The sequence below is a fragment of the Lytechinus variegatus genome, chromosome 5 (genome assembly GCF_018143015.1).
Source record: "Lytechinus variegatus isolate NC3 chromosome 5, Lvar_3.0, whole genome shotgun sequence".
In the NCBI taxonomy this organism is placed as follows: domain Eukaryota; kingdom Metazoa; phylum Echinodermata; class Echinoidea; order Temnopleuroida; family Toxopneustidae; genus Lytechinus; species Lytechinus variegatus.
The window spans coordinates 3,583,661-3,727,839 of NC_054744.1; the positions used below are offsets into that span (position 1 = coordinate 3,583,661).

The following is a 144,179-nucleotide window of genomic DNA, read 5'->3' on the forward strand; positions in this document are numbered from 1 at the left end:
AAATGGGCCCCAGATGTTGCAATTATCTGAGAAAAAGAGAAATCGATTAAATGTTTACTAAGGTTTTTACCCGACTGCTAAGGAAGCACGGATGCCTGTGAGCAAGCAACCAGGGGACCGATGGCTTAATGTCCTCTCCGATGGACCTGGTAATGAGGATTAATGCCTTACCAAAGGGCACTAGCGCACCACTTGGGAATCAAACCCGGGTCACCGGAATCCGAAATCCCCGCTCTAACGACTCGGCTATCGCGTCTCTACAAATACATGGTGGCTTTTACTTCTTTCTTGAATACTCAACCCCTTCTTTTCTCTCTCTCTCTCCTTCCCCAATCCTTATTCTCTATCTGACCCTCATCCTTTCCTCTCCTTTCCTGCTTTCCCTATCCCTCATATGACCTTGGGTCTACAAGAAATAGATCTACATGTATGATCATAACCACACCTCCCAAACAAAGTTTGAATGGGGTGTATGAATACATGATTGTACATGTAGGATGGTGTATGGCTGGGTGGTCGGTCAGCCTGTTGCGAGTCTTGTGGATTGAACTACTTCCTCACTTTTCACCCAGTGCGTATGAGCATAGATCTTGGTATGAAGACAAACGGGATCCAATATGGAAGGAGTCCGGTGCTGCACTGCAATAGTCACAGCAGTGACACGACATTTGCTCCTGCGACAATTACTCCGGGCTTAATTTTGTCTAAGATGTCGGGTTGGGGTTGCAATAGGGTTATGTTAGATTTAAGGTAGGGTATAGTGCCAAACCCAGGGATGAAGTTGGTCATTTGATTAGTGATTAGACTTTAGAGAGGAGAAAATGTCACCGGAGCAAATCTCATAACACCATCACAGCATATTGATGATAAATCAGGGAAAATGTCCTTTCTTCCTTCATAATTATGTGTTCTAAAAAAGACTAATTTGATAGGATGGGTGTATTAATTACTTTCAGTAATATATCTCTTTGTTTTGCTCAAACAGCATACACAAAGGCATTGGTTGGGAAAAAGTGGGGGCGTAAACTACATGTAGGCAGCCGAAATGATAAGGCAATGAATTCATCTTAATTCATCTTCTGGTTCTGAGGATTTTAATCAGGAACGTACAGTTGTAAATAATCACATAATTTTCAAATATTTTAGCTCAATGAAAGCGCAATGAATAATCATAACATTCTACCTTCCTATCCGTACATATATCCCTCTCATCTTTATTGCTCAATTCCTTTTTCAAACAGCCATCGTTATTCTTTGTTCAAATACAATTCACTGCGGCTATAGTAATCGGTTGGTAAGACTAAATATTCTTTCGCTTAACTAGCATCAATCATATATGCATTAAAAAAAATGAATGCAAAATCTATTTGCAGGACGTTCAATAAAATATAACTGAATTTACAGTCTGTACAGTTTGTTACAATTTACATCCATTTCAATTTCCTCAAGTGATCTACATGATTACGTTTAATAAATGTTGAAACAATTCATGTTTGTCAATTATTTTTATCCATTTCCTATATACATATACTATTATATCCATACAATGTTTCCTTTCATTATTATAAATATACATCTCATTTTTTCTTTACAAGAGATAGAAGGAAAACCAATCAAAATGGATAAGAATAATTGAGGACATATCATATACATGTAAATATATATTAATAAAAGATATCATATTTTCATTCACTCAAACATTTCTTCACGAGCCATGATATGCTGGTACACTGTATGCAGTACTGAAAAAATGGCTATCCTGTGATTTCTCCAAAACTATACAAACACAAGATTTGTCCAATATAAACTTGGTATCCATCTCTAAAACACAATAAAGTGTCTGCAATGCTCATAGGTACAATGATAATAATTATGATCATAAAATATAATACGCTTCTACTCTCTTTTGCATACATAATTTAGACACTTAATACAGAACTCCGGGCCAGCGTTCATATTCACATTGTCCGGGCAATATAACATGCATAATCTCATTTCATCTGAAATGTTATTCTTGCTATATTTCAGTGCAGCTCATGATAGCAGCAAATTTAACTTTAATTTGTTTTCAGTGCGCAGAGCATTGAAATGATATGTGTAAAATCATCAGGTGTTAAACATCAACCAACACCTTCAAAATTTATGAATCCCATTTCCTTCAAAGGTGTAGTGCTACACCAAAGCCTTTGAAATTGTAATTGTTTTTTCTTTTACAAAGTGACCCAAAAGGTCCCAATCGATTAAAAAAAATATTTTTTGATAATCAGATATTGAATTAGAATGTTGAATGTCAGCAATTTTACAATAGTTTAGTCTTTCAGTCTGACTCTATTCCCCAGCTATTGTAACATGATTTCAACATCAAATCTAATGCTTTGACCCCTCCAACATAGCCACAAAACAGAATCTCGACTTTGAAATACATCCATCCCAAAATTTTGTTCCTTGCGACATGTTATGGAGAAAGTGACAAACTTAATGGAAAAGACAAAAAATATTTATTCTTTCTAATGTGAAACCAATTTTAAACAGGCAACCCATATTTCTGACTTCAAAATGGGGTTAACTACTGGCCCATAATCCCATTGCATATAATTACTCTAACTTGTCATTTTTTATTTATAGAATGTAACTACCTACATGTACACAATGCCCAACAACCAATCCAAACCAACGTTTGAAATTCAGATATCATAAAATGCCAAAGTTAATGAAATTCCAAGTTTCGTGCAAAGTGGGCCCAGGTCTGCCCAAACGGAAATTGTAAACCTTTCTGGGGCAGGTTTCAGAACAGGAACAATCAACTTTACAATTAAACAGGGCTGATGTTCATGGATACCCATGCAAGAAGTTCTAATCAGATCACAAATATTGACCCAATCTCTTGCTATCGTTATATCACACTATTCTGATGACTCCATACATGTATACATTAATTTTGTTGTAAAGAGAACTTAATACAGTACTACATATTGATCATTCTAGGATATCATACTAAACTACAGTATTCGGTATTTGTAAGGTGAAAATTAGAGTTGCGACTAGAAGTTGTACTACAAAAATTTAATTTGATTTGTAATTTTAATGAGATTGCACATATTCCCTTTATATAGGGGCAGCTTTCTTTCTTGATCAGGTCGAGAACTACTGGACAATGATGGTGTTTGGTGGTGGTGATGATGATGCTGATTATGATTGTGATGATGGTGATGACTGTGATGATGGTGATGATAGTGATGAAGGTGATGATGGTGACGGTGGTGGTGATAATATTGACTTATTGCATTTACTACGGGGAAACTCTACAACGCATCGATTCCTTTGAAATGGAATTAAAATAACATTGGAGAGCTGAGAAGCTTTTGTCGACAGTTGGTGGACTGGGACAGCAGATCATCCAAAGATTTGCACCGGACGAACAATTGCAAATATGTCGTTGTCCAGATTCAAAAGATTCCAATGCTGTCCCGGTCCACCAACTTTTAACAAAAGCCTCTCAGCTCTCCGTTATGATTTTAATTGCAGTTTCAAAGGAATTGGTGCATTTTAGAGTTTCACTGTAAAAAATACGAAAAGTCCCGATTGATGATGATGGTGGTGGTGGTCACGATAAAGGTGAAAATGATGGACCAGAAAAGGGCTAAGCAAATAATAACAGGATGATAATGATTAAATTATTGTAAAATCTAGATTTCTTGCATCTGGCCATTCAGCTGTCCATATGACATATACCACCGTTCTTGCTCCTAATAATGATATATGAACTTTCTTTAAGAGTTGATAAATTTGTGAGCATCAAAACATAACTGCAGTTCTAACTGACACTTCATAATTTTGCATCTTTTACAGAGTCGCAAATCCTCTTTACTTTCTTAAAAGTAAAAAAGATTTTACACGTATTGAAAACACAACTTATTCGAGGGTTTTCTTTCAGTTAGGCACTTGACGCAAGTCAAAACCACACCTTTCCCGCAGGAATCCTTGCAAGCAGCTTTTCATTACAAATCACGCCACGGTCACCAAAGACAAAACGATAGAGACTGCAGGAAAGCTGCAATGAAAAGACACATTGGATCCTTGTAACAGGATTCCTGCTAAAAGACATGGCAAAGACTTTTGAGAAGTTGCCTTGTCATCTCTGTTAAAAGCCTTGTATCTCAAAATTAAAATATTTTCGAGGAGACAGCTCAGATTAAGCTTGATTTTCGAATGATACCATGGGTAGCAGCCTTTTTTTGCCTTAGAAAGAGTCCTTAACGGGTATCAGGAGACTGATTTCAGACAAGATGAGACTCCCACCATTGCTACATGTATATTTCAAGACTACAGCCTTTTCTAAGCTGCCTTCAAATTTGTTGAGATACAAGGTTTTTTCAACCCATCCACATTATGCTATGAAACCATCAGCGTAGAACCTCTTCGAACAAACACAACATTTCATACTGCCACCTTTAAAGAGAAAAGAGTTGATTGCTAGCTCTACTTCAAATGCACTAGTTTGGCAAACGGTTATCATTTAGTGAGCAAAGCTCCAGGAAGACCAGACACGTGGTGGGGTTCAAACAGTTGCCATCGTTTCTATCAACTGTTGGATAAAGCAGGTTGATAGAAAATTCCATCAAAAAAATAGATGCTTTTAAATTAAAAATAGAAAGTTTTCTTTTTATCTTTAAACCTCTGAAAGGATAATTCCTTCCAAGAAAATCTATTACATGACACTGCATATATTTATTCTTTTATCTGAAAATTATCAAGGACATCTTTATACAGATTACTTCTCTAAAACCAAACAAACATACAGTGTCTATTCACTGATTTTTTTTTAACATCCACATCGAGTCTTGCCACTATTTTTACTTGAAATATTTGCAGGCATGAGAGACATCATTGTGTAACCAAAACAAACATCTGCATATTCCTGCACACAAATTGCAAGAAACTGTGAGTAAATCAAGCAAAGCCCCCCCCCCCCACTCCCACCATACAATTACTCTCCACAATAAAGACAGTGTATTGTCACTTGAAAATGTGATAAATAATACAAAAATGCATGTAAAGAAATTACAAGTTCATTTTGGCAAGAGAAATGATACGAAAATGAGAAGAGCGTCCTCCAGCACATCTGTACACAAGTACAACAATGCTATCTGACCATCAATGCATCGTCTACAAAAATTTGTTCTTCTATTTTGCATATATTCTATAATACCTGCTTAAAGATACCCATGCAAAGAGGCCTTCAATTGCCAACATACAGCACATGTGCATGTAAATCTCCTGGGAAGTGTTGATGAAAAGAAATGTGAATATACGCCTATGTGTTTGATCGGCGCACTACTGTGCATACTTTTCCAAGAGCACTTTGCCTACAGTGCTGTGGTCTAATTTGGGGGAATATAAGGAAAATTAGAAAATGAAATACAAAAAGGAGGGGGTAAACAAAAATTTTTAACTGAGATCAATTGAAATGTTTTCTTAAGATCAAATTAGATCCATACCGTGCACAAATTAAAGGCATATTCTTGGCAACATTGGAACACCCTGTGCTCACTGATTAGATTGCAATGAAAACTATACCTTGTATAATGATAAAGGCATAACAGTGCAAAAGATTGAGAACAGAATATATATAGATTTCACAAATGTGCATGATTGAAGTGGGTTTTTAACACATACTGAAGTGATGATCACAGAAAAAAAAATCTTTTTCTTTTTGCATTTCAACAGTTTTTACATCATACCAGGGAGAGGCATGACGAAAAATACAATGACCCCAATTCGGGGGAAATTGGTCCAAAGGGGGCCAAGATATGACCTCATAAATACAATTAGCCCCCTGTAAGTATTATTGGCTTGGTTCATAGCATTTCAAACAAGACCAATAATAACTTTATTTTAATGGGGCTAATTATCTTTTCGTGTGGTCATATCATGGGTGCGTTGTGGTCTAGTGGTTCTGACTCTCGCCTTTGAAACAGATGGTCATGGAATCGTATCCCAGCCATGGTGTGTTTTCCTTCAGCAAGAAATTTATCCACACCGTGCTGCACTCGACCCAGTTGAGGTGAATGGGTACCCGGCAGGAGTGATTCCTTGCATGCACTGAGCACCAGTGATGGTAGCTCGAGCTAAAGCCGGGGTAATAATAGCAGCGCTTTGTATCCTCAGGCAAAAAGCGCTTTATAAATCCAGCTATCATTATTATATCTCGGGCCCCCATCAACCAATTCCCATCGATTTAGAGATCATTTTTATCTTGCTCTACCAAAATGTTATTAATACTGCTGAAATGCAAAAAAAGGGGAAATTGATGACATCATACTCTATAGGTTCAATTACTCCAAACTGGAATGCTCTACTGAAATTCAAAATGGGGTTCTTTTAATTTTTATGTTTATGAAAAATGTATGTTGAAGCTTTGTCCACAAACAATTTCATACATCTGGCTATCACATATGTTTATCAATATATTTGTAATGATAGAATAAAAATAAGATAACTTTTACATGTGTCAGCTGTATAGATTACAAAGGACCTTTTTTTCAAAACGCATGTCCATGTGAATTTACTTTATATCCATGCCCATTAAATTATGAGTTTTCAACATAAAATGTACAAGCTTGAAAGCTTAATTTTGAAACACCTTGGTATTGTATTAATCTTAGATAAAGCATGAATTAAAAAAAAGGAATTTTAAGTTCAAAGGCCCATATTCTGAAGTCAGGTTTAACTTTATAGACCATGGTCTAACTCTGTGCTAAAATTATGGGAAGCCAAAAGAGTCAAAATGTTTATTAAGTTGTATGTTTCTCATGTTTAATGTGCTCTTTCCTGATTCATCGATGATGAAGACAATCATCTATTTATACTTCCTAGACAATTATGATTTGAGAGCCAAACGAGCTGAAATATGATATCTCTACTGTTAGTGATTTATGTAACAATTGGATATCCATACTTAGACCACAACTTTAAACCTGAGTTTAAGTTAAACCCGACTTCAGAATATGGGCCAATGGGTTAAAGTTGTATGATTCAAGCTTAAACAACTAAGAAAACCAAGTAAGCATTAATTAGCAACATACGTGTAGTAAGTATCATTCATAAAATTATGCTTTCTTGAAAAATAAGAATATCTCAAATAATACTGATACAGCATGGGTATACATGATTTTCATCTGAGTTGGAATACTGTGTATTTCACACATCACATCGAAGAAGAAGGGAAAGGTTCGCTTCAAAAGTCGAAAATCTTTCTTCTGGAGATGTGGGATCGATTCTGGAGACAAACAAAGACATGTATTTGGCTTGAGGATAAATGAGTTGCAGTTAGATGAGATATACACAAATCATCAGGAAATTACATGTAGAAAGGACTGTCAAATACGATGGGCATATAATATCTCAGATCTGTCCTCGCACATATTTGTTCACACACTCAATCAATCAATCCGCAAGGTCTAGGGGAAGCGTCTTCATGTAGTATCTTGAATCATCAAGACCTTACAAGCCATCGACATCCCTCAAACTTCAACCACCGAATCGTCCAGTTTGGCGTCGGTTTTCTTGTTGTATTTCCCCTTTTTCTTCTGTTTCTTTTCCTTGGATCCTCGTTTCTTTTTTATCTTCTCCTGGGGAGGCGGTGCCTCTGGTTGCTTCTCCTTGCTTTCCGATGCCGCAGAGGAGGAGGGAGCGGGTGCTGCTTCCACCTCGTCCTGTCCCAGGAGCATGGAGTAGCGGGCCGGGGGACGCTTCTTCTGCTTCGGTGCACGGTTCTTGTTCAGATGACTCAGCTTGGAAGGGGAGGCGGCCGTGTCGAAGGACACCCGATCATGATGGATGCCGGAGTCCAAGTCATCAACGCTGGATGCGTCCAGATCATCCGCACTGAAGTTATCATCCTCACTCGCTATAGGACCAACGTTCAGAGTTGAAAGGTCAGCTGTCAGATCACGCCTAGAAGAAAAAGAGAGAGAACAGATATTTGTTTTAAAAAGGACATTTATGAAAAACAGGCATGGAAAGGATCTGTCTTTCTGTAATACAATTGATTTGCAATTGATCTACCTTTGATCTGTAACCTGTGACTACTTAAGTCTGGAATTCACATAAGCTTTCTAGAGGGATTTAAAGACAACTTGGTTCTAATTGTTTGCAGGATTGAATTTAATAACATGTATTCAACATGAATATGGAAACAAAACATCTTTTACACACTACCATAAATCACAAGTATGAAATCTAGCAAAGCAATTTAATAGAAATTCAATATCAGGGACAGTGATTATTTTCAGAGATCTTCAAGAATAACAACTGAAATGTCTAGCAAAGTCATTCTGGGGCCTGTTTCATAAAGACATACAGCTATGGTATCTATGGTAACACAGCTCAACAGCCAATCACAATCGATATTTCCATGGAAGTTACAATAATGCCAAACTTACAATAGTTGTAAGTTTTCATGAAAAAGGCCTCGGATCTAGATACATTGTAATAATGAAAGAAGAAATACAACACACCACATGTACATGGGAATGTAATATTTTTCACTTAAAATGAAATGGAATGGCATGGATATACTGACAAAAATGATGAAAATTTGAAATAGCAAAGTCCTTTGACAGTAATAGAGAATTTCCATGGGGATTTATGAAATCAAAAAGATCTGTGTACTCCATCCCACTCCCATCCCACCCCTAAAAAAATTCCAATAAATTTAATACCAATGAAAAGATCCAAAATAATCCACAGCATAGCCATATAGTTTTCTATCCATGCCATTTCCTGCATGATGTACTGTAAATATCATACTTCCAAAGCCCTTATAAATAAGCTATTTAAGATATCAACTTTTATAATCTCTTGAATGAAACAATAACACAAACTCTGAAATGAATCTCTCTTTATTCTGAAAAATGTGTGAAAAGTTATACCGCCACCAAACCATATATGTATTACAATCAGGGACAGCACCATCTAGTTTTTTTTAGGGGAGCAAGAAGACCTAAAAATTATGTCACTTTTTTCTTCTTGATTGATTCATGGACTCTCCTGTATTAGAGAGCTATTGAACATGTTCCATGTTAACTTTTTATTTTCTTCTTTTTTCTTCCTTTTTTTACCTTTTTCTTCTTTTTCTTCTTTCCTCTTTTTTCATGTCAGTTTTTACTAAATAATGGGGGGGGATATCCCTGTACACAATGTCAATGCAGATTTTTCCCAACTTTTAAACATGGAGCATGTAGTAAAAGGTAATTTTTGAAAATGTAGGAAAATCATTAAATCAAAAGCTCAGACTGGTTAAAATTCAATTTCTTTCAAACAAATTCAGAATAGGCGGTAAGTCAACCCATGGGAAGTGTTTGTGTGTTTACCTAATACTTAATTGAATGAAACTTGTATCTACATGCAATACCCACATGACTGAGAAAAATAACAAATGCAGTCAGTCTAAGCCATAAACAAAAAGAAAAGTGAAAGTTCATTATAAATTTATTTTTCCCAACAAACATGCACAGCATAAACCACTCCCAGTAGAAATCTAATGCTTTACCACACAATTTTGTTTGTTTCCTCAAAGAATGAACATATTTTAATAGCATGCAAGCATTGTACATTAAGTATATGACTTTGTAATATAGCTATACTACATGTACTTGACAAAGCTACTCATATCGTTTGAGCAATGGATGAGGGTTTTTTTACTTTAAATTTCAAATCAGTGGAAGAGAGAAAGAGTTACCATTGTTGCATCCAGCTTAATGAGCTAAATCAATATAAAGACAAATCACAGTAAAAATAATAATTATTTAATTTGTGAATCCAGCATTCATTATTTGTTTATTTATTTATTTATTTATTTACTTACTTACTTACTTACTTACTTACTTACTTACTTATTCATTCATTCACTCATTCATTTATTTATTTATTTATTTATTTATTTATTTGTTTTAAATTTATTTATTTTATTTATTTATTTATTATTTCACAATAATACTTATGGGTTTATAGCAAAGTATTGACACTGAAGATATTTATAATGCACTTGCCCTGCCCTTTTTGTACACTCCAACAAAAAAATGATTTATCAAATATATGAAAGTGTTTAAGAAGCCTAATGTGAAGTTTCCATGGAAATGTTATAAACTCACTATTTCTTTTGCATATTATCATATCAAATACATATTATACACAGATTGGACAAGGAAGGATCTATATTTATTGAACCAGAGTCAGTTGCAATAACAGTAATCCTGCATATTCAAAGAGGAATCAAACCTTGCTCCAATTCAAGAGGAAGTACAAGTAATTAAGGTATTTCAGGAAGTAAAATAAAAACAGAAATTGTGAGTTGGCAATCTCATCGGTTTGAATTCCCTAATTTGCATACCAACAAGAATGTGCATATACATGTTTGGAGAAATGGAGCGCAACTTTGAAAATGACACAACTTTCTTATTTCACACTGAAATTTCAATGAAATCTATGGCTTTATGTTTGTTTGATTTTTCTCTATTTTTACAATTGCTTTGTTGTGGACTTGCTCCTTTAAACAACAGAAATTCTCCAATGGCAATCCATCATGATTGTGTCAGGACTTTCTGCAACTTTGGGTTATCATTAATTCTAAAACCTTGACTCAATTTGTTTGTTTCAAACTTTGCTCAAAAAATAAAAAGGACCCATCATTTAGCATGGGTTTCGAAAATCACAGAAGTTGAGAATTCCATCAAAGTAGCCATTATATATAAAGGTATATTTATCTGAACTTTGATAACAGGTGGTTACAGACCGCCTCGAAGTTCATAAGTTCCAGGTATTTTCTGATAGGGAATTTTGCCCTGATCAACCCTGATCAGAAAGTACAAGGTAATTTTGGCAGTGTGAAAGCAAATTACGCATAATATCCCCCAGGAAAATAGGAACTAGTCAAAATTACGAGAACTTTTTCAGGGATATTTCCAAGGTTGCGGGTATTTTGGCAGTGTGAAAGCGTTTAAACATGCTTAGCCCAGCATGTAGTTTTACACGGGCACCGCGGGTGGCTGCTTAGCTTGCAATTTTAAATCTTGCGCCTTTGGGAACTTTCAGAACGTTCCCCGAAGGGTACGTTTCAGGGTGGTGTGAATGCAAAAAAAATAATTATGGAGTATTTATCGAGAGCCTGAAAAAGTTCTCGTGATTCAAGGGGGATTCTTGCGATGGAGGCGGTTTGAAACCACCTGATGTTTCCACTATGAAAGTACAGCCACCAAGGGTCACTTCCATCTCCAAATGACACAGATTTGACAAACATCCTCTTCATTATCGGTGCCATCCAGGCAGATAACACATCTCTTGGTAATCTCACTAAAACAGCTGACTTGGACGGCAGATTACTATTGCTGTCAAAAGTGGGAACACCCTACAAATTATACTCCGAAACATACCAGTTGCAATTTCTGTGCTTTTAATCTAAATATGACAGCAGTCCCGTTTTGCTATCACACCAAAGGTGAACAGACCATTTATTTTTAAAGATCACAATCTACATACAACATTTCAAATGGAGAAGTTAAGTGAATGAGATCAGTGCATGGTTGTTAATTTCATGATAATATTGCACAAAGAAATGTTTTGCAAATCAATAAAGCAAAAAAATATTGTTCATTTTGTGTATTTTACAATACATGTACCTGCAAACAATAAACATGCAGAATATGTTAAAAATAGCAAATGGGTTTAATAGAAGAATGGAAACCTATAAAACATCATTTTTGACATTATAAACCATAACTACAGTCAACCTTAGAAAAGTTTATCTCTTACAAACTATTCAAAATTTTGCTTATTCAAGCAAAGGGGAATAAAAAAGGTGCTGTCCAGTGTTCAAGTCACATTATTTTCAAGCTGGTGTAGAACTGTAACAGCACTCATTTTTTCATCCAATGATTTTTTTTTTCAGTCATGCAAGTCAAATTTCAGTAATACAAATGTTTTAGATAAAAGTTATTCAATGAGCAACTAAGGGTAGGCTGACAGTAATCATGTTTTTTTTTTATTAAAAGAGGAACAGGTTTAATTTTTCTAAAGGATTTGATCAACATCCCCCCAAATAAAGCATGAGCACTGCAAAAAAAAGAAAGAACTTACTTTTCTCTCTCTAATGTCCTGATCTGTTCCGTAAGCACATTCTCTAGTTCGTGGCCTCCTTCCGATGAGTTGATACTCTCAGCCCCTACCGAGCCCGTCGAAGGCGGGTGACCCGAGTCCGCTGACGGGTCCACAGTAACTTTGATCTGCAATTCAGGGGAGGGGGGAGGAATAGAATGCGTAGAACCATGATGTTTAGTCTGTTGACGTTGTTTCAACTTATTGCCTTTGTTCAGTTTCCTATTGCCGCTTTTGTTCGGGGCTTTCTTGAGGACCTTGGGGTCCGTGCTCTCGTCGTCTGTCGGACAGATCTCCTCGGAGTTGTTGACATTCTCGTTGGCCGTCTCTTCAACCTTGCCATTCACCTGATTGCCAACCTCCGCATTGACCTTTGAACTCGACTTCTTAGGTTTTTTGTGTTTACTGCCAGAAGAACCCATAGTTACTGTTTAATCCACTCTCTGTATATTGCACTCAATGACCACACAGCGATATTGCACAATGCTTTTCTGATTTTTTTTCCTTCTAAAAAAAATCACATTGTTGGGGGAACGTCTTGACTAATTATTTCCCAACTCCATTACACACTCTACATGAAGAATGTTTTGTAAAGTGAAAGCGGAAAAGAAACCAGCTGTACAATTTCCACATATGTCCTTAATCCTCTGAATGCAACTTCATGAGCACTGATTGATAAAATGATGGTATATTCCAAGATCATTCATCAAATAGAAATAGTTATAACAATGACTCCATCATGAGGCTCAAATAGAAACAGATAGATTCAAAATAAGCTTGCAGCGAACAAGCAAAAGCTCCTGGCATGTGACACAATCCTCTACATGATAGATGTCATTGGAACTCTTCCAGCAGTAAACCAATGACCTTCCACACAGTATTCTCCCACATGACATGCACAAGAGGTCTAAACTGATGATCAGCCAGTCAGCCACCCACACTCGATTACTACCACTGAGTGCTTAGACCATCACCAATGATGAAACACTGAATCATAGAAAATGCTGCCTCTCTTAATACCTTGTTCTACTAGTACTACCAGATAATATTTCCTCTCTTCGGCACAACACATCCTTCCTAAAGTGAAGGTCACATGACCGGACTATTATTTGCACATTTTTTCTCTGGATCTGATGATGGTTAGGCAGGCCTATATCGCATTGTGATAGCGCACACATCCTTTTCCTGTTGTCGTTGCATCGACTGGTAATGGTATTAAACACACCTACGTACAAGGTACAGTAGTCATCTCGATTGAATTCATGCGTTCTTGGGGGGGGGGGGCCACCAAATTATAAGGATGATCGCTTGCCCCCCTCATCCAACTAGGCATCACACAAACACACAATGCATCATTCTTATTCATAACTAACAACTACAACAACACAAAATAAAATTGAAACCACTTTCTCTTTACCCCCCCCCCCCCACCTGCAACCCCCTCTCTCTTTCCCCCTCCCCTCTCTCTCTCTTTCTCTCCATCTTTTTTGTTTTCTTTCTCTTTCTACTCATCCTTCTATCTCCCCTTACATCCATTTTTATTCTAATATCTCCTCCCTTCTTCACAATCCTCCTCCTATTATATTGAACTAAAATGTAAATAGTGTTTATACAACTTTACGTTAAATTCCTTATGAATGCTAAAACACATTTTCTTATACTTTACTCTCCTCAATTTATATCTGTCCCAGTTTGGATAAGATTATGTAAATTGCAGAGTTCTTTTCGCTTGTCTCACATTCCCCACCATTTCCTGTTATGCCCCTTTCTATTGTTGATGTACTAACAAGGAAACGGGCGCTTTCTCTTCCTTCAGACAGAAACTGACCAATGCTAGACATGTGGGGAGTAATTCATGAAGAGATTTGTCAGTGACTTTCACGACTATTGTTATAAGCTACAAAAATCCTTGCATCTGATTGGCTCAGAGCAAATTTGGTAGTGAAAATCACTGATTATTTTCTTCATGAAAATGGTCCCCATGGAAAGCATTTCATGGTGAAGAGATTTGTGGGTGATTTTCACTGAAAATTGTTTTAAGCTACTGAAATCTTTGCATCTCATTGGCTAATAACAGAGAAGTGTAAATCATGGACTCTTCATGAAATACTCTGTTGAATCCATACAAAGTTGATCAATCTCCATATTCTTCAGGAGTGTATCTGTACAAAGTTAGCATTTTATAATATCAAACACAGATACGTAATATAATCTGTGCAACCATACCATGTGATATTGGCATCAGGCTATGGATGACTTTACAACAGGCTGGTGTACTGTATACCGGGGGGGGGGGGGGGGGGGAGAGCAGTCAAATATATTGCTGAAAACATGCATGACCAAAAAACACGTTTAAAGGGGTATATGTATTTTTTTTCCAGTTTTGGATGCTTGCGGCCCGTGCACTCGTTAAAGGTATCAAAAACACTGATTATAAAAAAAGGGTACTTAGTTTTGAAAGACTGGTCAATGGTCAATTGTGGGGTCAAACGTATTTAAGGTATGTTTTTTTTCCAAAGCTTTTTTTAATACTAGACACACGTGTTTAGGGTATGTTTTTTCTCCAAGCTTTTTCCTCGGGGTCATACTCCGGCGACAACTTGTTTAGGGGCCAAAACACACTACTATTGTTCAGGCCATTATTTGCCACATTTTAGATCACATTCTGATATTACCCAGCTATTCAAAATACAAATAAAACCCACCTCTTTCAAAAATTCTAAACTAAGTTAGGTTCAATCTATGATTTACTATTCTTTGATGTTTATAACATATTCATAAATGTTTAATTATAAATTCTACAATCACAACCATATTTCCCGCTTTCCTCACGAATAGAGACCTGAAGGTATTATTGTATCTATTACGAATTACTATTATTCTCAGAAATACATGTATTTTCAAACTTTGCTCAACTTGTGAAAATAAATAGTTGAGCTCCCACTTTGGCACCTCATAGTCCATTCGTTCAAGTCATTCATAACTTTATGGACAGTGTTATGAAAAAGCCCCCTTTTATTATAATACATACACCCTTCTCAGATCTTCAGGCAAACTAATTGCAATTTCAGGAAATAAATACGAAAACAACTTTTGCTTTCACTCTTAAAGATGTATTGAAAGTAAAATTGTGGTTAAACTTTACCAAAAATTAATTTAATGCTATGAGAATACTATCCTATTTATCTTAGATATCTATAATTCATATACATGTACTTCTCAACATAGGAAAGACTATGGGTAGGCCCTGATATAATAAAATGGTTCACAGTTATAAATTATTAATATATTTTTCAATTTTCTCTGCGCAATGTGCATACATGTATAGTATTTCATATCACATTTGAATTGATGGTAAAACATAATTACATGTATGTTCCTTGAAATCAGGGATATCATTTACTTGATTTCCAGGAAATGTACATGTACATGCACCAGAAACTAAAATATATCTAAATCCAATATACATGTAGAAGCAAATTTCTGGCTGCCCTGACTGCCTGGGAATGTCATTAAACATGTGGCCTCAGAAATACGGAAAACATACATGGGCTGGTTCGGAAATCATACTTTTATGGCAATGTCTTCAAAAATGCAAAGTATCCCATGCAACTCTCTCCCTTGCCATAAATGGGCATGCATTTAGGGGGAATGACTGGCAAAAGAAACAGATCGGTCTATGGTTTCTTAACATCACGCAGTTTTAAAATCTATCATAATCATACATGTATGCCTCCACCATTTCCAAGTCTGAAATATAATACTCAACTTTTCAGATTACAGTTTTGAAGAAAAAAAAATCTGAACAGATCACTCCTATATGAGATGAGCCAAGTTTGAACTGAATTTTTGTTTGCAGCTAAAGGTAGTGTGAGAATGGGATTTTTTTTTATACTGAAATTGACCTTTATAACCTTCAAGTTTTGAATGTTGACCTTGTTACTTCCCTACCATCCAAAGCTAATCAAGCCCATGGATGCCAAACATGTATTGATTGGCCTCAATTCCCTCTTTCACTTGCCTTGGATACCTGTAAAATTTCCCTCATTTATGCCATTATTATTCATATTAAATTAATGTAATATAATTTTAAAAAAATGGAGTCCTTTAGAAAAGTAAAGAATGCAAATGTATCCATGGACATCACTTATGAAAAATCTAATGAGCAATAAGGATTTTTTTCGTGGGGGGGGGGGCTTATCGCAATTAAGAGTGGAAATCATTGACCATTTGTTTCACGACATGATCCCCAGAAAATGGGCACAACTCGGCAAACTAATGAAACCCTGAGCAATTATCAGGAGAAATCAGATGTATCAAGCAGGATGGGTAGTACAAAGCCAGGAAGAGGAAAGAAAAACATTCTTATCTGATAGATCCAAACTACTGTATCTATAACTAAATATTGATCAACGAATGGGCAAAAACATTGAAGAACTTTACAAGAGGCAATGTCCATGACTTTGCATGCATTAAATACAGTTATTTGATCACTACAGCTTTCCAGGAGTTTATTCATTGATAAATTAGAGCAAAATAGTATGATTTTTACAAATAAATTAGTATAATTTATATGATGCATATGATTTGCATTATAATGTATATATTACATAATGTAAATATTGCTGTTTTTTGCTTGCTTGTTTTGTTTTTACAAAAAAAAACAATTCAGTTCCTATAAACATGTAATTACACCATTAAGGGGGGCCAACATTTTACAAGCTCTGCTTTTGAGTTGGCCCTCCCTCCCTTTCAATTATTTATATATCTCGATTTGATGATTGTCTATTGTAATTTGAGAATGTTTTTTATTTGTTGTATGTACTTCAAATGTGATTATAATATCTTACTATGTCAATTGTATCATAATTGTAAATATGAAATTGAAAGTGGAAAATAAAATAATTGAATTAATTAAAAAAAACCCATTTAATTCACATTCAATGAAATATATTATTTTAGAGTAATTTACCTACATGTATGCAAGTGCATAGATTATGCCATTCTCTACTTCTGTAGCTGAGATCTTGATGCCCCCCCCCCCCCCAGAATTCAAGCTTTCAAAATAGCCCAGGTAAGAAAGGGTGAAGGCTGTTTTTAGACATGTAAAACAAGCGAAGCTCTTAAAGCAATGTGTACAAAGTCAATGAGATACATGACTGAAGTACATCAATAAAAATTATGCAAGAGTTAACAACCTTTTCGACTGATGCAAAGGCTAGAATAGTGTGGAACAACAAAGTTAAAAAAAGGATAATGAAAAATAAAACTAAGTATGAAAAAACAATTTTATATCCAGAGTGGGGTAACTACTGGTATCATTCAACGTGACTCATGATGTAATAATGAAATCATTATGTCTTTTTATGACATCATACATGTATGACACGAGTCATAAAACCATAATGTTATCATGATGTCATGAAAATTTCCATTGAAATAAATTAGACTTGAAGTGTATGATACATGTATTAGAATAAATGGTGCGATTTGTCTCACCACATACAGTATAAACACCATGAAAAATGTTCCTCAACTTTGCCACATCATATCTGATCAAGTCTTTAAACTTTCAAATGCTAAAGAATGCAGAATTTTCTAATTCACCCACACCATCAGGACCAGTTTGCTAAGAGCCCATAAACTTTCAAAACAAGGAAATTAACAATGTTGATTAATTTACTCTCAGGACATCAAATATCAGAATTTCAGTAAGGCTTGGAAACAAGTCTCGAAATTGAAAGATGAAAAGTTTTATAAAACAATGCCAGGGCCCCACAAAATAAAAGTTTGTGATGATGGATCACAAATATGCAAGAACATGATTTCCCATTGGTGGTCAGTCAATGTTTTGAACAAAATGTGCCTACAACATTGATCTTGGTTATTGCAATGTACATGAAGCAATTGATCGATAACATCCATGTTACAGAGACCTGATCTAAGTTTAAACAAGGATGCTAATGTACAATTTATCAGTCACGGTATTTTCCAAGCTGGAAAGTGACAAATTTGGTGGAAGAAAAAGTATTTTCACCTCTTCTGCAATAAGAATGTGGAGTAATACATGTATTATCTTGCGAATAACAAAAAAGAAATACCCATGAAATATTCAAAGACACACAGGGTGCGATTAGTGATAAAATAGTGTATAGCCCAGTGTTATTCAATTTGTTCAAAACAGAATATTCCCAGATTCCAGTTATTAAGCCACAAAAATATCTCTAGAATTAGAAGGTAAGATTTTAAGGAAATACAATACAATGTTATTCATATTTTCATCCCTAAATCCAGGACATGAGTATCAACTAATTTAGAAAATGATGATCTCATGGTGCAATCCAATATACATGTATAACCACAAAGTTAGTTTCTTTTTTCACAAAGTTCAAAAACAAAGTTGATTGTACCATATTTACAACACTGTTTCAAGTACGAGCATAAAATCAAATTCAATCCAACCTCAAAATTAGTCATCAAATCACATGTTGGCCCCCAAAATAAAAACAATCAGATGGTGCTTGTCTATTACTACAAAATGAGGGAGTTTCAGAATCAGTAATCAAAGTGCATTTCTTTGAATTCTGAGTTAACCACGACATTATTACATTGTATGTATCTCATAACAATGCAGAAAATGAATAACACTGCGTCATCATGGGATAATGGCTTTATTATTAATAAAGCATGAACAAATTTACCAATGATGTCATTATTTATCAATTTCCTGTCATGAAGACAATGTTGAGTACCTTGCCAAATGCATCCTGCTACATACAATAGGTGCCATGCATCTATTCATAGCAGCCTTCCCACATTTCTTGGTTTCTCAATGATGAAATGTGAGAACCATGGGCCTGTATTCTGAACTCGGGTTTAAATTAAACCCCGGTTTAAAGTTGAGGTTTAACTATAGAGAGCCAATTGGAGCACAAATCCCTTACAGTACACATTTAAATTATTAACTCATATGGCACCCAAATTGTTCATAATAGTCTGGGAATGATAACTGAAGTATTTGTCTTCTTTATGAAAGTAAAAGGAAACAATTACTCAACATAAGAACAGAATTTTTGAACTTTTGGCTCCCCATAATTTTAGCACAGAGTTAAACCGTGGTCTAAGTTAAACCTGACTTCAGAATACGGGCCATGGTGTTCAATTGAAGTTTGTGTAAATGACAGATATATTTCATGTTCAAAGGAGAGTCATTTCTGGCACTTTCTTCCTTCTATCCACTGCACAGTCTCACTCAGACATTGCAAAATATTACTGATGGACATCCTGCTAGGCGATATATCAGGCAAGACAGCAGTGTTCCAACTGGCACTTGCTTCTTTTTGGCCATCATCACGTCTCATTCACCCAAGGCACAAAAATATCAATAACACACCACCGCAACAATTTCATGTACAAAAGTCATTGAGATTTTTAAAACACGATGCGGATCCACATTTTAGGGGTAAAAACTGGGACCCAATCAGATTCTTAGAAAAGGGTTGGCTCAAAATAACCTGTACGAAGTAGTGGGGTCAAACTAATGCTGTAACCGATTTTTATTCCAATTCCCGATCCGATTTTCCCCTTTTTTCAACATTTTTCCGAACTTCGATTTTTGACCAGTGGGGAAAAAATCGGATCGGAAAAACCAAAACATAACAAGACAAAAAAAAAAAAAAACACGTGGCGACATGTTTGCCGACAAAATGCACTGGTGATTTGTTGTGATCTCAGACAAAAGCGGTGGGAGGAAAAGATAAAGGGGAAGAAAATTATGATTTGTTTTTATCTCCGATATTAGCGGAAGCGCAGGTGGAGAAGAAGATTATGATTTGTTTTGATCTCCGACATAATCGGGGGAGAACAAAACGATGATGATGATAATTGGTGATAATTTGTTTTGATCTCCGACAAGAATGGAGGAAGAAAAACAGCGAAAAGACGATATGTTTTGATCTTAAGCGGAGGCAAATAAGATTTAGTTGAACACGCTGACATGCGCGGTAATATTTACGACTATCTGACTATACGTCCTCTAAGAGTTTACGATTACCTCCGCTATCACTACGATGTTGTAGAGAAGGTGAAAATCATGGTAAACAACTCTGGGTAATAATGCGTCTTTTTCGGGAGGTCATGCGACCTTTCAGAGTTTACGATTACCTCCGCCATACGATGTTGTAGAGAAGGTGAATATCATGGTAACCAACTCTGGGTAATAATGCGTCTTTTTCGGGAGGTCATGCGACCTTTCAGAGTTTACGATTACCTCCGCCATCACTACGATGTTGTAGAGAAGGTGAAAATCATGGTAAACAACTCTTGTTAATAATGCGTCTTTTCGGGAGGTCAAGCGACCTTTCAGAGTTTACGATTACCTCCGCCATCACTACGATGTTGTAGAGAAGGTGAATATCATGGTAAACAACTCTAGACAATAATGCGTCTTTTTCGGGAGGTCATGCGACCTTTATGAGATTACGATTACCTCCGCCATCACTACGATGTTGTAGAGAAGGTGAATATCACGGTAAACAACTCTTGATAATAATGCGTCTTTTTCGGGAGGTCATGCGACCTTTAAGAGTTTAGATTACCTCCGCCATCACTACGATGTTGTAGAGAAGGTGAAAATCATGGTAAACAACTCTTGGTAATAATGCGTCTTTTCGGGAGGTCAAGCGACCTTTCAGAGTTTACGATTACCTCCGCCATCACTACGATGTTGTAGAGAAGGTGAATATCATGGTAAACAACTCTAGACAATAATGCGTCTTTTTCGGGAGGTCATGCGACCTTTATGAGATTACGATTACCTCCGCCATCACTACGATGTTGTAGAGAAGGTGAATATCATCGTAAACAACTTTGGATAATAGTGCGTCTTTTTCGGTAAGTAATGCGGCCTCTAAAAGTTCACGACGGACTCCGCCATCACCACGATGTTGTAGAGAAGAGGCCTATCGTTGATCGGCGGTAGTGTCGCGCGCTGGAATGTCATTATCTTATTTTCCTTCCTCCGATTATGTCGGAGATCAAAACAACTCATCATCTTCTTCCTCCGCTTTTGTCGGAGATCAAAACAAATTATGCTATCAGTGTAGTGTGCCGCATTTGTCCACGCGCCGGCCACATACAAATTTTAGTGTATTTTTTTTTAATATCTTCCGATCCGATATCCGAACCGATTCCGATTTTAGGAGCAAAACTTCCGAACCGAACTCCGATCCCGTAATTGCTCTAACTTACAACATTAGGTCAAACTCATGACATCATTCAACGTGGCTGATGATGTAGTTAATAAGTTCATCAAGAAATCATATAAAACATGCTATGACACTATGAAATTGATTTACAGTGAAATCACGACCTTTTCCACACTATACTTAAAATTTATAAATTCTTACGTCTAAAAAGTGTACAATAAGCATTTTTTTTATTAACACAAGGGGAGTGATATGTCTTGACATATTTAACACTGAAATGCATTGCTGAACATGGTTTTACCATATGTGAATGAGGCTTAAGGCAGAGTAACTGTAAAGCGTATGAATGGTGTATACTCACGAGTGAGTTGCGTAGATCTGTTAGATGCATTGAAGCAGAGTTGAATGCCCGTTCTAGAGTTGATATATCGTGCAGAGCCCTCTTCATCTTCAACATTTTCTCATGGATTATTATCTCAAGACATCTACAAAGCAAATCAGAGGCATACATATATTTATTCTGATATTGGAGATAAAACAACCAATTTGGTGAATAATAATAATAGGCATTTATATAGCGCCATCTATCTAGAAATATTCTATTCCGAGGCGCGCTGTTATTATTATTATTACCCCGGCTTTAGCTCGAGCTGCCTTTCAGCGCTCATGCATTCAAGGAATTAATCCTGCCAGGTACCCATTCACCTCACCTGGGTCGAGTGCAGCACAATGTGGATAAATTTCTTGCTGAAGGAAATTACGCCATGGCTGGGATTCAAACCCACGACCCTCTGTTTCAAAGTCAGAAGACTTATCCACTGGGCTACAACGCTCCACAATAATCAATTTGAACTGTTTAGCTGTCAACTATTATCAATCTTTGAATACTCTCCCCCTCCCATATATACATACACAATCATGATATTATTGCAAATAAAAGCTGTAATGGTTAAGATGATTTTGTGTGTATAGTGCAGATGATTCTCAGCAAAAGTTGGCCAATCTATCACTAATAAGGGGATTTTGACTGCTTTTGATCAAATACCAGTTCTTAGGTGCGGTTATAAACAAACTTTGGAAGTCAATTTGAAACAATTTTTTTCAATTATTCAAAATCACATCAAGGGACAATTTCTGAAAAGTTTTTACTATAATGGTAGTTTTGTCATTCGATGGTAACTACCATGGTAACAAGGCTCAACGGCCAATCAAAATCAAGGATTCCATGGCAGTTACCAAAGTGAGTTTTGAGTAACAGGGCCCAAGAGTAAAAATTGATCTTTGCATTGATACTCACTGCGCTTGTTTCTCTACATCTTGCAACGATTCCCAGGCGTTGCCGGCTTTATTACTCTTCAAGATGCACGGAGCAAAGACAATGGCAAGATTACTGGCTGACATCTTATTGGAGTTCTCGTTCTCCGCGACCCTGAAGGAGGAAGAATCAAGAAGTTGTGATGAAATCACTGACATGCTTACCTGCTCAGGGGTCTGTTGCAGAAAGAGTTGCGTTTAAACGCAAGTCAAAAAATAAATCGCAAGTTCCAAATGCGCGCTGTTGATTGGTTGAAAATCAAGTTGCGAATGATTTTTAGAGTTGCGATTGATTGCAACTCTTTCTGCAACGGGCCCTAGTACCCCTCCCACCTCTTAAATGACTTAAAGAAGGCTTTTCTTTTTCTCTAAGATTTTGATAAAATGGATGCATTTCTGTACAAAAATATGTTCAAGTACGTTTCTATGTCAACGTGTATAAATTGTAGTTTTGTATACTCAAAGCATCCTTATTTTATAATAATAATAATAGCCAATTTTTATAAAGCGCTTTTCCCAGAATGGCCAAAAGCGCGTTACAGCATATTATTACCCCGGTCATTGGATTCATTTCAATCCCGCACGAAAAGTGCACAACTTCCACTCCCTGGGGAGCATTCCTTGCATTCATCGCAGCCTCATTATGGCGCTGGCAAAATAAAACATACATTATCTTTCGCATCCTACCGGGTACCCATTTAGCACCTGGGTCGAGAGTGGCAAAGTGTGGATTAACGCCTTGCCAAAGGATGCGGTGGGATTCGAACACACGACCCTCTGTTTACAAGGCGAGAGTCAGAACCACTACACCACAGCTCTTCCACTTTGAGTGTTCCATAATGAGTGAACACTTTCTTCAACAACATCCAAACTAAGTCTACAAAGAGATATGCTTTTCTCCTTGACCTTATCATTGACATAAAATAAAATGTTTTCAGACTAAATTGAGGTACAATGGAAAGTCAATAAACTAATGTAACAAAGAATGCCTATTGTACTAACAATCCCTTATCTCAACTACTGATACATGTATATGCAATTTGATATAATACCATATGTACCAACTTTTCAAAATGTAACAGTCCTAATAAAAGAAATTGAAATCTTACTTTGGGCAATTACACGCTAGAAGTATCATTATTTTTGTTGTTGCTATTATTTTGTGTTGGCGTCACCTGTGCCTGGGAGGCGAAAAGCAAAATGAATCACTGTGACCCACAGGTCTCTCCTCCCAATATAGCTGATCGGGGGAGTGCAGGTGGACCACTACTCCGGGGTTTCCCCCCTACTCTTATATAAATAATGCCGTGGGTAGTTTACATACTTTTAAAAATCTGACATTTGCTTTATTCTCACATTTTGTGTGAAAAAAAATCATACTACATCAAAATCTGACTGGTTAGTAGGTATGTGATATAAACTTTTTTTTTAAATTAAGTCTTCAGTTATATTGTTAATCAGTGCAAACAGTTTTCCTGTATTAATACATGTATATGTGTCTCACCTGGCTAGATGAAATATTAGTCTCTCCAGAGCGTCATGGTTCTCTAGCGGCAGTTTCTCTATGCTACTCTGTAATGACTGTAGCTTCTCATGTTTATCAACAATCTCTGTGGCTCGCAAGAACTCCTCATAGAGCTGATATGTCAGGAGAGGCTCTGGCATGTCCCTGAAGAAAGACTTCAAGACCTGTGCAATCACCAACACACTGTAGTTGTTGAAGTCTATGTTATCAACCTCTGTGGATGTGGAAAAGATATGAATGATGGTGGTTGGTATTCTCATGGTGATCGTCATCATCATCATCATCACTATCATCATAGTCATCATCATCATTATCATCATCATCATCATCATCAACATCATCAACATCATCATCATCAACATCATCATCAAAATTAACATAATCATCGTCGTCGTCATCATCATCACATCATAATCATCACCCTCACCATAATCATCATCATAATCACCATCATCACCATCATCATCTTCATCATCATCATCATCACCATCATCACCATCATCACCATCACCATCATCATCATCACCATCATCATCATCATCATCACCATCATCATCGCCATCATCATCATCACCATCATCATCATAATAGGCATCATTATCATCATTTACATCATCATCATAATCATCATCACCATCACCATCACCACCACCACCATCATCATCATCATCACCATCATCATCATCGTCACCCTCACCATCATCATTATAGGCATCATTATCATTATTTTCCTCACCATCACTATCACCATCACCATCAACACCATCATCACCATCATCATCATCAATATCATCACCATCATCATCCCTAACCCCACCACCACCACCACCACCATCATCATCACCATCAACACCATCATCACCATCATCATCATCAATATCATCACCATCATCACCATCATCATCATCAATATCATCACCACCATCATCCCTAACCCCACCACTACCACCATCATCATCACTATCATAATCCTTATCACTCTCATCATTATATTACTTTCATGCATACTTTTTTTTGTTCTGTCTCGCTTTGACAAAACTCTGAAACTACAATAAGCATTTTGATTATATGAATTGTTACTCTGAGGCCCGTTTTATTAAGATTTATCGTCATGGTAAAGTTGCCACAATGATAACTACAATGAAAACCTTGATTGTAATTGGCTGGCTAGCTCTGTACCTACATGTAGTAGTCACCATACTTGGCCAGTCTCCCATAATAAAAATAGCTTCATGAATAGACTCAAGATAGTGTAAGCTAGGTTTGGTTTAGAAAGTTACCTTCTTCACTGTTGATGAGGTGCTTAAGTTCCTTGACCTTCGCAGCAGGACCAGGTTTACGGTAAATACCCTCCGTATAGAGGCCATTGACCTCCACCGTGGTGATGAGGCGCTCAAGGACGACGGGGATACGCATCTCCTCGTTGACTAAGTCTTCCAACCTGCCGCCGATCACGATCCCTTTCACACCGTGAGGCTTACCTCGGCAGACCTGAATGGACTTTGAACAACACTTTTTGTGACAAGTGTACTTGCACACTGAAGGAATAAAACATGAGAGAAAAACATAAGTTTGATGTATTCCATTATTTCTGTTCTCCTTTTCATTTGGTTGCACTTTCATTTATTTCATTCTACTTTGAAAGGTTTCATTATTATAAAATTGTTCATTGATTCTTTCATGTTTTCATTCATGATATTGGTGCTGTAATTCATTCATTCTATAGTACTTTGTCAGTATGTCATTCATTCATCCATCCATCTTTCGAACCATCCATCCACCCATCCATCCACCCACCCATCCATCCATCCACCCATCCATCCATCCATCCACCCACCCATCCATCCATCCATCCACCCTATCATCCATCCATCCACCCACCCATCCATCCATCCATCCACCCTTTCATCCATCCATCCATCCACCCATTCATCCATCCATTCATCCATCTATCCATCCATTTAACCCACTCATCCATCCATCCATCCATCCACCCATCCTCCATCCTTCCACCCATCCATGCACTAATCCATCCATCCATCAATCCTTCCATCTATCCTTCCACTCACCATATTTGTGTTCACACTGGAAAAATCAATATCTGATAGTTTTTCATGATCGGTTAGGAGTGAATATTCTTCATGACATTGTTTGTCTCACCTTGACACACATAGCCCTTTTCCATGAGCCACAGGAAGTTAGTACACGTTTCACATGCAGTGGGAATACCCAACTGAACGCTAAGAAACTTGTGGCCAGCGTGTTCAAAGACCTCTTCTTTCTTCTCCTTCTTTCTCTTTGGTTCTTTCACCTGTCGAGTAAAAATGAAAGCAGGAATAGTAAATATTGTAAGTTTATTCAAACATTTAATGAAACAAAAGCAAGAACAATATCACTTCTCGAAATTTTGCTAGCACCTTCAGTGGTTGTTGTTAAGACCATTATCATCATGATCATGATCATTATTATAATTATTATCACAGACTATTATTGTTTTTGGTGATGGTTTATATTACATGTACTACCATCATTATCATTAATATGATCACTATCATCATTATCATTGCTATTGTCATAATCATTTATCACTATCATTCTTGTTATCATTATTGTGATTGCTATTAACACAATTATATCATTAACAAATATCATCACTATTATCATCATTAAATAGCATTTATTTTTTTATTTCTTCAATTTCTTTTTTTTCCAGGGTTCGGGGGCATTACATCTATGGTAACTGCAATTGAGGCAACTACCATAGTGACTAGGGCTCCATAGCCAATCACACAAATATCTTCCATAGTAATTAAATAATGGCAAAAAAAAAACCATAGTTCTAGGTCTTTAACTAAACAGGCCCCTGAATATATTAGAGAGGGGCACAGTTACACTTAGCCTTCGCATTTTGCGGATAATATCATTAACATTATCATCATTTAAGAGGGGGAAGGGTTGATATCAGAATGTGAATATACCTTTTTGCGGTTATCCGATGGTTTATACTGATGCATGAATTCATCAAGGAAACCCCGGAAGGCGTTGATACCAAGGGTGAGGGGGAATGTGGTGTTGTTGGCATCTTCGTACTGCTTGGCTACTATACTAAGAACCTGCTCAAAGTTGGACATCAGGTGGCGGTACTGCAGATTGACATTACCATCCTGTAGAGAAGATGATGAAACAAAGAACAGATAATGGAGCGTGGAGCGTTGTGGTCCAGTGGATTAGTCTTCGGACTTTGAAACAGAGGGTCGTGGGTTCGAATCCCAGCCAAAGCGTAATTTCCTTCAGCAAGAAATTTATCCACATTGTGCTGCACTCGACCCAGGTGAGGTGAATGGGTACCGGTAGGAAGTAATTCCTTAAAAAGCTGTGTGCGCTATGAACGCCTAGCTTAGCCGGGTAATATAGGAGCGCCTTGAGCACCTAACAAGGTGGATATGTGCGCAATATAAATCCTATATTATTTATTATTATTATAATGTTTAGTTTACCCAATATACATTCTAGTAAAAACACAGGGTGGATGATTCGCACGAGGAGTGGAAGAGGCAGGGGAGGGGAGAAGGAGGAAGAAGAAGCAGAGGATGAAAATAATAAATATAGAGGGGAGGAGGAGGAGGAAGAAGAAGCGGAGGATGAAGAGGACAAGATGGAAGTTTAGAAGGATGAAAATAATAAATATAGAGGGGAGGAAGAGGAGGAGAAGATGAAAGAAGCAAGAGGAAAAGAAGAGAAGAAAAAGGAAAAGGATGGAAATAAGAGAAGACGTGAAGAGGAAGAGAAGGAAGTTCACGAGGATGAGGAAAAAGAAAAAGAGAACAAAGAGGGAGGGAGGAGGAGCACTAAGAAGAGGAGGATGAAAAAGAAAAGAGTGCAGGAGAGATGGAAGAAGAGGAGGGAGAGGAAAAGGAGAAAGAAGAGTAGGAGCAGTAGGATAGAGCGGGGAGGAGGTGAAGATGGAAGAGCTGAAAAGAGGAGATGGAAGAAGGGGAAAAGAGGAGATGGAAGAAGGGGAAAAGAAAATCAGAGGAAGAGGAAAAGAAAGAGTGGGAGGAAGGGAGAACACAGTGCATGATGACAAAGCAGAGGAAATAAGGGAGGAGTAGGAGGAGGCAAAGATAGAGAAATATGCAGAAGAGGAGAAAGAGGGAAAGGCAAATGAAATGATGGTGGGTGAGGAGAAGGTGGCAAGATGGATGAAAAAGATAAGAACAGAGAGAAGCCAGAGAGAAGGGTTGGAAGAGAAGAAAAGTTTGTTCGATAGGAAACATACTACAAATATTCTAAACCAGCCAATTATAGGATTTGATTGACAAGATGATCAGTTAATGCTGATATACATGTATGTAGATTATCATCTGTTGCCAAAGAGGTCAAGAGAAGGGTCAAGAGATGCAGAGAATAGTCTAATCACCTTCAAACTTTGAAAAAGAGATGAGTACTATTGGTACTGATATTTTTTTTTCTTAATTACACTATTCATGCCACTTAGAAGATAAGGAGGAAAATGATGTAGTAGCATGCCAGGGTCCAGGGTGCCGTTTCATATAGCTGTTCGGACGTTAAGAGTGACTTTAAGAATAACTGGTGATCATTTCTTGTAGTAAATGATATAAACCAAATATTCATTGATGTCGATTGAGCTCCTAAGAAGGGTTCACCAGTCGTTCTTAAAGTCTTTCTTTACAGCTTTATGAAACACCCACCGGAAGAGTTAAGAGTGACTTTAAGAATAACTGGTGATCATTTCTTGTAGTAAATGATATAAACCAAATATTCATTGATGTCGATTGAGCTCCTAAGAAGGGTTCACCAGTCGTTCTTAAAGTCTTTCTTTACAGCTTTATGAAACACCCACCGGAAGAGTTAAGAGTGACTTTAAGAATAACTGGTGATCATTTCTTGTAGTAAATGATATAAACCAAATATTCATTGATGTCAATTGAGCTCCTAAGAAGGGTTCACCAATCATTCTTAAAGTCACTCTTAACAGCTTTATGAAACACCCACCGGAAGAGTTAGATACAATACCATTTCATGGGGTACTTTGTTTGCACCCAGTAGAGGGTCTGTCGGTACTGTCTTATTCAGCTAGATCCACCCATACATACAATGATGTATACTCACATGCAATGTGACTGAGTATGTACTGATAAGGTTTTCCTTGAATTTCTTGAGGGCTTTCTTGAAGACTGCATCCACCTGACTGTATGTTTGGCCCATCTCGTCAACCTACAATGAAATTTTTCATGAAAGATACGGTTAAAACAATCAACTGAATCATTTAACCGATTCATCCATCCACCTCTCCACCTGTGCGAGGTTGTGGAATCCAACCGCACACACAAGAGGAAACTTAAGACCAGTTGGGGGATTGCTGACAGTTTCATCAGATCTTGCATGGTATGAATGGCTAATGCTTGAGTAAACCTCAAGCTTCAAACCACTGGCGGATCCAGGGAGGGGGGGGGGCAAATCTGACCTCCAAAAATCCCCCCCTGGAAAATCCTGGATCCGCCCCTGCTTCAAACATTGTTTCCATCTCGTTTCTTTGAAATTTCTCCCTTCACCCTTACAATGTATATAGCCCTGTCTATTTTGTAATCGCATGGAGCAGGGCGCAGTATCTACATGTACATTTGGTGCTTTCATTTGGTTGCATTGTGCCATAAAAGGTCGGTCCCTGACATAAATAAACATATCTAATCCATACACATCTGTAAAAAAAATATATTAAGAGCATACAAATCACACCTTTGTTTGGATGAAGTTATTCATTTGTTCCAATGTCTGGGCATCACTGATGAGTTTATCCGTAGGATATCTCCACTGGGACATACCATGAAAGTTGATATTCCCCTGGTTCGTACGAGTTCTTTTCGGAACGGGTGAATTCACCGTTCCAGAGTTTTTCCTCCCCGTCGGAGGTTTCCGTTGCTGCGGCGATGTCCGCCCGCCCCCGGGCGTCGGCTTCTCGTTTGTCTTGTCGTTGAGGGCGGCAGACTTGGAGCTGGAAGTACTCTTGATGCTACCCTGCTCCTCAATGAGCAGCGCCTGGTCTGACGGCGACCGCCTAAACCGTCGCTTGAAGTTGTGCTTGTAGCGTTTGAAGAGATTCTTGGTGGGTGCGTTGGGCGATTCTGGAGTTCGAGGATTGCTGTCCATGTCCGACAGGAGAGGGGATCTGGGTGAGCTAGGTGGGACCTCATCTTCAGTGGTGGACGAATCAGAGATGATGGATGAAGGCCTCCCAACAACAATATCAACCTACATGGAAAAAAGGACACATGGGTTAAATCATTTTGACCATACAAAGAAAGGTTCATTTGAACTCGGATGTTTAACCTTCAAAATAAAAAGAATCCTAAAATTATAAATCAGTCTTCTACCAACAGATATGTTCAACATGTAATGTCATTACAGTAATGCAGGACATCCATTATCACAAAGCAAGAAACTCTGACCTATCTACATGTAACAGCTACCTGCATGTACAACAAGACTTACATAGAACTATACTAGGACGGCGTGAGTCTTACTTCAGTCTGAGCCTGACTTGACTATTGATATTACTTAAATTAAAGTTGCAGCCCAAAAGCTTCGCTAGATATAGGTCACCTCAATTGGCTAGAGAGCAATGATATTCATGGGAAAATATCTCACCTTTCCCTTTGGACTAAGTGGTGGCGATGGTCTGATGGGTAGAACCTTATCCCTGTCCTCCATCTCCAACTCCTCTGCATCATCTTCTTCTAAGATGATGTCATCTGTTGCTATGACAATCACCTCTCCTCCATTCACCTCAGCTGCTTTCACTGTTTTCTCCTTCTTCTCCTCCTCCACTACATGCTCCTCCTCCTCGTCGTCTCTCCCAAAGGGCGTTTCTTCCAGCGAGTCGATGACGGTCTGCAGATCAGCCAGCTGATCTGTCAACTGCATCGAGGAAGTCCTTGAGACAACGCTCCCACCTAGCATGGGCTTCTTGAGGGCAGGTGTTATGGAATCAAGCTTTTTGGTTTCGACGGTTTTAGGAGTTCTATTTTGACTCGAATTGCTCTCTACGGAAGAGTCCGAGGATAATGTTTGTTTGCTGGGGCGCTCGGTGGAGGAGTCCCTCTCGCTCTTACGGTCTTGGGACGAGGACCGTGAGCCGAAGCGATCCTGCGAGCTTGCCCTTGCCATGTATTCACGGGCCATGTCCCTGACCTTCCCTTGCCTGTCAGAATGAATGAAAACATACCAAAAACTTGCAGATGAGGCTCACAGCTTTTACGTATCATAGTCAGTCAAGTATCACTGGTATATTTGTGCTTTTACATTGTCTTTAACTGTCTCACCATCCTAACACAATAGAAACACCTATTCAATATTCATATGTGGAATATAATTTTCTCTCTTCAATATATGAAGGATCTAACACATTTCATTAGCTATGAATCAAATCTATGAATAGCTGCTTCACTAAAAATGGGGATGCAGAGCTGCCAACCTGAACAAGAACATTTCAGTATTTTTAAAGCTGAAAATCAGTATTTTGGCGAGGAAATCAGTATTTTCAAAGAAATACCATAGGACAACACATAAAAATGAAACTTGAGAAATCAGTATTTTGCATGAAACCATCAGTGTTCTTCTCATTTTTCAGTACTAAATACGGAAAATCCGTACTACTTGGCAGCTCTGAGGATGACATGAATACATGTACAACAATATTAATGCAAATATCTAAACGAATACCTATGGAATAAACACAATCACACTGTCAGGAAACGAACAAATCTTCTGCTAAAATAATTCTGTCAACCAATCGAAAAAAACAAATCTAGAAAGAGAAGGGGTGTCTGTCTACCTTGCCAGGGATCTCCGGAGAGGGGAAACATCCGGTATTGGGCTTATAGGTGGGCCCACTTCCACGTTGACACCATCGTTGAACGAAGGAGACAGAAGTGCACTGGGACTAGGGGGTACTGGGATAGTAGGAGAGGTGGGCAGGCCAAGGGCAGGGGGGTGGGAGGGACCGGACGAGGTGGTAGGCTCATCGAGGAGGAGCTCATCGGATCCTAACGAACCCTCGTGGACTCCACTGCTCCTGTAACGGTAACAGGAGGATATTACTGCTACATGTATAATGAAGACCATGCATGACCGTGTGAAACAATTACAATTTTGGCAATACACAAAGAACAGGTGTCCAGAATAGTGTCCAATGTTTACATTTCAATTTTGATTGTGCAGAAGTGAAATGTGATTACTCTAAACACTACATAATGATATTCATTGACATATATGTAGAGTCATGCAACACAGTCGATATTAATACATAATTGAATCTACGAAACAATTGTTGAGTTCTTATACATGTGCATGTACATGTGTCATATCTCTCACAGATTCCTAAAATTCAGAAAAGCTATTTTCATTCAAAACGATTTCACATACAACAAAAGTAAAATGCTTCTCCAAGAGTTGATAAGTCTTTTTATCACTTCCTAATATATTTTGTTATTATCACTCTCATCTTCCTTCCAGCTTCCAACATAATAAAAACAAAATACCAACAATTCTTGTATTGTTGTGCACTTGGTAGGCTACATATACTTTGTGTCTCAAACCAATTCTGTTTTCTTACCCTGAACACAACATTTTGGTCACATATTCTTGAAATACATACTGTAACCACTAATATAAAAAGAAATTACCATCTTTACCTTTCGCAACATAATAAACCACCAAAAATTCCTCTCCTCCCACTAATACCATGTAGCCATCAATCGCAACTACAAGAACTTACTCTTCCGATTCCATCGTCGTAGTCCTGTTCCTCTCATAGAGGTCATCCTCGATATCATCCGTCGTCAAGATTCCCTCGTCGCTGATGGCGGAGTGGACATCGTCCGTCCTCCTGATACGATTCTTCCCCTGCGAAGTTGACTCCTCATCGTCCCTTCTCAGCCGTGCTTTCACGGCTGCAGGCTTCACGCTTTGCTCTTTCCTCAGCAATATGCATCTGTCATTGAACAAACAAAACTCACCCTTATTTACAATCATTCAAATTCTTGGCTGTACTATCCAAAGAAATCGACAAGCACAGCCGAGTTACTGCCAAAATATTTCAAGATGCAAGATAATACTATCATAACATGATAAATGCAGAAATCTTGCTACTGATGGTTTTTAAACGAAACACTTCAATAATATAGACATGAGAAAAAATTTAACAAAAACTTTTTTGAAAGGATGAACATAACCTCATACCATTTGACCTTTTTGAACCCTAGATGACAACTGACCCCATCATCCTCATGCATTCACTTGTGGTACTACAAAATGATCATATGTATCAAGAACGAATTTAACTGATGCACAAATAAAGAAATGAAAGCAAGTCTAACAAAAATTTTGGAACAGACAAAAGAACTAACAGGAAAGTGATTACGAGGTCTTGGCCGAACTTCGTTCACGCGAGACAATAGGAAAAGTGCATGTACTAGGTCTCTGCCAAACTTCGTTCAGGCAAGAATGAAAAGGGTTTAAAGCAACTCAGTTTTCCAGATAAAACATTAAAAAAAATTCAAATGAGTCAGATAACAAAGGCCAAGAAACGTCTAAAATGAGATTCAACTTTTGCTATTCAATTTCAGTGAGTGACCAAAAAATGATAATTCAACAAATACATGTAGTAAAGTTGAAGGATTTAATAGAGGAATTAATCAGTAAAAAGAAATGATAAAAAAACAATATTCATCAAATAAAGGCAAAGAAGGATATACTTTGTAAATGAGAATTTTACCAGTCTGAACGAAATTACCCTAAAACTCAAAATTTACCAGACAAAGGTAAAATAATTAACCTATACTTGAAACAAATATGCAAAATTACCAGAAAAATCCTTCACAAGATTCTATATGATGTGAAAATTTTATGTAACTAAGAAAGTTTTATCAAGCAAAAACATATATGTCAACAAATATAGGAGAAAAATATCTCCTGATTATGATGAATTTGTATGAATTATTAATATTACAACAAAAATGTTAAAGAAAAATAGCAAAATTCTGAATAAAAGTTCTGTTTACATGTAAAGAGCAATACCTGATGCAAAAAAAATCAAAATCAAATGTTGTCAAAAAATGAATGAGCATTCATTTGTGATTAAGAACAATTTTGCAGAAATTATCATAAATGATTGAAAATGAAATCACATATCTCGTCTCCATATACATGTAGTTCAACCTGATGAAACCAAAGAAATATAGAATTGATTTACAAAGACAGGAAGCCAGGAATATTGATAACTCATGTTATCATGCTTCTAATAAGTCAAAATCAGCAAGATAAATGTCTTGAATAATTGAAATTTCTTTATACCAGTAGTACCTTTTGTACCATACATATTTCTTCCTGATGTTGCAACAGCAAAATTGGTTAAAAGGCAAACAAAGAATAAGAATGTTTAAACTTTTTTGTGTGTAAATGACACCATAGTAATTAGCAAATATGGCTTCCATTCTTAAGATTATATGTAAAATGAACTCAAAGAAAAAATGAATAAGTTTGAAGACATATAATAATTTCAAATAATTCATGATGTCGGAAAGGGGGATCATTCAGATTATCAGTATGCTCTCTTGTTCCAAGGCAGCCAGGGATTTCATTCTTGGAGTTGCTATAATATAATTTAACATTTAATGTCTGCTTTTACTGCTTATCTGTTGTATTGAATTGCATTTAAATTGTTTTAAAATTGCTGAATAAATAACCATAATAATAATAAATCATCAAATGAATATTTCAAGAAAGAAATAAAGTTGTTCTTTTGCTTCATCAAATGATAAACCAAGCACTGATGCTAGATTTTTTATTAATATTTGAAAATAATAATTGATTCACTTTTTAAGAAAAGCCCCCCCAAAAAACAGAGAACATAATCTGTAAATCGAAACACAATATTTGTTTAAATAAATGCTGATACAGTTTTCAACAAGTCAATACCTTAATTGATACAAACATGTATTCTGTATTGCTTCATTTCAAAACCCCATGCAATTTTGCATGTGTGCAAACTTACGCAGTTCTATCTGAACATTGTGGTATTCTCCTGGGGTTTATTTTTCGCTTCCTTTACAATAAATGGACAAAAAAAACATTATGATGCATTTGATGGGCCATTCCACCAAGTTATTTCAAAGCCAGTAAAGAACACTTATAGAGGTAAAATATCCAATCAATTCTCTACTCATCCTTCCTGCAAAAAAATATCAATCTTGCTTGTCCTTTTCTCTGGTTCTATGTTCTAGGTTTTTCTGACCTCATTCAGAACTACAATTATTGTCATCCTGGTTTCAGTTTTGATCATTTGATGTATTATGTTTTCTTTGGTAGTCAGTCACAATTTGGGCTACACTGTTTGTTTTTGTTCCATCATACTTGTTATTTTTGCCACAATGATACTCTAATTGATAAAAGAACAAACTCCTTACAAGACTTCAGCTAAATTATATTGGGGGGGCCTTGCATTTTTTTCAAATTTGAAATACTTTGTTTTTTAATCTCTGTTAATCTATCTATCTTATTCAAACGTCCTAATAAAGAACTGAATTGTGGCTATTAGCTCCTTCATTGACTAACTTGTCCCCTTTAGCTCATTCATTGAGGTACATTTACTTGTCCCTTACAGATAATTTTCCTTAAAGTTCCTTTGTTTCCTTCATTGATTTTTTAGCTTCCTCGATGATGGACTGGTCCTTTTACCTCCTACATTGAGTGACTTGTCCCTTTGTCCCTTTTTACAACCTCCGTCGATGGACTTGTCCTTTTCAGTGTCTCCAGCAATAGAATGACCTCTTATGCCCCTCCATGGTTGGACTTATCCCCTTTTGTCATTCTCAATATTTGCCTATCCATTGACTAGTTGGACTTGCCTCTTTCTTGACTTCATGCCTCTAGTTCTTGACTGGAGCAGATGGATACCCCTCCTTAATAGTTTCTGACAATTTCTCTGTTCTATCATTTTGGAGCAACCTCTTTCTTGCCTTGATGCCTTTTCCTTGATCACAGCGGAACAATGCCCCTATAGATTTCCTGGAAATTGCTTTGTTCGATCGATTTGGACTTACCTCTTTCTTGCCCTCATGCCTCTTGTCCTTGACTGGAGCAGAAGGATGCCCCTCTTTAGTTTCTGGTAATTCCTCAGTTCTATTGCCATCCTCCAGAAAGCTTGGATGACAATTGCAGCCTTCCTCTGCTCGTCGTATATCCTTCTATCAAGATAACCACGCCAGTGTGCCTAAAAGATTAAGAAGATACATGTACATCAAAACTTGTATATAAAGACTGCTCAAGGGAAACCAGAAAATCAGTCTTTAACCCAAACTTACGGGGGGGGGGGCCTTTTCACACCCCTCTTAGCCTTTTTTGTGATAAATACGCCATGTAATTTTTTTTTTTACTGCACCAGTCGCTGACTTTTTACTTCCATTGAAGTCTCACACAACTTTTGAGATCAAGTTTGCGACGCCTACCTACACGAATTTACAACATAGAGTAGATTAGATGGCATTATCATTTCATGGCTTTATTCTTTCAAGTCTTGTGCATCCTGGTACCAAGTGGAAGAGAATCTGACAAGTGTTGAAATACTGTTAAAATATGATGCAAAGATTTGGCTGGCAATGATGATGCTTGACTCTCCATTTTCTATGCAGAGTGTGGTGGTGATGGTGATGATGATGATGACGATGATGATCCACAACATTAATATTGAGCCACAACATTCAAAGGCACAAGCTCATCCAATTAAGTTAATTACTATACATCTGCTGAAATACATGTAAGTGAGCTTTGAGACATACATGTAATCAGTAGTCCCTGATGGTATATCACTAACTTATACTGATTTCAACATCGATTTTAGTTGATGACACCCAAACCCGGTAGGTGTAATCTTCCTCCTCACCTGGAGTTTGATAATGGATTCCCTCGTCTCCAGGTAACGTCTCCTGGCCAGGATCCCTCGGTACCACCACTGGATCTTGCATATCCGCTGGAGCACATGGGCATGGAGCGCTTCCTGGAGCTTCACCCTCTCACTCTCTCTCAAGAAAACCTGGAGATGAAACAAAGTATAATGAGGAACAATTTGCAAGAAATATCAGTTTCACAAAATTAATCTGAAATTGTTAGGAAGGAATCATAGATGCAGGAAGGTTTGCATATTTCCAGAATCTGAAAATACAACCTCACTTGACCAAAAATCCAAAGTATGATTTTTACAATAAAAGTCTCATTCTCAGGAAGATCATATTCAAATAACTGTCCTGTACATGTACTTTCCTACACATTATCACAAGGAATGCAGATTTTGTTTATTCATAGTAATCATATAATGTTAATCATAATTATCGTTATTATTTTCATTATCATAATCCCTAGTCTCTGGGGATAAGGTCAACCGTGGGGAATTCCACCACTCTGTTGAGATGATGCCCATCCAGTGGAAATTCCCTAATCCTCAAGAGACGATGTCCAACCGGGAGTTCCTTAGTCCCAGGGAATGATATCCACCAAGGGGAGTTTCCCCAAGTCCCTGGGTATGATTTTCAACCAGGGAAGTTCCCCAGTCCCAGGGAATGATGCCCATCAAGGGAAGTTCCCCAAGTTCCTGGGGAAGATGTCCACCAGGGGGAGTTCCCCAGTCCCCCAGATATGATGTCTATACATGGGAGTCCTCACAGTCTTTGGGAATGATGTCCACCAAGGGAAGTTCCCCAAGTCACTGGGGATGAGCTTTACCAAGAGGAGTTACCCCAGTCCCCAGGGAGGATGTCCACCAAGGAGAATTGTCACTAGTCTTAATGGGGAAAGCCTACCCAGGGTGACATGACATTTGCTCTGGTGACAATTGCTCCAGGCTTTATTTCCTCTTAAGATATAGGTTTAGGTTCAGGGTTGCAATAGGGTTTACGTTCGGCTTCGGGTTAGGTCTAAGATAGGGTATATCATTAAATCCACGGTTGAAGTTGGTCATTCCAATAGTGTGTGGAATTTACAGCGGAGCAATTGTCGCCAGAACAAATGTCATGGAACCCTACCCAGGGAAGTTCCCCCGGTCCCTGGGCATGTTGTAATAGAGTCATCAATACTCCTGGAGGCCATTTCATAAAGCTGTTTGCAAGTTAGAACGACTGGTGATCCTTTCTTACGTGCTACACCATCGCTAATGGATATACCATTTACCACATAAAGGGATCACCAGTCGTTCTAAGAGTCACTCTTACCTTACGAACAGCTTTATGAAACACCCACCAGGAGTCATCGACACGAGGTGATGATGAGAATACTAACCTTTGATTTGCCAATCTGATAGTTGGTGTCATCCAGGTCCATCGATACAAGGAATGTCTTTATCTCTCTGGCTGAAGCTTTCATCTGCTTCGGTAGCAACACTTTGTACTTATGACAGAATTCCTACAAAAAAAATGCAAGCAAAGCAGATGAAATGTCAAGCCAAGGAGAACATAACTGTGATGTCTAATGAATATCAGATGATAGGCCTATTGAAATTCAAGAGATCCCATCTTTCATGGGATCACAAATACATGGATGTGACAACACAGATATAGGTACCATCACCTACTCTACTACCACAGGTCATCGCTGTCCAGATTTCCGAAAAATTGGGAGTTAGTCTTGAAATATACATTTCAGATGATTACTAAGAACTGAAAGAATGAATTAGCCTATCACTTAATTTCTAAAGAAACACTCAAATTTCTGGACAGTAAAGAACTTGTTCAGAGCTACTTGGTAACATACATGTAATTATTGCCGTATGAATGTCATGAGAAGTGAATTACTGCCTTACCATTCAAGTGGGTTTGTATTTCAAGATTACACTACTGAGAATGATGCATTATGGGTCAGGAACCTGGCCAGATATGAGTAGATGCGAACTTAAGGTGGCTCCTGGTTAGTATTTTCTTTAAAATAGCTGCTTAAGTGGTTACTTCTTGAGGGTTCAAGGACAGTTGAACGTACCTCAAATTTGAGTCTGACGTTGTAGCCGGACTGTCTGATCCTGACTGTCTCCAGCATACCGGTGTAGCGTAGCTGCCTCATGATGAGCTCTTCGTCCAGACGACATGGCTCTTTCTGTGAGTTGGACTTGATGCACCGAACAAAGAAGGGATTGGCTTGGTTCAACGTATCCATCAACTTACTCAACGAAGACTGATATGAGAGAGAAGATATTCATTAGAGGGTAAATATTAGTGAAAGATATATACATGTACATGCAGCAGCCATTCAAGCCCAAAGTTACATTTTGGCTATCTCATTCTCATACCATGACTTCTGGTTGTTGGTTGGCTAATTAAATGTCCAACCCATAATTTGACATCAGAATTCTTGATATCCTTGATACATGTATCTACGCAAATGAGCCAACTGGATCAGAGACTATACAGGTGAAGCTGCCAAGTCATATATTGGGGTGGACTTACAGAAATATCCAACTAAGACAAAAAAAGACATATAAAACACATGCTGGCATACATTTACTCTGGTCTGGTAAAATCCATCATCTACAGGCGATAATTCAACTTATGTGGACAGATGACTAAGGCAGAGTCTTCTGTACCAAACAAATCAATTAAATTTACCTGAAACTGTGCACATACTGTCGGTGGATGTTTCTTGGATTTCCTACGATTTGGAGAGTATCGCCCAGCGATCTTCTTCACAGACTTCAGATCTCTTAGACTCTGCACAGAAAAACATCAATAAAAGATATTTCTAAAAAAAGAGTGATAGATCATCATTGAAACACAAATAAAAGAATAGGCCTACTGAGAATATACATGTGTTGTATCACTTTGAAACAAGATTATAGTGTTCTACACTAAGCTCTTAAACAGTGACAATGGGAGAAATCTGAATATTCAACCAAACAATTCATAATTGGATGGTAAAATCATTCGTGAAGCACTAGCTTCTGGTAGGGTTTACCAACTTTTTAGCACCACTGAAGGCCTACATACATGTATGCAATATTCAATATTCCAATCTATTGGCTAGTCTATACTCTATATAAATGAACTGAATATTAAAGATTTCCTACAAATGAACGTAATATTTTGAAATTGTCCACCCTCAATTATAATCTAGGACCACAAACAAATACCAGTCTAGGTGATCGAGCCTTCTCTCATTTTGCTCCAATCTGGCAGATTATTACCATCTTACAATTACATCCATAATGCCAACTCCCTCAATCAATTCCTTGCCAAGACCCACCTGTTTAATGTCTGGATATCAGGTGAGCATTTAAAGGGGAATGAAACCTTTGGAACAAATAGGCTTGTGTAGAAACAGAAAAATCAAAGAATAAGAATAAAGAAAGTTTGAGAAAAATCGGACAAATAGTGAGAAAGTTATGAGCATTTGAATATTGCAATCACTAATGCTATGGAGATCCTCACATTGGCAATGCGACAAGGATGTGTGATGTCACTGATGAACAAATTTCCCTTTGGTAGACTATAAAATACCCTAAAGATGTCTCTTTTTGCTTTTTCTTATGATGATAAAAACTCTTTATCCATGATGTATTCTTAAAAAATATGTATTACATGCCCTCATGTAGACAGAACACATGATTTATGGATAGATGTGATAAAAGAGGCAATTCTAGTGGAATATATACTAAAGTAATGGGGAAAGTTGTTCATCAGTGACATCACACATCCTTGTCGCATTGCCAATGTGAGGATCTCCATAGCATTAGTGATCGCAATATTCAAATGCTCATAACTTTCTCATTATTTGTCTGATTTTTCTCAAACTTTCGTTGATCTGTTTCTTTGATTTTTCTGTTTTCACACAAGCTATCTTGTTCCAAAGGTTTCATTCTCCTTTAATGAAAGGACTTGTGAGAGGTTTTATCCGACAAGTCCCATTTTATCCGACAGTTACCATAGTAACATTGCTTATCAGCCAATCACAATCAAGGAAAGATATCAGATCTGACACCTTTGTCGGACAAAAATGTTGATGAAGCACTCCCCAGTTGTGGGTTGGTATATATGGAGATGCACATCTGAGTTGTGTTTCATTTGTTTGTTTCTTTAAATTTGTTTCAAATTTCAGACATATTTTACTTTCCCCATGATAGTTGATAGGCAGAAAACTGAGCACTTAGAAACACCTGAGTATTAAGCATCCTTAAAATTATTATTATTATTAATACTACTTCCTAATTGCTAAATTGATTTAATGTAGCTTACCTTTGAGGGCTGCACTTGAGCTCCACGGAATGATCGATTTCTTCTGCTCATTGGAAAAAAAATAATTAAATAGTGAGTAACCAATTAAAAATACTCTGTGCTAAAAAAGTAATTCATCAAAATATTACTTCAATTCAGAAAAATTATTTGTCTACATGTATTAAATCAATTAAAAATCAAAGTGTCACTATAAAATACCAGATTTCTTTCAAATTTATAAGTATATAAAACAGGAGTATTAAATCTGTGGAAGCTTTTTTTTTTAGATAATTCACTCGAGGTCAATGATTTCATGGCAATCATTTCATTTTGCAATCCCAAGCTTATTTTGTAATTGTAAATTGTTCGGGGTTTTTTTCTCTTCACCTTAATTTTCAAGGATACCCTATGGTAATGCCAAAATAAGGCATGTATTTTCTGCAGGTTGCAGCCAGAAAATATTTCAATATCAAAATATCAGTCATATTTCAAACTCTTGGAATTAAGTTGTTGTTAACAATCTAAAGGCCACCATAATATGAATTATGTGAATTCAAATAAAACAACCCCAAAACATTAAGAATCCCTAAATTTTTTTGGAAACTTTGCAGAATGATTGAGCAACTCATAAAATCTCTACACATCATGGAGTACATTGTATTTCAAATTTTATTAGCAGGGCAACAGCAAATAAAGTTAAAAAGCTTTTTGGTAAAAATTAGACTTTTTTTTCTTTGGCAGGTGCAAAGAACAAGTTAGTTGTTTATCAGGTGCAGTTTTTGTGGCAAAAATCCTAAGCTTTGCTTGTTATGGCTTTCAATTCTAACCATAAGTGCATGGAAATGTAAACGTGAAAGCTCCCAAATGACACAAATTGGTCATCTTTCCTTCGTGATTCTAAAACTGATTTGAAAATTTGAGTGAAATTTCTTCATCTACACATCGGGGAATGGGTGTGTTTCACGAAGAGTTGAAAATGACTTAAGGTGATGCTTAAACGGCAATGATATACAGAAGTGAACATGATTTGACCATGATATGATGTGTAAAATATCACGCACAACTGGAAATGTACATGTATGAGTGACTGCAAGTCCCACTTTTTGTGAAACACTTCCCCACCGGGACAATGGCATGGCTCTGTTACTGTATGACTTGGAACAGCTACAGGTATTCAAATGCATTATGGTTGTAGTCAAGATGCAGTAATCTACAACCTTGTGTGTGACATGTACACGTAAATGTAGGTTGCAAGACTAAGAGTACATTGCATTCCAGGATTTTCAGGCACAGGGTCATTCCACTCAATATATTCATGATTCCTTCAAACAAGGATTCGTATGAGGGGCGAATTCTGGCATGCTATCACACGATGTATAACAATTTTCATTCTACAAACACGTTTCGGACAAGGGAGAAGGATTAGAATTTCAATTCTTCATAACATGACTATCAAACAACCATAAAAGTAGACACATATGAACTAATTAAGTTTACTGAAAATCAATGCCACTGATTACGATATACATTGAATTTGAAACGATCCAGATGTGATAATAATTGAAATGTTTGAAGAAGTTAAAAGACAATCTTTTTGAATAATGTTTGTCATATTTTCAACAAGTATAATATCATATTTAAAAAATTGATATTTTGAACAAGTATGGAAATGGAATGTATCAACCATCAGCAAATTAATGTACAATTTTTTGTGTGTGAAATTTATAGCCAAAAGTATGTAAAGGTGATATAATGTTGATGTAAAAGCATAACACGAAGGGCAATCAAGTTATGTCAAGGAAGGGAACAAAAGAGCTGGGAAGATTTAACTTTCTTTCAATGCCATGCTTATTTTATTGTGGGAGAAAGCTTTTTGACTTGGAAACAGAGCTAAAAACAAATGTTTCCCTACTCTATAAACCTTTGTGATTTGTGTAACTATCACTGACCTATACACCATGCGAAACTGTTAACAGATTTTCCATATTTGTAAGTTTAGAAAAGACATGAATTTTTGAAATGCTCACAACCAATTTCCATATTATATTTTCTCAACCTTACTTAATACCAGCAATTTAATTTCATTCTATTTGAATAAAAAATGAAGGCATGCTTTTACAGGTAATTTAATTTTCATGCTATATAATCAATAAGACTGGCAACAGTAGCAAAAGAATTATTGTCAATACTATATTTTGTTGAAAGACAAACAAAATATCTTTGGTGAAGTAAATGTCTGCCTAAGCTTCATTTGAGGATTTCATGCTGGTTTAATTAAGAATGACATGGATTTCCCCTAGTCTAGGGGCCCGTTGCAGAAAGAGTTGCAATCAATCGCAACTCCAAAAATCATACGCAACTTGATTTTCAACCAATCAACAGCGCGCATTTTTGACTTGCGATTGATTTTTTTACTTGCGTTTAAACGCAACTCTTTCTGCAACGGGCCCCTGGGGCAGACCTTCACCCTTTAGTATACCAAACCTTCCCCTAGTGTTCAATCCTTTTTCCCCTTATATTTCAAACCTATCCCTCTAGTGTACTAAACCTTTCCCCCTAGAGAACTAACCCTTACCCCCCTTGTCTACCAGACCTTTCCCCTTAAGTACACCAGAACTTTTCTTTTTAAGGGTACCAGACTTTTCCCCCAGTACCGGACCCCCCCCAAGTGCATCAGATTGGAGGGGGAGGGGGGTCGTAAGAGATACCAATGACTGAAGTGAAGGACGTACTTGACCACCTTGGAGGCCCTTAGATATGTCTCCTGGTAGAGCAGGCTTGGCTTCGAACCCAGGCTCAGGCGAGATGTAGGACTTAGCAACATAGGGCTGGTTAGTAGGGGGGATACTCCACGCGATGTCAGGCTGCAAGGCAGATGATACGGAGAGTAGGGATGGGGGTACGCGGGGGGGGGGGGGGCGGAGGGGAGGAGGGGGGCATGGCAGGCAGGCATGGTGACGACGATGAGGCAGCCAGTGGGGAGTGGTTGGCAGGAGGGGGGTGGGGGTTGGTGAAACAGAGAGAAGGTGGGGGAAGGAGATGGTAAAATATACGTTTTGAAACAATATCATTTCATGCCAGTCATGCAACTCAAACACGTAAAGCCAGGGTGCGTCGTTGATAACGATACATACATACAAGGCCTATTCCAGTGCTGCTCAATGGTACATTGTATTTACCGGGTGCTGGGTTTGATATTTCATTTTCCTTGCTATCTATAAACTGTGCAGTGCTTTGTAAGCAGATATTTCAGGCATGTACTGTGACAGGCGGGTGTGATTTCATCGTCAGAAACAAAAACCAAATAACCGATTGTGCCGAGCATGCATTTTGAAGTGGCAACGCACCCTGCCTTCCTTGTACAGATATACATGTACAAATATACTGAATAACAATTACTTTCTGACATTGAAATATCAGGTGATTGACTTACAAAATACTTGGATACAGCATTTTCACACAACCATACACAGAAAAGATGCAAGAGAGAAAGGGACAGGAAAGTTAAAGCACAAGATATACACGTACATACACCTGTAGCTGCATAACGATGTTTGTATACATGTATATGCTTTAGGGATAGGGACAGATACACTACAGATGTACGTGGAAATGAGTGTGTGGGACTGACCTCATTTGATTTATGCAAGTGTATAGTGGAGTGGTAGACATACATTAACTAATTCAGTGTTGCATACATTGTATCTATGGGCTGTGATTGGGTGATTTTCAGTTATGTTGACATTGACAATGAGTTGTATTTTACCCTAATAACCTAAAAACAAAAAATATATAGATTCATGCCATATTTTTCCTGTAATAAAACGTGCCTTTTTTAATATCCACTGCAGCAGGGATAATTAGAAAATACATAAGATTTTTTTTTTTCCATGCAAAATAAATTGCTTCATTTCATTGGGTTATAAAACTCCTTTGAAACACAAAAACAAGTATATGGGACTAATCTCAATATCTTGCATAGCATAACAAAAATCTGGGAATTGATGCAAATCAAACACATTATTAACGAAATCAGTGGATGCTGGTTGGGCAAAGGCATTAAACAATCTCACAACATAATATTGGAAATTACACTTTCAAATCACATAATTCATCAATCTAGGAGATTTTATCCTGGTTAATAGTTTTGGTTTTTTTTTTTATAATCAGTGAGGATATATTTGCACATTCATTGTCAAGCAACACACGGGCAGTAATATCTGGGGGTGTTTGTGAATAAACAAGTTTATATATATATATACAAGGAATGAGTGAGGGGTGGTATTGAGTGCATGCCTAGTCTCTTTCTCAACTCACTTGATGAGCGCCATTATGCGGTAACACCTAGAGGCTGTGTACAGGTTTCTGGGAGACAGAAACAAGTGACTGGGGGTTAGAGTCTACAATGTAAATCATCAATTTGGGGGGATATACATGTAAGCAGACCGATGAGTGCCTTCAAAGCGTGCGATGTTTAATCCTTCTCTGGTTCCATAGGAACTACATGTATTGTACATTGTGTGGTATTCTTTACACCAACAAAGCAATGTCCTTATATAAAAAGATCTATAGGTGTAGTTATTTGTATGTGAAATTTAAGCAAATTAAGAGCAGTTATTAGCAATAAACATCATAAGAATGTTCTTTGTATCAGCGACTAGAAACATTCATGTGCTCTGTTATTTACATATTATCAATGTCAGTATTTTAATTGACCACATAAAAACTATTCATGTTTGGGGTTATAAATAGGCGATTTTACTCTGAGTTTAGAATAGAATTATTCACTAATCATCATGTGCTGTTAGGCACGTCATAAAAAATCCCAAAAGATTAAAAGACCGCCAATAAAAATTCAAATGTTTTTATTCTAAGCAACCTGAATTCAAAATGCAATAGGATTTCAATTATCAATGTTTTAGTTGATATTAAAATGTTTATGATTGCAATAAGTCTTTCGGGGGAGTAAATATGTGAAAAAATTGATCTGTAATTGACGGAATTGCAACTGATCTTGAATGAAGCCATTTTAGATTCCATTTGTGCACGGTTAACATGGTGATTGATGAGTGACGTCTGTGAAGTACTTACATAGAAGCACAATGGTGCGGACATCTATCAACAGAGGGATTCAAATAATAAAAAAAGAAGAGTTTCACAAAATTTATTTTGAAAGGGGGTCATAAAGGATGTCACTTTGAAGACACTGAGGTCATTAAAAAAACAACCAAAAACGACAACATAGACTGGACGACAAAATTTTGGCAGCATTTTGGTCTCACATCTACGCAGAGTTGTTTTGAGGAAAAACGGTGTTGAACGTCAACGAATCATATTGAAAAGGAAAGACATTTTCAAAAATTGTGTACGTAGCATGTCTAAAAACCTAATTTGAGCACATCGTGTTGAGAGAGAAAAGAAAGGAAATAGACGAGGAATCGAAACAACATTCACACATATTATACACTTAACCCGACAGGGATCAATATCATCGAGAGTATTAGTACGAACGTGAGAACAGTTTCATAACAATATTAACAGAATATGGAGTTATCCGATCATTTCATCACAAATATACCACTACCAATTTACAGTTTATAGCAAGCCCAAGAGGACGAAAACGGGGAAACCATAAGTAGTTTGATATTCCACCAAGGGGATGTATAAATTTTTGGAAGGAATTTGGGTCATCACAAATTTCAAATAACATCTCAGGAACAAATTTACATGTATCCAATTTGACAAGGGGAGATTATAATAGGGGCTTATAGGGGGAGACCACTCTGACAACAAAATTGCTCAGATAAAAAAAATAGTGTATTGTTTGGTGAAAATTAGCAAATACCAATTAAGATAAACTCACCAAGTTGTGATAAATCACTTTATCAACACTGTGGCAAAATGAGTAAGGCCCTCTCTAAAATTTCTCATTAATTTGAAATGGATTCTCATTCAAAAGCATTTTCCATAAAGGGTCAAATGAATGGAGAATTCTATTAAAGCAGTTTTCATAATTCATATTATTTCATTGAAATTTGCTTGGTCTATGTGATTAAGTCTTGCCTAGTTATGGTATCGAATATGAGGGGAAACCTTAAGAACATTTCACATTTATTTCAACACACTAAACCCAATGACAGAAATACAAGTACATCTGTGCTCACCTAGTGTATTTTCATCCTTATTGATGACAACTAGAAACTAGACTTCTCTATTTTATATCAAAGTCCTTCTCCCTTCTCAAGTTCTCATAAAAGCAAATTTGCTAGCAGAGTGACCTTCCCCCTACATGTACATAATCATGTATTAATGACATTATCTTTGAAATACAAACAGTATCATCCGGGGCAAAAGGGTTTCCTATTGTCGAATCCAATACATCACATTGATTATGATCATAAAAGACAGGAAGGATTTGTATATCAGTTTACTTGCTCTTCATAATTTGGTTCTGAAAGGAATAATGGAATGTTGCCTCATTACAAGCATTTAATATTTCATATAAAAGTACCTGAGAACATTTTCGTCCCTTCCGTCAACGCTAAGACTGAGGTTCGGTGGCCGCTTCTTCCCTTTTAAACCTGAAAAAATAACATGCATTAAAGCAAAAAATGATGTGAAAAGTAAATCAAGTAAAAACGAGAAAAACAGTAGTTGCCTGGAAAGAGTCTACAGTGCTTCAGCAACCGACATGTTTTGTAAATGCATTCCGTTTAAAGAGCATTGGTAAATAATTGTCAATCACATCTGCTAAAATGATAACTTGATCGTGTTATATTATTTCTGGGGGAAATATGAACAGTCGTGCTTTAAATTAAAGTGTATAAATGCAGACACATGTTCATAAAGACACGCGTTTCTAACTGTTGAGCTAAGAAGAAATGGATATCAGTCTAAAACACTTCATAATACAATAATGATCAGAATATTTACTGAAGCTCTATATGCAGAACGCATCACACTTTATGATTATCACAAAAGAAGTGCATATCAATACAGAAATATACACAATAAACAGAAAGAACGTGATATATGTGATATTTTTCAATTTTTTTTTATTAAACTGATCCATAATTATTGACTCACTTGCATCTTTACTGAGACTTGATCCTGCGAGCTTGAACGCGCTCACTGATCTGAAAAACGCTCTTAAGATGGCCCATCTGAACACAGCTACTGGGTTCTTGCCCACAAGTTCTCCAACAAATGCCAGTCTACTGTTCTTCAACACAGACACAATGTCTATCCTCATCAGGTCAGTGTTCTTTTCTCGGAAATCCTATACAGGTAAAAGATCAAAGGTAACACCAGATATATTGATTGAAATCAAGGGTTCTAAGCTGGATATGACAGTTTGGAAATTAAATTGAATTAAAAGCACAATGAAGAATTTGCAAATTCTATGTAAAAAAAAGTTGCTTTTAATGATTAAGAATAAAACTAACATTACAAGATACCATCCTAATATTGTAACTGCCTTTCCTACACGGTGTCCAAAAATGGTCTTTCATCGATAATCCAATTATACTAATGGAAAATTCCAGAATTCATACATGTACATATCTTCATTAGTTCACTAACTCTGTTCATGATAGGTCACACATACTTAAAATGTTTGCAAATGAAATTATATCTTTTCAAACTATTCCTGTTTGAAATGATTCCAATTAATATATTTTGAACACACTTCCCAAAGCAAGATCCACACTTATTGAACTTCCTGGCTTTTACTAATCCATTAAAGAATTTTTGTTACATGCAAAAATTTGTGTACCCATAAAGACTATCAACCCTCTGAGAACATGAACCCCAAACCATTAATTGTGATACATGGAGTAGAACCACAGAACCTACCTTGATGTTGTATTTGACCTTGCCTGCATAGTGTTGTATGATGAAAGCATGCTCCTGGATGGGTACTTGTTGGAAGTATTCATTGCCGGAATGCTCTTTCACAAACTTATTCAGTAGGTTGCTACCATCGGTGTCTTTGGCTGGAAAACTGGACAAAATGATATGTCAGGAAATAGTGAACATTATGAAAGCAGAAGCAAATCAGATTGTCATTCATGTTCATTCATATAGTTATACTCTTTTACTGAAAAGAGAGTCTACAAACAAATTGTAGGATGACTGCAGACTACTGTGACTCTCAATCGATTTGCAATTTCATCTGTAAAAATAATTTGAAGTCTCATATCACAGACAAAATTTGCCAGACAAGATAACCAGAGTTGAACCGATGTGGAATCTTAAATTCTGCTAATCTCAATGATGTAAGACCTCAGGTTTCTCAGCCGAGTATTTCAGATCAAAAATTTGCACGTCCAAAATGAAATATATTACAATAATAGTGCAGGGTTTCTTGATACATTTCTAGATTTTTTTCTCACTTTCTTCCAGCCAACACCCAACTTGGGCATTATACCTGAAGGCCCAAAATACTGCAATCAGTTTGTAAGATTTCTTAAAAGAACCTTTCTAGCTTTTTTTGTTGATACTTACTTGCAATCGTCATCTAATATGTGCATGATGCCTGTAGGTCTCTTCTCAATAAGCAAGAGACATCCTGTGTTGTCTATAAACTCAATGTCCTTCCATGCAATGCCTTCTCGCTTATACTCCTCCTACAAAGAAAAAAAACATCAAAGAAAAAATCGGAAGATGGGTTTAATGTTAACTTAAAAATCTTGGGAAATGTTGTGTGACAGAAATTTTTGGGCAAATTTTCAATTCAGTATAATGTGATTGATATAAAGGCCTGGTCACACAGCCCGAGCGTTGTTGGAGCGGTAGGGAGAGAGGGTCGAATTTCGCTCACAAATTGGGGGAAAAAATCGAAAAAAAAACAAAAAACAATCAAATCGAATATGGTGAACGGTAGCGAGTGGTGAAGATTTTTTTCTCTCCGCTCCATGACCGTTCCAACAACGCTTGGGCGGTGTGACCAGGCCTTAAGATATTGGAATAAAAGAAATTAAATGACACAATTTTGATGAGAGGCACAATACACTGCACACAGACATGAACGTATGGGACTGCTATGGACAAATGGACAGACAAACCCATTTCAGCTGGGTATTTTTTTTCTTCTTTCTTTTCTTTCTGGGCAATTCCATCAAATATATCTAACCCCTTATATGTGGGACCTTCATAAAATTTTCTGTCTCTGATTTTTGGTTCTTGTGACAGTCTGTAATGCTCTCAAATGACCATGACTTGGTCAGTTTATGACGTGAAATAATACTTGAGAAAAATGGAGGTCGAACGTACAAAACGGTTAATTATTTTATGGAGTTGCCCTTCTTTCTTTTCATATTGCAAATGTGACAGCATTAGGAGAATATTCCATGGAATATTTGTTTTATCTCATTTCGTTCACTATTTATTTTAAAGTTTATTGGAATTCATTTCATATGCAAAATGTACGCTGCACTACGGCCCAATGACACAAAAATTTGCGATCAATCAGTAAATAGCTATGGCCAATTATGATTGGTGAGGGATACTATTCTGTCTAAAGAGTCTCCATGGACCAATCAGAATTGTTCTATCATACTTGCATTCCATCCTAAAATGTTTGTGTTATTCGTTCCTAACCTGTTCTAACTTGAAGACATGCTGATTGAAGTAATACTGGAGATGCTCGTTGGCAAAGTTGATGCAGAACTGCTCGAAACTGTTCCTCTGGAAGTCTTCGAAGCCAAAGATATCTAGAACACCGATGGAGTTACCCTGCAAATGATATCATAATAAACATAATCAGCTTCATGAAAACAATAAAAAACAGGGTCTCAGCTACATGTAACAAAGTGTTGCTATGGATATGATCAACAACACCATTATAAGTCATTAAGAAAGCCAAAAGTCACAAATTTCTTTATCAATATAGAGATATATTTGCATCATTATCAATGTCAGTTATGTTAAATATAAAATCATTAATTTGCAAAAAAACATATTGCTGTGATTATGGAAAAGCAAGGATGGCGGTGAAAAATAATACAACAAATATCCATCAAACTTTTCTGCCATCATCAATTGACAAGTATCCTCAGCATCGCTCACACTAAAACTGCAGTTATGTTTACTATAAGCTTTGTAAAATAGAATATCCAAATTATTGAAAATGTAAACATATTGCAAAACTGCATTGCATGTTTCTTACAGGTACATTATGAAACAGCAATAAAAAAAAAAGAAATTACCCAAATTTAATAGTTGTTTACTTCAATGTCCTCCTTCCAGAGAAAATTTTGATACTGCAGATAAATTCCAACTATTCATATTTCAATGGAGCTAAAGAGCATCCAAAAACTAAGTAGACTTTCAAAATTGAGATTGTGTGTGTTTTAACTAAGAGAGTCTAGCAGGAATAAAACAGGTTAGAGAAGATAGAGACAGAGTCAATGTCGGAAGAGTAGTTAGATTTGCCAAAACTTTCAGTGGCCGAGTTGTCAGGGTCGTTGGAGGAGGAAGAAAAGGGAAAAGACATTATACTGCTTAAATCTACAGGAGACACTGAAGGGAACACAAAGATTAAGAGCCATTCAGAGTCCCAATCATACCTGGTGTTCGCCTTTGACCTCGTAGCGAGATAAGAGGGCGTAGTTGACCTGAAGCACAATCCACTCAAACAACGCACAGTACAAACCCTTTGCCAGGGCGTTCCGTGTTGCTATGGCCTGAAAATGAAATAGAAAAGAAAGTTATCAAGACAATCCATTGATGCTAGAATGAAGATGAAGTTAAACAAACATAAATATCGAGTTATTCACTTCTTCACATAAAATATACAACAAAACATATTTCTGAGACTAATTTTCACTTTTCCAAATTAACACATTGGATATCTTTTATTAACTTGAATACAGTAGATATTTTTGCACAAATCTCATTCCATGTGAAATACATGTATTTGAAATTTCTCAAAACCCAGAAAATTTTCTCTTTTTCTAATAGCGCAAAAGCTGATAACAGAAAGTGGTACAAATTTTCAAAAGGCAAACTATTATATTATTATATTTAAAGTTGTTCATTCAGTGAAAAGCCCAGATATTCTACACAGAGAGGCTAAAGTTTTCACCTGGTCAAAGTTTTCCTTTATTGGATAAACCTCCCTCTATCACCTAAAAAGCAATTTTTGTTTCCTGTGGCTATTTCTCAAAATCTACTGCCTAAATCTCTAACAATGGATAGTAATGGGGATTATTCTGGTGCCCTTATTTTATTTTCCAGTGTTCTTTTGAGCATTTCATGGGCGAAATTGATTCAATATTCCCTAGTAATTTCTTTCCCTGCTCTCTGCACGTACCTCAGCCATCCTATATTGCACAAAGAATTGTTCACCCCTGGCCACCGATTTCCTCTTGGTGAGGGCTAGCATCAGGGTCTCTGTCTTGACTTTGAGTAGGTCCGAAACCACCTTGACCATGGCGATGTTCTTCACCGTTACATAGTCCTGCTCACCGGCCTTGCGGAAGTTGATGTTGCCGATGTGCAGAACAGCTGACAGCACAGAGAATATTCTATTGAATAAAATAAAAGATAAAAACAGAATAAGGGGAGCATTATCAACATACAGGTATCCATGCCAAAGAGAAATCTTAACACATTTATAAATAATCCGGTCTGAAAAAAATTACAATACATGTATTTTATTGTTTGAAATAAAAATCATTTTGCATCGGAATCACCGATTCTGCACCCATGCTGATGTTGAAAAACACATCCTGATGAAGTTTTATGAAGCATGCCCTTGAATTCTTTTTTCTCATCCTTCATATTCCATAACAAACAATAGTAGGTTAATAAGGCATTTCATGTAAAATTTTAATCCATCCCTTCCTCAACAAATACAGAGCCTATCTTACCAATTCATCACCTTCTTAAAGGAGCCCATCTTATCACTTCATCACATCTTTAAAGAAGCCCATCTTAACACTTCATCATATCCTTATTAAGAAGCCCATCTTACCATCTCACCATCCTTTTATTGGAACCCATCAAACCACGTCTTAAAAGGGTCCATCTTACCACTGTATCACCTTCTTAATGGAGCCCATCTTTAATATACTTCCACCCAACTTCACATTCTTCATGTTACAACTTGAAAAACCAACATCAACACCCTTTCCATAGAAGCTTACCTCTTCATGGTCTCCTTGGAGAACCCGACCATCTCCATCGACTGTTTGAGACGGCCAAACTCATAAGATTCATCCACTCCTTCTTGAGTGTAACAGTTGCTCTGAAAAGAACATAAGGGGAAAGAAAACATTTAGCAGAAGTTATAAAGTGGCTCATAATTTCATAATAGCATAGACATTTAAACCCTCTAAACAGCATCGATGGTTAAAAGCATATAGGATAATGTCTAGGAGGTGGTGGATTGTAGGTTTTGTGGAAGGTTTCAAGAATGCTTAATGTTAATGATACACTTGTACGTACAAGTGGATTCAATTTGGGATGTAAACACACAAGAGCAACCGTTTTGCACTTTTTTCATATCAATGAACATTACAAAAAAGTTTAACTTCAAAAGGCCCAACATTCTGGGCTTCCAGAGCCCTGTGACATAAACCTTAACAACTAAACCAGGCAAGTTTGTTCAAAACATTTTCTAGATATGATGTATATTCATACATTCATCATTATATTCAAGATTCAGTGTGATTCTCTTTGTTTCCTAAGGATACTGAACGAATTTCCTGCAGAAAAAATTATGGTATGAATGGATTTCCATAGAGTTAAGATTGATTGGGTCAATCGTAACTCTTCGTAACTGGACCCTGAATAATCCTTAAGGAACCATGAACATCAACCTATGACCTATGTATAGAAGGTGGTGGTCGCTGGAACATTTTTTCACGACTTGGCAGCCAAAGGCTTAACTTCCTCCCACATGAATTTTACTTCAACTCCACACTATTGACGCGCATTTATATATTTTCATCCATCTGCTTTTTCCACGCTTAACCCCCTCTAAGACCCATCGCTTAATTTGCTGGGTCCAGTCTGATCCTCTATGTCAGATGATTTAATCCCAGGAAGCGGATGATTAGCTGGCTAATGCGCTAAAGACATCGGGCCTGTATCAGGAGTTCTCTTCAATCTCCTATGCAATAGATTTGGGCTATGTTTTGGCTCGCAGCTCAGCTCATGTCAATAAAGAGACGAGACAGCTTGCATGTTGTGGTCAGTGTGCTGAGTAAGGTTTACCCGTCAGTGTCAACCCGACCAGAAATCCAAGCTTGCTCAAGATTTGTTTCTTTTTTTCCACACCAAGCCATCTTCTTGCTTAATAGCAATGCAACCAAGATATTGATGGGTAAAAAGAAAAATCCTCCTCCCCCTAAAAGATATCCCTATTTGCTCATTCAAATGACCAATAGATGGATTGATAAAAGTGAACATCTTTGGAATACGTACAAAAGTGATGGGATAGATGTTTATGCATGACATCACACATCTCGATCGCATTGCCAATTAGAGGATCTCCATTCCATTGGTGATCTCAACATTCAAATGCTCATAACTTTTGGGTAACTTAAGGCCGCAGTCAGTAGCCAAAAATTTTGAGGCAACACTAAGGGATTCTTTTTCTTGGAATGAGAGCAACAGTTAAATAATGTTCAATAGTTTTTTTTGGGGGGGGGGGATAGCTCACAAATTTCCTAATTCCTTTATATTTTATTCAATTTTTCTCAAAATTTTTAATTGATCTTTTTCTTTTACTTTTCTGCTTTTAACGATTTAATTAGTTTCAACTTTCAAGGATTATTCTCCTTTTAATACATAATAAAAAAAATAATAGAAAATAAAAATATCATCTTGTTTTAGCCTGTCATTCTATCAAGAAATTTTTAAAACTTTTAAACTATTTTAATTTTTTTTTAAATTGTTTGATATTGCTTAAACTTTTTTATAACTTTAACTTTTTAGAAACGACTAGTTTAAAACTTAAAACAATAGTTGTTAGAATGACTGGCTTAAAACATCTTGCTTTAAATTTCAAACAGTGTTTTACAGTGAATTATCAGGATAGTACATGATTGAAGGGTTCATTAGAGTAAATATATTTCAAGAGCCTCTGCTTTGGGTGGCCTTGATCAAAGTTCTGATCAACTGATCAGGTTTTAACCAACAGGGATGTAGATGTCAGATCCTATTGCCAGTAAAACCCCTCCTTGACAAGGTCGGGTTTGACTTTACCTTGCAGTTCCTAGAAATTCAGATTCAATGGAGGTGTAAATTATAAGGAGATATCATCTTTCTCTTCAGTATATAATGGAAAAGGACAGAGCAGTACTATACATGCAAAATCATCAATTTTATAATGCAGTTGCCAAGGAGACGGACGAGGAGAAGGAGAAGGACGAGGTGGAGGAGAAGGATGAGGCGAAGGAGAAGGAGGAGGAGAAGGAGGAGAAGAAGGAGGAAGAGAAGGAGGAGAACGAGAAGGAGTTAGAGGAGGAGGAAGGAGGAGGGGAACGAGGAGGAGAAAGGAGGAGGAGGAAAAGGAGAAGGAGGAGAACGAGGAGTTGGAGGAAGAGGAGGAAGGAGGAGGGGAACGAGGAGGAGGAAGGAGGAGAAGACGAAGAAGAAGAAGAAAGAGAAGACGAAGAAGAAGAAAAAGAAGAAGGGGGAAGAGGAGGAGGAGGGGAGGAGAAAAAGAGGAGGAGAAGAAGAAGAGTAGAAGAAGAACAAGAACAAGGATGATTAAGGATTAACTTTAAAATCTTAGAATATTTAATTCAAATCTTTTAACTTTTTATCTAAATCCACAAGGTTTAAATCTAAATCCAATATTCTGCCGGTCACTTCTCATAGCTGATCTAGATTCCTTGTGTAACTATATTGTATGATTTGTTTTTGTTTACTCAACACAATCACTTCATGTAAAGATCAGGCAACAAATACATTAACAAGCACCGTACAAACGGTTTTTATACATAGCAATAGGTGGTATGAAATCATTTGTACTGTGTTCGTAACTTGTGACGATAGCATTAGGTTTGGAAAATGAGTACAAATATGTGCGAATTGAGACTGGCGTGAAAAATTGTTTTTTCTTCATCTATTACCATTCTGCTCTGTTTGTAAAGATCTAAAGTCCATAAAAAAAGAAAATTTCTCACCTGGTTAAGATAAAAGTATTCCTGCGGTTTATCCAACCAGAAGGCCTGCTTCTCCGCATCACTAGCACCTTTGAGTAGGTAATAGAAGACATGGTAGTTACGCTCATGGGCCGCCTGCGACACGATGCGCGATTTCTCCAACAAGTACTGTTCAACGATGGCACTGGATGGTGAAAACAAGCAGGCAAAACAGAAACAAATCATTGCGCCGTCGGCTGACTAGACCGTTCAACTTAACATTCCTACATGTACATGTATACTGGCAAAGCGCTAAACAGTTAATGTGCCACAAAATCAAATGAATAGTATTTTCTCTTAATGTGAAGTGAAAAAAAAAATGTGGGAAGAAAATCAAGATTAGAAAAGTCTATGCTTCCTGTTCTAGCTACCAAATATGGAACTGAAAAGCTTATCTGATCAAAATAGAGGTTTGGCAAAAAGTCAATGTGCCTACAGGAGTTTAATGAATTTTTAATGAAGTCATAAAATATGACTAAAATGTTCTATTTTTTACATACATCATTTATGTTATATAATCACTTGTGTCATATGCACTGTGTAACTCTTTCAGTATTAACTGAAACAGATATACATGCAAATAATTTGTGAACGTATACAGGTATCCTATTCCAAAGATCCAAAGAAGACACTGAACTTTTGGTATGGAAAAAGACCTGCATCATTCCCATTAGGTACGATTTTCTTTTTTTTTTTATTCATTTATTCATCATAAAAAAATGACATACATATTTACACACTAAAACAAGTTTAATCTGTACTCCCTTCCAATATTATGAATAAAGAAAGGTAGACAACTGTTTTTCAACAATCAGTTACAAGAAAAACTTTTGGAAACATGATATGTTTGATATTAATGTTTTGGTACAATCCATGATTTCTCATAATTCCCCACTGAGTTCAGCATGCTGTAAAATGTGCCAAGATACCTCACAATATAATAGCAAAAGAAAATGGCACAGTGTCAGCATTTTTCACAATAAATGAGACAATGGCGGCTTTGGGATTACAATTCACGAAGAGACTAAAAATAGACGGATGATATTTCAATTTTCCCTTCCCTAAGATTCAATTTGTTAAAAGGAAATTACCACCCTCAGAAACATCCAACTAATGTACATTGCTGCGTCATAGTTCGTAATAATAATACAAATGCACATTGTTTATTCAAATCATGGTCTCAAATTGACAACTAAAAATAAATATGACCTGGGTCCTGCAGCTAAAATACAGAGTTAACTGTACAATACATTGTAATACTTAGCCTACGGCAAATTACATGTAAGAACATCAGTAAAATTGACTGGGAGTATTTATTGCATTATTACATAAAATTAATATGGCCCTGGTTTTATAAGGAATGGAGTTTTTCCCATAATACATTCTGCACTCTGCAGTGACCATTTCCACTTTCTCAAAAATTGCCACTAATTGGCAGTGGAAATATGTATTCAATGATAAAAGAAATAGATACACAGATCTTTCATAACAGTAATAATATGTATGCAACATTTTAAGTGCTTCACAATGTTTTTAAGTGCTGCATTATACTACCCCAGCTTTAATGTCAATAATTTGGAAAATAACATTTTGAATGCTTTTTACTGCACCATCAAGTCATCACAATTGATTAATCAATAATCAATAATTGAATTAAAATACTAAGAATATTGTATTATACAATACACTCTTTAACCCTTAGTTTTGAGTACAATGTATACAGTATATGGATATATAATATGCATGCTTTATACTAAAGATGGTAAAGATTGCAATTATATAAATGCCATAATGAATAATTAATGCATAATCACAATAATTCCATGAATGAAGAAAGAGAATATATTATAGAATGGCTTGAAGCTATATCATGCAGGAGAAATAACATCATGAAAATGATGTAAATTTACTTCACATTATAGAGCAATACCCTGCAGATACATGTATTTCCAGTCTCCACAAACATGTAGAAGTACATGTATGAGCTACATGTACATATAGGTGTGTGTATATTTGTGGTTTTGCTACACTGTAGTATCAGTGTCGTCTCGCGTAATTTTCTACACCATTTGTCTAAGTACCCTTAACAATGGAGTGTTTACAAGATTTATTTTGAATGGCGTTTTCCGCCCTTTAAAGAACAGGATCAATTAATCAATATAGTTTGTTGAGCCACTGGCTGGTCTCTGGTGAGAGCTATATGCATCAGACTCTCTGTATTAATTCCTATCACGCTTTGACAATGAAAATATGCTTTATCACTAATCTGAATTGATTTATGGTGTTAATAAGGTAGGGTCCCCGAGAATAAATATTGTTTGGCATATTTCTATGCATTTCAATAGGCCGTGCAGCACCATCCCGAGTTTGCTCAATCTCGAGATTTTAGCACGATTTGGCCCTCTTCACGATTAATCTCGAGATTCAAGAAACCCCGTCTCCACCATCGCAAGAAGAGCGATTCCTGCTCGAGCGAGGCATCGATGCATTATGGTCTGACGCCGTGAATAAATAATCCCTACTGCGTCTGCACCTACGAATTAGCGCGATAATTCGTAAAATAGAGCGCTATTTTGCAAATAATCCCAAGTTGACTTGGGATTGCAATCTCGAGATTAATCCTTTGAACTAGCGCGATAATTGCATCTCCACTGCAAATAATCTCAAGATATTGCTCAGATCGGGATAATTTGCCGGATAAGAAATAGCACGCTAATTTGAAAACTCGGGATGGTGCAGACGGCCCTAAAGCATTCATTCTACTGTACAATACATTCATGAATGATTAATACAGGTATAATGATGGCTTATATATTCATGTAAAGATCTCAAAACAAACAAATATGAGAGCAGAAACAGCTTTCATCCTGATTCGGCAAAGGCCATTCACACATTTAAAGGGGAAGTCCACCATAAAAATTGGGAAATATATTTTTAATTCTCCAAGAAAATCAAACAAGCTTGACACTAAAAAAATTTAACAAAATATGACTTTTTTTTCTTTGTATTGGGGTGGATTTCCCCTTTAACAAAATAATTTTTTATGCAGTTGGCAGAATAACATTTCATTATTTGTTTAAATCTGCCTTCCAGGCTGAATGCCTTTACTAATAATTTGCACAAATATCAAAATGTTTGAAACTAAAGTACATAGTATGATTTCAGGGCCCTCAATCTGCGCTGGCCAGTCTTTCTCCACTCAGCGGTAAAAACCGTCGATAATGTGACAATCTAACACCCTCTTCGCTCTAATAAGATATTCTATAATTGGAGCAAGGTCCTTTCCTGCACTTTTTGACATGAGTGTAATCATGTTAAGCTCGAATGTTATAATTGAGAAAGGAAGATGGGGTTTTAAACCACATGTATCAATCATTGTCAGGCTTGTTTACTGCATGCTTTTAGATTGGTCGTTTAATGAAGGTATGGTGTGATTTTGAAAGGCAAACTCCATCAATCACGTCGACAGCAAACCTTTCTTAAAGCATGCAATCAAATCAAGCATTCTCGAGTGTCGACTTTAGATTGTAAATGGATTATGAAGTTTAAATAAAGGTAGACTCTCATTAGATTACATGAACATGTACCGATATCAGACAATGGAGGTTTATTGGAAATCTCACACATATACATATATTACTTGCTTTCACATAGATCTGCAAGATCACAATATTCCCTGATATTTGCTTTTCAAAAAATGATGTTAAACTTATAACTTATAAAAAGTTCTGAATTATGACATTACAAAAGCAACTACTTTTAAGACATTTAAAACATACTCTGTAATAAATTTCCCCTTTTTTAATGGTTTAGTCCTGACATATAATATTAATTTGACAAATTTCCACTTTTTATGGTTTATAATGACTAAAAAAATTCATAAAAGCAGGTATTAAACAATGTTTCTATGGATGCACATATAAACTCATTAGAATATTTCGTAGAACATTGAATTATACTAATTTACATGTATATCAAGACACAGGGAGCTGCTTGGATATGTGACGTAACAAAATAAAAACTTTAAAAATGCATAAACCTGTAAGCTGCAGCTCTGTTGCTATTTCGCCGATGTTTTCTGCTCGTCAGTATAAAAATTATTAGCATCAACTTTCCATTCGGGTGAATTATCACACAGTACACAGTGTTGTCTGTGACTTAGCTGCGAAAAAGGGGGTCACGGCAAGTGTCGGCAACATACATGAGAATACACAAAATACAATGAGAATTATGAGTTATATTCATTGATTTCATATAAAGTACTTACATTATGTGGAGGAAATGGTTCGATAAATGCAGTTAAGCAATCCATCTCAAATTAGATTATAAAAGCATCAATGCATGCTATAGAAAAACATTTAATTACAAACATACACAGAAGATTATAAAGCAGCATGAAGATGTAATGAACAATTTCAGTCATGTTCTTGCATTCTTCTATTCAAAAAGCAAGCCTGAGAAATCTATTTCTATCTTTTGTAACATGGACCTATCCATTCTCGAAGAAGTACAGTGAATTACCACATCAAATGGAAACAGCATCAATAGAGATATCAATATTACAAAAGCAATTATTATAAAAAAATTTCATTCAAATGAGAGTTATCTAATCATTCTGGCTTAAAGGGATGGTCCTGGCTGAAAGTATGTACAGCATAATAAATAATAAAGAATTCACTGAGCAAAGTGCTGAAAATTTCATCAAAATCGGATAACAAATAACAAAGTTATTGAATTTTAAAGTTTAGCAATATTTTGTGAAAACAGTCATCATGAATATTCATTAGGTGGGCTGATGTCACATCTCCACTTGTTCTTTTGTATTTTATTATATGCAATTAGGTTTATTCAAATTTTTTCCTCCAAGAACTAGAAAAATTGGATTGACAACTGATTTAGTGCATTAGATATTTAATGCTGCAACTTATTTCATTAGAAGGGAGACACATTATTCACACAAGTATGAAATAATGGAAAAAATATGATTTTATGTAATAACATAAGAAAACGGAAAGTGGAGATGCGACATCCTCAGCCAACCTAATGAATATTCATGATGACTGTTTTCACAAAATATTGCTAAACTTTACACTTCAATAACTTTATCTGATTTTGAGGAAATTTTCTGCATTTTGCTCAGTAAATTCTACTCTATGTATCAAGATATAAATATTTTCAGCCTGGACGATCCCTGTAAGATTCAACTCTTATTCTCCCCTCACTCCCTCTCCTCTCACAAAATCTCCCTTCATCCTTCACCCCTCAATCCCAACATGAACTAATCCTCACAAAGTAGAAAAAGCCATGCTGGTTATCGTCAACATGGTGCATTCCATTCCACACACAGGGGTGTGCAGCTTACCCATCACTCTCAACGTTATCTGTGTTTATTGAGCATCTGGAGAAAGCATAAAAATAAAACATATTCATACATGCCTACCTAAACTTGGAAAAAATAGAATTAAAAGATTATTAAGTTTAACCTGGCTTCTGGAAAAAATGAAAACGAATGTTGATGGAATTTCCATAATTCCATATAATGTGTAGAATCACAACTCACAATGCATGTGATAGAAAATAAACAAACCATCAAAAGGAAGGGAGAGAGAACAACCATGTTATAGCAAAATAAGCAAATACATAATTTTCTTTATTTGAACACAAAGGCAAGACTAAGGGATGGTGTATAAAATATAATAGCTAAAAAAATCTTATCCATCTAGAGTAATACTTGAACATGTATCCGTTTTTTTAAATCATCAAAAACAAAAGTTTACTAATGATAAATGTACCAAATTCACTATCTAGAAAACCCCTCATTTCTATCAAATTGATAAAGGCACAAAAAGGGGCCATTTCTTTTTTTTTCATAATAATTTTCCAGCAAGGCTCTTTTAATGTTTAAAATGGGAACCTCCGTACCCCCGGGCCCACCCCCTCTCAAGATTGGCAACTCTCTGATCTTGGTATGATGACGGTTTCATTCCAAAGTACATGTACAACTTTTCATCATCAAATCATTAATTTCTTGAACCTACAAAATCTTTCTCCAGCACACATCCTTACCTAGGCTACAAATTACTTAGGATCACGTGGCGGTTGAAACCACCCTTTATATATTATAACAGGGTCGCTTGTAAGAATATTCAAGAAAATAATCTTCTTACAAAAAGAAAACCTTCAATTTCATTTATTTCTTTCAGAATCATCATTTCCTTTCTTGAGCCTGCACATCCTTCTTCAGCACACACCCTTTCCTACAAATTACAATTACTGGGGATAACGTGGGAGTTGAAACCAGTCAAAAAAATAATGGGTTAAAACTGTATGTAATTATAATAGGGACACTTAAGAACATGCAAGAATATATTTTTATAAAAGGAACCCCTCCCCAAAAAAAACTACTTTCATAACCCTTTTTATTCTTAGAGATGATATTTGAAATCCTTTGAGAACACACACAAAAAATAAATCATACATATTGAAAGTGCAGATGAAGATGGGTAACGAGTATAATTTCAAAATATTTCGATGGGGGTGAACTTCATGTCTTGATTAAAATAAAAATGGCTTGTTACTGTTAGGTGTAACCACAATTCAAGAAAAAAAATTTACTTAAATGATAAAATTTTTTGCTCCAATACAACAAAAATATTGAGAGTAGATGGAGGAAAGCACAAGGTTGACTATTTTCTTTTGATTTTTACATGCTTGTTAATCAACAGAACTAAATGTATCTCAGCTTTTTTTCTGACATGGATTAGTGTCCAACACATATTGCAGACATACAAAAATTTCAGCCCAGAAAATACTACAGTACATGCAGAATGCCTAACATTTTTAAAATGTAAGAAGTTAGATCCCCCCATGACTTCATATATTGGTAACGTACTAGTTCTTAAAACCAAAGAATATTTTGTCTTTTTGTCACGGTTGTTAGTGAAGACGTACACTGTAATTAATGGCAAATTGGCAACAGTGACTGATAAGACTACACGTTACATATAACTTCGCACAAATCAAAACTTAAACAGGGAAGGGACAAAAATTGAAAGAAAAAAAAATGCATCACTATAATATATTGTAAACTCTACGAACACGGATCTAAATGTATGCATTAATCAATAACTGTTTCTGAATAAAATGAAGAAAAGAGTCAATACATTCAACACAAATCTCACAAAAGTACATTAAGCCCATTTACACTCATTCCATAACTCTTTATTTTCTATGAACAGCTCAATTTATGCTTGTAATCATGAATATATCGGTTTCGTTTTTTATTACCTTTTAAATTTGTTTTTAATAAATAATCATTGTACATATGGTCAATTCCAGCGTAACGGACATGACGTTCAGACAAATTTTTGTAATTCAAAGAGTTATACAGTAGAATTAGCAGTCTTTTGATAATTGTTACTAAGCTTATCAGACACATTTAAGTATCTGTTACATACACATAAAATTTCAAATCGTTTCGTTGAACAGTTGCGGAGAAATTGCAGTCTTCGTGAGCGTAACGGACATGACACGAAATGGACGAAGCATTTTTACCTCCTATTGCTTATCAAAATTCCTGTGAATTCTTAGATTGCATGCACCTGACGTTGGTGTTAATTTAATCTTAAGATCATGCTCTATCCATAAAATGGTGTTTAACAACAGTTTTGCAGTGCATTCTGTATTCCTAGCTCAAAATGTAGCGTAACGGACATGACACACGAAGCGTAACGGACATGACAGTTTCTTCCACTTTTTGTAAGCGAATATAATTATTTTATTACAAGATATGGTACAAGTCTAATTGTTTACATGTTAAGGCTAGAGGTTAGAGAGACATATCATAACTGGTAATCTGTAATATCTCCTATTATTTTGCAATTTGAGAGGGGGTCTTTTTGTACAATATTTATAAAACAAAAAAAAATATTTAGAAAAATTAATTTTACACCGGATAACAACAGTTAATGAGTATTTTCAAGTTACTACCATCCACCACACCTAATTATAGGAGAAAAAGTTGATAGAAAAGATTATTTTTTATTCACACCTTAATATTTGATAATATACTAGTGTAACGGACATGACACCCTTATGAAGTGAACTTCATCAGCACTTCTTAGTTTGAAAATGAAGGAAATATGAATAATGAAAGTAATTATGTAACAGCAAAGTACCTTTACTAACACTCTAAAGAAAAATATGTAGATATTATTAGCAGGTATCATTAATTTATAGCTATAGCCTAAATGATAATTTTATATTGAATGCAATGTTTATCATACCACTACTGCACACTGAGCAGACCAAATCTCATTTTTTGTGAGAAGAAAACAAAATATACCAGACCTGTATAAATCCAAGATGAACATATTATGGAATGTATTGTATGATAAAGAACATGTACTCGTATTAATGTCAGTTTTAAGATTACAAAAAATGGTATTAAAAAGTTTTTTAATAAAAATTTAATAGCAGTACCTGGAAACCGGTTTTTTATTATCGATTATGTATGAGTTGAAAGGTAATCAGAATGTTTGTAAATAGCTTCTGAGATTTTTTTTTTCATTCAAAATAACTATCATCCTGAGTATAATCATCCTTTCATCAAATCTTGGATGTTCTAAATCGTACGATCTTGCTTGCCGACAAATGTGGCTGTATCTAATTTTGTTGTATTGTCCGCGCTGCTTGTGTACAATTGAAGATACATCATTCAAATCATGATTATGGCTGACCAAAATACTACTATGATGACATAATTTATTGATCGCGCCACATTCTTTCCACGGCCCCTTTGCTTTGTGATACTGCAAAGAAGTGCCACTGTAGATTCATGGATTCATAGAGCTACATCATGTAACACAGATATCCGAATACAAACTTGCTTTTAAATGTGAGCCCATGCCATCACTGAAGAGGTATGTAGAGGTTGGTGAAAGTCAGATACTTTGAAGTAATATCATCAATGATCATGAATTCACAAGTTGGAGTTTTATAATGCTCCAAACTGTCAGTGCAAAAACCTAAGATAATCAAATGTTTGTTCAAACACAAATGATGCAGATTGTGATCTGAGTATGTTGCCAGATCTAGCTGCATCTTATCCTAATATTATGTGGCATACCGTTAATTCTCAGAAAAATCTACCAGAACAAGAGCTGAACTTTCATCATTCACCAACTTCTAAAAATAGCTTGAATGACATGCAGATTCTAGGAAATATTACATTCAGCTATCCTCAAACAATTGAGGCTGACCTCAGTCTGTGACACTGAGCCTAATATTTTGTTTTTGTGAATGCTGCCTTTTGCCATATATAAGGCGTCATGTCCGTTACGCGAATTGTCATGTCCGTTACGCCATTTTTATGAAAATGAGAAGTGGTAAGGGAAAATGATTGCTACACATGGTAGGGGGTTTAATTCTAACATAGAATCTGAATCTGCAGTACCTTTAGACAAATTTCCTGTAAGCTGTGAAAACTTTAAGTGAAAAACGTAACGGACATGACACTGATAATGGTAAAGAAATCACACAAATCTGAAGACAGATTTCTCTAAAATTGATGAATGGCATAAAATTTAACGATAATTTTCTGTTGATTTAAACATTAATGAACTATTCAAAAGTTAAAAGAGACCTCTGGGACCTTGTTTGCTTTTAGTAAAGACAGGAAAGATGAATTGTTTAAAAATAGCCACATTTTTTACATTTTGCAATTTACTATTCTATTTTTTTGATGATGGAAAAAACTACAAAATTTTATCAATATTGCGATTTTTCTATTGGAAATTGAGACTTTATAGATTACTTTTTAAGAAAATTTGACTGCTGAAGTGAAATCTTAAACTTCATTTTTTCTCTAAAGTGAACATTTTCCATGGAATTGCCCATATAATACCAGCTTTCTGCCAACAGTTTCTTCCATTAATCAGAACATCCTGGAATAATTTTACTTCTCAAATTTGATTAACATTTGCAGTTGTCAAAGAAAAGATTTCAACTATGTTCTGTACAGTTCTATGTAAAAAATTGCTAAATAAGTGAAATTTTGTGTAGCAGTCATAAAATTATATGGAGCAAATTGCGATGCGATACCAGGAAAATTATTCCCTGACATCTCTATGGAAGTCAAATTCTTGGTTTTTGCTCAGTGAAAATTGGTATTATACACAGATGGAAACTCTGCAAGTCAACACCTAACCCACATCTGAGCATTAAATCCTAATAACTTATTCTCAAATTCTTCTGTAACCTTAACACTATCACAATCTCAACACTGGAGATTCTTTTGCATCCATTGCAGGAGAACCAAAATACTAGGGCCAGTATTCAATATACTTAAGCCAGATTTTAAATATTTTACTAAGTATTTTAAATATTTTACTAAGTATTTTGCATATTTCAAAATACTTAAATCCATTTTTGGCATTAACTTGCATTTTGTATTGTATTTTGTTAAGAATTAAACTCAGCCACCTACCTGGCTTATTAAAGTCTGGCTTGTGCGCAGTTTACAAACTTATACACGCAGTCATACATAATGTGCACAGATGAATACATACCTTGCACATTATTTGGTTTTAAACTTTAATGATTTAACAATGGTTGTTTGGTTTTAAACTTTAATGATTTAACAATGGTTGTTAGATGTACTAGGCTACATGTAAGTATTTTGCTTAAATTTGGCTTGATAAAGTAAAATACTTAGATGTAAATCTGAATAGGAGTTTAAGAATTTTGCTTAACCAAGTACTCAATCAATCCTTTCAACTGAATACCCACCCAGGTTACCATCTAAGTCACTTAATGATACATGTAGAACTTTCATGAATTAAAACATTTTTACAATGTATATTTTTCAAGCAAGTTAAACTCATGTTAGCTTGAATTTCTTTCTCAGTGTAAATGGATATTTTCTCTCCAGAACATATATGCACATGAATTAACCATCCAAATTGATTAAGCTTTCTTTCCTGTAAAATAGTAAAATGTGATTATAAATGTAGAAAAGGACATGGATTGAAGTGGATGTAATTAAATGATTGCAGCTAAAAGAAAACTAACAAAAATAATACTTTTTAAAAGTTTGTAATTAACATGATATGCAATCTACCTGTAAAATAAATCTCATTTTCTATCCATGAAAGAGTGCAAGTGTCTGTAATACAGTCAAATAAGTTATTTAAACCAATAAACAAAATGGCCCTGTATGTATTTGACCATAAAAAATGCAAATTGTTAAATTTGAGCTTCTCACAAGAGAAATCATGAATAATAGTCAAATTTGAATAGTTTGCAAAATGCAAATCATTCAACAACCTACTTTTTCGGCCTCAGATGGATTTCAAAATGATGTAATCATGGATGCTTTTGAAAGTTTATTGGGAGGAAAGGACATACACGTATACAGTACGGTACATAAAGCATATTAATCAACAATGCATGCAGAATGTTGAAAATGCACAACATAACATAGTAAAATCAATGAAAACTCTATCTTACCCATGAACTGTGCCATTTTCCCTGTAGTTGATTTGGATGAATTTCCCAAAGCGACTACTGTTGTTGTTTACTACTGTTTTTGCATTCCCAAATGCCTGGTGATCAAAGAGAAATAAACATGTTATTTTTTCAAAACATGTCATGAGTTCAATAAAAACATGTTACATTTTTAAAAGTAATTTATCAATACAACTGCAGATTAAGTCCTTCATTATTTACTACATAACTGTAATCCATTATTCCAATAGAAAGTCTGACTTAAGGGGGCAAAAATAAAAGCAAAAAAGTGAGGAAAAAATAAAGAATAATGGAAGAAAGACTGACAAACTTACAAAATTACCCTTAAAACAACCATGAAGCTTAATATCAGAGTTAACAGTTGAAAGAGATATGATTTCAGTGTAAAGTTGCTTGACTGCATACACGGACGTGTACAGTGAGTCCATGAAAGTATGCATTTGATAAATCAATATAAACAAGTGCAAATTGTTTTATTTCATTTTCAACAGAACAATAAAAAGTATGCTCAATACATGTACATGTACTGTATAAAGACAGAAAAAATGTAAGATTACCTGGAATTGTACATACTCCAAGGAGGGGGTTGTTTCAGTAATAAAAAATTACATATACAGTACTTCCACAGCTTCTACCCCTACATGTATGTAAATTTCTTCTTTTGGGGAGGGGGTGGTTGATACTACATGCATTGTAAAATGCAATACAATACAAATATACTCTCAAATCGATTTCTGTGTGAAATGGTAAAATGTTTTTATCATAATCAAACATGTATGTTTTATCTCCTCTCAGACAATACATGTACAAACATCCCAAATACTTCAAATTTGTATCTTTGGCATCTATTCCCATCAAAACAAGAAGCAAAAACATCCACCCACTACACAATTTCTTCAATTCCATTTCCTTTTCCCCCTCTCTCCTCCCTCCCCAATGCTAATTCAGGCTACGTTTAGCGAAGGCAGAAATAGAATGAATGCACACGAAAATGAGATGAGATGCTTTTACTGTACAAGTAGCCTTGGAGAAAATAAGTGAATTTGAGTCCATTTTCTCAAAATAGTCGCACAGTGACGACAGCAATGCTACCCGAGTATGCACAACAATTTCTCCACCAGGAATAGCCACTTCTCTCTACCCTATTTCAGGCAATTCCTTCCCTCATCTCATAATAAAACACTTCTTATTGGATGATAATACCGATCAAATAATTTGTTTGTGTCTTAGCCGGAGTCCCATTCTCGTTTAGAATTTTTTGTTCGTAATTTTCTGATAAATTAGGAATTGGCAGTGTTTGCCAGTAGAGAGGAACATTTATCACAGCATAAAAACTTTTAAAAGCCAGGGAGAACTTGAATTATGTTTCATTGCATGCCGTAAGCCAATCCAACAAAGGAGGATATTGATAAATTGGGCAGAAATTCAGGTCATTCTTCCAATTTAGATAATTGACGAATGCCAATAACGGCTGCATTAATGTAAACTGCCAGCCCGGATCCCTAATTAATTGAATACTCCCGTTATAAATATGTCAACTTCGAGGTAAAAGTACATGTACATACACATGTAAATACCAGCTCATGCACGTTTTGTACAAGCACGACATTCACAGTGCTTTAAACATGATTGAATATACAATCAAATGATGAGGAAGAATACACATGTTTATATTTAAATCAAAAAGGTTGCTATAAAAACATATAAGCACCAAATATAAACTAAAATATGATTTCAATATTATTGCAAGTCAATTTAAATCTCAATGAGAACCTATCACTTCAATTGCCAATGATGACAGGTCCTACAGTTATCCATTGGTAAGAAAATCTGTGATATTGAAAACATATAGGTATTCAGTTTTATAAGATCAATACATAATCTTGCAAGTCAACAACTTTATCCATACTTACAGGTGTATGCAGCTTTTCCAAGGGAAGGTGATATTCTTGATTTGTAGTACTTTAATAGCTGTAATTTCTATAATTTGTCAAAATTAGTTCTTAGACAGAAATGATTCATCAACTTATTATACTTGCTTTCATAAATCCCTTCTCAAATCAAGCTGGTGTACATTCTACATGTACATGCATCAAACCAGTACATGTAAATGCTGTGGGGGCTTCGTGGTCTAGTGGATATGACTCCCGTCTTTCAATCTCAGGGACATGGGTTCGATTCCCAACCATGACATGTTTTCCTTCTGCAAGAAATTTACCCACATTGTGCTGCACTCAACCCAGGTGAGGTGAATGGGTACCCGGTAGGAAGATATTCCTCGAATGCTTGAGCACATAGGCAGCGCAGCTTCATGCAAATCCAGGGTTATAATAACATCGCTTTGTATCCTCAGGCAAGCATGTATGTAAATACAGCAATAATCATTATTATTACAGAAAAGAGAAAACATATTAAAGATAAATTCCAGTTTTGGTAACGATCTCAAAATGACTTTTTACAGAATCTAATATAATGACCACCCAAGTGTCTGTTTGTATGAATAAAAAATATGTGCCAAAGGATTCTGGGAGAGATTGTGTAATTGCTGAGAAATAAGCAAAATAAGCGCGGATTCGGTTACTTCCGTCGGGTCTTTATTCCAGCAATAATAATACACTGTCCCACGTGTGCCTATCTGTGTTGGTGATCTTCAGTGTAAACGTTTTTCAGCGTAGATTTCAAGATTTCACAAAGTTCAGTTTATGTAACTGTACCAGATCTAGATCCTCGATGATATTCTGACAATTAAGCCTGGTTTTACAGACTTTCTCATGAAATCAGTTTTTACTGCAACTACTGGCATTTATCTTTAAAGTGATTGGCTATTAAACATTAATTTGACTTTTTTAAAATCTGAGCTAGAAGGCAACACTTGTCACCTGTGTGTGTGATAAAGTTAAAAAAATATAGCGAAGAAAAAATTGCGTCCGAAAATCAATATTTACAGTGTAGTGCTTCAAAAAGTGAAATATAAAGTGACCGGAAACACCATCTTATTTTCATCCCATACACTTATGTGTTCTATTTAAGCGTCTTTTAAGACGCCTAATTACATAATTGGGTTTGCCTTGTATTTTTAGCTATTCACTCCCAATAATGGTTATTTTCAGGGTTCTTTAGTTCTAATACTTTTACACATGTTTCATCTTGGTTTGATAATTTTTCAAATCGGCTCCTCACAAAGTTAAATAATAGGCCTACCTTTCAAATACATTTCTACCATACATGTACTATATCATTATAAAAATCCAATGATCAAATAGTTCCCAGAGAGCAATTATATTGAGTGATTACCCATAATTCCCTATTTTAATAGGGGATCAGGAGTGCATCATTTATCATTTCCAGGATAGGGGGTACAGACAATGAAATAAACTGTGTTTATGTATGAGTCACCAACATTAATGTTGCCTCACGATCCATTAACTCAAGCTGTGTTCATACGAGGGGGGTTACTCATGTTTGGAAGGCGCCTTTTTTATTATTATTAAAAACTCTATCTTTTCTAAGGGAAATCACTAGCACTAGACTAGGATATTAAAAGTACAATCGGTATCTTGAATTTATCAAGGGTAAGTAATGATATAGAAACCAAAATAGTAACACCACCAAACATCGATGAATTATGGGGATTAGATAATATTCATTTCAAATATCCCTGTAAATGACTACATCACTCTCCCCGGCCCTTACAAATATTCTTGTGAATATAGATTTATTCGTTTTTTTTATTGTGCCCATTGAGTGATGAAAAATTAATTTTGTAAACTTACATGTACGTGATGTTCTTCACACAAATTGTATTTTGATATAAATATTTCTTTCAAGTATTAAAATTCTGGGAAGAAAAAAAAAGTACAGTGTAATAACGCGTTCTTCCAGTGTATGTTTACTAGCTTTGAAAACTTGTGTTTTGATGGTCAAAAGAGTACTGTCACAGAAGTCATTACTAGTTCCATAATAGTAAAAAAAATGTTGATAAATCAAGAGAGTTAGCCAGCTAATTCGCAAACCCAGGTTTGCCTAGGTATATATATATGATGTAATACCATTTACACGCTATTCAAGCTAGGCCTAATTCTAAAAAGGAGTCCTTCTTGCACATATTCCATATTGAATATTCAACCCAATGTCAATCCCTAACTCCAGCTCATGCGAACGGGGTTTCTTGAACCTCAAGATAAATCTCAAATGTAATGAGCTGGGGACATTTTCATCAACATATTTGTCTGAGAAGTTGTCAGACCTGATTTCTTTCCTTGATCTTGTTTGGCTGAGAGGCACTGTTACTATGGTGATTGTACAACGCCTACTTAGTTTGTTGTACGCGATCAAATGGGAGGCTGAATGTCAAACATTCGCACCGTTGCACACATGATGTACCATCCAAAATGTTCCGTTACACGGTTTTGGGAGGTGACGTCACAATATGATTCAATTCATGCGCTCAGTGAAAAATGAAGGTGAAATACACATATGGCCTGCTAAAAGCGCAATGCTGCCTGAGGTCATGTTGGATTTTGCTTTTCGCTTTCAAAATTGCTCCCTTTTCATAGATTACTGCAGGGAAAAACTCTTTTTGTTTTTCTTTTCATATTTTCGCTGAACACTGGGGCGTTGTACAACACAAATAGCGAATACTCTTATTCGTGCAATGGTGCAAGATTTTGCATTCGGTGAAAGAAAGAAACGCTCTATTCAACTCGGCTAACGCCTGGTTGAGTAGAGCATCTTTCTTTCACCCTTTGCGAAATCTCGCACCATCGCACTCATGCCTATTTGTATACTGTCAGAAAAAACTGGACGTGATCTCCCCTGATCCTGAGAATCTAGCATTGAGCAAGTTTGCGCTGGGATTGGCTTAACATATGCTAGAAGACATTAATATGAAACATTCATATAAGGCACAATGCTTCCAAGCGCTGGATTTTATTACCCCGGCCTTAGCAAAGCTACCCTGATCAGACGTTCAGGCAATTAAGGAATTTCTTCCTACTGGGTACCGAGTGGCAAATGTAGATAAACACCTTGTTACAGGACGAGAGTGCTGCGGTGGGATTCAAACCCCGGGACCTTGAGGTTCAAAGTCAGGAGGCTTATCCACTGAGCCATATTTACCTGCCCTGAGATTTCAATCATTAACAACGCAATATAAAGGCAATGAGTAATTTGGTATATACCTCAAGCACTGGGCCTGCTCCTAAAAGAGTCTGTTCTACACCGCTGGCAAATCCTTTCTGACTCAGTGCCGTCAGATGGTGTATCAACAACGTAGTACTTTCCGTCTTCCCTGATCCACTTTCTCCTGATATCACAATGCACTGATTCTGTTTCTCCTGGAGCATCGTATGAAACGCAGCATCCGCAATTGCAAAGATGTGCGGGGGAAGCTCCCCAAACCTGTGGTTCTGATACAAATTGACATACTTTGGGTTGTAGATAGGGAAGAACTTGAAAGGGTTCACTGCTATAAGTATTGATCCAACATACGTGTAAATCTTGCCCTTGCGAAATCTGGCCGATAAGTTGTCCAGGAGTGTCTTTTCGTTGAGATCAGGCAGTTTGCATAAGTCATGGCAGTCACCGGATGCTGAGGGTTGCGGGAAGTACCCGCTCACAAAGGAGTCTATGCTCTTCATGTCAGACATGTCTGGGAGTGCTCCTGGCGTCTCGTTTATGCCACGTAAAAAGAAGCGGTAGTTCGTCTGAAAGGTGCCCGAGTCGGTGGAGTCACCACCACTGCTGTCCACTATCTTTGGCCAGAGTAATTGCACTTTGACGGGACACTCCACCAGGTCTAGCCGACGCTCCTTGCAGCTCTGTCCCGAGTCTTGGCAAACCTCTGACAGACAGTATTCCTCGGGTTCGGAAAGGGCAAGCTTGCAGCAGAGGGCCTCCAGAAGGTCTTTGGTACTGGTCTGCTTGGTGGCTTGGATGACAACGTAATGCCGATCGGGGTCAACGGTACCAGGGTGAACCCTCACAGCATAGACGGTGTCGTCCACCCCAACACCATCCGCCATGGTTGAGCCAGGGGTCTGCACCTGCATTTATGCAAAGAAAAACAAAAATAACTCAGTTACTGATGAAAATACCTAAAACAAGCTGTCATCAGCAAAGAAATTCCCAGGTATCAGGATGCTCCTGTATTTTGGTGATTCGTTTGATAATATATAAAAAAAAAAATAATTTTACATCCAACACCAATGACATGAATTAACAAGGTTAAGAGAACTTTTGTTTCTTTGTTTTCTAACAGGGACAGCTGTAAAGTTAACAGAAAATGAAATACAAATATTACTCAATCATACACACCCACAATCTTCCAGATCAAAAAAATGTTATCATACCAAAGTGCAGCCAAATATTGTGTGATGCACAAACTGGAGAAGTACTATATACACTTTACCTGCATTACTTCAGAACAACGTTGAGTGCGATCAAACATCATATAAACTGCAAATACCAAAATGAGGATACTGTTGTGAAAAAATCAACATCATACTCATATAGACTTCAGTATATCGCTTTTATAACCAGATATTTTTCCATAAGAAGTTCCCTTTCTTGTTTGTAAGATCTAGTTTCCAAGATTAAAGGATCCAAACAAAAAGTACATGATGCTCCTTGGTCACTGCCCACACACACACTAAAATTTTCTTTCACAAATTCACAGGTAGCAGTTCTGCAGCAGATCGTCTTCACAAAAGTGACTTCAGAACTATATTTTGAATCTGTGTGAGTCAGGTAGGCTGGAGGGAACTCCTTCCATTCATTGAATTAAGTCATTGATGACTGGGCGACCATCGGGGTTTACAAAGGGGGTTAGATTTTTACGATATTGCTCGACAATGCAACCACAATGGATGTTTGCTCAGGCTTTGTCATAGAGGAGGTTAAACACAAAAAAGCAGTGGAATCTTTGTTACTTCATCAATGGGCAATTATCCTTGACACTGAGCTGTAATACCATGCATGGTTTATTTACACGCCCCTGATCCACCCCCCCCCCCATGTTCATGTCTGTCTGTCTCTTCCTCTCTCTTTTCTCCCCTTTTCTCTCTCCTTTTTATCTACATGTTTATCTTGTCACGGTGTACTACATAATGTGATACTTTTCTGTCACTCACAACAACAAGTGGAATTTTCAAGGCAATTCGACAAAAATATCTAGCAGATACATGTATATACAATCTTGCTCTGCATTCTCCACAGAACATTTCAGAACAATAGAGGGAACAGGGATGCCAGGGGACCGTTTCATCAAGCTGTTCGTAAGTTAAGAGCGACTTTAAGAACGACTGGTGATCCTTTCTTACGCGTTAAACCATCGCCAATTCAATATACCACGTACCGCAAGAAGGGATCACCAGTCGTTCTTAAAGTCGCTCTTAACTTACGAACAGCTTTATGAAACACCCACCAGTTCTCTCTACCTGTTCAAATGTAAAAAAAATAATAATAGGAACTATATTCCTCCAACAGGAGTTTATGGGATTGGGAATAACTGGTAGCAAAGTCCAAGTGCATGTCTCTTCCTCATTTTGATTTGAAAGTGGTAGGGAATTACAGCCTGGGACTTGCACGTTCCATGCTCAGAATCATAAAATAGAGAGAGTAGTTGTGCTAACTTTCTCGGCCCCTGTGGCCCGTTTCATAAAGAGTTGCAACTGTTGCCATTATGGCAACTACCATGAAAACAGTGCTCTGCAGCTAATCAGAATCAAGGTTACCATGGCAATTACCATAATGGCAAAGTTACAACAGTTGTAGCTCTTAATGAAACGGGGCCCCTGTTGGTCTGGTCTGCTGGGCAAAAACTTCACTCAAGTTAGGGTCTGAATTTGCAGCTACATCTATAATGCCTTGTGTACTAAAAGGCTCTCTCAAAACAGCAATTTGTTTTTTATATATATGTTCTAGTCTTTGGATGGAGACCCACTTGTTGATCAAAGTTTCAATCAGGGTCTGTGCCTGCAGACTATTGGTTAGCCTATGATTGTTCTTCGAAAGCTTATTTTGTGTAGGTTTTTTTTTCCATAAAGACAAAAGGATTTGGGTATCCTCATCACAGGAATTTAGAAATCTCCAGTCAATAGACAACAAAAGCCCCCCCCCCCCATCTTTCATTATTCTATCTCTGTCTCTCTCTCTCTCTCTTTATCTCTCATCTCTCTTCCTTTCTTTATACAACATACATGTAAATCTTTAAATACCCAGACTGAGGAACTGCAAATATTCCCTTTCCTCCTTTATTTACACATTCCACCATTCCATTCACACTTGGCTACTTACTCCCAATGTTTGAACAGGCATAGTCCTAAAATAACGCTACTACTACAAGAAGCTTTTAAAATCCATTTATGGCAGTTTCTTTATAGATCTTTAGCATTTTCTTAGGTCAAATATCACTGTCAAAGGTCAATGACCAAGCAGGGTGTTGACCTCTATGTACGCCTGTGTAACCACATGCAATTCATAAGACAGTAGAATTCATTTTGATGTAGTATTAACTTTTTTTGAAGCTATTTTGAACATAACTCCTACACTTAATTCTGATATCTTATTCTCGCATCCCATTTGCATTTATCCTAAGTTTTTTTTCCATTTTATTTTTTGCATGTCTTTTATTATTTCTATAGGCCTATATTTGATGTGCATTACTACAGTTGTCTAGAGATGAAATAATGAACTGAGCTGATCTAAACTTCTGATCATGTTTGACTGAAAATCTTGTTGATTTATGTTCACACGTATATAAAACAGGTCAGCTTGTCTACTACAGTGTGTTATGTTCTATTGTAAAAAGTTCCCAGCAAACAATACAGAAATATGGAACTGAAAATAGTGCTTTGGGAACCAGCTTATCCTACTTCATACATTTATAACGATTGTTGATGACAGATGGAATAAAACAAAACCACAATGGCAAATGAAATCTATTCGCCCAATAGGAGTAGTCTTGAACTCCAGTTTCCAGACCCTGACCTTTCAACAATAATTATTGCACTACATATTTTAGGATCTCATCAATTCCAGAGTTTGAGTGTGATAAAATAATGCAAAATTACAAAATAAATTCATTACATTCACTTGCTACTATTGTTGTTATTTTTGTAGATGCAATATAATTTACCAAGATTGTGAATTATTCATAATTAACATCCCTGCACACCTTACAATTGCTCTGTGACCTAAATTTAGAAGAAAAAAAAATAAAATTTGATGCTAATATTGAAACATGGAATATCTTAGTGCGTAATATTCTAAATCGCTGTAGGAATACCTAGAACTATGGCTATGCTATCATCCTTATTAGAATAAAAGCGAATTTAATATCTAGTCATAATGACGTCAAAAACAATCGTGCAATTGGCTATACAATTTGAAACTAATTTGGCCTTTACTCAAAAATAAAGCTTGCAATCATCCAAAATGTTTAAATTACTATTCTTTCAGTTAATATGAACCTCAAATAAAAAGATACTTTTTTTCATTCAAATTTTCAGAAAATATTTGTTCCAAAATCGGATCTTGGACCAGTCGTAAGGTGTGCGGTGGCCATAAAAGAACATTTGCTACAAATACATGTACCTCTTGGAATTTCCAACTATCAAAGGGTTGATCCAGAAAAAGATCTTTGCCTTAGTTTCATTCCATTATAAAAAAAACTTTGGCCCGTATTCTGAAGTCGGGTTTAACTTAAACTCAGGTTTAAAGTATGGATAGCCAATTGTTACATAAATAACTAATGATAGATATTTCAGCTCATTTGGCTCTCAAATCATTCCTAATTGTCAAGGAAGTATAAATGGATGATTGTCTTCACCATCGATGAATCAAGAAAGAGCACATTAAACATAAAGAAACATACAACTTAATAAAAAATTTGACACTTTTGGCTTCCCATAAACTTAGCACAGAGTTAGACCATGGTCTATAAAGTTAAACCTGACTTCAAAATACAGGCCTACTTCCAAATGATGAATCATTTCATATTTCTTTTGTATTAAATGAAATATTTTCCTTTTCTCGAGCCATGCATGTTAATTGATAGCATGCAGTCATTTCATCAATTCCCATATTTCATAAAAATATGAGTCACGTGCATGTAATGCAGTATGCATGTCATCATTACATGATCTACATGTACTTGAATTGCAAGTAACCAAATTGCAAGTAACCAGTCCATGGAAAATATGTTGGGTTTTTTTAATGAAAATTCTAGCAGCTTTGATTATGCAATTATTACTGATGTGAAAGTACATGTAGGTTTCTTGGAAATGTGAAAAGGAAAGGAAGAAATCCCTAGAAAGTCTGCATAAATTTACATACTTCACAGAGCCATAGGAAGGAAGTAAATACTGTTGGTGAAAGTGATGAAACCAACTACATGCATTGTTCTTGCAAAAGGCAATGGATACTACATACACAAATGGCCTACTCAGTCTTTCTTTCTGAAGCAAACCTGAGAAAAAAAGCATCTTTATATTGGTGCGGATGTGATATTCCATCAATCAAAAAATAATCATTTTCTTTATAATATATCCGCAATGAAAGCAATCTAATCATAGAGAGAAAAATTAGCACATTTTTTTTATAAAGACATGCCTAAACTAAATCACAAGCTAGATTCAGTCAAAGCTAAGATTCAATAGGTGGTTTCAGACCGCCTCGAAGTTCGCCAGTTCCAGGTATTCTCTGATCGGGAAATTTACCCCGATCAGAAAATACCAGGTATTTTGGTAATGTGAAAGCAAACTACGCGTAATTTCCCCGAAAGAAAATACCCGCTAAATAGTAGGTACTTGGCGAAATTACGAAAACTTTCGTGGGGATTTTTCCAAGGTCGCAGATATTTTGGCGATGTAAAAGCAAATTACAAGAACTTTTAGCCCAGCGTGTCGTTGGGCGCGGCGGCGTGGGTGGCTGCTGGGCTAGTGATTTTGAATCTCGCGCCTTGCCTGCTTATCAGACCATACTGCGCATGCTCGTAACTTCGGGAACTTATCCTGAAGGATGTGTTTCGGGGCGGTGTGAATGCAGGAATAATTAACGGTATTTTTTAGCCTTAAAAAGTTCTCGTAATTTAACGGGGATTCTTGTGATCGAGGCGGTTTGAAACCACCTTGTATCTCCTGTGTGCCTCTTGCCCTTGTTTTATACTTTATTAATGAGTGCTTACTATGGAAAAGATATTAAAACTAGATAAAGATACATCCTGTGGAAGCAATTCTAAATTCGGTAAGCGGGGGAACTATGCCTAACCTTGATTAAGCAAGCATGAAATAATTCTAGAGAATTGATAGTTAAACAAAATAGGCCTACAATACTCTTGAATCCTTAATTGTGGAAAAAATTATGAAAAAAAACTCCTTAGACATCATAAAGTTATGAATCAAACTGTCAATTTCTTTTGCATTCATGAGCTACTACACTATTACTGCATAGACCTAACTGCGTGCATTATACACAACACTGAAAATTCTATTTAAGAGGTCAAACCACGACCCAAGCTACGCCATGTGACCTAATAATAAACTTGGGATATAATATTTATGTGGGCGCTTCCTTCGTGGGTGAAAAATCTGATGTAAATGTCAGATTTAGTTCACCGCAATTTCAATTCTTTGATAATCGGTTGAAAATAGCTTGTTTTCCAGTGTTTTCCCACACCCACAGCATATATCTGAGTTTTAAAAAAATGAAGAAGAAACAACTATATCAATTTCCTATTTTCATTTTTGTTTTATTTCATTTGGTTTATTTACAAAATAAATATTATTACAACCTATATACTGACTATGATTTTCATTTTGGAAATAGAATGTGCTTTTGCTTGTGTATGTGCTGCAAGCCGTAGAGGCCAACAGGGTTCCTGATCAAATAGGCCTACTTTATAGCTTGTAGCATAAACTCAATATTAAAGTAAAACCCCCCTCCCCCTAGTCTGCAGGCACAGACCCTGATTAGAACTTTGATCAACAAGTGTGCCTCCACGCAAAGACTAGCACATACAAGACTTGCTGTTCCAATACAGGAACAGTGAGAGGGCCTTCAGTACACAAGGCATGAGTAGGCTGCACATTCAGACCCTTAAATCGAGTGAAAGGTTTGCACACCAGACTACCTCCCCCCCCTCAATTTGTAAATATTCATTTTTGCTTCTTTTTTTTTTAATATGGATCTATATTCATGTATCACTTCACACATTCAACAAATCATGGGATTGTTTTGAAATGATACACATAACCCCAATCCTATGCAGTAGGTTCACGGAAAAGTTAATACCGGTAATCCCTCGAAAGATTTGATACATTTCGCCATTCTCATGCATGAGTAACAATAAAAAGATAGCAAAATAACAGCTTGAACAATGGCTATAAAAATAAGGCTTTTGAATCCATCCAGCATGCCTCAGCATGTAGGGATGTGACAACGTGCACTGTACGACAAACTTTAATATCAAAACACTTCCTTCAAAAATTAATCAACATTGCATGCAACACCAAGTATTTATGTATAATTTATAGGCCTACATGATGATTTTATTAGCTGCATCACCACTACATGTACTTTAAAAATCACCACACATCAATTTCAACATATGTCTAAAAACCAAAATTGTACGCCCTATTACAGTACTTTTCCTACTACAGTACAGATGTAAACAAGAAAATTCTAACCACATGGCAGAGCTGTAGACAGCAGCAGCAAAAGGTCTTGCTTTGTGTACACTTGTCAAAATCCATAGCACACAACAATGGCACCGCTCATCCTCAATTATTCGGAAGCCGCGATCCTCTGCTTGCGTGGCCTGGCTGGCCTAATAGGATACCTGCCCTTCGCAATCAAAGCATACTGATCAGAATAATGTCCACACGCTATTCAATACCCCACTTGATAGTATGCAGTGTGAAACTGCGAACTAAATATTCTATTCTAGTTTAGAGTTTGGATCTTGCGGTCATTTTAGTCTCTCTTTTTTTTCCTCCTTCCTCGAGTTAGAGCAATCAATTTAATTGGTTGGTAATTCTCTATACATATTCGTATGAGTCAAATCAATTAAAGTGTTAAAGAGAAATGCCAGTAGTTGCAGTAAATACTGATTTCATGAGAAAGTCTGTAAAACCAGGCTTAATTGTCAGTATATCATCAAGGATCTAGATCTGGTACAGTCACATAAACTGAACTTTGTGAAATCTTGAAATCTACGCTGATAAATATTCACACTGTAGATCACCAACACAGATAAGCGCCGTGGGACAGTGTATAATTATTGCTTTGAATGTCGTGCCTGACGTTTGACCCGAATCCTGTGCTTATTTGCTAATTTCTCAGCAATTACACAATTTCTTCCAGAATCCTTTGGCACATATTCTTTATTTATAGTTATACAAACAGACACTTTGGTGGTCATTTCATTGGATTCTGTACGAACTCATTTTGATATCGTTACCATTTACCTTTAAAAGCCCATTACTAGTATTTCATGTTGCATCAAAAATACTTTTTTGTTCCTATTCGTATTCAGTCACACATTTCTAGCATATTATTTTAGTCATAGATTATCCATCAGATATAGTCATAGAGTACTCACAATGTCTATCCTATTGACTACAATAATAAGGAAGTACGTATGTATTGCTGTACACAGACCTACAATCCACAAACAGTTTATAGAATCGCATTGTTTGAAATATCAATCACAGAGTGTGTTAGTTCTAGTTATTATTACAATATACAGGAAGTACTGATTTCTAGTTTTCTACTTTGTTCGACTTTCAATTCAGCTGCATATGAACGACAATCCAACAATCAAAGAATGTTTCCATTCCCAACAATGATTTAAATCTAGACAATAATTAAGTTTGTATAAATCTATGAAAATAATCATTAAATACCAGGGCTGGTATTCAATTTAATGAATATCATTATTTTATGTAACATTTTACTTGGCTAAACAAAATGCTTTAAAATAATGTGCAATGTACATGTATGTATCCACTGGGTGGACAGCATATGCCCATTTAAGCATTGGTGGCGGAAGCCAAAAAATTTAGGGGGGGGTCCACCTGAAATTTTGGGATGGGCACAGGTAAAAAATTGGACAAGCAAAAAAAAAAGTAATCGACCAAAATTTAAGGGGAACCACAAAAATTTTAGGGGGGGCCTACCTGAATTTAGGGAGATGCAGGAAACAAAATTGACGAGCAAAAAAAAAAAGATTATCAACAGTAATTTTAGGGGGGTCCGTCCCCTCCACCTCAAACTAAGGGGGGACAGGACCCCCCACCCCCCCACACTTCCGCCACCTATGCATTTAGGCAGCAACTTTAGATTTACGCAAAAGACTACACTCAAAAATACAATTCAATACCAAAGATGTTAATAAGTACTTAACTTAAACAAAATACTAAGTAAAACTTAAGTTTTGAATTGAATACCAGGCCAGCCTGGGGCTTAAATTAATCTAAGGACTACTCATTAGGCCATGGATACATGTATGTATGCCCGTTTGACTGGCTTCGGTGCCCTCTAATACTAGGCCATGGATATATTTGGTCCCTGTGCTTATTATCAACCATTTTTCTATGCTCAGGGAGAAGCATTACCATGAAACTAAAGAGATTAAAGACATGTATAATGAATGACATAAAAATAACATATTCATGAAGGCAATTTTGGCTTTTTTTTTCAAAGATACACTGATCTTTTCCATATCTTCACAATATCTTTGAATTTCCAAATTTATTCAGCACACTTTAAAAGAAATTCATGAGAAATGAAAGTAGGGTACTGTTCAATATTCAATCTATTTTCTTCATTAGAGTCAAGTCCCATCGATCGTTTGAGGGCAGCAAATATCAATATAACAATGGTCATCAATGTGAGATACATGTACAAGTATTTACAGAAAGGAAAAATATAAAAATGCAGAATTGCCTATCTTAGCCATGTAACCGTTTCAATATCCTGCGTTAGTACGCTACCGTACATTACTTACATATCTGATAGGCATACATTCCTATGCAAAGTAATAAGATGCAGATGGATAAACACGTACCACTAAACCTCACCCCAGAATCATGGAGTCAATGCTCATAATCAATAATCTACTTACTTGAGCCAAATCTCGAGAGCACTGATGCCGACACAACAGACACTGACACCCATTGTCATACACATCCTCCTCCTCCTCCTGCTTCACGAACATCATTCACAAAGCCACTTTAATAATAATAGCCCAAACCTCCCAAATCGGACGAAGGCATCTTCCCACCGTCCGCCGCATACATCCACTGACGAGGCGAGACTGCACAACCACACCGCCTCTCAACTCTCTCCCCATTCATTCAAAACGGAGCTAGTAGAGAGCTCTGTATTCCAAAAAGTGTGTGTGTGTGTGTGTGGGAGCGCATGATAATGAACATGCCAGACACAGACATCCCTCATGGACTGGTATTGATATTGTGCGAGGGGGGAGGAATATTTTGCATAGAATATATTGATTGCCTGACATTATACCTGCTCCATTTCTCATCAATGGGATCCAGCAAAATGGGAATTTTGTTATTCTTTTCAATAGAGCCTATTTGGGGGTTATTCTTTTCAATATAAAAGCTTATTTCTGTATTCGCCAGTGAAAGTACATGTAGGTGTAGAACTAGCATGTAGACCTTATGTAACGTAAAGTCGTAATAAAATGTTTAAATAAGTGTGTACATGTCATTGACATGGAATGAATATTGCCAGTTCATCTGTCCTTTCTGTTCCCTTCTTTATATTTCAGCCTTTCATCTCCTTTTCTTCTTTTTATCTCTCATACAGTAAAACATGAATTTGTTGTACTTTTCAATCCATGACATTGAATGTAGGTGTAGAATAGCATATATATAGGCCTACATATGTACATATAAAATGATAAACATTGATAAACAATGCTAAACTTCATACAAATCACTGAAATACTTCATTTCTCAAATATTGCATTTCTTATGAAAATTAATGTACCATTATTTTAAAGCAAATTATTGCTTGGAATGTGCCTACCCTGGATACTTGGCTAGATCTGCACAGACAATGTTCATCTTGATTCTATTTTTTTTTCAGAGGGGGGGTGCAAAACATGCAGTAATTTTCAAAGAAAAACTTGGTTGGGTTGACAAACTACACTTAATTGCAATCACACTCTCAAAACCAATATGGAGACACGAGATTGAGGGAGATTAAATGGCATGCTATTTAAATTATACAATGACAAAAGGATGCAACTCCATTAGTCTTCTTGATGAATGCATAAATATTTTCCATTCCCACTGCGTGCCCAAAATCACTAGGGCAAATTAGTCTGCAAGCGCAGACTCATATTTGACAGTTTTATCCATTATACCATGTCTAGAGTGATAAAGACTAGGTACCAAACTCTCTGTCTGTGGCAAATAAGAGCCAGCTGCATGAATCTAGTCTCACTTCAGACTCTACATTATACACTTTGAAAATTCAAAAAACAACTGAGGGTATGTGCCTGAAGACTAGGAGTAACCATACAAGCTATACTGTGAAACTACATAAGACAACTATTTACGAAACAAATTTGAAAAAAAAAATTGTTAAAGTAAAAACTGAACTTCTACTGACTTAATAAACCAAAGGTCAAGTTTATGTGAAATGTCTTAAAAGTGTCATATGTGAACAAAAACCCTGTTTTATCAAATCAAGTGTTGCTTCCTTTTAACAATGAAGAGCAGATTATACCATTAGGTTTGATGACTGCATACCATATCTGACAAAACAAACCGGTCATGTGTGTGTCATCAGTATGAAAATGCCTTTTGAAAAAAATGAAACAACACAGACAGATTTAAATAATATGGAGATTAGCAATGTTGGTTCATGTAAAGCAGTTAATTCCTCCATGAACTTCTAGTAATATGCAGCATTAATGTGATAAGAGTCGTATAGATAATACTGTACATGGAGGCAATTTGATGAAGCTTTTGTTTAAAGTGAAAAATCAAACAGCTCTTTTGAGGTATTCCACATGAAAGAATGATCAGAAATTCAAAATAATATGGGGTCTTTAATGGACTGGGAAAAACTTCATCAAACTGCAACAGTCAAAATTATCTTTTCTTACATTATTTTCCTATTAACTTCGTTAATTACATTAAACAAGTATGTAGTGTTGAATTCCTGTGGTTAGAACTAAAATCATATTATATTCCAGGTAATGTACAAAGCATCAGAGAATTAAATTGAATTTCATGAAATTAACTGAAACAATGGGGATGGGGCTATTGCGTAGAGTGATATGGAGATTGCACAAACCTGTAGTAACTCAATCCCACTCTTTCTCACCTGCATAATGTCATTAATTTTCCACCTCCAAAATTCCTCTATAGGGCCGTCTGCACCAGCCTGATTTTTCAAATTAGCGTGCTATTACTGATCCGGCAAATTATGCCGATCTGAACAATCTTGAGATTATTTGTAATGGTAACGCAATTATCGCACTAGTTGGTAGGAATAATCTTGAGACTGCAATCCCAAGTCAACTTGGGATTATTTGCAAAATAGCGGGTTATTTTACGAATTATCCCGCTAATTTGCAGGTGCAGACGCACTCGGGATTATTTATTCATAGTGTCAGACTATAATGCATCGATGCCTCGCTCGAGCAAGAATCGCTCTTTTTGCGATGGTGGAGACGGGCTTTCTTGAATCTCGAGATTAATCGTGAAGAGGGCCGATCGGGCTAAATCTCGAGATTGAGCGAACTCGGGCTGGTGCAGTAACGCCTTAAGATTAAAATGTATTTTATGATAACAAATTGGCAACTTTGGCATTGTCACGGCTAACTGATATTCCAGTTCGTCCACAGGACTCCTCAGATTTCTTCTGCTGTACATGTACCAATTGCAAATGAGAGAAAACAAATAATGGGGACTCTGTATGAAAAAAGGTGGTTTCAAACCGCCTCGATCACAAGAATCCCTGCTAAATTACGAGAACTTTTTAACGTTAATTATTCCTGCATTCACACCGCCCCGAAACACATCCTTCGGGATAAGTTCCCGAAGTTACGAGCATGCGCAGTATGGTCTGATAAGCAGGCAAGGCACGAGATTCAAAATCACTAGCCCAGCAGCCACCCACGCCGCTGCGCCCAACGACACGCTGGGCTAAAAGTTCCCGTAATTTGCTTTCACATTGCCAAAGTACCCGCGACCATGGAAAATCCCCGCGAGAGTTCTCGTAATTTCGCCAAGTACCTACTATTTAGCGGGTATTTTCTTTCGGGGAAATTACGCGTAGTTTGCTTTCACATTACCAAAATACCTGGTATTTTCTGATCGGGGTAAATTTCCCGATCAGAGAATACCTGGAACTGACGAACTTCGAGGCGGTCTGAAACCACCTAAAGACATGCTTTTCCAAATTTAAGTTCCCTATCAAAACTATGATTCATCATCTACCAAATCAAATTGAATTTGAATTGAATTTCTATTTCAATTGAAATGAACATAAATCATGGCGTGTTTTCCTTTACAGCAAGATATTTATCCAAACTGTGCTACACTCAACCAAGGTGAGGTGATTGGGTAACTGGTAGGAAATGCAGTGTTCGTAACAGCTGCTCCACTATTTAAAAGCCAGGGTAATTATGCTGAATCACTGTTCATAAACAAGCATAATTATCACAAGTCTTAAAAAAAAACATCTCATACCTATACTGAGCTCCAATAAAACACATCCATAAATGTTAAACAAAGCTGAATCCAAAACTTCACATACTGCAAAGGATATACATGAATTAGAAGCGAGCTTACACATAATTGTACAGACTGTAATATATCAAAGAAAAAGAGAAAGGAAAACAAATCGAAGGAAATTGCTGGGATAATTCCATCCCTGTACAAACCCCCGCTTCCTGAATATATGTCCACCAATGATTGCAAAGCTTTCCTGTAAGATAAAAATCATATTTCCTAAAATCTGGACTTCATGAACAGCCCACAGGGATACTGTACAAGGATAGTACACATAAATATGGATATCACAATTTTTACGTACCCTGGTACTTGAAATTACTGTCAAAATGCACAAAAGGAACATATCCATGTAGATATTATTATTGTTTGAGGTGTCAAATTCCATTTTCATTTAGAATTTACAAATATTCACATTTTGTTTTTAAATTTTCAGACAGCAGTTTTCAGTGTTTACGTAACATGCTCTGGTCAACCTGGAATCTCAACTCTAATTTCAATGAATAATCTAAATCTATGCGAAAAAAATAGTTAATAGTTGATGTAATCTGTTAGCCTTTACAAAATAATGCGCCATCATACATAATTACAATTCTACAGTGCGTATCAAAAAAAAGTTTACACTTTGAAAAAATCCTGTAAAACTATGCATTTGTAATATCCTGAAGATTTTTCCACATTTTAACATTGGTACAGGTCCATTAAAGTAAATAACGATATAACTGTCAAAAAATATTTCCGCTTGAGTGAGCACCACTTACTTTTGAAAAGTTAGTGAAAAATGATTTGCGCAGAACATTGAAATAGTTATGCGAATAAAAGTAGACAGTAATCATAAAGAACACATGGAATTTAGCTAGTAAAATTGATTTGAAGATATCTTCTACTTTGTTAGACTTGTTTCCTTGCCCAAAACACTTCGAAGAGTGCATTTTGCCCTACCCCACTCCCCCACACACCGAGCCCATCGTGACGATATTTGCTTTACACTGAGGTGTGATTTACATGGAATGGCTTAAGCTTGATTTTCATTATGTTTATCATTGCTAAAATTGAGAAAAGTTTGGAGAAACAAGTATTAAATGAAAAATGAAATGTAAACCCACTTTCAATGATAAAAACTTAGTGAAAAAATGCTGGAGATGTCTGATATAAACTTTTCTTCAGATTCAGTTATGTCCTCAGATCCAGCTGGCACAAATAGGGTAAAGGTTGTGCTTAATAAGAGTTGAAATTTCACTATGGGTGGCAAAATTGTTGCAAAATGCTGGAATGTATCCGTTTTATTTCAATTGACTAAAAGTGCAAGGGAAATGTATGATAAATGTTTCGTAGGGTAAGTTTGATTTCGCCCTTTCCCCTTGACACAGCATGAAAACAAGCATTTCTGCGCAAACAGATTTCTGCGAGCTTTACAGAAATGGACAGTGCTCACTCAAGTGTAACATTCTGACAAAACTTTTACTTTTATTGGATAGATGAGACCCAAACCCAAGATTATACGTGCAAAACTTACCCGCATGTTGTATATTTTTAAATTCCCAGGGCTTTTTCAAAGTGTAAACTTTTTTTTGATACGCACTGTATATTCTAGATGAAAATGTCCAACTTCTAATTCCACTTTTTAATGAATTCCATATGGTACATTCAGGAAGTTGATCTCTTCATTTTCCATTTTATCATGACTGACGCAAGTTCCGTGATGTAATTAGAGAAGAGGCATCAAGTTTACATCCATTTAAAAACAGATAGATGTTCATATCCACTGGCGTACATGTACATTCAGGCAGTGAACCTATTGTTCCGGTAGGGAAGGGGGGGCGGGGTCTGTTGTGTCACCCCCCCATGAACTTTCCCCACAAATGTCACATAATCATGTATAATATAGTATTTGATATCTTTTTGCATCTATGTCTAGATTCAGTGGACATTAAAGGTATATAAAAGAATTATGAGTAAAACACTAATTTCGTGAGAAAGTCTGTAAAACCAAGGTTAAGTATGACTCATTGTGGATCTAGATCTGGTCCAGTTACATAAACTGAACTTTGTGAAATCATAAAATCTAAGCTGAAATACGATCACACTGAAGATCGCCAACACAGATACATGTAGGCACACGTGGGACAGTGTAATATTATTGCTGGAATAACGATCTGACGCAAGTGACCGAATCCGCGCTTATTTTGCTTATTTCTCAGCAATTACACAATTTCTTCCAGAATCCTTTGGCACATATTTTTTATTCATACAAATAGACACTTGGGTGGTCATTATATTAGATTCTGTAAAAAGTCATTTTGAGATGTTACCAGAACTGGAATTTATCTTTAAAAGTGAGATTACATTGGAAATCATGAGAAACTGCCATAGGACTCTGGTATCACTGTGATAAGATGCACAACCAGGAAACCTAATATTTAATCCTGTTAGAATCACTTAAATGGTATAGCTGAGAGGGACAGGAGTGGGGACCACAAAAACCAACTGACAGCAGGAGGGCTCGAGCATAGCTTGCTGGACAGCGCGTTCCACACTATCTCATCCAACAGCAGGACAACATTCATTAATGTCTTTGAATATAAAACCGATAAAGGGACATCCAGTTCTTATCCTTGTACGGACAGCAATGAGAGTCCGGATCTAGCCGGTGAAAGTTTAAAACAAACCTCAAGAAGTTGTAGTGAACAATACAAAAACTCAGAAAGAAAGTACTTGAAATTTTAGTATCAGTAGGTGGTTTCAGACCGCCTCGAAGTTCGCCAGTTCCAGGTATTCTCTGATCGGGAAATTTACCCCGATCAGAAAATACCAGGTATTTTGGTAATGTGAAAGCAAACTACGCGTAATCTCCACGAAAGAAAATACCCGCTAAATAGTAGGTACTTGGCGAAATTACGAGAACTTTCGCGGGGATTATTCCAAGGTCGCAGGTATTTTGGCAATGTGAAAGCAAATTACGGGAACTTTTAGCTCAGCGTGTCGTTGGTCGTCGTGCTGGGCTAGTGATTTTGAATCTCGCGCCTTGCCTGCTTATCAGACCATACTGCGCATGCTTGTAACTTCAGGAACTTATCCCGAAGGATATGTTTCAGGGCGGTGTGAATGCAGGAATAATTAACGGGTATTTTTCAGCCTAAAAAAGTTCTCGTAATTTAACGGGGATTCTTGTGATCGAGGCGGTTTGAAACCGCCTAGTAGGTGGTTTCAAACCGCCTCGAGACCCTGTTATATTACCAGAACTTTTTTAGGCTAAAAAATACCCATTAATTATTCCTGCATTCACACTGCCCCGAAACATACCCTTCGGGATATTAATTGAATACGGGATAATTAATTAAATCATCAACTGAAATCTTAAAAGAGGTGTAGGCGTATTAATGCAACAATTTGCCAATCATATTTATTGACATTTGACAACGAGATGTGTATGAATATTACTTTTCAATATCAGTGCAAAAACTTAATACGCACGGAATACTGCACTAATAATGACAACTTTGTACATTCTCTTACTGATATTTGTAAGATTTAATATTATAACTTTATATGACCATCGAAGGCCACCATAGACGGATGCCTCTCACTCCAACACCAATATCAAATTACTATCATGTACAAATAGGAGACAAAAGTAAATTGGCTTTGTGCTCATCTCATTAAAGGTCAAGTCCACCCCAGAAAAACGTTGATTTGAATAAATAGAGAAAAATCAAACTAGCATAAACACTGAAAATTTCATCAAAATCGAATATGAAATAAGAAAGTTAAAAGTTTTGCTTATTTTTTATATAACAGTAATATGCACAACTCAGTGTCATGCAAAAGAGTCAATCGATGATGTCCATCACTCACTATTTCTTTGTTTTTTCTTGTTTGAATTATACAATATTTCATTTTTTTTACAGATTTGACATTAAGGATCAACTTGGCTCAAACACATAGTATTAAACAATGCTAATTCTAGATGTTCAGGGAGGAAGTAATCGTTATTTCACTTGACAATGAGGAGAAAATTATTTCATAATTCATAAAATACAAAATAAATAGTGAGTGGATTATGTCAACAGTCTCCTCATTTGCATACCGACCAGGATGTGCGTAGAACTGTTTTGTGAAATTAAACGAAACTTTAAAATGTCATTACTTTCTTATTTTACATCCAACTTTGATGAAATTTTCAGTGTTATGCTAGTTATATTTTTTTCTCTTTTTATTCAAATCAATTTTTTGTTAGGGTGGACTTGTCCTTTAACAAATTATGTTTTCTTTTCTATCATTATACATGCTATTTCTTTACAAAGCATGGACACCCATAATAAATCATCTGTATGTAATGATCCTGAAATTGCTTTCATACTCCATATGATAGGTACAAAAACAGAGATGAACCCACAAGCCAAGATGAAAGCTAAGCTCAGTCAGATATGTGGGTGTTCAGATGGGAGAAAAGCAATCATGATGATAAAAAAAACATTATTCAAACATTTATAACTTGTTAAAACTAAAAAAAAACTCATTTAAAACTTTGAATAGATTCTTAAGAGTGATGGGTTTTATAAACAACATGCTGAATATTTTAAATAGTGTTTTTTACAGTGTGCGTTCTTACAAATTCTAGAAGCAGTATGATTATTCAGCTGCAGGTTTGCTAACATGTAGTAGGCCTAAATATCATTCAAGGAATTTCTTCCTATTAAAGATAGGCTTGTGTGGTGCCCATTTTATCCCCTGGGTAGAGTGAGGTACACGTAGGTTAATGGCCCTGCCAAATGAAGAAAAATGTCACTAGTCAGATGATTATTAGCCAGTGTATCAATAATTCAAAATGTCTATGCATGTACAGTCATATCTTTTTTGACCCAAGTTTATTATAGACAAATGAACAGTGTTTATGTATTTATTTAAATAAATGTACATAAAAACATTTTTTAAATAATAATTTTTTTTGTAATCAAACAAATGGCCAAAAATTATATCCCACTTTCACGATTAAAATCATGGTTCAAACTTCAAAAGTTGTTTCGCTGAGAAGCAGTCTACATGTAAATCAAGCAGTATCAAGCAAATAAATCGATGAACACAAGGGGCCCGTTGCATAAAATTTTATACCTGAGAAAACTCTGGTAAAAACTGAATACTAAGGTTTATAGTCTTATTTCTGCCATTGACTTTAACACAGGGCAAAGCCTCTGGTAGAAACAACCTGAGTTTTCTCAGGTTAAAAATTTTTACGCAACGGCCCTAGGTAATGCAAATTCATCAGATTTAGCTCATCACTGGATGAAACATTCTTCCTCTCCTGTGAAAATATACTAAAGAAATTATGGGCTTCTAGCCTTGCAGTATAAAACTTTTGCTGGTATGGGCATTGTACAATGTACATATACCTCGCCAGGCTACACAAAGGGCTACAGTGAAATAAGCAGGCAAAGCAGCACTTATCAAAGTTATTTCCCGCGAAGTATAAAATACTATAAAGTGAATGATTTTTAATTTGTATGCATGTATTAATTTTCATTATTTGTCAATTTTGATTTTCTTTAGGATTATCATGAATTATTTTATCAGCCTCAATCCCATACCCCAAAGTAATCTCTTTTCCATTCTTAATGGACTTCATATCTCAAAGGTTGTGTGTTTTTTTTATTTAAATGTTCTATAACTATGATTAATTATGTTGCAATAACTGGATTCTAAATCTTTATTTCATAACTTCATAATATAAATCAAATCTGAATTATTTTTCTGACCTTTTTGTTGTATGATTTAAAGTTTAAAACAGTTTTCCCCCAATGTTGCAATAACTGGATTCTAAATCTTTATTTCATAACTTCATAATAGAAATCAAATCTGAATTATTTTTCTGACTTTTTGTTGTATGATTTTAAGTTTAAAACAGTTTTCCCCCCAATACACAATTAATTGAATCCCACGCTAGTACTATTATCTACTGAAATCTCACTTTTTAATATGCATGACTCAATCAACCAACTGTTTCTCATTTATATGTGATTTATTTTTTTATTTTTTTATATATATATATATACACTCTTCTAATGTAAATAATATTCAATGTAAACTTTGCACAATTAGTCTTCGGACTACAGCATTGTATTCTGTTTTATATCTAATAAACCGAATTGAATTGAACCTGTCACTGTGTCAAAATACAATTCAATTTCTTTTTCAAATTATAATCACAGCACTTCAATCCTTAATCCAGAGATAATACATCTGGCATTAAATTCCATATGTACCACTATAAACATTGCCCATCTATCTTCACTTTGTAATACAAACTTCATATTGCAGTGTTTTTTTATTGAGTTTTAAGAAAACAATACACCAACACATGAATTACTTGATAGGGATCCCATCCGAATAGTCTCAAAGAACCAGAGGAGCAGATTTGTCAGGTTTAATTGAAATCCAATGGGAGAATAACAAAGGTGTAAATGTAGGGTTTAATCCTTATCATTAAACAAGGCTGGGAAACGATACTGGCTTAAACTGTGTGATGCATTTGCCATACTTCCTGAGTTTAGTTTCAGGATGGTTTTCCGCGAATTTCTAGTGTAAGTCATGATTCGATGTCCTTTGGCAGAAGATATGAGTAGATTATTTCTCAATAGTTGGCGCTATATAAATGCCTATGATTATTATTACAATTATTGTTTTTTATCATTATTTTCAGAATTATCATTATCATCACTATCATTCTTGACTGCCATTCTTGATTTTAATTCATTGGCAGAACGTATTCGCACTTTACCAAATCTAAATTCATTTGAATCTGAAATTGAAAAAGTCTTGATCATCCTTTTTTACCGAACTTTCTTTTTATTTTTGTTACAATTGTGTTTGTTTTTGTTTTTTTCCTGTTTTGATTTTGTTCTTCTGTATTGATTTTATTTCTGTTTTGTTTTGTTTCATCCTCCTTTTTGTTTTTGTATATAGATTTTTGCTTTACTTATTTTACTTTGTTATGATTTGTTATTCTTTATATTGTTTGTATATTGCACGGCCTCTCTGAAAACCAGCCATTGGCTGATCGCAGGCTTTCTACCTTGTTTAACCCTATCTAGGCCGGGGGGGCCTCGGAGGCCCCCCTCAACGAATTGCGCGATATTTTCGCCGTGCGAAATTTTTTGACCGCGCCGCTCACTGAGTTTTTACTTTCAAGTCTTGCGCAACTTTTGAGACCAATTTTGCGTCACCCGGGTACGTGGTTCCGAAATTACGCAACATTATGTAAGTGCATGTCAGACCGAAAATTGCTCAAAAACGTGATTTCGTGTACAAAGTCAATGCAAATTGTGTTTTCAACCAAACTTCATAAATGTATGATTATTTTTAGTTTTGCTAGTCTAAATTTATTCATGTTATGATTTTTATGATCACAGAAGAGTCCCCAACAAATTTCATTGAAAAAACAATGAAAAACAAAAGGTCAAAAAACAAAGAAATACATAAGAAATTGCAAAAAACAATATAATACATAAGAAAATGATTTGATATCACAATTTTTTTCATGTATTCTTGCTAAGGACACCACAAAGAGTTTCTATACCAAAAATTAGTACATTTGGAGCTTTATTTAGGGAGTTAAAGGAAAAAGTATGATTTCGCATACTAATTACGCATAAATTAGCATAATCACTTAATAGCGATTCGCATGAAATAAATTACTATACAATCTTGTAGATTATGTCCCAGACAACCCGCGTGCCAATTTTCGGCGCGATCGCGCGGTCGACGGCCGAGATCTTAGGGGGGGGCCTGGGAGGCCCCCCCCCCCGGCCATAGGAACTCCCAAAATACCCCGGCCTAGATAGGGTTAAATAAATAAATCAAATCAAAATCAATCACCATTTTTAAAGTAAGTTATGGGTGAAAATTTATTTCACATGAAATTTTCTACATGTACTTGACCTTTGCATTTTCTTTGACACTGGGCAGTGTACTCCCTCTCTGAACAAACTTGACCTTTATAAGATGGAATTTCATCCTTTGTAGATGGCTGACTTCACAGAGTTTGGGCATGATGCAAGTTGGCCATCTCGATTGGAAGACAAACCTCAATTAATTCATTAATTGCCGACATCCACGCCACTCATCTGGTAGAGGTCAGAATGTAATGTACACTTTGATACAGTAGGATCCCAGGTCTCAAGATGCAACTTCACCCCCCCCCTCTTTTCTTCAAGAAGCAACATAATTTGTATTTCTGTTTATTTCTTAAAATCTTCTTTATGATCAATGTGGACATGATAAATGCCATGGTGTTGGCAAACATGGCTGATTAAAGGTAAATGTCAGTTGTGGTAACAATATCAAAATGAGTTTGTACAGAATCCAAAGAAATGACCACCAAAGTGTCTGTTTGTATGAATAAGAAGTATGTGCCAAAGGATTCTCGAAGAAATTGTGTAGTTGCTAAGAAATTAGCAAATAAGCACAGGATTTGGGTTAAGAGTCGGGCCAATTAACATTCAAAACAATAATAATACACTGTCCCACATGCGCTTATCTGTGTTGGTGATCTTCAGTGTGAACATTTTTCAGCGTAGATTTCAAGATTTCACAAAGTTCAGTTTATGTAACTGTACAGATCTAGATCCTCGGTGATATACTGCCTGGTTTTAAAGACTTTCTCATGAAATCCGTGTTTACTGCAACTACTGGAATTTCTCTTTAAGAGTACTTAGTAATAATGGGCTCAGCTTTATATTGTTCAAGATTGGTTGCAGCATGGACCTACTACTCTGTCAGAGTAGTAGGTCCATGGTTGCAGAGAGTGCTGGTCGACAGAAAGAGCCAAATGGGCCCAATATTTACAGGTGTCAAAGGAGAAATACAATTATCCATCACAATATATGATGTATAGGCCCAATAAATACATTTTCTTGTCCAAAAATGCATCTACGTACAGAGCAGAGCACCTTTAAGATTTGCATTCAAACCCAGCAAACAGGGGAAAATTGTGTCACAACACTTTGGCCAAAAGGTTTGTTTTCAGTGAAACATTATACTGTCATGCCTAATCATGTTCATTCACATTAATCATGAGAACAACATTAAAGACACTCGTCTGAAAAGACATCACAGCTATCTTGGAGACATCCAAACCTTGGCATCAGATGCCTAAAAGCTAAACATTCTGACACTAAGTACTCTCTAAAATAGCCACCCATCAGTCTGTATTTTCTCTCTGCAGCTAGACATGTTGCAGATGTCCACCCAATCCTGAATTATAATTCGGCTGTTGAAAAGTAGGTACACGCTCTGGGACTTCCAGGCAAAATTGAAATGAAAATTGATAAATAGCCAGGCCAAGCCTGCCCCTCTGATCGAACAGAAACCATGAAGGGTCCATCTCCATCAGCCCAGTTTATCAAATTATCCTGCTATATCTGATCCTGCAACCCATTCAGAACAATCTTCTGAAGTGGGTGTTTCATAAAGCTGTTTGTACGAATGACTGAACGAAGGACTTGGGCCCCATCTTACAAAGATTTGCGATGGATTGGATCATAACTCTATGGAAATCCATCAGTGTCATATTTTTTCTACAGGAACTTTGCAAAATGTCCTTTGTAAACAAAGGAGATCACACCAAATTGTCAAGAAATCAATGACTTTATGGATATACATTCATATCTAGATTTTTTTTTTAAATAAACATGCATTTCATATGTTGACTTTGCTGGCTTCCATAGTTGTGATTGATCCGATCAATCGCAACTCTTTGTAAGACAGGCCCCTGATGTATATAATTTAACACAAGGATCACCAGTCTTTCATAAGGTCGCTCGCAAGTTACAAACAGTTATGTAAAACTTCCCCAGGATTACATAGAATTCATCGCCATGCGGGTTACAATCTTGGGAGCCATTTCACAAAGCTGTTTGTATAGTAATGAGCAGTGTGGTTACGAGCAGCCGTATGAACAAACTTACAAAGAATCTTGAGACCTGGCAAACTCAGGATGATGTAGACCCACATACATGTATGAGAGGGTTTTTTTTACAGAAATATATCGAGTACGTGTAACGGTGTTGGATTATTCAATTTTCTTAAAGCCTAGACCTGCAAACTTCCCTATTCCTTTAAAGGGGAAGTTCACCCTGACAAAAAGTTTATTGTAAAAATAGCAGAAAAAAATAATAAAAATATTGCTGAAGGTTTGAGAAAATTTCATCAAAAGATTAAAAAGTTATTAGAATTTCAATTATTTGATTTGTGACGTCATATGCGAGCAGCATTCCTACATAGCGAATGGTAAAAAATCAATGAAATGTCATTTTCTCAGAAAATTGAAAATGGTTTTCACTGTACCTTTTGTATATCAATAGACAAATCACTTCACACCCGATCATGAATAGAAAACAAAATTAAGTCGTCAGGAACCATACAAAATTTGAAATTCATGCATTTTATATTACATAACACATGGGGCAGCGGCTCGTTTATGACGTCACAAATCCATAACTTTGAACTCTAATAACTTTCTTACTCTTTAACGGATTTTCCTCAAACCTTCACCAATATTTTTTACTATTTTTTCTGCTATTTTTACAACAAAGTTTTCTTCAGGGTGAACTTCCCCTTTAATAGAAGTTGCTTTCTTCAAGGCTCCATGCTTTCTTCATTACTAGGAACCTATCTACCTGTTGCAATGAATAAGTTATTGCAATATAATTGTTAAAATGTAAAATTTGTTGCTGCACATTAGAGCTTCATCATTCAGAATCAAAGTGACTGTATACATGTAGCTGATGCCATTCAAATTCAAATTTGACTCTGCAGATATTTGTGTAGGATAATGAGACAGAATGAAAAGGTTCCTCAAATGTGTTTTCTTACCATGAACAGAGGGTATATTCCCATGTAGTCCATTCTCCAATAAAGATTTAGAAATTACACCTCCATCTGTCGCTCCTTGGCTTCCCACATCACAGAGTTAAATCTTTCCGATCATTTGGCACAATTAAAAAACACTTTTGAATAAATTCCACTCTCCAAAAGATGGTCAGGTATAATCTTAGCTGAGGAGGTGTCCATCCCATTGTGACAACAAAAAAAATCAAATATACTACTCCATACAGTGGAATAAATGTTAATGGATAAATAATGAATCACGCATTTTCAATTTCACAATACAAAGTCTAATTCCAGCCAGGCTCCTCCCACTCAAAGCAAAATTCTTCCTGAAGCACTCAGATTCTGACATGAACGATTTAATTCCAAACAGGCCTGTTCTGCCACGGTTTGTTTGGGGGTATTTCGAAGCTGAACTCTAGGAAGAGAATAGATGTGGTCTACGCTCGCATTTTAACAGATGACAAATTTAATCAGGAAACTATAATAAAGCAGTGCAAAATATATAGGGTGCACGTGCGTGCCTCCCCTGAACTACTCTCAAGCTTTGTGTGTGTGAGAGGGGGAGACGAAGAGGGGGTGGGGGGATGGGGATGATAGATTGTTTTGTGATTCATTTGGTATTTATGGGACCACTTCCTGCAGTTAATAGGGCTGGAAATTATATCTCTTAAAGAATATGATCTATGATAATCTTCCCCTTGTGGATGAAGGTGCGTTCAAGCCATTTTTCTAAGTCAGAATCACAAGCATGAATCACAAATTGAAACGTAAACATGAAAGTTTGGGAGAGTATCAATTTTTCCTTTTTTTTCAAGCCCACCCACTGTACATTGCTGATCAATTGATTTTTTCTTGAAGCTTAAAATCACAAAAGATAAATCACAAACCCTAAGCGCAAACATGAAATAGGGTCATTTTGGGAGAGCATTCAATCGTATCATTTCTTCTTCTTTCAAGCCCAACCACTGCGCAGCGTTGATCAATCAATTTCCTAATGCTGAAAATGGAACCACAAACAGGATTCAGAAAAATCGAAATACAATCATGAAAAGGGTTAATTTGAGAGAATGTAAATCGTTTTGTTTCTTACTTTTTTAAAGCCCACCCAATGTGCATCACAGATCAATTAGTTTGACCCAGGAAGTTACGGTCACTTCGGAGTGCACAAGTATCGATGCATGTGCAAACTGGAAGGACGCTGGTATTAAAATCAGGATTGAATATCTGTTGCGTCAATTGATGGTTGAAGGTAGGGTATAAAGAATAGGTTTTTTTCACCTTTTTCCAGCATTCCAACTTTCGAGATTGCATTTTGAAAGACATATACACACACAAGTGTTTATGACAAATGAATAATTGTTTGAATGCAACCCAGCTTTGAATTCAACATATAAAAAAAACATTTTTCGGGGGAAAAGTGTCACATGAATGCAGCCTCAGGCTACAGATCTGTCAAGCTCTTTCATGAGCTGAACGATGAAATCATATCATGAAGTAATCAACCACAATGGAATAAAATGATCAATGACTTCTAAAATATCATATTAGGAGGATTAGGCTCAATGTGATTGAGGAACATCTCACATTTCTGACAAATACAGTGTGTTGTTAAGACTTGCAGTAGCTTTGCACTAAACAAATAACACAATTATTCAATGTTGTGTTGATGGAGTTTTCAGAATTTTTTAATTCTGTTTAATCATCATTAAATATTTTCCCCTATTGAAGCACATCTGGGTATCCCCTTTAAAAAAGGATCAAGCCTAAATTCCGAACACATATCTACTGCAGCAGAGCAAGGCATAATTTTTGTGACCTTTACACGCAAGCAACGCTTGGAGATACTTCAGTCCCAACATAATAGAAAAGGAGACAAGAAGAATTAAAAACATTTCTTATATTTTAGAAGGGGGAAGAACTATACATGTATTAAAGGAGATAGAAAAATAGGATCTGTCCGTGAACCATGTAATCAATTTCTTTAATAAAGTTCAGTTTGGCGAACAGGAGGTGTAGAAAGGCCAGCAGCTGAACGCATGGTGTGTGATTATTAGTGCGCATCATTGGCGAGAAAACGCTTGAGCATCATAGAGTGCTTTCACACAAGGGCAAAGTTAATAGTAATAACTGTTAATTTGCAACATATTGTAATAATAGTAGTTTGAACCGCTTGATCATGGAATTATGAATTACTAAACCCTCATATTTCTAAGTAATATTCTGTCAATGAGAGGCAATTTAGAGTTTCATGTAAAATTCAATTGTAACTCTACTCAATACTTAAAGGGACTCACAGAAGTTCACCCTGACAAAAAGTTTATTGTAAAAATAGCAGAAAAAATAATAAAAAGAAATGACGAAGGTTAGAGAAAAATTCATCACATAATTAAAAAGTTATTAGAATTTCAATTATTTGATTTGTGACATCATATGCGAGCAGCATTCCTACATAGCGAATGGTAAAAAAATCAGTGAAATGTCATTTTCTCAGAAAATTGAAAATGGTTTTTACTGTACCTTTTGTATATCAATAGACAAATCATTTCACATCCGATCATGAATAGAAAACAAAATTAAGTCATCAGCAACCATATAAAATTTGAAATTCATGCATTTTATATTACATAACACATGGGGCAGCTGCTCGTTTATGACGTCACAAATCCAAAACTTTGAACTCTAATAACTTTCTTATTCTTTAACGGATTTTCCTCAAACCTTCACCAATATTTTTTACTATTTTTTCTGCTATTTTTACAACAAAGTTTTCTCCAGGGTGAACTTCCCCTTTAACTCGACTCACACAAAACCATAACATAATATGAGACACAGAAAGGAAGGCACTTTCAAACAAAACTTTCTGGTTTTACAACCGAAATGAAGCCTCGGCATTTGGATTAGCATAAACTGCTATAGAAATGAAGCACTGTAGCACTGGAGTCAGTTTGCACTCATGTGAACAACCCCTATTTGCACTGTAGACACAAGAAAATGCTTGAACGTCTTCTGCATCCAGTGCCCATGTAAAGTGCAGAAGTCTAGTAGAAATTGAAATGGTCAATATAAAACTTTCTTTCATTAGATGCAGGGAAGTTGTCACGAAGGGCATAGCCACTAGCAAATTTGATATGACCTTTTACTATTTGGACTGGCCTTCTATTTAAAGGAATAATTAACTTTGCAGAAAGTAGCAAAATTAGCTTCTGATGGAATCAGAGGTACAGTGTATCTTTTCCTCGTACACCTGGGCCACGTCTTACAAAAGTTACGATTGATCCAATCAATCATAACTCTATGGAAATCCATCAGTGTCATAATTTTTTCTAAAGGAAATTTGCACAATGTACTTTGTAAACAAAGAAAAGCACAGTGAATTTTCGAGAAAACAATGAATGCATGAATATACATCATAGAAAATATTTTGAACAAACATGAAGAATACATATTGATGTTACTTGCTGTCCATAGTTGCGATTGATCGGATCAATGGTAACCCTTTGTAAGACGGGGCCCAGAAAAATTAAGACGGAATGGAAGTCTTGAACCAAAAAGGCAGCAAACGATAGAGGTTTGCCGTATAGTTCATTGACATTTGCTCTGGCAACAATTGCTCTACTCTAAATTCCAAACACTATCGAATGACCAACTTCAACCCTGGCCTACCCAACCCTAAACCTAATATAAAACCCTATTGCGACCCCAACCCTACAACAAATAGACGAAATTAAGCCCTTCACTGGAGCAAAAGTCTTGTCACCAGCCACATACATGTACCATGCCCATGAGCACCTAGCAGACAGACAACACGAGTTGCCAAGTGCAATGGTGGGCAAGTCATCAGAATTTTTAATGGTGTACTTTATCACAACATATGACAGATATCATCATGAAATACTGACTTGACAGGCATACGTACACGTTTCATTCATAGCAGTCTATTTATTCTTTCTACATTACCTCCATTTTTTCTCAAATTCTGTTATTGAGATAACCATGATTAGTTTTGTCAATTACCTGAAGAATCTTGCAGAAACTGATGAAAAATACATCTATGACGTATTCCATGAAGGAAATATTCAAGGCCGAAGATGAGTTTTTCAAAAAAAACAAGATATGAATGCCATAATACTGCAGGGTACATCATCCCAATTCCTCAATTATGATCATAAAAATATTGGAGAACAGGGCTCCCTTTCATTCAAATGGACCTGAATGGAACAACGACAAGTGTTGCTATTGGTCCATCGGTTCGAAGCAGGTATTTGAGACCTGTGCCTATGACCCCATTCTCATTCAAGTCCTATATAGTTAGTTTAACGTGTGGTTTCAAATTTTGTGCAAAACATGTTAAACTCCACTGAGAGCGTCCCCCTACATGCAGCAACAAGACCACTTTACATGAGGTGGTTCTGGAAACCAGTTCAGGAGATCATGGACCTAATAGGTCCATGAGGATGGTTTGAGCGATCTTACAAAGGGTTGCGACTGATCCAACTGCAAATACATGCATGGAAAGCCAGCAAAGTCAGCATAAATGCATGTTTATTCAAAACAATTTCTAGATATGAATGTACATCCATAAATTCATTGATTTCTTGACAATTTGGTGTGTACTCCTTTGTTTTATACAATGGACAGTTTGCAAATTTCCTGTAAAAAAATTATGACACTGATGGATTTCCATAGAGTTACGTTGATTGGATCAATCGTAACTCTTTGTAAGATGGGACCCAGTTCAAGTTGGTATACTAAAAATGTGGTCTATGTGGGTCTGATATGTTTCACGTATCTGCTGAGTTCCCCACCTTTCTTTCAGATTGACCATTTACAATGTAGCCTCATTAACCAGGGAATGACAAACTCCAATTTGATATTGGTCATCAATACATGTCAAATAAGTCACTGTAAACCTGTTGGGAGTGGTTTCACAAAGTATCATAACATCACACTAATACAATGTACATAAGTGAGAGTGGGGGTAAGCCCCTCCAATTTTACAGGGCTAAGAGCACTTTAAGCACCAAAAAGGGCTCGCACGACAAATTGTATGGTACTATTTGGCACTGCTAAAAGGCAAGGTTAGCTGGCTAATATTGAGGTGTTAAAATAGCCAGGTAATTTTGGTGCTATGAGCTGAAACCAAATCAAGTTTCTAGGAAAGTGGCCAATAAGTGGGGCTATGCATTTATAGCCGCTCACAGACAACATAGTTTTAAAATTGAAAATTCATTTTTAACACGTGACTTTCTTTATTAAAGTCACCTTCAGCGCTTTGTGAAAAGTTCATCAGAGGTGCGTGTGGGAACAGATGGTGTTCACTTTGAGACTAATACCCCTTTCATAAACCCAATTATGCTGCTAATAGCAGCATAATTTGGTCGTAAAATCGGAGGACTAGAGTTATCCGCATTATTTTGATGCTGCTATTATCCGCATAATAGCAGCATCGGGACCAGATTTTTTTACTTTATGAACGCATTTCCAAATAATGCGGATAATTGCCATGGTGCAGTCACAAGGTCACCCTTTCCCAACACCACCGCATCGGAGGGGGCGTGTCCAGTTGTGATGACGATTATCCGCCTTTTTCAGGACGGGCGCTCGTAAAAATAGTGCGGATTATTTTCGGAGTTTGTGAACGCAATTTTTATTGAATTATCCGCATTACTCTTAGGCGGCTAATTGGAGGATGGGTTTATGAAAAGGGTATTAATGTACCCTTTGACGGTCTCATGCCACAGAGCATGAAGGAGGGCATAAGTAGACATACCGATAATTGATATATCTTCATCTCTATCTAATGCATGGGGGGTATGCATGGAATCTATCTATTTGTTTGTCCGACTTCTGACCAATGTGACAACCCTCATTGGAAATGAAACAGCTTGGGTAGTCTCATCTTTCAGACCCTAGGCTGTTATAGTGTACGTCCCATATAGCGCTATAAACGAACTTAGGATACATTTTACCACAGTTTAGCAACTGAATAACAAGGATGAAAGTACACACTATTAAAAGACAATGATATGAACAAAATAACAATCGTGGTCGTATTCACAAAGAACATTTTCTTTAGGAAGAAAGTCTAACAAAAAATCTACATGTACATTGCCTGTAACGATTGTGAAAAATGCAAGCACATAGAAGCTTGAAAAGCAGAAGAATATGACTTTTATGGTCTGCATTTCTTCTTCTAACTATGACATGAAATCAGAAGCAAATCGAAATATCATTTCCAAGAAAAATAAATTATCATTCCCAAACACATCCATGACACAATTTTGTGATGATTTGTCTTGATTTTACTTTAAATTGCGAAGAATAAAAACTTTGCTGGTTTGGTGGGGAAGAAATGGGGCAGAATCAAATAGGCAATGTTCAACAAAATAAGTTCTATATCAATGAAGGCCTACTTCTCTTGTGTTAAAACAATTTTCCTTTGACAAAGATTGGCCTCATATCACCATAACATAGTCGGCTTGGCATGAAATTGGTTATGGTACAAATGAGAGGAAAAAGACTAAATGAACCATGTCTCAAATGCACATACCCCCACCACGCATCGTCCTACAGGACGCCCACACAGATTTCCCTCTAAAAATGCCAAGAGAAGAAACGATAGACTTTGTCCCCTGCATACGTAAAAAAAATAAAGTTTTGATGACCATATAGCTGTTTTTTTTTACTAATTATTAGTAGATGAATCCTGAGCTACTTTATCAATCAAAATACAGCTATAACCATCCATCTCCTGACAACTATCACAGGTGAATAATAATCAAATAAATAAAACATAATATTACATATACACCAACAGACCTAATATGTAGGCATTTATTTTCTGTGTTCTTTACTACTGATAATAAATTGATTAAAAATGGCCACTTGCGCGGCACTCATATCGGTCTCCTCATGGCGCCTGCTATTAAAGTGTAGTAACTCTGTCACAGCTGAGATGGTAGCCGACAAAGTTCCTCCACATTGCACTCAACATACTCAAAATCATATATCTTTTCCTGGTTGAAGAGTGGCAAATGTATAAAATGTCTTTACAAAGGACAGTAGTGCTAAGGTGGGATTAGAACCCCAGACCTTGTGATTCAACATCCAAAGACTTATCCGCAGATTCACAACATACATGTAATTCTATGAGGCCGTTCTCTTACGCTTTCTAAAACTAGTGAACTGGAAACCGATTCAGGACACCAGTTTGGAAGATCGCTTTGCCAGCGTTCCCACTTGGTCACACGAAAGTTGTTTTCTAAATCACTTCACATAAAACGCTGTTGTTGCTATGGAAACACTCTCAGTGGGGTGACATGTTTTCGTATGAAATTCGTAACCGCAGCTCAGGCATCCTACACCTGTCGTGTGGAGTAGAGCAATCAGAATGTGCGAAGATTGCTTCCCGAAGAACGGTTGTGTCCTCACGCTAAAGCCAGTTTAAGGAGGCAAAGCGATCTTGAAAACTCGTTGCAAGGTGGTTTTCTGAACCGGTTTGGAGGATCGCTTCCAAGATCGCTTCAACCGTTCTCACTTCACGTTCCACTAAACTAGTTTCCAGTAAAACTAGTTTTAGGAAAGTAGTGAGAACGGTGTATACCATTTTCACTCCATCGTGTGAATGAGGTGCTATACAGCCGCGAAACCTTTGGATAGGTGACAAACACCTCCCTCTTTATCTCTCTCTTCTCTTTTAGATGAAGACTTGAGGGATTTTGGTTGGCATTAGAAGGACATTCTTCCTCCTCCCACATGAATGAGATCCAATGCTATGACCTTTATGGCCAAGGCTGACTGCCTTCAAGAATTCATCCATCCTCCAATATCCTCCTCAAAGAAATGGTTGGACAGCACACGAGCACATTGTGATGGATAATGAACGTCTTGTACAGTTACATGTACAGTTCGGAAATGGACATCGAAGAATTTTACATTAATTCACAAAAAATCTTATAATTTCAATTTATATCATTTCTCTCCATTCTATCTATCAATGCAAGTTTCTGATACAGAACAGATATATATCAACCAATCCTTTTACACATAGCTTGTACACACATAGGAATAGACTTGACAAATCTTAACATTCAATTTCCAATTAGCAAAATTGCATTTGTATTAATTCTATAAATTATCAAGTTTCAGATTAAAAATAGCTCTAATATTATTCAATTGGTTTATGAACAGAACACACAGCTTTCCTCCAAAAAAAAAATAACCAAGGCAAAGCCCAAATGATCTAAAAGTTCTAATATAGGCCTAAAATATTGTGTAACTCAAAAACAAAAAGTAAATTTGGAAAGAACAGAGGACAGGAAAATAGCCCCATACAGAATTTTTTTTTGCAGGAGTGAACTACGATAAGTTGACACAAATGTACAAATTAACTTTTTTTAAACTCTATAAAAATTAAATGAGAAATATTTTTATTCAGCATATATTTTTATAACATCACACCTCAAGGAAGTAAATTATCAGCCAAGAATATGTTTATCCTCCAACATACATGTATAGGCCTACGTATGACAATGTTGGGAAAAAAAATATTGTGATCCTTCATCTCCCGGATTCGAGACGTGTAATTTGAGCCAATGTCTCCATTCACCAACACATGTTGATGTGCAATTTAATATCCCTGTATAGTATTTATTTTACAACTCTCTAAAAAAGGTCTCTATGTCAGGAAAATACTGACAATTACATGTAACTTCAACTGATGCCTCAGTCACATTTGCTCTACGGCGAGTCAAAAACAGCTGTTTTTTTTTATTTATTTATTTATTAGAACATATTTAATCAGGTACAAAAGATCAGTATAAAACTGTTTTTTAACAATGACCTGATGAAAACATAAAGAACAACATAAATCATCACATCATACATGAAAATATAGTCAAAATCTAAATCAAAGATAACAATACTTAGTAACATAAATAAACAAATATTGTTACTTAAATGATAATATGAATCAAACTAAAATATTTTAAATTATTAAAAGGGAACAGTAACTAATTTTAATACTACTAAAAACAGCTGTTTTATTCATTCTTACTCATGCCACCTATGTCTAGCTGGTAAAAAAAATGTTAAAACGGCTGTTTTCAACTCATCGTATGGCCGGCAGCCAGAGAGCAAATGTGTCCGAGGTATTAGTGACAAATAACAATGATAGACTGTATCAAATGATCAGTATGATGTATGTATACTAGGCCTGCAATATCACTTGCACTTGTTTCAGTGGTAAAATAAGAATTCATTCTTCACCCATGACTGTCACTACATGTATAAACTAATCAGGAAATGTCATCTTTCCTATTAGCAGATAAACTTGTAATCAATTGACCTCATGTACTTTTACAATTAACTGATAAAATTGTTCATGTACATCGAGAAAATTTGTTCAAAACATTCCTGTATGCAAATGGTATCAACATGAAAAGAAAGTGGATCAAGGAATGTCCATTTATATTGTCATTGCCCAAGTCAAGTATGAATTAATTTATGTTAATCTCCTTCCCATTATCTCACGATGGATGCATGCATGTAATGAGATTTGTCAGCGGGGGCACTGCATATCGTTACGGGGTCCAAGAACAAGAGGAGCTTCAAGACAATGACTCTCGTCGTCGCCTCTCTTGAAAATAATTCCGTCATCTATTCTGGAAGACACCACATGTGACTGGAATATGAGTCAGAAATATCTCTTGCATACATTACACATGCATGCACACTCGTGGTATGATGATAGAATGTATGTCTGGAGAGGTATGATATTTTATGGAATCTTCAAAAGAAATTAAAGGCATTTTGAATTCTGAAATGCAGTTTCTCTTATTTCCACTTGCAAAAATCATTTACATGTAAACATTTTTGAAACCAGAAGAGTTCACTGGTGTTTGATATTAATGGGCTATCCATAGACTACTACGCATACTTAATTCCATTTATGACTTTTGTTTCTTACACATTTATGTAGGCCTTCTTCCACTTTTCAAAAACAATTATTCTCATCTTCATTGCTATGAACTAAAATTCTTATTAGAAAACCCCGGGGGGGGGGGGGGCACTTACATTGACGAGTGGATACCATGCGCGACCAAGAAAACACGTAAAAAGGATGTCCTTTTCAGGATAGGGCACGTTACGTACGTAACGTGATAAGGGTGTCAAAAACACAAAAATAATGAAAAAAGGGTATCTATTTCGCTAGGAAAATTACGTGTTTAGGGTCGAATTTGCGGGGGTGATAAAACAAAATTAAGATGTTTTATAAAGGATGTCCTTTTTGCCCCAACACTTCGTGTTTAGAGTCCGATTTGCGCGAGGTGTAGAAGGTGGGGTCATAATAAACCAAATAAGGTAAAGCCGACGACCGAAGGACCCGTAACAATAAAACATTCCTGTACTTGTTTAGGGGTTCATTTCAGGGAATATTTGCCAAGAGTATCGTTTTGTTTTCAATACTTGTTAAGGGTAGGTTTTTACACACCAATACTTGTTAAGGGGTGCATTTTCGGAATATGGAAATTACGTGTTTAGGGTGCTTTTCGAGACCCCATGGTCGCGCATGGTATCCACTTGTGAATGGAAGTGGCCCCCCGGGTATAAAACACTTTTTGAATGAGCTTTCTATAAAACTACAAGTATCTGTAAGGTGGCACAACAGTTGCTCCGGGCATTATTTCGTCTAAGATTATGGTTAGGGTTGCAAAGGGGTTTTAGTGGTAACAGGATAGGGTTTAGTGTTAAATCAAGGGTTCAAGTTGGTAATTTTGTTTAGTGTGTAGAATTTACAGTGGTGAAATTGTCGCAAGAGCAAATGTCATGGAACCAACTGTATAACTACATGTGCACAAGTGCCATTTGTTCTGATCACCATTTTTTTTATCAACAATTAATAAAGAGTGAAGAAAGAAAATTTCAAATGAAAACCATACATTAGGATTCATCAAAGCTTTTTCAAGCTACATGTTACATGTTTTTATTTCAAAAAGCCACTTCATGTACAAGTATTTACCTTCAAGATTGCCATTTCAAGATCACCATTCCAGAAAACAAACAACTTTGGGCAATTTATGAAGCAAGAACAAACAGGAGGCTTCAGTTTGGTAAACATGAAAACATCTTCTCCTGATGGTTTCCATAAATATTGACAAATATGAATGGTCCTTTCTTGAAACTTCATGCCAGAAGTAAAAGAAGAGGTTTCAACTTTGTTCTTTCAAAGTAAAAGTGCTATAAAAAAACTGAAAATCAAATTGCGATGTGATATTAAACAGGAAAATTATTACCTGAATGACCACACAACAAAAATCAGTGAAGACTGTCAGGTGATCAGGAGAACTATTCCCCATTGGTTTTAGAGTATCAATGGTAAAACACACAATCTTTCAGAAAATTTGTGCATTGCTGCAGTCAACTGACCTACTTAGGCCTACTCTTTTAAATAGTTGACACTGAAGACAGCATACAATACATGTACCATGTGTACAATACAGTCTGTTGACAAATTCAAGGAGTGATTGTAAATATTAATAGGGATTGTCACAATTTATAGCTATATCATCCTTTCTACGAATGAAGTATGAGAATGACTCATGAAATATAGTTTTAGTCTGTCCAACTCACTGAACAGAGGACAATAAAAGGAAAACGGAAAAGTGTAAATTGATCCTTCAGAATCACAATGACCACACTATTTTGGGTTGGTAGCGGTACTCACCTGAGAGCGGCCATGCTTTATAGTGCTGTATAACTTCCTCCTTGCTCAAAATGGGGGGAAAGTGTTCAATTATAGCTACAGGGCGTGTTTAGCATAAGCTTGGCTGCTGGTGAAGGGAAGATGAACGAAGCAGCATCTGGCGGTGTTGTGGGGCTTCCGACAAGGCTGGCTGGCTGGCCGAGTTGGCTAGAAGCACTGGCTTGCTGCCGGCTGGCCTGATGATGATGGGCTGGCCTGATTGGGATGTTTCGGCGGCGGCGAGCTAGGATGGGTGTTTTCTAACCTTGCTGGCAAATGTGTCATTCGGCTTTCCTCCTCGGTCTGACCTCGACTGACCTCTCACGACCTTACCAGGTCACGACACATGGTGGAACACTTCCTCCTTTTCAGCTGCTGGAGCCACAACAAAAGCAGCCAGAAGAAAGAAAGGGAAAATGAATCTGGGAAAATCACTTTCCCACCCAAGCTTAGTGTGTCTGTGTACAAGGGAGTGTGAAGCAATGCACGGAGACAGGCATGTGGGAGAGAAGATAAGACAAGTATACTACAGCGGTCCTCCACCCTTCTTAGACGTGCTCCAATCTTCATACAGTCTGACTGATACAATCATCAAAAAATCCCAATCGCATACACAGTAGTGACAGAGATGACAAATAGATAGAGCATCCTATAGTACATAAGGCAACAGACAACTCCAATTACACATACTTTACTGTACATTAGGTATCGGTTTCTGAATCTCCTCTGAACCAAACTCCAGTTTATCAAGCGACACACAGGCCGGCAACACCTATTAGGAAAAAGTGAAAGTTGACCCGACCTTGCAAACTTGCTGGTAATGGTATTATATGAGGAAAACAAAATAAAGAAAGACACTTGGTCATTCTATAAAAGACATACACGTGTAGCTGATTAGGCTACATGTACATGTCTTTTATATTTAAGACAAGCCCAAATAAGGGGGAAGTTCTTAGGAGAATAAAGGAAGGACAATAGGCTATCTCTAGGAGACATCTTAAAGCATTGCATAACATAATAGTCTTAACTATACAGGGCCTATAAAAGTGTCATGAAGATGAATACAGCTTAATCAAAATAATCTTAAACTTCAGCAACCAAAATTAGAAGAGTCAAATAGTTAGACTTTATACTCTGCATAATCAATTGATCATTAGTTTACAGTTTTGAGTTTACAGATGAACATTAATGTGAAAATCAGCTCTTGAGAGCCAGAAGGCATCAAGTCTATTTTCAAGTTAAAAGTCAATTTTTCTCTTGGGAAATCACTTGCAAAGGTCTGAAAAATCGAATATGAAAATCTGTAACTTCACAAAACAGAAGAAAACAAAATGATATACATGGCTACATCTTTCTATCTCCTGTTCATGCAAAAGTTTAGCCAAAAAAAATGTTTTTGATGTTTTATGGACAATACACAAGGGCTGTAACTTCTGAAACTTTGAGGCGAATAGTCACCCACTTCAGTGTGATCAAGGGTTAATAAAGTGTCATTTCTCACAGATGTTTCTATCTCCATATTATAACAATCATTTATTACACTTTCAAAGCATTATAAGCACAGTTTGGCAATGTTTAGGGAGCTTCTCGTGTGGAACTTTTTCTCTCTTTTTTTATAAACTACAGCATCCTGCTTCATGAACCATAGACATCGGTTTAGTTCAGTCTTTCTGACTTTAACAGTTTAAGACACTGTTCTCACTACCGTCCTAAAACTAGTTTAACGTGTAATGAGAACGGTCGAAGCGGTCTTGGAAGCAATCTTCCAAACCAGTTCAGAAAACCACCTCGCGGTGTAGTTTTGAAGATCACTTTGCCTCGTTAAACTGGTAGAGTAAGTGAGGACACAACCGTTCTTCACACCTATCGAGCACTTTACTCCACACACTGTATAAGGAATGCCTACACTGCAGTTTCAAATTTCGCGAGAAACATGTCACCCCACTGAAGTGGTTTTGGAAACCAAATGGGAACGCTAGCAAAGCGATCTTCCAAATTGGTTCCCTGAATCGGTTTCCAGTAAACCAGTTTTAGAAAGTATAATGAAAATGGTGTCTATGTTTGCATTCTTCAAAAAGGGGAGAACATGTATCTCTGAACCTCCACGTTATCAGTCATAAGTCTCCAATCTCCATCAAAACTTCCTCCAAAATCCATCACGCCGAATGATTTTCTGGATTATCTCTGGATGTGACTCAACTTAATAACATTCACTCTTTTCCCACACGACATGAATTCATCGAGAGTAAGGAAGGCATTTCCTTTTGCAGTCATCCGTGTTTTGATGATAGATCCTTTACAAATATTTTTGAAGTGAAAACCTGGGCTCGAAAACTAATGTTTTGATTTGTTCAGTGATACTAGAGATCTACATGTAAAGTAATGAGTTCATTTCTTCGTTGATACTAGGGTTCTAAACTAATGTTTTAATTAGTCCAGTGAAACCATGCAGGGCTCCAAAATAATGTTTTAATTTGTTAAGTGAAAGCAGACTATTCATAACTAATGTTTTAATTATTTTGTATGTTGTTACGGGTTTTGCATCTGGCTATAAAGGCACTATGCGTCATTTCATAGCGGCTTTCCCGTATTCCCCGTGTTTTGTCTTTGATGACATGTTGAGGAGTGGTAATGAAAAGCCGCTTGCAGGACATTTGACTAGGACCGTATTAAGGAATAAGGACTAAGAACACACACCATTACCTGAATCGGTGTTCAAGGAAATTACCGGAATTCCAGGAAATCGCGATCATTTTCAGGTAATTTTCAGAAAATTAAACAATTCCAGGTAATTCCAGGAAATCCAAAAATTACAATTAAACAATTAAAGTAGCAACTTTTAATATTCATGTTATAGTCATTAGAATTGTTGCCTCGATACGAAGTTCAAAAGTTTACACTTGCGCTGTGCACTCACATTTTGTAATTTGTTTCTATTTCTAAAATATTGTGAACCAAAAAAAAAAATCAAATTCCTTGATTTTGGTCACTTACACCAAAGTTAGGCTCGCTGTATTTTTGTCCAATTTGTGTTAAAAATCAAACTTGAAAATTCCAGTAACTGTCTATGAATTTTGAGAAATTTGGAATTCAGTTTCGGGAAATATGTTTTGGATCTGTGGAAACACTGATGGGAATGGGGTATCTTCCCCTATTTATGTTTATGATTCTAAATTACAGCTTTATTTCAAGTAGAGACAAGAAATATTTTGGGCATTTTGAAGGCAAATTTGCCTTAAAAGAATATAGTCTGCAGGCACAGACCCTGAGTGAAACTTTGATCAACAAAAGGGTCTTCACGTATAAAACGTGCTGTTTAGAAGGCCTACAGTACACAAGTTATCATAGGTTTGCATTCTGACCCCTTAACGTGAGTGAAGGATATGTACAGCAGAGATGGAAATATGTGCAATGTTGGTATTGCATACAACTCCCAAGAATGTTCTATAATCTGATTGGTCCAAATCGGATCACATGATATTCAGCGAATCGCACTATTGCATACAAAACACACTATCCTGCACTCTGACGTCAGAGTGCAGGATAGTGCAAGGTCTGGAATTATCTAGAATTATCTAGAATTTAGATAAAATGTAGCATTTGGGGCAACTCAGTAACATGGGGGTTGTATAAAACAAACAATGCGCACATTCTTGTGCATAGAGGACCTGAATAATGAACTCTGTGCTCAACACGCCAAAGGGATATACATGTACCGCACCGAGGTCTGCAGAGTTCATTATTTGGTCCTGCCTGCACGCGTTTATGTGCATTATTTGTATATTATACACATCTACAGTGCATGCAAGGTACAATGTAGAACTGTATTGTAAATTCAAGAAGAGATCTACATGTATTGAAAGGGAAAAAAAATAAAAAAATAAATAACTTCAAATTTGTAGAAAGGAGCCATGATGAGTTATTTACATGTACCTAGATACAGTCTTTTGTCCAGGCCAGCTAAGAGTTTAAGACACTGCTCTCATTATACTTTCTAAAACTGGTTTATTGGAAACCGGTTCAGGAAAGGAAACTAGTTTGGAAGATCGCTTTGCTTTGATCACCCGAAAAGGGGTTTTTAAAACCACTTTGCGTAAAGCGATCTTGTTGCACTCTCAGTGGGGTGCCATGTTTCACAAAAAATTTAAAACTGCAGCATACATGTAGGCATTCCACATAAAGTATGTGGAGTAGCGCGCTTGAAATGTGCAAATATTGCTTCCCGAAAGCAACCTTTAAAACTACATCGTGAGGTGGTTTTCTGAACCAGTTTTGAAGATCACTTCCAAGACCGCTTCAACCGTTCTCATTACACATTAAACTAGTTTCCAGTAAATTAGTTTTAGGACAGTAGTGAGAACGGTGTCTAATATTTCTTTGAATACATGTACATTCATTTACATAATTGGCCTACTCTACTATATGACTTCTTTGGAATATGAGTCCAAATAATATATATATATATATATATATATATGCTTCTTAACTCACAACTTCTCATCTAAAGCTACACATAGGCCTATATAAAGTAACAAGTCCAACGGTACCGGTACTTTCTGGTTATGGATGGTGCGTGGGCATGCATATATGGCAAGAATGAAAGTTAATACAACATATCACTATCCTCGTTTATTCCAAATTATGCAGGTAGTTTGAGCTAGCTCTTGGAGCCATAAAACCACTCAAAGTGCCACAATACAAAATATACTGAAATTGGGGATAGGGGCTATCATCACGCCCCATTTAATTTAGCGCTACCTCTATTTTGTCAGGAAGAAGCAAACTAAATAATTTGATCGAACCAAATTTTGGTCAAACGTACATCTACGTAATACAATGTGGTGGAGGAATGCCATTGATTTATGGCATATAATATTTCCTAAAAAATCACATTCCAATAGAAACTTGTCTCTCAGTATCCAATATTGCTTATTATCAATCTGAAAATCTTTTGCAAGAAAAAATTATTTGAACATGTAGGCATACATTATGACTCTTCTATAATTCTTCGGTATCTCCAAATCTGAAGTATAGAATCACTTGCCCAAATGAGGGGATACACTGTAAAAACTGCGGTGTTAAAACCGACACCCAATTGGTGTTAACAGAGGATTACACCCTGAGGTGTTACACATATTAGACCCTCGAGATTAAACATAACACCAGAGTGTAAATGTAACAACTAAATGTGTTGTAATAACACCTATAGGTGTAAAACTAACACCACCAATTTAACACCGGTGTAAAATAACTGGTGTGGTCTTCCATGTACACCGGTAAACACCACAGTTTTTGCTGAGTACACAAGCGAGCATAACGATTTGCACACCATAAACATGCAACCATACCCATTTGACATACCCATAATGAGAACTATATAACGCCTAGATATATCCATGTCACTTGATTGGTTGTTTGATGTTAATCATTCAGCTCATTTTACAATAATAATAATAATAATATGCAACATTTATATAGCCCTTAAAAAAAAATGTTTCTAAGCGCTGCATATTATTTCCCCGGCTTTAGCACAGCTATCCTGATCGGACGCTCACGCATTCAAGGAATTCCTTCATACTGGGTACCCATTTACTACACCTGGGTGGAGAGAGGCAAATGTAGATAAACGCCTTGCCAGAAGATGTGAGTGCTGCGATGGGATTTTAACCCCAGACCTTGTGGTTCAAAGTACGGAGAGTTATCCACTGTACACCTCTATAATGACGTCATCCGTGCAATTTTGGATCCATCCATCATGCCATTACATACATGTATGATTTCTTCCACTGCAGGCATTTTCTTTTAGTGAAATTACTATTAATTTGCTCTCATACTGGCAATTTGCTACATTTTATGTAGGTATTTTCTGTGATTAGGCAGGTATGAAAGAACCCAATGCAAGTAGAGTCTGTCATGCAGGAATATAATACTGAGCTCAGCTGGTTCTCAATGTTAATGCATCTATGCTAATTAGTTAAAGGTGACGATAGGGTTACAAGAGCGAATAACTGCACTCACAGGATTATCATGATATTCATGTACAGTAAAGAGCCAAAAAGACGAATAAATGTAAAATCTTGAATCAGATTTTAACAAAGTTAATTAATAATACTCCATTGAGAGTCATGACATGTTTGATGCTACACCTTGAAATCCATCCAGATTCCCATTTGGGATAACTAATACTAGTTTTTTATAGGCATATTTATCAAGCATTTGTGTAAAATATATAACAAAGATGGGTATTGTTCTTTGAAAAGTTGCTGATGATTTCCTGAAACACTGAAATTTATTAAGCAAACAAGTTATCTACCACAAAGTCCACACGTTCTTGATGTTGTTTGTCTTGGTGTTGACCTGAACAATCATTCGCATTGTAATCATGAAATGACTCAACAAATATGAATAGACTCATTACAATTGTAATCTTTTAATGAATTTATCAAAGATAACAGCATGGAAAAGTAATTCAAACTGAGCTTGAAATGCTGTGGTTTCATGAACGGTGGATTCCATCTTTATCTATTTAGGTATTTCACAGAAATGTATTAAAATGAATTTCATGAATCATTCATTATGGTAGTATTTTAGTCTATGTGTACTGCTGCATAAAGTCAAAATTACCCAAAAATTGAAATCACAAGGGCCAATACCTACATGTACTTCACAATTATTGACAGTGTTGTATGCTGGCCTCAGGATTTTATTCCCAGAGGGGCCACTTACATTGACGAGTGGATACCATGCGCAACCATAAAAACATGTAAAAAGGATTCTTTTTCAAGATAGGGCACGTTGCCTGCGTAAACGTAAAAAGGGTGTCAAAAACACTAAAATAATAAAAACTGGTATCTATTTTCGCTAGGAAAGCTACATGTTTAGGGTCAAATTTGCTAGGTTGTTAAAATTAAGACTAAAATGTTTTATAAAGGATGTACTTTTGCCCCAAGAGTCATTTAGAGTAGATGATTTTGCGCGAGATATGGGAGTTGCACGTGCAGGGGCTGTACTAAACCCAATCAGGTAAAGGTAAAACCGACAACGGTGACATGCAATAAAAAATATCGTTGTACTTGTTTAGGGATCAATTCAGGGAATACTAGCCAAGGGAATTGTTTTGATTCCAATACTTGTTAAGGGTAGGTTTTCACACTCCAATACTTGCTAAGGGGTGAATTTTCAGAATATGGAAAGTACATGATTAGGGTGCCCCATGGTCGCGCATGGTATCAACTTGTCAATGAAAGTGGCCCCCCTGGGATTTTTTTCTACCATACATACATGTCGGCCTCTATATCATGCACCAAAATTGTGGAAGGGTTGGCTATAAAATCTAGTCTAGATTTGTGCATTGAGCTACATGACCATTTTAAATTATTTCTGCTCTTTTGCTCCTACTTGCTCCAGCCTATAATCTGAAGTTCAAGAATCACCAGTCAGTCACCACATTAAAAAAAAAATTAATAAAAATATTTGCTTTGCTTCATAACTGTGACAGCACAAATAAAAAGATCTGAAAAAAAGCTGAAGAGTATTGAAAAAGTCTGAAATATCAAAGAGCTCCCATACTTTTTGTACAGAGGAAAATCAAATATAAGCTGAAATTCAGCGGAAAATCAAAACAAAAAATCTGAATTCAGATAAAAATCTGAACTATCGCACCCCTGATTATATCAAAGTCTAATTCTGGTCCAGCCAAACCAACAATTATTAATTGTCCACACATACACACACACATTGTGGCTTCTAGTCAATGTGTGGTTGCAGAGATGTGACAAAAGCGAGAAGTGGAATAACAATTACTGACGAAATGTTGTAAAAAAAAAAAAAAAAGTGCTCCAACAAAAGGTCAAAATCTCACAAATGAATACTTCCGTTGAAAAGCACAATAGAACTAACTGTTCTTTCCACATTGTCATATCAGGGAGGGGAGCTTAAGAGAACACCCTTCCTGGTACGACTATCACAACAACTACATCAACAATACAAAACAGAAAAGAGACGAAAATAGAGACAAAATTTGTAAAGTTACCTTAACACTTCTTTTAATACGCAATGAGCGCCCCCATGCGCTGACAAATATCGCACATGTACATGACATACCTCCCCCCTTAAAAGAAAGTTATAGCAATTTAACTTTCCTTCATTTAAAGAAGCATGTTGAAATAACATTATAACACTCAGAAGAATAAGTAATATGAAAACAAACACAATCCATCCAAGTGTGTAGTCAAGACGTATCATTATAAACCTTTACAAAAAGAGATGCAGAAAACTTCAGTCAATAACAAGCTGGTTTTACCTTTGGAATTCTAATATCACGCGAAAAAAAACATATGCCAATACAACAAGGTGACTTAACTCTGCAAGACTTTTTGTCTTTTTATATACATATATATATATATAACCTTTCCATAGCAACATAAAAAATGAAATTAAGTCCTTCAATGCAAGAACTTTGATCCAGCTTCATGTTTACAAATGCAGAACCTGAAGAGAGAAAAAATAAATAAATGGAGAGAACAAGAGTTAGAATATGTAGACTTGTTAGAACATAATGAATTGTTCCATGTAATTGATATATATTTTTTTTTTGTCATTAAAAGATAGTTATTAATAAACTATTATAGACATTCATCTCAAAACATTGCTTGACCACCTGGATAATGGAGTAAAAAAAAGAAAATAACTTTTCTTTTAAAATTATTATTATTGTTAGTGTTATTTTTTTTTTATTATGTGAATACTAGTTAACGACCGGTTTGCAGCTTTCTGTTTTTTTTTTTTGTTGTCGGTTTTTTTTTTTTATTATTATTGTTTTGTTTGTTGTTTCTAAGGAGGTTATTTGGCAATTGACTGTAGATTTGTCTAAACTCTAGAAAGCGTATCCGCAATAACATTGTCATTTCCTTTGATATGAGTCACGTTCAGCCCATAAGGCTGAAGAAACAGACTCCAACGGAACAGTCTCTGATTCTTGTTCCTAAACCTTTCGAGGAAGGTTAGTGGATTGTGATCCGTGAAAACGGTCACATCGGGGCAGCTACTCAAATACACATCAAAGTGTTGAACTGCCAGCACCAGACCTAGGCACTCCTTCTCTACCGTAGAGTATCTTTGCTGGTGTACATCAAGCTTCTTCGAAAAGTAGCTCACAGGTTTCATGAAACCCTCTTCATCCAACTGAAGGAGAACTGCACCAACTCCTACCTCACTTGCATCAGTGGCCAGTAGGAACGGATGCTCAAAATTAGGAGCCTGCAACACAGGCTTTGAGATCAGAACAGCTTTCAATTTCTGAAAGGCAATCTCACAGGGTTTGGTCCAATCAAACTTAGTCCCCTTCTTGAGAAGATCTGTAAGAGGAACAACAATGTCACTGAAATTAGGAACAAACTTGCGGTAAAATCCACACATGCCCAGAAACCTCATCACCTCCTTCTTTGTGGAAGGGGCAGGGAAATCCACAATAGCTTGGACCTTTGCCTCTCGTGGGGCAACGCATCCATGCCCTACTACATGACCCAAGTAAGTAACTGTCGCCTGCGCAAATTCACACTTTGACAAATTCACAACAAGTCCTGCCTTGGTCAATCTGACAAACACATCTCTCAAGCAAGTTAGATGATCTGACCAGGTATCACTAACTACTAGAATATCATCAAGATATACTACAACATTGTCAAGTCCTGCAATTACACAATTCATGAGCCGTTGAAATGTCGCTGGAGCATTCCGCATGCCAAAGGGCATAACCCGACACTGGAATAACCCCTGCGGGGTAACAAATGCAGAGATTTCCCTTGCCCTCTCTGTTAATGGCACCTGCCAATAACCTTTCATCAGATCCAGCTTTGTGATATACCTTGCATTGCCAATCTGATCAATGCAATCCTCAATACGAGGTAGCGGAAACGAGTCAGGTTTTGTTACAGCATTAACTTTCCTGTAGTCAATGCAAAAACGCTGACTCCCATCTGGTTTTGGAACAAGAACTACAGGTGAGCTCCAACAGCTCTGACTAGGCTCAATGACACCACATGCAAGCATATACTCAAGTTCCTTCCGCACTTGGCTCTTCTTTCTTGGATTCAAACGGTAGGGATGTTGTTTAATAGGCAGATGATCGCCTACATCAACATCATGAATAGCCTCTCCGGTATATCCCAACTTATCTCCACATACTTCAGGGTAATCAAGAAGTATTTGTACTACATCCTGCTGTTCAAAATCTGATAGATGACCCAATATCTTTGAGGGATTAGCCATCACATGTGAATTATTCACCTTTCCAGACATCCCTTCACCAATCTCCGCTTCCACTGGGATTTCAAGTTCTCCAGGAATATGTTCTGCTGCCTTTTCACAAACAACAGCAACTGTCGCCACCTCGTCACGATCATAATACTTCTTCAGCATATTAATGTGGCAAACCCTCTTTGTTTTTCTCCTGTCTGGAGTACTCACAAGATAGGTTTCCTTACCCAAGTTCTTCTCTACCACATATGGCCCACTGAACTTAGCTCTGAGAGGTTCACCCTGAATGGGCAGTAACACAAGGACTTTGCTACCAGGCTCGAATGAGCGAGGTTCTGCCTTCTTATCTGCACGGGCCTTCATTACACCTTGAGACGACCTCAAATGTTCCCCCGCGAGTTCACACGCCCTCAAGAGTCTTTCGCGAAATTGTGACACATAATCTAGCACATTCCCACTCTCCACCTCAGACTCTGACAACATGTGCTCCTTCACTACCTTGAGAGGACCTCTTGGCTCATGGCCAAACACAAGCTCAAATGGGGTGAATCCTGTAGATTCATTAGGAGTATCACGAGAAGCAAATAAGAGGAATGGAATACCCTTTTCCCAGTCTCCAGTGTTCTCAGAGCAGTAAGACTTGATCATTGTCTTTAAGGTCTGATGGTATCTCTCAAGGGCACCCTGCGACTGTGGGTGGTAAGGTGATGAGTTCACCTGCTTGATACCTAATTGATGCATCACTTCCTGGAATACACTAGATGTGAAATTAGAACCCCTATCCGACTGGATGTCTTGAGGGAGTCCATAGCGTGTGAAAAACACCAAGAGGGCATCAATAACTGTCTTAGCCTTAATGTTCCTCAATGGAAAAGCTTCTGGAAAGCGTGTGGTTGAATCCATGACAGTAAGCAAGTACTGATAACCTGCCTTGGTTTTTGGCAATGGGCCAACACAATCTATCAATACACGGCTAAATGGTTCAGGAAAAACAGGAATTGGAATAAGTGGGGCTGGCTTGATGTGATGTTGTGGCTTGCCCACCACCTGACAGACATGACATGACTTACAATACTCAGACACACACTTCCTAAGCCCAGGCCAGTAGAAATGGGCCCTAATCCTGGCCACTGTCTTCCTCACACCTAGGTGTCCAGCAAGGGGAATATCATGAGCTAACCTTAGAATCTCTGCTCGATACTGAGGCGGGACAACAACCTGATCCACGGCCACCCAATCTTCATCAGCTGGGCGACCAGGAGGACACCATTTCCGCATCAACACACCAGACTTAATGTAATAACACTGTGAGACCTTCTCTGCCTCTCCTGCTGTCAGAGCAACACGATACAAACCTTTCAAGTCCGCAGCTGACTGTTGGGCTGCAATCAAGGCAGGCTGGCTGAAAATAGTCCTATCATCACCAGACTGACTATTCATACTCTCACTCAGATCTCTAAAAACTGTATCCCCTAAATCTATGTCACCACCATGTTCAACCTCTCTCTCATCTCGCCCTGCCATAGCCTGTGCCCTGGTAACCGCGCAAGATGGAAAAATACCCGGGATAGCTGTTTTCAAAGCCTCTGTCTTGGAATCCACTACCGGCACGTCACTCAAAACAGTAGATGGCTGCACCTTACCTCCAGCCAAATCATTGCCAAGCAGCATTGTGATTCCCTTCATAGGCAATCGAGAAACAATGCCAACTGTCACTCTCCCAGAAACCAGCCCACTACAAAGTTCTACATCATACAGAGGAACAGATTTGAAACCTTCATTCACATCTTGGATCAGAGTTCTCATGCCCGTGAAACAAGATTCCAAGGATGACTCATCAGCAATTAATAACGTCTGAACAGAGCCAGTATCTCTCAAAATCACAACAGGAAATTCTTCACCATCAACAGTGAACTTCACCGTGCCATCAGAAATAAATTCCTTGTATCCTTCATCCACCCCATCATGAAACTTGTGCTTCACCCCATCAACACACACAGGGTCTCCCACACAAACCGTAGCCGGCCGAACAAAACCGCTGGCCTGGACTTTATTCTGACCAGTATTCTTGTCCTTTAGTTTCTGACAGTGAGAAATAAGGTGCCCATCCTTCTTACAGTATGCACAAAACAACCTGCCCTCTGGTCTAAAACCATTAGACTGGCTACCACCACTCAACTTACTCTTTGGTGACTTTGACCTCTCCACGTCCTTATGTAATGTCTCGGACCTACTCCAACCAAAACCACTCGCTAACGGACTAGGAGGTTGAAGCTGCGACGCGCTACTTCTATGTGACAATTCATACCCATCTGCCAACATTGCTGCATTTCTGACACTAACAACAGCATGATCATTCATGTATGTTTTAACATCACGGGACATGCATCTTGTGAACTCATCAATTAAAACAACCTCACGCAGTGATTCATATGTCATCTCAATTCTCAGAGACCGGATCCATCTATCAAATGCAACCTCTTTGCGACGTGCAAACTCAACACAAGTCTCTGCAGGATCCCTCTTGAGATCACGAAACATCTGACGGTATGCCTCTGGGACTAGCTCAAATGCCTGAAGGATGGCATCTTTCATTTTCCAATAATCAAAAGCATGATCATAGCTCAATGCAGACACGACAGACTGTGCCTTGCCTGAAATGACTTGCTGAATGAGCAAAGCCCAGTCACTTTCAGGCCATTCCATTTTTCTAGCCACCCTCTCAAACAAAAGAAAGAACGAGTCTAAATCAGTCTCATCATACTGTGGAATAAGCTTTACCCTGGCAGAGAACCCAGCTTCCATCGACCTTTTCTCTCTCTCACCCAACTGCCCACTCTGAGACACCATTTCACTATGACGCATCATCTCAAACTCCAGTCGCTTCCTTTCCATTTCCCTCTCATGCTCAGCAGCTCTCAGCCTATCTCTTCTTTCTTCTAGTTCAATCTGAGCCAGTGCAAGCCGTACCCCATCACTGTCAAGTTTAGTTCTGTCATCACAATCATCAGAATCACCACTCACACTTTCAGGCATCAATTCTGCGCGGGCCGCAATAGCAGAAAATAGCTCTGCCTTAGTCTTCAAACCCGAAAGATCTAGCGACATTTTTCGTCCAACCGCTATCAGATCATCTTTACGCAGCTGACGCAAGCGAACGAGTGTAAGGTCTTCCTCCAAAAATGTATCTGCGTTAAACTGAGCCATATTTCTCTATCGAGTAAAGTGACAGAAGGAATATAAACAAAAAGAAAGAAAGATCCAGCAATATTTAGGAGACCTTTTACACTGTCTAAAAAAAAAAAATGAAAAAAATCATGAAAATGTCATGTGATGAAGTTTCTAAACCAAAACTAGCTTAGGCCAAGTATGATCCAGTCTAACAAGAGACAAAAAAAAAGTCACACCAAAAACTCCTCTAGAATGGCATAGGACCTGATTAAAGAAGGATAGGTCTAAATCATTGAAGTAGACAACGTTACGAATTGAAGACTATTCAGTTGCCGGCCAAACTTATCCAGGCAATGAACAGACTTACAGAGCAGTATCGCAACGAAAAAATGTCCTAGAAGTGCAGAAAAAATGCACAATAAAAATATCAAATAGCACCAGCCATTAACGACTGCAGTACAAGCTATTTAATAAATAGACCTAAATCCTAAAATCAAGATCATAACGCCTACGCTACGTAACTACATGTACGCACAGAGCTCAGACGTAGCCCATAGAGACTGGGAGGCAAAAGCCATAGCAAAGCAGAGAGAAAAACCCGACATCAAATTAGATACGTGGGACAACCACAAAAAACCAAAGCGAGATCGGACACAACCCGAGCAAGAAAATGGCTTGGAAAATCATATTTCGGACAAGCCCCCATATGTCATATCAGGGAGGGGAGCTTAAGAGAACACCCTTCCTGGTACGACTATCACAACAACTACATCAACAATACAAAACAGAAAAGAGACGAAAATAGAGACAAAATTTGTAAAGTTACCTTAACACTTCTTTTAATACGCAATGAGCGCCCCCATGCGCTGACAAATATCGCACATGTACATGACAACAATAATGCACTTCCCCTTTTGGAATGCTACCAAAATTGTAATGGGGACATTTCAATGACTTGGTAGTTAAAAGCTAATCAAGGGTCCTACAACTTCCTAGATTGTATCGAGAGAACATGTGAAAATGTCTGTTGTTTACTGTTGTATGGTTAAAAAGAATACCGTTTACTGTTTCTTTTTTTTCATTTGAATCAACTTCCAGCTAATATTATTAGAGATTAGTTATTTCTTTTATCTAAAAACATCTGCGTGCTATATTAAAGGGGAAGTTCACTCTGACGTAAATTTGGTTTCTAATTCAATGTGACGTCACAAAATCAACCTCAAACAAATTATTACTAGGTTAGATATTCTTTGAAGGGATTCCTTCAAACCTTTTTTCTGCATCTATTAACCATCTTATTAGCAGTGTGAAGTTCCCTTTTAAATACTAATAAAATAAAACTTTATCCAAGAAATATTAATAAGTATTAAAGTAAAACTACAATACACGTTGTTACTGAACATGATAAACCATCCATTGATGAATAAATGTAATCAGTGGCATAATGACCCAAAACTTTTGAGGGGACTGGACATGATATAAAAGGCAAGGTTTCTAAAAATCTGCAGGTGAGCAAGCAATAATTCTGACTTTTTTAATACATTAACCTAATTTTGTAATAGATTTTGGAAGAATTTTAGAAAATAAGACCATTATTTCACCTTTTTCCCCCTTTTCCTTTTCTCTCCTTTTCTATTTCTTCTTTTCTTGGTTGTGACTTATTTATTTATTCATTTTTTTGGGGGGGGGATCCATGGCCATCCAAGCCCCTCCCCCATCTGTACATCAGTCAATGTAATAAATTTGAAGCCTAGCCAAACTATTCACAGATGCATGTACATGCAGGCCTACACAGTATGCAACTTGAGCATTTATAAATGCAGTTTCCTAGAATTCATACTGCCCCCAGGTGTCAGATACATTATAGTGGTAATGAAGGAACAATTTATTTGCAACCTAAAATGAAAACATTTTGAATTCAGAAAACATGCACAGTATCTACTTGTACAAGAAAAAAATTGTTCTTGTTTCATTTCCTTTGTTTTAAAAATCTGTTTGTTCATTTTAATGTCCAATATATGTGTATATTTCATAGGGATAAAAACATTTTTGAAATGTACATGTAAAGTCATCATGCTGGAAACAAGAATATGCCTGTTTCCAATACCGGGTAATAATCTTTGTGGATTAATTTCAGTTTTAATAATAAATTTCTCATTTTTGTAAACATACAAGTACAATAGGCTGAAGTGGTGATTATTTTTTTCACCTGATCGCTAAGAAGTAGCAAGCAACCAGAGGACCAATGGCTTAAGGTCCTTTCCGAGGGACCCGGTAATGAGGATAAAAAGCTTACCAAAGGGCACTAGCGCACCAAGTGGGAATCTCGAGGCAGCTCGAGCTAAAGCCGGGGTAATAATAATAATAACAACGCGCCTCGGAATAGAATATTTCTAGATAGATGGCGCTATATAAATGCCTATTATTATTATTATTATTAATCTATTACACAGTTTACCTGAATCTAAATGTAAAACCACCCCCATAGAGAATAAGCTATGTCATACATGTACATGTATCTAAACTAGGTTGTGTTATAGTATATACTTCATATTGTACTCTGTTTCAACAAGTCCATGCTTGTTGCTACAATATCTCTTTATTATTTAATGTGTAAATACATGTATCAAAGTCAATAACAGAATGTTTTTCAAGTGTGCATGTACACATAATCAGAAAAAAAAAGCATAAAGGGACTTGGGGCAATTTCGTCCCTGAATAAAGGCTCAAAAGAGCCATGGCCTGAAAAATTCCCAGATTTGGGCAGTAATTTGTGAAAAGTACCTACCAAAAATCATTTCAAGAAACCCTGTAATACAGAAATTCTAAAAAACATGTCTAGAATTGCAAGATTCCTATTTCATGCTTTATGTATGACCTAAAATGCTATGACATACAAATGATTCCATTTTAGAAAAGTGCACAATTTCAATTTATCTTCTGTCTGATCAATTTCCCTTCTGCTTAAATTGACAAATGAAGCCTCAGAAAATCAAAGTAACAACTGAATAAACCTATCTTGATATGAACAGTTTGCCCTTTATTACCTTTTTTCTGGAAGTGAGAATGGATGTATATTATTTTCTGGTCTCTTCTATGAATATGAATATAAATTGCAATTAAAGATAATGGAGACTACATGTACCTCTATAAAAAGAAACAAGTATTAAATCTAAATCTAAATTAGAATAAGAATCTTAGGGTGTGTGCTTCCATTGCGAGGACAGAATCAGCATTTTCAAATGCAGATTGTAAACGTGGTTCTGGGAGTGCTGTTTATGCATAACTTTTCAGAGGCGAAATTACGATTTCCAGGTGGCTTCGCATCGTAGTTTTCATTGAGCAGGAAAGCGAGGTCAAATTTGGCGCGCCTTTTTTCGAAAGTTTTTTTTCCGAGTGTTGTTATTACGTGGAGATAACATGGAGCAATGCGACTGTATTTGCCCGCGGATTTTCATCTCACCGGAAGCATGTACCAAATGACGTCATTTAAACACATTTACGATCGTGGTTCTGTTTATACTTCCCCAGAAAGCCTGATTCTGGTCAAACGATGTTTACAAACACTCCTTTTTGTGAGTTTACGATCGGCGTTTTGAAACAGCGTTTAAATGAAAGTAAGCATGGATGCAAGTGCAACCATGTTTTGGACTAATCACGTTTGGAAACGCTGATTCTGGCCTGAAAATTGGAAGCATAAACACGGCCTTAAACTATCAAAGTAATGAGGTATTCGAAAAAAAATGTTCATTTTCTTCTGGACTTTCCTTTAAGGGTCTATTATTAAAAATGCAATACTTTTCTCAATTGATTTCTAATCTAAAGCCTGTCAAGTACTGTTGAAACTGAATATACATGTACCACCATTAAAATGCATATGTATAAACATTCTAAATTATTCAAAATAAATCCAGACCCAGCTATCAATAGTGGGAAACTGAACATCGGGTTTATTTCTAATCCAATGGATTTAATTTTAAATCTCCAAAGATTTAAAGATAAATTCCAGTTTTGGTAACGATCTCAAAATGACTTTTTACAGAATCTAATATAATGACCACCCAAGTGTCTGTTTGTATGAATAAAAAATATGTGCCAAAGGATTCTGGGAGAAACTGCGTAATTGCTGAGAAATAAGCAAAATAAACGCGGATTCGGTCACTTCCGTCGGGTCTTTATTCCAGCAATAATAATACACTGTTCCACGTGTGCCTATCTGTGTTGGTGATCTTCAGTGTGAACGTTTTTCAGCGTAGATTTCAAGATTTCACAAAGTTCAGTTTATGTAACTGTACCAGATCTTCATCCTCAATGATATACTGACAATTAAGCCTGGTTTTACAGACTCATGAAATCAGTGTTTACTGCAACTACTGGAATTTCTCTTTAAATTGAACCTTTTGGCTTGAAATTCAAACCTGCAAATGTAAAATTCTAAATCTTATGTTCAGCTGGTCACTGTTATTGAAAGGTAGATTGTATATCATGGGAAAAATATTTGAGACCTATTCTTAATCAAGTTTTTCTTTAATTCATGTTTTTACTACAGAGACTGTCATTTATGACATTTTGACATATTGCCTGCAGTCATCCGAACCATCGTATCACACGACGGTGCAAACCCATTTCATAGAAAATCAACTTCAAAGTTTACTATAATTATCACATTCATACCCTTTTCATAAACCTATCCTCCAATTAGCCGCCTAAGAGTAATGCGGATAATTCAATGAAAATTGCGTTCATAAACTCCGAAAATAAGCCGCATTATTTTTACGAGCGCCCGTCCTGAAAAAGGCGGATAATCGCCATGACAACTGGACACGCCCCCTCCGATGCGGTTGTGTTGGAAAAGGGTGACCTTGTGACCGCACCATGGCAATTATCCGCATTATTTGGAAATGCGTTCATAAACTCAAAATCTTATCCCGATGCTGCTATTATGCGGATAATAGCAGCATCAGAGTAATGCGGATAACTCTTGTCCTCCTCCAATTTTACGACCAAATTATGCTGCTATTAGCCGCCTAATTCATTTTAATTGGGTTTATGAAAGGGGTATTAGTTCCCCAGCCTTACAACATATTCATTGTTAGAAAAATACATGGTTGGAAAGACCAAGACAATTGCTTGACTTTGGTATCCTTATTTTCAAACAACAAGTGGAATGCCTCTGGCCGTCTCACCTGCATCACGCGGTTCAATATAGCAGCAGTGCTGACTTTGAATACTACTCTAACTCGCACAAGATGTTCAGCGATACATGGTTACTCTTATGTCCACTTTTTATGAACTAGACCAATAAACTTACAGAGATATGATGGTTATTCAACAAAAAACCCCAACATGGCCAAAGTTCATTGACCTTACATGACCTGTGACCTTGATCATGTGACCTGAAACTCGCACAGGATGTTCAGTGATACTTGATTACTCTTATGTACAAGTTTCATGAATGAGATCCATAAACTTTCAAAGTTATGATGGTAATTCAACAGATACACCCAGTTCGGCCAAAGTTCATTGACCTTTGACCTTGGTCATGTGACCTGAAACGCGCACAGGATGTTCAGAGATACTTGATTACTATAATGTCCAAGTTTAATGAACTAGACCAATAAACTTTCAAAGTTATGATGGTAATTCATCAGATACCCCCAATTCGGCCAAAGTTCATTGACCCTAAATGACCTTTGACCTTAATCATGAGACCTGAAACTTGCACAAAATGTTCAGTGATGCTTGATTACTATTATGTCCAAGTTTCATGAATCAGATCCATAAACTTTCAAAGTTATGATGGGAATTCAACAGATATCTGCAATTCGGCCAAAGTTCATTGACCCTAAATGACCTTTGACCTTGGTCATGTGACGTGAAACTCGTGCAGGATGTTCAGTAATACTTGATTAACCTTATGTCCAAGTTTCATGAACTAGGTCCATATATTTTCTAAGTTATGATGACATTTCAAAAACTTAACCTCAGGTTAAGATTTCGATGTTGATCCCTCCAACATGGTCTAAGTTCATTGACCCTAAATGACCTTTGACCTTGGTCATGTGACATGAAACTCTAATAGGATGTTCAGTAATACTTGATTAACCTTATGGCCAAGTTTTATTAACTAGGTCCATATACTTTCTAAGTTATGACGTCATTTCAAAAACTTAACCTCAGGTTAAGATTTGATGTTGACGCCGCCGCCGCCGCCGCCGTCGGAAAAGCGGCGCCTATAGTCTCACTCTGCTTCGCAGGTGAGACAAAAACCAAGGATCATAGAAAATATCGCAAAAGAGCTACATGTAAATGCTTGTAATTTTAGTTGGAGAAATTTAGATTTTCCCTGTACAAAAACGCCATGGGGAAAAAGCGATATGACGTTTTGACTGACCGCAATTTCAGTGCGCGCGATCAGTCAAAACATCGTATCGCTTTTTCACAGGCAAAGTCAATGCAGTGCTGATACGACAGTATGGCTGACCACGCATGGTCAGTTACAACGTTGTATCGCTCTGTTGCTCTGCTACAGTACACGTTTCCTACGGGATTTGCTCATTTTATCAAAAATTTGCCATGAAAATCCCCTCATATCTCAGAAACTAAAAGAAATTGCTGTCTAGAAATTTAGTTATGAATAGAATAGGACTTGTACATTTACTTTCATTTTCTGCGAAAATTCCAAAATCAATTTTTTTTTTGGGGGGGGGCCAAAATTGACTGATAAGACAGTTCGGATGAATGGTCGATGATATGAAAGTGACAGAGGTTTGACAGCAAGTTGAGATGAAAAGTATCCCCCTCCTGCTTTTATTGTAAATGTGTATGCTATGATAGACATTTCCAATCAAATAACCTATACATCTGTTTAGATTCATACTGTTACATGTATGTAAAGGGAAACTCCCTTTTACAGCCATAAGTTTTCAATAGTCAAAAGAGAAAGGGGGATTCATATCACAATGTTCTTACCTAAAAGGGATGAAGTATTTTGTTCTTTAGGGCATTCAATTACATGTTGGCGTAATTCTAAATTATATGTCTATCATAATTACATTTGATTGATTTTTCCACCCTTTATATTAATGTTAAAAGCACAAAGAAAATGTAGTATCACCAGGATATTATATTTCAAGACAAGCGTTTCAACTCTTGATTTTCGAGAGCATCTATTTGTGTTTTGAATATTAAAAGATTAATGAATAATTTGATTTTAATTAGCGCTCTATTTCAGGAAATGCAATAAAAAATAGGAACGGTTGATGGGTTTATGAATGCCTTTATATCAATGGAGGAAATTTTCAACTCTGTTAGTTTCCAGGGCAAATTATTCATGTTTTGAATGGTTAGCGTGAGAAGACAGCACAGAGCTCCGAAGCAAGCTCTCTCAACCATCCATCGCTCTGGGTATAAATAACTCTTGGCCTTTTCAGAATTCTCGTTTGGGGGAGGCCATTCTTGGGGAGAAAATAAAGATTTCTAGAGAAAAACAAAATCCATAGTCTATAAGACATTAGAATGGATACACGATTTTACACATTAAAGAGAACTCAGAGAAAAACAAAATACATGAGCACAGATGCACAAAAGGAGTATATAGTAATCACTCATTATTCAGTATCTGACTGTTTTTTAATATAATATTATAATGGATCTTCAAATTTGTTGAAATTGCCAAATTATACAAAAATTAACATTCAAACAATATTCTTGACAAAGTCAAATTCACTAAAAAAATATATTTCATAATTTCATAGAAAGCGTTTGAAAAAATTAATATAGTGAAATACAAAAAATGAGTAGGGGACGTTATCGAGTTCTTCATTTTCATATCAACCAAGATGTGTTTTTTTAATCAAGCAAAGCTTTACATTGCCATAGCTCTCATACATAAAATATCTATTTTTCATGTACATTATCTGATCACAATGAAAATATCACATTTTGTTTGTTTGATTTTTCTCTATCTATTCAGTGGACTAGGCCTTGAAAATACCACATGTCGGGACTGGATAGTTCTGAAGTTAAATGAGTCTGCAACAAAATACTCTTCCAACACTAAGGAAAAGGGTATGCCTTCTTCGTGCCTGGTATCAAAATTATTTGCTTTCATTTGAACACTGTTAACTTGTAAAACCTTGTTTAACAAACACTGCAAATGTTTTAATATTCTCTTTTTTTATTAATAGAACCAACAGATTATACATATGTACATGTATGAAAACCTTCAGTGCACTTGGACCTCAATGGCAAAATACCTGTAATTTTTCATGACCAGGGGGTGAGAAGAATACTACATGCATACTCAATGTAACTCTCTCTCCCCCCCCCTCTCTCCCTCATTCTTTCTCTTTATTTTTCTCCCTTCCACTCTCTCCTTAGGTGGTTTCAGACCGCCTCGAATTTTATCAATTCCAGGTATTTTCTGATTGGGAAATTTACCCCAATCAGAATACCAGGTAATATTGGCAATGTGAAAGCAAATCACGCGTAATCTCCCCGAAAGAAAATACCCACTAAATAGTAGGTACTTTGTCAAAATTACAAGAACTTTCGCAGGGATTTTTCCAAGGTCGCAGGTACTTTGGCAATGTGAAAGCAATTTACGGGAACTTTTATCCCAGCGTGTAATTGGGTGCGGGGGCGTGGGTGGCTGCTGAGCTAGTGATTTTGAATCTCGCGCCTTGCCTTCTTATCAGCCCATACTGCGCATGCTCGTAAGTTCAGGAACTTATCCTGAAGGGTATGTTTCGGGGCAGTGTTAGTGCAGGAATAATTAATAAAAGAAAACAAGTAAAAAAAAATAAAAAAGTTCTCGTAATTTAACGGGGATTCTTATGATTGAGGCGGTTTGAAACCAACTCTTGTCTCCATCTCTCTCCAGGTGACCGGAGTTGGCCCAACCCAAACGAGGTGACAAAGTCTTTGAGATGCCACAAATAGATCACATCAACAGGATCTTCATTAAAGCTGGGGCAGTTACAATAATTAGTTACTTCATTAGGAGCTTGGCAGTACAGCACAGCTGAGCCCTCGGGAAAACAATATGCTTTATTTATAGCAAAGGAAAAGGTAACAAGTAATAGAAATCATCCGACCCCAAAGGCCTACCTCAAAATATTGTTTTAGAAGAAAACAAATATTGCAGTATACAAGATAGGAGTTTTTTTTTTCATCTGTGTTCTTTTCAGATTTATATACATGTAGGTTTTTTAAGTGAAAAACAAGTATGAAGATTGTTTTAAACGTAACAAAAATATACCTGTGCCACAATGTAGTGCTAAATGCTATATGTATATTAAATACAATACATGAATGTATTATACACTGAACACTGCTTTGACAATTATTTGATTCCTCTCAAAACAATTGTCAGATTTGTTAATATTGGATAAGTACTTCCTTGTCAATGGTAAAAACAGATAGAGTATTGATTCTGAAATTCAGACAAGTACTTTTAGGATTATTTTGATATTACAATCTGAAGGACTTTATTCAAATTATTCTATTTGTGTATTAAGACTAAAGGCTAATTTGCAGGATTAGATCTATGAAAATAAAAAATCATAGTTCAATCAATTAAGGAATTGGGAGATGTTCAAGGGAACTGATTCACATTTGATGCATATTTTTCTTTCCTTTTCTCTTTTTTCTTTGTAGAGGAACTTCTCTTTCTCTTTACATTATAAATTGTCAAGGTTAAAATATAGCATGTGAAAACTGTCTCCATTTCAAAATGCTATCATTGAATTTTGAAATGCCATCATAAGACTATTAATTATTAATGTGAATGCTCTCTACATTTCAAATGCAATCATTGAAATTATACAATGCCATGATGGCTTTAATGTGTAAGCTCTCTCTATTTCAAATGCCATCATGTTATTAAAAAGCTCTTATTTTCATACAGGATTGTATCAAAGGTTGATAATAATTCATAATGATAGGCAGATTTCAAAGCACGATATTACATAAGCTTGCGTTACATAGCAGGATGAAGAAATTGAATAGACCAGGTGACTAGAATAGCACACCAATGAACACTTAAAGGAGAATGAAACCATTGGAACAAGATAGCTTGTGTGAAAACAGAAAAATCAAAGAAACAGATCACCAAAAGTTTGAGAAAAATCGGACAAATAATGAGAAAGTTATGAGCATTTGAATATTGCGATCACTAATGCTATGGAGATAGCAAATTGGCAATGCGACAAAGATGTGTGATGTCACTTGTGAACAACTCTCCCCATTACTTTAGTATATATTTCACTTGAATTGCCTCTTTTATCACATCTATCCATAGATCATGTGTTCTTTCTCCATGAGGGCATGTAATACATATTTTTTAAGAATACATCATGGATAAAGAGTTTGTATCATCATAAGAAAAAGCAAAAAGAGACATTTTGAGGGTATTTTATAGTCCACCAAAGGGAAAGTTGTTCATCAGTGACATCACACATCCTTGTCGCATTCCCAATGGGAGGATCTCCATAGCATATAGTGATTGCAATATTCAAATGCTCATAACTTTCTCATTATTTGTCCGATTTTTCTCAAACTTTCTTTATTCTTATTTTTTGATTTTTCTGTTTCTACACAAGCCTATTTGTTCCAAAGGTTTCATTCCCCTTTAATGAAGGTATTTGTTGTATTCCTACTTTGAATGCATATCTTAGCATGTTGCACAATGTACTTGACAAACTGTGAAATACCAGTCATTCGTGGAAGCATTGTTGTTTTTTGTTGATGTAAATGAAAACGACAATTTGAAAGAATATATGAATAATCAAGACATCAAAGTTGGTGCTTATCTCATTAGATTTTAAAGCACCATGTCACTTCAGTGCAAATGACCTTCTTCTGATCATGCGTAGAATCTTTTGATCATGCGCAGAAAGGAACTACGAACTGGCTTATTCCGAAATAAATGGTAATTTATTAGAACAGGTTGGCAATATACCAGCAGGAAGCTGTCCTGTCGAGAGACAGGGGACTACAGATCATCACTTTTATGAAAAATAGTTAGTTACATGTATGTTTAGAAATATCATTTTGACAGATTTTCAAAACAATGTCGCTTTTTTTATACACACTTGATAAAGTACATTCACTTGTGAATGCGTTTGTAATGTACTGTGATGTGTAATATAATGCAGGGGTGAGACCAAAGTAACAGGTGCTTTGAAACACAATAAATCAGAGTTGACACAATCATATGATATGAGGTCAATAAAACCTGTCATAGCCTGGTTTGCATTCTTCACATTGCTTTACATTGAAGGGCTACATGTATGCTGGTATTATTGTTATACATGTAAATGCATATAAAAGCCTTCATGTGATTGTAGTACATGTATTGTACCGGGGACGTGAGAGGGAGAATTGTACTATAGTGCATTTATGGGGAAAACACCATTTTTAAGACTTTGATAATTCCTGAGAAAAGTTAATGAAGGTAAATGCAGTGCCAACCTTGATCATAGTTTGTATTTTAAATCACAAAAGAAATTATAATATATGCACATTGCTGATCTTTCGTAATGAAGCTTCATATGGTAAAAATCCAAAGGAGGCGCAAATAAGCTCAGGCGGTAAAGCGGGGTTTTCGGATTCTGGAGACCCGGGTTTGATTCCAACTTTGCGTGCTAGTACCCTGCATTATACCAGGTAGGTCCCTTGGAGGAGTGGGAGGGGGGTTTTAGTTAGCCATCGGTCCTCTGGTTGGTTGGTTGCTTGCTTACAAGCATTCATGCTTTTAAATAGCAATCAGGTAAAAAAATCACCACCATCACCATCAACATGAGAGGCCTTATGATTTTTCAAATACCTTTCATTTCAACAGACATTAAACTAAAAATTTGAAATTGAATGATCTTTCGATTTACACATCTCCAAAGACACAGGCTCCAATTTATAAACCTTGTCAGTAGGCCCTACATTTAGGCCTATACATTCAAATTGCAAATTCACATGGGGCTAATATACGCATGGTCAGTGCGAAAGTTGAACAATTTTGAATTAGGGGATTACATGTACACGTAATGTACCATCATTCACATGCCAGTCATTCCACTGCATTGTAGGGAAACAACACAATTGCAACTATCGATTTTAAAAGAATGTTAAACTTGCTTCAAAGGTGTGGCTGTACGAAGCAACAGCAAAATAATTTGTATACCGGTACATTAACTTTTTGAAAAAAAGTAAAATTGTAAAAATGTAAAATACTAAATTTTCAACCAAAAAAAAATCATGTCTTCCCAATTCCCATCATCTCACTAACCTCCTCATCTGAAGCTCTTACAGTGCCATCCATGTCATACTCCGTTTCCATAACTACTTCTCAATGGCTAGAAATTGGTAGTCAAGTCAACCGGCCTTGGAGCTAAGACATACCTCCCTCCAAGAGTCAATTAGAATCACTTTCCAAGCTCAATAGGTTTATGGTTTCCATGGCAACACACCTTTTGCATTTATCTCCTGTATCATGGAGGATACAATAACAGTGGCTTTGAGTGCCTTGCGACCATGGGTGGCAGTTTAACCTGTAAAGGTAGATTGGGTCATCGCTCTAGTCACCGGTCCCCAGAGCGGGGTCTCAGTTGGTTGCCTGGAGCTGTAAAACCCACTCAAAGAGTCAATTAATGTCACTGTCTGGGTGAAACCATCCATCACGGCTTGTTTCCATGGCAAAAACAATAAAAATTGATGCTGACCTACATTACCCACATGTACATGTACTTAATCCTCCGGCAGAGATGTAAAGGTCAATGTTTATTTATGACAACTCCCGTAACCCTTGAGCATCAGTTATAGGTACATGTATGTCACATGTAGGCTTATCCTCAAAATAGAGGCATGATCTTCAATTTCAAATCAACTTTTGTAACCTATAAAACAATAAAACCTTCAACTATAGAAGCGCTGTAAATAGATGTATTGATTGTTGCATGTGATTTAGTTTATACATACATGTACATGTACATAGAAGTCCTTACTTGCGTTTTAAGGAGAATCAGCAACGGTCATAACCAGCTGCCAATATATTGATCTTTGAATCAGAACAGCTGATCTATCAAATTTTAACACCATTTTACTTTTCAAGCTCTGCATCAACGACAATCATCAATAAACTGTTACATCCATTCATCCTGTGGCAGCCATCCTTTCGTGCAATGCTAAATCAAAGCAATGGATACATACATAATGCAGTTGCAATGATGAGGATTCAACAAAAATAATAATTTCCACAAAATCCTTCAGTTTAACAGCATACACTGCTACAGAACCTCTGAAACAATGCCCAATCAACCAATTGATAGCTGGACAACACGTTTAAATCCACTCCAGCTCAGAACGGTATACAACAATGCTCCAAAGAACTCCACCGACGCAAACTTAACGCTGGTAGTCACCTCAAAACAATGCGACACATGCGGTCCCCTCACACGAGGGATTGCAGATCTTTGAACGATTGCTGGTCGACTCCCGATGGCGATCCAATCACATCACCCCTTCAGTCACCTAGCTGTCCACACCCAAGCCAACTCAAACAACCCTCCAAACTCTGGTAGACCCAGGACCTACATGTACATCCCCAGAGTCTGGCAGACTGTGATGACATGCCTGCGATGGGGTCCGATGGCATCATGACCAGACTTTTCTAAATGTATTTTTCTGTTTATGACTCTGGCTCCTCCCATGAATGTTGAGTCTTTGGCGGACTCAGGACATGATCTATGGGTATGTAAGCTGAGAAATGTGGAGCTATGTATCTCACAGCGACTAGTCTTGTATAGATACTGGGGTATTCTAGGTTTACATGTGAATGTATATAGGCCTAATACAAGGTTATCATACATGTGTTTTCTCTGATTCTTTCATTCATCATACAGCATTATAACGTGCACCACTTTAGAAACTTTAATAGGCCTAGATGCATTTGAAAAGTGACAAAGCCATAAAACAGTAAGTAATGCATCTAGGCCTATTATTACTGTATGTGAAAAAAATCATTTTATGAAAAATCATATGTAGATCTGGGGCCCGTAACACAAAGGTTAGCAATTGATCGTACGCTTGATTTTCATGATTGATTGTACATTGTAGTCAATGGAATCAATCGTAGAAAAATGTTCTATGGTCATTGCTAAGTTTTGTGTTACGGGCCCCTGGACTGGAACCATTCATTATCATGCAGCATCAAACTGGGAAAGGGGCTCTACAAGATGTTGAACAAGATAAAGACAGGTATTCATTCCTTTTCATGGATTCTAAAGTATGTGTAGGCCTATACCGGTGACAGGCCAAGGGTCGAAAAGCGAAACATTAAAATGATAAATCAATTACATGTAGCAAATTTTTTTAAACATGGGGGAAGGGACCAGAATAAGCCTACTTGTTGTCATGGTAAAAGGGGGCTAGAGGTCGCCCTTGTGATCTTCCAACCTAATACATTGTACATGGAGCTTCGTAGCACAGACTACTAGCAACCAGACAGAGAAATGGAATAGACGATGATCATTGCAGGGAGATTACGAGGAGCATTTGGCCGATGATGAACTTACAAGGCCCGCTGCTCAAGAAGAGATGGGAATACCAGGAGATGGAGTACTATCATAGTATCCAATGTCAAAAGAATTAGCCTCCAATATATCTATGCCAACACAGGTTAATGCTTCACTCGTACACTACATGTAACCACACTTGATGGTTGCATCCACATTGAACAGAGGGGTGTAATTAATAAATTTTGGTATTATAAAATAAATTTGGCCTTTATTAACCACCATAGCTATGAATCGATATTGATGATGATCATAACCAAATACTCCAACAATATGTGATACTCTAATGAAAGTCACAAAAAAGACCACTTTGACAACAAGAAAAGTAAAGAAAGAGCAATGATAAGAATACGGAATACCGGTACCTGTCCTATGAAGGCCAGCATGTCTAGGTCTATTTGGGGGATGCTGAAAGTGACTCTAGGCGGTGCTGCACCAGCCTGAGTTTGCTCAATCTCGAGATTTTAGCCCGATCGGCCCTCTTCGCGATTAATCTCATGATTCAAGAAACCCCGTCTCCACGATCGCAAGAAGAGCGATTCCTGCTCAAGCGAGGCATCGATGCATTTTTTAGTGGGATAATTCGTAAAATAACGCAATCTTGAGATTAATCCTACAAACCAGCGCGATAATTGCGTCTCCATTACAAATAATCTCGAGATTGTTCAGATCGGGATAATTTGCCGGATCAGAAATAGCGCGCTAATTTGAAAACTCGGGCTGGTGCAGACGGCCCTAATTGGTTCTGCAAGTATAATTTACAAGTAGGTCTTATGTTATTCGGGTCAAAGTCCAACAGGTCATCTGTAGTGACTTTCATTAGATTACCACGTACCCATGAATGGTTTATTTTGTCTAATGCCAATCTTCCAATTGCCAACTCGTCTACTATCACTTGGTCTACCATCAGTTTGTCCACTCATCACATAGTCTTCTTTCAAGTTCCATTTAGTCTGCCAATCCGTCTAATAACCAGTTGGTCCAATAGCCATTTAGTCCATATTCCATTTGGTCTAATTGGACCGAGTGTTAAATTGTGCAAAATGAATGAAAATGTAATGGATGTTAGACCAACTGGTTATGAGACAAAATAATGATTGAACCAAATGGTTAATGGACCAAATGGGTGTTAGATGAAATGTTGATAGACAGAATGGCATTAGACTATTTCAATGAAAGTAGACCATGTGGTGAGTAGACGAGTTGGCAGTAGACGAAATGCCAATTTAACCCCATGAACTACTCCTGGGTACAAAGTGGCAAATTCAATGTACACTTATTGCCTTTTCAAATCCTCAATCTGGGAACAGTCATTTTCCACTCAATAAAAAAAAGGTTTGTCCATTTGGAACAAACATTATTTCCCTATAAAAGGATGCACAAGGACTATTTCATTTAAAAATCAGTACACATGTACCATTACCAGATCATATCCATTTGCATCATTCACAAAACGGTATCATATCTGTTTTATAAGGGATTTGAGAATTGTCACATGACTTGCTTACAAGAATCACTTTCTATAGCTTTCTCTTCTGAATGAAATGATTGATATTTTCAGTTTCTTGTACTGTTATCTTTTTTAGTTTAAAACGTTCTGGTTTCCATCCAATTACATGTATAACTGAAAGTAGAAAACCATTCTCGGAGCTGGCAGTCAATCAGTACACCTCCTTTGATGTTACTATGAGGTGTGTTCTATGATATTTGATCCATAGACAATTGCTCTGATGGAAAATCTGCAGTAATAAGCCAAGCATAAAACCTAACCTCTAAAACTAACTAAACCCCAATCTTTATCTTTGCATTATTCTGAACCAAAAATTCTATTACAAATACAATCCCAGAGAATAATTTTGCTTCACAAAATTGAATCTAGCATTTTTGGTCATAAGAGAAAAGCTCTCAATGTACAGTCCTATGTAAAAACATGCTATACAAAAATGCAAAGCAGTCTTTCAAAAATGTGGAGCAAATAGCGAAGCAATACCAGGAAAATTATTCCCTGAATTCTATAAACTCTAACCTTTAAGTTTAATGTGCCCTCTGACTCAAGACCTGAACAAATCTTGCAGGAACAAAATGTAGTGTCACCAATTAGTATGCCTACATTGCTGCTACACATTGCAAAAGCATTCTGAAACATCCATGTAGGCCTTCATCTACTACATGTACATACAACTAATACCCTTTTCATAAACCTATCCTCCAATTAGCCGCCTATAAAGAGTAATGCGGATAATTCAATAAAAATTGCGTTCACAAACTCCGAAAATATGCCGCATTATGTTTACGAGCACCCGTCCTGAAAAAGGCGGAGAATCGTCATGACAACTGGACACGACCCCTCCGATGCGGTTGTGTTGGAAAAGGGTGACCATGTGACTGCACCATGGCAATTATCCGCATTATTTGGAAATGCCTTCATAAACTCAAAATCTTGTCCCGATGCTGCTTTTATGCGGATAATAGCAGCATCAAAATAATGCGGATAACTCTGGTCCTCCTCCAATTTTACGACCAAATTATGCTGCTATTAGCCGCATAATTGGGTTTATGAAACTTGAAAGGGGTATAAATGGTCAAGAATGTAGGCCTGTGTGTTTATAGGGAGATATACATGTAGTACAATGTAATGAATATCCAATGAAAAGTGAAAGTTGTCATAATGATCCAGCACTGTTCTGGCCTACATGATAGATGCTCAGATAGTTAAAGGGATGGTCCAGGCTGAAGATATTTATACATGTATCTCAATAAATAGAGTAAAATTCACAAAGCAAAATGCTGAAAATCTGAACAAAATCAGATAACAAATTACAAATACTCACTAGGTGGGCTGATGATGTCATATCCCCACTTGTTCTTTTGTACAGTATTATATGAAATTTAGTGGTTTATTCCAAATTCTTCTACCAAGAACTAAAACAACTGGATTGGCAAGTGATTAAGTGCATTTAGTTATTTACTGCAGCTACTTACATGTATTTCATCATAATGGAGACACATCATATACACATAAAGTATGAAAAAATTAAACATTTATGGTTTCATGTAATAACATATAAAAGGAAAAGTGGGGATGTGACATCATCAGCCCACCTTATGAGTTTTCATGACAACTGTTTTCACAAAATATTGATAAACTTTATTTTGTTATTTTTTATCTGATTTTTATGAAATTTTCAGCATTTTGCTCTGTGAATTTTACTCTATTTATTAAGATATAAATATTTCCAGTCCAGACCATCCCTTTAAAACATCTAATTGGAAACTCTCTACAATTACCAACAACAAAACCAATTAGGCCTTCATGCTCGTGTACTCAAAACATGCAATAAACATGCATGTTCCCATAATTCAGCTGATGTTGTGTACAGCACACTAATTATTTCCTTGCTAAAGGATTCCATAATGGCTATTCAAGGCACTTTGTGGGAGCTGGGGTCAGGATACGGTGACATTTCAGGTTGAGGGATATGTAAAGCTCTATTCCACTCCTGGGGCCCGTTGCAGAAAGAGTTGCAATCAAACGCAACTCTAAAAACCCTGCGCAACCTGATTTTCAACCAATCAACAGCGCGCATTTCTGACTTGCAATTGATTTTTTGAACTCTTTCTGCAACAGGCCCCTGGACTCACTGTATGATAAATTTTAACCATTGAAGAAAACAATTTTTACATGTAGGCCTACATGTATGTACTTTGCATTACCACACAAGGGCTATTTTTCTATCACAATGTAGACTGGCTATGTACATCATGTACGTATCAGATACGTAATCTTGCAAAAAAAAGATATCCCATGCAATACATTTATTTGGTATTAGTGATAAAAAACTTCCTTTCACATACAATGTTTTCGGTTTGGGGACGGGCCGGGTATTCAACATCGTTTTGTGATGTTTTCAAACACTGATTTTAATCAAATCGGGGGGGGGGGCTTGAGGGGTTGACCTTTTAAATGTACAGGAATATTGTCCAGACTAAAATGCTGAAAGTACACAAAATATGCAGATACTGGGTTTTTTTAATTAAAAAAAAGATCTTGGAGTGACCAGAGTATAGCCTCCATTTGCAGCTACTATACACTGTAAACATGTAGGTCAAATAGCGTTTGGCACGTCTATCAGCAGCTCATAGCTGGATAGTCCTCATGTTCGATAGATCCATTGAGATGATATCATGAACAGTGCTTAGCTATATCAGGTTACTTCAATTAGCACTCTTAATTACCAGGCACACCATCATCAATCATACAGATCTATCCACACAAGCAGTTCAACTAATTACCACTCAAAAACATAAACTGGAGGCTGGTCAACACTATCTCAACTTAGTCTCAACCTACATTTAAAAGCATAATGAATTTCATACAGTACACTTTATATAATAACAATTGCTTGCACAGGAAACTTTGAAGGCCTACGGTTTTCAAGTACACACTGAAAAAGTCTGCTTTATCAATTTAAACACGATATGATGCAGTTTTACTACATCAGGAGAGAAATCAGCCATGGATACAGGATTTACAAGGATGGGGTGTGGCCACTTTTGCACTCCTTCGCGTTTACAATTTCGAGGAGCTCAATAAATCGCTCTCCTTATTTTTTGTGGAGCTCAAATCAATTCAATACATGTACATGTATGATAAATTGTAGATTTTTCTTAACATCGTTACCTGTAATAGCTGAGTAGCTATTAATTAATCTGTGGTGAAACTAGGCCTGGGTCAATACGGTACGTTTATAAAAAATCGCGCTCCTAAAAAAAAAGAAAAAAAATTGCTGAAATTTCACATTTTACATCTTGTAATGGCAATCTATTTTCCATAATTCCTTGAAATTATTTTGATTTAGTTGAAAACTATCAGAAAAATGAAGAATATGCACCTCTTTCCCGACTCTGATTTGACCTTACACTTGGTATATATTGTAGTCCCACATGTAGACTTCCATGGTGTTGCCATGAAAATCTACATATGGGACTACAATATTTACCGAGTTTAAATTCAAATATTAATATTCTTAATATTTCTGATAGTTTTCAAATAAATCAAAATAATTTCAAGGAATTATGGAAAATATATGGCCATTTCATGGAATTGAAGATGTAAAATGTATAATTTCAGCAATTTTTTTTTCAGGAGCGCGATTTTTGGTTCTCCTTATGTTTTTTTTTAGGAGCGCCGGCGCAATCGCGCTCCTAAAAAATGAAGGTCTGCTTTTGATTCAAACCTTTTTGACATAATCAATTGAAGTTAAGTGGGCCTTTTATTTAGTCACCAAACATTTTGAAAAGCAAAAAAGGGGATTGCCTTTTCTTTCTTTTTCTATTTTTCATTCTTTTTTTATAATAAAAAAACACCAAAAGAATTGTCAAGTGTGACCCCCCCCCCCCCCCCCCCCGTATCTACATGGACTGCACCTATTAAGATCCAGGTAAAAAAAAATCAATTTGAGGGGCTACTTTTCACAACTAGATGTATATGTAATCATCATGTAATGGGTACATTTTGAATGAAGATTTTCCAGGGATCCTTTTTCGAGTTTCCAGGTCTCTTTTGAACATTTCGGGGGCAAATCGCCTAGCCCAGTTACATTTTTTATACCTTGCTAGGATCGCAATTGTCACAAAAGAAAATTGTAGACATCAATGTCACTTCACAAACTACTATTGCTTCTTAATTTGAAATCATATATGAAATGGGAAGTTGGGTCCCTGTATTGGCAGAGCTCAAAATGAGGAAGACCCTTTGAAAAATTATGATTGCAATTATTGATCAAATAGTGCTATCCACTTCCCATCAGAGCCCAATAAACATGTACATGTAATAATGCTGCTGTAGAGTAAATAGTAAAATGAGCTCAACACAAGCCAAGAAAGCACTTGAGTGACTACGCTCAAATCAAAATTGTCAATTGAGGTGTGTAATATACACTAATGAGCATTCTAAGGTTAAACACAGAATCATAAATGTGGTAGGTGCTGCTATTTTGGGTATTTTTTTGGGGGGGTTGCACAAAACCTTTCAACAAAAGTGGCACAATTTTGGAATAATACAAGTAGGCTTACTTTAACTTAGGGGAGCGTTTCATGAAACGACTTGTCAGACTTTTCATCTGACAAGCCCCATTTTATCCGACAGTTGCCATAGGAACTGTGCTTCTCAGCCAATCAAAATCAAGGAAAATGTCAGATCTGACTGGAAATGTTGATGAAACGCTCCCTTTATTTTCACAACTTCAATCAATATGACTTAAAATATTAATGTAAAATTTATTGTGCAATAATTACAAACCAAAAACAATCCAATACATCTAAGTTTTAAAAACGGCAAGATAATTTTACAAGAAACCGACTATGAACCAATCATTGGTACAATGTCATTCAAAATAATGTAACCGCTTTGATCAGTACATATGGTATTGGTCAATATGTTGTTACTGCTACAGTGAGGTTCATGGACTTCATAGAATACATTACATTACAAACACAACCTTTAAATGGATGGATACTTTTTTTTCTTTGGTTGATTTTTCTTTCTTTTTTTTGAGTTCAAAGTCCAAATTCAATGATAACAAAAGCATGGATGGCAAAAACAAGTGAAAATACTAGGCAGTATACGT

General features: G+C 36.6%; 2 protein-coding genes across 7 annotated transcripts; both read right to left on the reverse strand.

Annotated features, from left to right (window-relative positions):
- Positions 1-7,183: 7,183 nt before the first annotated feature.
- LOC121415090 (unconventional myosin-IXAa-like) lies at positions 7,184-83,451 on the reverse strand. Of its 6 annotated transcripts, XM_041608178.1 has the most exons (34): positions 83,274-83,451; positions 73,330-74,193; positions 68,132-68,226; positions 56,606-56,768; positions 53,615-53,715; positions 52,780-52,993; positions 52,034-52,150; positions 51,066-51,200; positions 49,971-50,092; positions 49,320-49,467; positions 48,552-48,744; positions 47,977-48,046; positions 46,557-46,580; positions 45,783-45,830; positions 41,487-41,529; positions 39,864-39,965; positions 39,241-39,432; positions 38,548-38,670; positions 37,160-37,309; positions 36,321-36,490; positions 32,996-33,211; positions 32,054-32,293; positions 30,868-31,420; positions 29,959-30,471; positions 29,332-29,436; positions 27,177-27,362; positions 26,359-26,509; positions 25,479-25,736; positions 24,178-24,412; positions 22,657-22,788; positions 21,721-21,844; positions 12,136-12,281; positions 9,743-9,766; positions 7,184-7,956 (listed from the first exon to the last, which is right to left on the reverse strand). In XM_041608178.1, the coding sequence occupies exons 1-34, from the start codon at positions 83,367-83,369 to the stop codon at positions 7,524-7,526; spliced, it is 6,486 nt and encodes a 2,161-aa protein (XP_041464112.1). In that variant the 5' UTR covers positions 83,370-83,451; the 3' UTR covers positions 7,184-7,523. The 6 variants fall into 6 exon arrangements, with proteins under 6 accessions (XP_041464112.1, XP_041464108.1, XP_041464113.1 ...); XM_041608174.1 differs by lacking the exons at positions 45,783-45,830; positions 46,557-46,580 and adding an exon at positions 44,198-44,329; XM_041608179.1 differs by lacking the exon at positions 46,557-46,580.
- A 34,969-nt stretch (positions 83,452-118,420) lies between these two features.
- LOC121414814 lies at positions 118,421-123,016 on the reverse strand. The gene has a single exon (XM_041607870.1). The coding sequence runs from the start codon at positions 123,014-123,016 to the stop codon at positions 118,421-118,423; it is 4,596 nt and encodes a 1,531-aa protein (XP_041463804.1).
- Positions 123,017-144,179: the final 21,163 nt, after the last annotated feature.

Bases quoted from the DNA above. Each gene is read 5' to 3' on its own strand.
- LOC121414814 (XM_041607870.1), bottom strand. From the start codon at position 123,016: ATGGCTCAGTTTAACGCAGATACATTTTTGGAGGAAGACCTTACACTC.
- LOC121415090 (XM_041608174.1), bottom strand. From the start codon at position 83,369: ATGATGTTCGTGAAGCAGGAGGAGGAGGAGGATGTGTATGACAATGGG. The intron at 48,047-48,551 runs GTGAGTCAATAA...TTATTTTTTCAG, and splicing joins AAGTCTCAGTAAAGATGCAA to GTTTAAAAGGGAAGAAGCGG. The intron at 39,433-39,863 runs GTAAATTTAATT...CTCTCATATCAG, and splicing joins CAGTATGTGCACAGTTTCAG to TCTTCGTTGAGTAAGTTGAT.